Source organism: Schistocerca serialis, unplaced genomic scaffold, assembly GCF_023864345.2.
Source record: "Schistocerca serialis cubense isolate TAMUIC-IGC-003099 unplaced genomic scaffold, iqSchSeri2.2 HiC_scaffold_1402, whole genome shotgun sequence".
Lineage (NCBI taxonomy): Eukaryota > Metazoa > Arthropoda > Insecta > Orthoptera > Acrididae > Schistocerca > Schistocerca serialis.
Window position 1 is genome coordinate 1,895,980 of NW_026047628.1, and position 144,179 is coordinate 2,040,158.

General features: G+C 42.4%; 1 protein-coding gene across 1 annotated transcript; it reads left to right on the plus strand.

The window, feature by feature from the left end:
- Positions 1 to 32,762: 32,762 nt before the first annotated feature.
- On the plus strand, positions 32,763 to 72,367 carry LOC126442758 (speckle-type POZ protein-like). Its single transcript, XM_050090792.1, has 3 exons — positions 32,763 to 32,843; positions 44,638 to 45,211; positions 72,013 to 72,367. Exons 2-3 carry the CDS (start codon positions 44,649 to 44,651, stop codon positions 72,365 to 72,367), a joined length of 918 nt encoding a protein of 305 aa, XP_049946749.1. The 5' UTR covers positions 32,763 to 32,843; positions 44,638 to 44,648.
- Positions 72,368 to 144,179: the final 71,812 nt, after the last annotated feature.

Here is a 144,179-nt window from a genome sequence, read left to right on the forward strand (position 1 = left end):
CTCTGAGCACTATGGGACTCAACTGCTGTGGTCATCAGTCCCCTACAACTTAGAACTACTTAAACCTAACTAACCTAAGGACATCACACACATCCACGCCCGAGGCAGGATTCGAACCTGTGACCGTAGCAGTCACGCGGTTCCGGACTGCGCGCCTGGAACCGCAAGACCACCGCGGCCGGCTACTAATGACAGATTTCTCCTCTGTGTCATCAATGCTGCTACGGTCCTGTTTAAATACGTGGCCGGAAAGCGCAGGATACTGCAGGACTACTTCGCGGAGGAAGAAGTAACTACAACGAAAACACTTTGGTGACAGAGGTTGCGCGATTCGATTGTCGAGGCTTAAAATAAGCGATGGAAATTTCTACGTTTGACGGTTGTCACCCGTTGTGTTACAAACGATGGATTAGACGCACGTCATTTATACATTTCAAAAGTGTATAAAAGCAGTATCAGAACACGAAGTACTCTCTTTAAATGCTTAAACTTGAAAACAGGACGAATCTTTTGAAAGACTGAACATAACATTTTAGTGAGAAGAGCCTAAGGCCAAAGTCTGTCGATTGCAGGGGCTGCACATGTGGCGTTGCAGAGTCGGCCGTAATGAACACGACGCGAGTGTCCATGTTATGACGTCACGGTTGTGTGTCACGGAACGAGGCGTACCGCGATATTCATCGGATATACGTAAACCTTCTCAGGCACGTGTCTGGCTCTGCATATGCGTTCGCAGGGCAGGCTTGGCTGCGGTGAGTCGTCGGCACTGCCCAGATGCGAGTGCTCGCCGACCATCACAAGCACACGTGAAACGAAAGTCGTTACAGTTTGCGCAGTAACGAAACACTCATAAATGCTTGGACACTCTCTTTCACAAGTAAGAATTTTAAGCCGAATTAGTGTTTCAAAAGCGTTGCATGGTTGGAAAGTAGGGACGTATGTCAGCCCGCCCAGGTTGGCCGTGCGGTCTAACGCACGGCTCTCCTGACTGGGAAGCAGCGCCTGGTCCCCGGCAGGAATGCGCCCGGCGCACTTGTGTCGAGGTCCGGTGAGCCGGCCAGCCTGTGGATGGTTTTTAGGCCGTTTTCCATCTGCCTCGGTGAATGCCGGCTGGTTCCCCTTTTCCGCCTCAGCTACAATATGTCGGCGATTGCTGCGCAACCACTTTCTCCACGTACTAGTACACCACTATTACACTACCACGCAAACATATGGCTTACACTCGTCTGGTGTGAGACGTTCCCTGGGGGGTCCATCAGGGGCCGAAACGCACTATAACCCTGAAAGAATGGTTCGGTGTGGGGCGGCGGAGGGGTGAAGTGGACTGCGGCAGTAGTCGAGGGGTTGTGGACCACTGCGGCTGCGCCGGGGACGGAGCCTCTCCGTCGTTTCTAGGGCCCCAGTTAACATACAATATATACAAAATAGAATACAATAGAGATGTATGTCGGTCGTCAGATCTAAAACCCTACGAATAACGAAGATTTTGAGACGGCCGAAAGTTAATCTCTAACTCACTATACGAGTTTCCTCTACAAATAAGGTCTTCTGATATATCACGCTTCATACCTTGATATTGCGTCGGTACCTGTACTGGATTAAACATGAGTCGTATCTTCTTATTCTGTCTATAAATCGTAAATTACGGATGTTATTTGTTAAAGCGTAATAAAACATATCGTACGTATTGCTGAGGAAAGCGCCAGAAAACTATATGCTTCCTGCCAAAACGATATTTGGCATTCTCTTCCTGTGGAAACGTTCAACTAAATGAGTCATAGTCCACCATGAACAAGAGTTCATCGAATGACTGAAATTCGGGTGTTTGTGAAAATAAAGATCAGTGAGTACAGTGTCTGAAATGGTTGCTGTCGTTCCACATGTCCGAACGTAAGAGGGTTAACCACCCATTACCCTTTCGACTTCTGGAGAAATTAAGTCAACAGAATTGCTACATGTCCAACATTAATTCAGCAAGGAGCCGTGGCGGATCCAGGGAAACCTCAAGGAGGGAGCGCTATAGATATTTTGAGCTTGCTTTACTTTTAGCGAAATAACAAATAATCTAGTCACGTGCAAAGTTTAAGAAAGTTTTATTTAAACTGATTATACGCATATACAAGACAATGACGTCTTATGATATAAGAAAGTGACAATTGTGGCTCTCTTCCTTAAATTATGAATTCTATGCGCCTATTCTTCCTGGCAAATTGGTTGATTACATCGTCAATAGGACAATCAATGTCAGGGTGAGTGTTCAACAGAGCTACGCCATTAAGTCGATCCCTATGTGCCAGACAGAATCGTGTAAAATACGATGAGGCGGACGCGCGTGATATACAGGAAAGTACAACTACTACGTAACTCGATTCAGTCAGTCGACAGACGAAAGAAACGAAGGAATAGCGTGTAGGCTGACTGGCGGGGGCGGCGCGGGTGTAAATGCGGGCGTTCCCGTAACCGGGGGGGGGGGGGGGGGGGGGGGGGATGCGCCAAGCATATGTATCCACCACTGGCCAGGAGATCAGTCGCTGAAATCACTGCCCGATTCCTGTTATAGATGAGATATAGGCGAGCGCCGCCTACATGTGTATCTCTATAGTTGAAGCTATGGAGGGTGGTATGCCTCCAGTTTCACACACGACAACGAGCAGCATATGACACAGACACCGGAAACTAAAGCTCTGATTACCTTAGTTCTCTCGATTGCTGCTGCCCAGCTGCAGGACAGAATAATATCGCTGACACAAGTTTTTTTTCGTTTTATTGCCTTTTCAGTGAATTAATTGTTAAATTCAATGCGGTCCTCCTCCTGTAATGTACAATGTGTAAAAGCCCTCGATAGATCTTCACTTTTTGTCTGTCCGCAGCTTGTGGTCATGCGGTAGCGTTCTCGCTTCCCACGCCCGGGTTCCTGGGTTCGATTCTCGGCTGGGTCAGGGATTTTCTCTGCCTCGTGATGACTGGGTGTTGTGTGGTGTCCTTGGGTTATTTAGGTTTAAGTAGTTCTAAGTTCTAGGGGACTGATGACCATAGATGTTAAGTCCCATAGTGCTCAGAGCCATTTACTTTTTGTCTGTTAGCAGGTACGAGTGCAATCTGTCTAAACAGGACAACAGCTGGACACTTTCCCAGGAAATGAAACAGTTTCTCAAACAGCCTTTAAATTCCTCATCAATACGAAACAGACAGCGCTGTCAAAATTTTTATTACATCTTCACAGTCAATGGCTGATGAGAACGTATCAGCTAATTCCTCGTATATGATTAAGACTTCGCTTTGCCTCGAGAGGGGCTTCGGACATTCTCCACAATGCGTGTGATCCAGGTTAGGATAACAAAAATGTATAGAAGTGTTAACGGGCATGGATAAAAAAGTGTTTGTGGTATTTTTTTTTTCACATACTGAGAAGTAAGCTCTGGAAGCGCAGGTCGGTGTTGAAGTCCTGGGCGATCTCGCGCACTAGGCGCTGGAAGGTCTAACAAGCCTACCAAAACAAAGGTCAAAATTTAATAATGATTGTGGTGTTGCTCACGCTGCTAAATACTGCATTTTCGGGCAACAACAAAGTTATTACGTGGCAGGTGTCATTAGAGCACAGTTAATAGAGTCATTTCATGTAATAATAAATAAACTAGGCACTCATCATTTCGTATTTCCCACGCTGGTCTCGTTGTAGAATCATGGCTCAATCGTCGAAAATGTAGGTGGTGATGATTCCGAGCTCGGATGCAAAGAGGCCTAGATTTTATTCTGCTATATTCAAAAGTTTTGTAGATGCGCTTCACAAACCATTCTTGAAGATTAAACCTTTCCAAGTTAGCACAATGGTGATGTAAAAAACTAATCAGCACTCCGAATTTAAGTTACACTTCTTTTTTATTACTTTTGCTCCAATATCACGTAACACACAATACATCACTTCACAACACAAAACATACTCAAACACCTTCGTCACTGTTAAAGTTCACATTTTATAAGCTGGCTATAATATGCGTCTTTGCAACATGACGTCCAAGACTTGACTTTCTCAAGGTGCGACTCTATAATAATAACCGCTTACGCGCCTAAAATCAAGAGTTACAAGTACGTCAAAGATCATAGTGACAAAAGAAAGAATATACATAAGAATAATATCGTTGCAATATAAACATATCGATGTATCAAAGTAACTCTACATTAATGAAATCAAATCTGAATGTTGTCTCAGAAATACGTCAGCTACTTTACAGAAACACTGTAGAATATGGCTGGTATCGAGAGGTTAAGTCGAGGTGCCGTAATGGTTACGTAATTCAAGTACCATTACAAAGGCCAGCTTGCGGATGAGCAGCTCCGTGCTCTTCCGGTAGCGCCTGATTTGTCGCAGGGCGACGGTGCCCGGCCTGTATGACGGGGGGTGGGGCTTCTTGACGCCTCGGTGGCGGGCTGTTTGCGCGGCGCCTTCCCGCCGGTGGACTGGCGGGCCGTTTGCTTTGTGCGGGCCATGGCGGTAGAGACGGAGCGGAGCGGCGTGGGGGTGCGTGCGCGGCGGCACCTGGTGCTTACTGAGGAGTCACTTTTTTTTTACTATTTCTGTATACGTTTTCTGAAAGATTTTTCGCACAATCTCCTCCTTCTCAGGTGTTTAGCGTAACATCAGGTGTGGGTATCTGTGTCAGAGGACCATCCATGAATGTCCGGAGTGCGAAACAGCACTGGCCGGATGAATTAAAATGGCACAACTGGCCAGCGACCGGGAGTGTGAGATTCACATGTGGGAGTGGATGCACACATCACAACTGGAGGGCTACGCGAGGTTCTGCTGTGGGTTAATTTTAAATATTAGGTCGAGCGCCAACCACGGATTCACTCTTATTTCGGTGCCGAACTCTTGCATGTACAGGGCTATTACAAATGATTGAAGCGATTTCATAAATTCACTGTAGCTCCATTCATTGACATATGGTCACGACACACTACAGATACGTAGAAAAACGCATAAAGTTTTGTTCGGCTGAAGCCGCATTTCAGGTTTCTGCTGCCAGAGCGCTCGAGAGCGCAGTGAGACAAAATGGCGACAGGAGCCGAGAAAGCGTATGTCGTGCTTGAAATGCATTCACATCAGTCAGTCATAACAGTGCAACGACACTTCAGGACGAAGTTCAACAAAGATCCACCAACTGATAACTCCATTCGGCGATGGTATGCGCAGTTTAAACCTTCTGGATGCCTCTGTAAGGGAAAATCAACGGGTCGGCCTGCAGTGAGCGAAGAAACGGTTGAATGCGTGCGGGCAAGTTTCACGCGTAGCCCGCGGAAATCGACGAATAAAGCAAGCAGGGAGCTAAACGTACCACAGCCGACGGTTTGGAAAATCTTATGGAAAAGGCTAAAGCAGAAGCCTTACCGTTTGCAATTGCTACAAACCCTGACACCTGATGACAAAGTCAAACGCTTTGAATTTTCGGCGCGGTTGCAACAGCTCATGGAAGAGGATGCGTTCAGTGCGAAACTTGTTTTCAGTGATGAAGCAAGATTTTTTTCTTAATGGTGAACAGACACAATGTGCGAATCAGGGCGGTAGAGAATCCTCACGCATTCGTGCAGCAAATTCGCAATTCACCAAAAGTTAACGTGTTTTGTGCAATCTCACGGTTTAAAGTTTACGACCCCTTTTTCTTCTGTGAAAAAAACGTTACAGGACACGTGTATCTGGACATTCTGGAAAATTGGCTCATGCCACAACTGGAGACCGACAGCGCCGACTTCATCTTTCAACAGGATGGTGCTCCACCGCACTTCCATCATGATGTTCGGCATTTCTTAAACAGGAGGTTGGAAAACCGATGGATCGGTCGTGGAGGAGATCATGAACAGCAATTCATGTCATGGCCTCCACGCTCTCCCGACTTAACCCCATGCGATTTCTTTCTGTGGGGTTATGTGAAAGATTCAGTGTTTAAACCTCCTCTACCAAGAAACGTGCCAGAACTGCGAGCTCGCATCAACGATGCTTTCGAACTCATCGATGGGGACATGCTGCGCCGAGTGTGGGAGGAACTTGATTATCGGCTTGATGTCTGCCGAATCACTAAAGGGGCACATATTGAACATTTGGTAATGCCTAAAAAAACTTTTTGAGTTTTTGTATGTGTGTGCAAAGCATTGTGAAAATATCTCAAATAATAAAGTTATTGTAGAGCTGTGAAACCGCTTCAATCATTTGTAATAACCCTGTACATTTTTTTACCATTTTCATTTATTTCATGCAACCGCCGTTACTCGCGCGAGTGTTAACAACCGTCAACTTTCCGCGGCGCTGGCAGCGACAATAAATCACTGAGACAGCGACAAAGCTCTGTGGGCTGCAGGAGGCGGAGAATTAGCGGAAAAATCAACTCGCCTTCTACATTACTACCATCTGAATCTGTGATTAATGTCTAAGTGTGCTCACTATCAGTAACGTGTCATTATGAAAATATGATGCTGGTTTTGTCATTTTGTGCATCGCGTGCTGGCTTTCCAGTGACGTGGCGGAATATAAGCGGACGACCGGGTTGGGAGTCATTCAGTGATATATCTGTAACGTACGTAAAAACTGAATAATTTAAGCAGTGCTGTTTGAACGAGGTTTGCCATCCACTGAGGATACACAGAGTGCGGAAAAAGAATTTGACCAAGAAGCGTAGGGTGGATAGACAGTGCGAAACATAGGAATTAGAATATAGCAACTAAGGGTCGTAACTGCCCATTATAAGCGATAGACGAATCTAATCGAAATCTGACATGTTGACGTTTTTACTCAATATAAAAGGTAATTCACAGAAAATGTATACGTAAACACAGTCTTTGGATCAACCAGTCTTCACAATGAGCCGGTCGGTGTCGCCGAGCGGTTCTAGGTGCTTCAGTCTGAAACCGCGCGACCGCTAGGGTCGCAGGTTCGAATCCTGCCTCGGTCATGGATGTGTGAGATGTCCTTAGGTTAGTCAGGTTTAAGTAGTTCTAAGTTCTAGGGGACTGATGACCTCAGATGTTAAGTCCCATAGTGCTCTGAACCATTTGAACCACTTTTTCTTCACAATGAGAAAAAGATTGACTTAAAGCATCACAAACTCATGTTTCGTACTTAGCTGAAGTACCACATCGCACTTATTTAGAAATGAAAACAATCATACGGTCCTGTTTCACATCTTAAAAAGTTCAAAGTAAATGAAAAATGAGCCACCAAATGGTAGCAAATGTTGAAACTGACCACCGTTTTCACGCTGCCATAGCGCTGTAAATACTCAACTGCCAGCTCTATTTCCTTCGTCTGATGCTGTCTTTCCACCCTACTCTTTTGGTCAAATTGTTTCTCTGCACCCTGTATATGCCAGACTTGACACGAAATATTGATGGCCGAATACACTTAATTTTTGGTAGGAAGTCCTAAAAAACAAGACTTTGCGACGTCGGTTATTTAAACGCGGCGGAGAGCTCACTTTATAAAAGGAAATAAAAATGACAACTTTTTGTTTTACGTGGTCATCAAAACAATTGCGGGATTGTTTTAATATGTGACAGGAATATTAAGCAGACTATGGCACAATTCCGAGATGGAAGACACTACACGGGTTTAGCGTGTCGCCAACAGAGAGCACGCAATCCGCTTGTCGAGGCGGAAACAATACATAAGTTCTGCACTGTGAGTTTTGTGCTTGTAAGCCAGCGAGTAAAAGACAATCGCACAGATAAAAATGGAAATACATTTCGTTTGGTAAGAAAATCACGAATGTCTCAGAGCACTCAGTGTGTTATTTCAGTAAGAAGAATGTAAGGCCGGGCTCACTCGATTACAGATGGACCATATGTGCAGAGTCGCTAGTGGTCGGTATTATGACGTCACCACTGTGCATCAGCAACGAACCACAGCCGCGATGTTTAGTTGACGAATTACTGTCGGAAAGATGCTTCAGTGACACACACTGAGCTCTTTATAAGATACCAAAGTGGTGTGGAGTGGAAACGCGGTCTAAATGTACGGGAATGGGTTGGGGTTGTTTGGGGGAAGAGACCAGACTGCGAGGTCATCGGTCTCATCGGATTAGGGAAGGATGGGGTAGGAAATCGGCCGTGCCCTGTCAAAGGAACCATCCCGGCATTTGCCTGGAGCGATTTAGGGAAATCACGGAAAACCTAAATCAGGATGGCCGGACGCGGGATTGAACCGTCGTCCTCCCGAATGCGAGAAATCACGGAGATGCCAAATGTCATATGACTACGTATAAATTACTTACAATAGCAATGAGTTAGTTGTAGCAATTTGCAGGCATACGAGACGGAGTGAACACACAGGCTGAGTCGTGGGTGAGGCAGGTGGGGGACTGGCGGCCACTGGCAGGGTGGCGGGAGTCTGCTCCACACTCACTGCTGCGTCCGATACTCACGTGTGTGTGGGACCCGTACCAGACTGGAGCGTACTGCACGTGTACAGAGAAGGGCAGCACTAACGGTCGCAGGCCTGTTTAGTTCACGGCACGGGGTCAAGCAGACCGAGGAGTATCTGAACTGGCGAATTCTGGAGAGCAGACGGCGCACCTGACAATGCGACATAAAACATTAACAACTTGCCCTCGTCCATTGTCTCCACTACAGTTGCAACTCTCTTCTAATATGTGGCCAGAATATGTAAAGAGTCACAGCCCTATTTGGCAACGAAAGATGCCATAATAAGGAAAACGTGAGAAATAACCAGCTTGAAACGTGAGTAAGGCTATAAGAAAAGGATATGTACGCCACAGTGTTCTAAATGAACGGCTAGATGTGCACCTTTGAGATATTTTTCAAGTGTATTAAAGCTAGAGCAAAACAAAAAGTAAGGCCTTTAAGTTCATTAACTTCCTAGAACGACGCATCTTTTCGACTGATAAATGTATTTTCTCACTAAGGCCAATAACAGAGCAAGCTCTGTCGTTTAGAATACATGTAAACTTTAATAAGTAGGTCGATGCTAGTTTAGCAGCGATGAACTTTCAGCACCGTTAATGATACATTTGCTTGCCAACGCCCAGAACCACATGTGACAACAGCGAAGATATCACAACACTTAATATGTTTAGCACAAGTAATGCGAAAAAGCAGTAATAAATTTAAATATTCGCTGTAGCGTTTTAGGCAAAATTAGTCCAGAATTCAAATAGCTCTGAGCACTATGGGACTTAACATCTGAGGTCATCAGTCCCCTAGAACTTATAACTACTTAAACCTAACTAACCTAAGGACATCACACACATCCATGCCCAAGGCAGGATTCGAACCTGCGTCCGTAGCTGTCGCGCGGTTGCAGACTGAAGCGCCTAGAACCGCTCGGCCACTTCGGCCGGCGCAAAATTAGTTACTTTACATGTATTCACGTAATACTAAGAACCGTCAGTTCTGTCAAGACACGGACTGTAGAGATGAGAATGTTACAACAGTAACTTCCAATTTATTTTTGTCTTAATGTTGAGAGAACACAGAGGATATCCAAAAGGTGTTTACATTTAAAGCACGAGGGAAGCAGCGTCGCAGACATGGACACCATCTTTCGCAGCACGGCTGTAGTCAGCTGGTCCAGAAAAACTCGGTGGAGGGATTCGTCGAATCTTTAATTTGTTACTCAAATTCAACGCGACAAGAATGCCGAGAGCATGTGTCACAAGAACGTCGCTGCGAGAAACGCCGTTCCGAGTTGTAACGGAATGTTTTCGGCCAACGCCTGTTTTCGCGGCATTTTGAGAATTGCACGTCTTTGTAATTAATTGTTCGTTTACGCTTTTCTGAAGAGCTGAAAACCTGTGAACTGAGGAGAAATGTAAATACGATGATGAGTCGACTAATTTAGTTTCCGAGAGTGATCGATTATTGAAAATATTGTCGCTTATATCATTTTTCAGTGATACGGTAGCTACTTTCTGTTGGGATGAACGACGATTTTTGCTATTCGCTTTCCACGTCTGCGTAGGAGTTCTAGCCGCTGTTGCACGACAGTAAGTCGTTATCACTGCACGTGAAGAAACCGATGGTCGACCATCACATGACATGTGTGCAGACGTGATAATTATGAAGCCAGAAGTTGACATTTTTTATATCTCCGCCGTTACTATAGCGACAGTTATTGTACTGTTTTTATACGTGGAGAGAGCGCACAGTGAATATACGCAAGTGGAAGTGTTGTGAAACACGACGCCACAAGTGGTTAGTGGAAGCCAGTATCGTTTTCCAGTAAACAATACGGTATGTTATTTCATTTGAGAAAAAGGATGACTTTTGCGAGTTTGTCTGTGAAGGCATAACTCTAAATGTGGCTTTATGTAGCGTAATCACAGTTACGTGTGGCCCACCGACGTGTTTTATCACTTACAGGTTTACTCGCTTATTACCTTGCTAAATGTAAAGTCTGACCGCTGTCTGCACATTATCGTTATCTCTTGTTTTCATTTACATCAGAATAGATCCAACACTCGCGAGAGAGTTAAACTGCCGACATTTCGGAGCCCTAGCAGCGGCAGCGACAAAGCTCTGTGGGCTGCAGGAGACGGGGAAATAACGGAAAGGTGCGATTACATGCGTTCAGAGTCTATACAGTGTCATTATGCAACACCGAAGACGGTTTCACGATTGTGTGTAATCCGTGCTTTCGTTCGAGAAGTATTGGAAAATAAGTCATAGACTGGCTTGAGCGAGGTTTGCCATCGAGTACAGGTACACACACCTGACATGACATCACAAGGGTGCTAACCGCCTTAGAGTACAATACTTATTCATTGATAAAACCGAATGCGCTTCAAGGCAGCAAAACAATGGGCTGCTATGGTAAATCCGGCATCTAAAACTGCACTTCGAGAATCGATATGAAAGTGTTTACATGACGAACCAGAAGCGGTACTCGAAGATCGGTTTGTGAAAAACACATTTCCTACCCGTATGTAGGACTGTTAAAGTACGCTTCATATTCTCTTTGGCACAATTAAAGTGAATATTAACATATCGGCCGTTTTCTTGAACGGGAAGAGAGACAAAAATTGTGTTTTTGCGCTTCACATTTCTTCTCTGATCCATACTTATCAATGTGTACAAAAAGCTAATAGAAGTCCTATAACCACTACTGTACACAATGTCCTGCATGATTTTATGACAGAATGGTGTCCAGTACAACGTACTATTCTTTTTTGAACTGTTGATTCCTGTTCATGCTGCTCTATCACTGCTTAACACTGCAAGACGCATACTGCCACCTGTCGGCCGACGGCTACGCTGCGTTCTCCGTAACCCCTTTCGTGGTTAACGTCTTCTGCAACACTTGGCGCCAACCGAATATGTCTTCTCATATCGCTGGTTCGGCTCGAATCGCGTATTTTCGTGAATTAAAACAGAACACTCGTACATCGAGATCTCTTCTTATGGGTGAGGACGGAAAGCCATAGCCTGTTAGAATGAAAGAAGTTAAAATAACTGTGAACGGACAAGACTGACACGTCAAAGAGAGGCGGGTGCTATTTCAAATCCGCCTCCACACAGCGTTATCTTATAACGCAGTCAGGTGACGTGTAGTAAACATTAGATTGCCTTCGTTCTCGAGCGAAGCGTTGGCAAGCGTTTTAAAATAAATATGTTCTGTTGTTCTTGTGTGGTCTTCAGTCCTGAGACTGGTTTGATGCAGCTCTCCATGCTACTCTATCCGGTGCAAGCTTCTTCATCTCCCAGTACCGACTGCAACCTACATCCTTCTGAATCTGCTTAGTGTATTCATCTCTTGGTCTCCCTTTAAGATTTTTACCCTCCACGCTGCCCTCCAATACTATATTGGTTATCCCTTGATGTCTCAGAACATGTCCTACCAACCGATCCCTTCTTCTAGTCAAGTTGTGCCACAAACTTCTCTTCTCCCCAGTCCTATTCAATACTTCCTCATTAATTATGTGATCTACCCATCTAATCTTCAGCATTCTTCTGTAGCACCACATTTCGAAAGCTTCTATTCTCTCCTTGTCCAAACTATTTATCGTCCACGTTTCACTTCCATACATGGCTACACTCCATACAGAAACTTTCAGAAACGACTTACTGACATTTAAATCTATACTCGATGTTAACAAATTTCCATTCTTCAGAAACGTATTCCTTGGCATTGCCAGTCTACATTTTATATCCTCTCTACTTCGACCATCATCAGTTACTTTGCTCCCCAAACAGCAAAACTCATCTGCTACTTTAAGTGTCTCACTTCCTAATCTAATACCCTCAGCATCGCCTGATTTAATTCGACTACATTCCACTATCCTCGTTTTGATTTGTTGATGTTCATCTTATACCCTCCTTTCAAGACACTGTCTATTCCATTCAACTGCTCATCCAAGTCCGTTGCTGTCTCCGACAGAATTACAGTGTCATCGGCGAACCTCAAAGTTTTGATTTCTTCTCCATGGTTTTTAACACCTACTCCGAATTTTCCTTTTGTTTCCTTCACTGCTTGCTCAATATACAGATTGAATAACATCGGGGAGAGGCTACAACTCTGTCTCACTCCCTTCCCAACCACCGCTTCCCTTTCTTATAACTGTAAGCTCTTTTCTGTACAAACTGTAAATATCCTTCCACTCCCTGTATTTTACCCTTACCACCATCAGAATTTGAAAGAGAGTATTCCAGTCAACATTGTCAAAAGCTTTCTCTAAGTCTACAGATGCTAGAAATGTAGGTTTGCCTTTCCTTAATCTATTTTCTAAGGTAAGTAGTAGGGTTAGTATTGCCTCACGTGTTCCAACATTTCTACGGAATCCAAACTGATCTTCCCCGAGGTTGGCTTCTACCAGTTTTTCCATTCGTCTGTAAAGAATTTGCGTTAGTATTTTGCAGCTGTGACTTATTAAACTGATAGTTCGGTAATTTTCACATCTGTCAACACCAGCTTTCTTTGGGATTGGAATTATTAAATTCTTCTTGAAGTCTGAGGGTATTTCGCCTGTCTCATTCATCTTGCTCACCAGATGGTAGGGATTTGTCAGCGCTGGCTCTCCTAAGGCTATCAGTAGTTCTAATGGAATGTTGTCTACTCCCGGGGCCTTGTTTCGACTCAGGTCTTTCAGTGCTCTGTTAAACTCTTCACGCAGTATCATATCTTGCATTTCATCTTCATCTACATCCTCTTCCATTTCCATAATATTGTCCTCAAGTACATCGCCCTTGTATAGACCCTCTATATACTCTTTCCACTTTTCTGCTTTCCCTTCTTTGCTAAGAACTGGGTTTCCATCTGAGTTCTTGATACTCATGCAAGTGGTTCTCTTTTCTCCAAAGGTCTCTAATTTTCCTGTAGGCAGTATCTGTCTTACCCCTAGTGAGATAAACCTCTACATTCTTACATTTATCCTCTAGCCATCCTGCTTAGCCATTTTGCACTTCCTGTCGATCTCATTTTTGAGACGTTTATATTCCTTTTTGCCTGCTTCATTTACTGCATTTTTATATTTTCTCCTTCCATCAATTGAATTCAATATTTCTTCTGTTACCCAGGGATTTCTACTAGCCCTCGTCTTTTTACCTACTTGATCCTCTGCTACCTTCACTATTTCATCCCTCAAAGCTACCCATTCTTCTTCTACTGTATTTATTTCCCCCATTCCTGTCACTTGTTCCCTTATTCTCTCCCTGAAACTCTATACAACTTCTGGTTTAGTCGGATTATCCAGGTCCCATCTCCTTAAATTCCCACCTTTTTGCAGTTTCTTCAGTTTTAATCTACAAAATATGTACTACAACCACGAAATAAGAATATCTTGTCTTACTCTGAAAAGAATCGAAATAAATAAATCCTTTTTTTCGTCTGAGTTTCCAACAACGTGGAACATTTTTGATCTCAGAAGAAAAATAAATGATCTGAATCTTCTTGTTCGAGCCCACTCCCAACGAAGTGTAGCTTTCAGCAACTTAAAATAATACGTTGTACTATTTTTGTATTTACTAGGTGCATTCAAGTTCTAAGGCCTCCGATTTTTTTTCTCTGGACTGGAAAGAGATAGAAACATGCGCATTGTTTTAAAATGAGGCCGCGTTCATTGTCAATACGTCCCAGAGATGGAGCACTGTACGGCAGATGGAATTTTACCGCCAGCGGCGAGAATGAGAACTGTTTTAAATACTTAAAATGGCGACGTTTTCCTTACTTGAACAGCGTGCAATCATTCATTTTCTGAATTTGCGTGGTGTGAAACCGATTGAAATTCATCGACAGTTGAAGGAGCCATGTGGTGATGGAGTTATGGATGTGTCGAAAGTGCGTTCGTGGGCGCGACAGTTTAATGAAGGCAGAACATCGTGTGACAACAAGCCGAAACAACCTCGGGCTCGCACAAGCCGGTCTGACGACATGATCAAGAAAGTGGAGAGAATTGTTTTGGGGCATCGCCGAATGACTGTTGAACAGATCGCCTCCAGAGTTGGCATTTCTGTGGGCTCTGTGCACACAATTCTGCATGACGACCTGAAAGTGCGAAAACTGTCATCCAGGTGGGTGCCACGAATGCTGACGGACGACCACATGGCTGCCCGTGTGGCATGTTGCCAAGCAATGTTGACGCGCAACGACAGCATGAATGGGACTTTCTTTTCGTCGGTTGTGACAATGGATGAGACGTGGATGCCATTTTCCAATCCAGAAACAAAGCGCCAGTCAGCTCATTGGAAGCACACAGATTCACCGACACCAAAAAAATTTCGGGTAACCGCCAGTGCTGAAAAAATGGTGGTGTCCATGTTCTGGGACAGCGAGGGCGTAATCCTTACCCATTGCGTTCCAAAGGGCAGTACGGTAACAGGTGCATCCTACAAAAATGTTTTGAAGAACAAATTCCTTCCTGCACTGCAACAAAAACGTCCGGGAAGGGCTGCCCGTGTGCTGTTTCACCAAGACAACGCACCCGCACACCGAGCTAACGTTACGCAACAGTTTCTTCCTGATAACAACTTTGAAGTGATTCCTCATGCTCCCTACTCACCTGACCTTGCTCCTAGTGACTTTTGGCTGTTTCCAACAATGAAAGACACTCTCCGTGGCCGGACATTCACCAGCCGTGCTGCTATTGCCTCAGCGATTTTCCAGTGGTCAAAACAGACTCAAAAGCCTTCGCCGCTGCCATGGAATCATGGCGTCAGCGTTGTGAAAAATGTGTACGTCTGCAGGGCGATTACGTCGAGAAATAACGCCAGTTTCATCGATTTCGGGTGAGTCGTTAAATAGAAAAAAAATCGGAGGCCTTGGAACTTGAATGCACCTCGTAATACTTCTGAAAACAAAGCACCATTCGTGGCATGGGGTAACAAGAGGCATAGGCAATTAGGCGCGACGCTGGAACATGCGTTATCCGAATGGAGAGAGAGAAGCAGACTTCAGAGAAAGCGGTTGTGAGTCACAGCCTGGGAGCGACCGGCTGTGTGTCGCATCTTGAAACGGGAAGTCTAAACTAAATCAACAACAGCGGGATGCTAAGGGCGGACAAGTTCTGTTACGTAGGAAGAGTACCCAGTAATCTGTGGGTGGCGACATGGCACTCTGTGGATAGATTAAGATGGCGTCACTGATCGGCGACTGGGACACGGTACTGGACACGCACCTTACGACTGGCAGGATAGACTCTGCTGCAGGTGGAGTTTAAGAAGTCAGTACGCTGCCCCAAGCGGGGAAAGATTCCAATGTTTCTCTTAAACAGAAACACATTGACATCCGTCTTTTTCGTACAAGATCAACTTTTGAATGTAAATAATTAAGACATGTTATGTATCTAATACTTCTACAGATGTACCTGGTAAAAGCGGCCCATGTTTCAAAAGTACACGTAATTTGCTTGACGCTAATTGAGTGTAGAAACAGAAAGTACAGTAACTAACGGATAACTGCTTGACAAAAATTGAAAGTAAAATTGTTAATAACCATGCCGCTCGTAAAGGAGTATTATACAAAGCCTTTAATATCATTATATCGATACCAAGAAAAGATACCGATGTTTCAAATGTGCAAAATTAGCAGAATGGTCGATAAAGAGAAATTATTAAATGCACGGAAACACATCTCGCGTGGTCTACGGGGTCAGGGGTGCCACGTGACGTCACACGTCGGTCTGGGCCGCTGCCGTCTGTAAACGCACCTCAGCCGCTGTGGTCACCATTAAGACTTCGTGAACGACTTAGCTGTCACTACAGCTCTGTGATGGAAGACATCTGAAACTGAGTCTTGGTATTATGCGCTTTTCTGTCGTTATTGCCGCCAAAACTGCAACATCTATTAACACTATGCGGTACGTAATTCGGTTCGCCCTTGTACTAAGTATTCAGTTTATAAGGTTACATATAAATTCCATGTAGAGGTAATTACAAAATCATACCTGTGTCGGAACAGTAAATGCTCTGGCTGGAGACACGGTGTCCTGGATGATTACATGCTGGACACAAGACCGCTATCTCGTTTGAGCATTTTGCTCGTTCGTTGCCTAAGGAAGATACGAGAGCAGTAATAGTCGACTCCGACACGAATTACAGCCTTAGTTAAGAGTAGTTCTTAAGAAATACTCGAAGTCAGTTGTGTGTGAACTGAAATTGGCAAGGACGATAACTTTAGTGAATTGGTGTGTGGACGGCGTTAAGTTTAAATCCGGGTTTGTGCAGAGCTATTAACTCAGTCCCACTACGTAATTTATCGTTTAAAATAGCGTTAAAGTAGCAGGAACGCGCAGTTTCACTGCTAGCTGCCATGTTTGTTACTTCTTTACGTTTTTATTCATTTAATAGAATCCCAAATACTCCGGAGAAAGTCTCAATTTAACTGCCATCATTCCGTGTCGCCAACAGCAACGATCGACCGCTGATGCAGCGACAGAGCTCTGTGGTCTACAGGAGACGGAGAATAAACATAAAGATAGACTCGGCTTCTGGATTACTGCGACTTGCATCTGCGATTAATGTCTAAATGTGCTGACAATCAGTACAGCGTCACTATGCGAATGTGATGCTGGTTTCGCGATTTTGCGGATCGCGTGCTGGCAGCATGGGTATGTGATTGTCTTCATTTTTTAAAGAAGTACTGCCTGGTCCGTCAGGTAAGAGCGATACACGTGTAAGTAATGCTTTAAACTTATCTTGTTCTCATCGTGGCGATTTATTAGTCCAAACATTCTGTTTACGTATACATCTACTATAAGTTACCCATCATTTTGGGTAAAGACATCCGTCTGTTAGATTTCAGTTGCGTTCCTGTAGCGCCGAAGATATTCAATTGCGATCCCTAGTTGCTATACTCAAATTCCTATGTTTAATGCTGCCTCTCCACCCTACACTTTTGGTCAAATTGTTTTGCCGCAGCCTGTATGACGATGCTGGATGGCAAACCTCGCACACCCAGCGCTGTTTCAGTTATTCCTTTTTTACGTGCGTTATACACACGTCTCATTGGCCCCCAGCCCGGTCATCCGCCTACATTCTGCCACGTCACTGGATTGCTAGCACGCGATCCGCGAACATGTTGCGAACATCGGTTGTCCATTACTAGTCACGAACAATGTTATGAACAATGTTGCGAACTCAGTGTATACGCGTCTTAATATATTTTGTCTCCATGAATTTTGGTGCTCGTTTGTTGCAAGTCATATGTTCTGTCTTTTCCAAAGATACTTCTGGCCGACTTTTTCCGCAGTTTCTTTCAGGAGTTCAATCTGTTTTTAACCTGTTGAAACATCGCGAGTTAAGATGGCTGGATCATCTGCAAATGCTAAGCAATCTACTGTTAATTTTCCTCTGCCGAGAGTAATTGGTTGGTCGATGTTGAGGACTGATTTCAGTTTGCGATATTCTTGTATCACCTTTTCAAGAACGCAATTGAACAGTAGTGGAGAGAGTCCATCTCCTTGTCTTACTCCTATTTTGATCAGAATAGGTTCAGAGATTTCCCCCATAAATTTTGTGTCTATTAATGTCTGTTATATGATTGCAAGTGTTTTCAGATCTAAAACCTGTACTTTTAATATTTGGAATAATGATTGACGACCAACTGAATTGTAGGCTTTTTTTAAAGTCAACAAAGATGTAAACTACATGTTTGCCACTTATTCTATGATGTCTTAAGATTAGTTTTAAGTTCAGAATTAGCTCTTGATATGAACGGCCTGCTCGGAATCCAGCCTCATGTTCTGCCATTTTTAGCTCTAAATGTTGTTGTGCTCTATCGAGAAAGCACTGGGATAGAATTTTGTAAGCTGCTCATATCAATAAAATTCACCAATAGTTGTTTATATGCGAGCTATCTCCTTCCTTGTGTAGGGGATGAATTAATGCATTTTTCCAGAAAGCACTGGGATAGAGTTTTGTAAGCTACTGACATCAACAAGATTCCCCTATAGTTGTTTACATCCGATCTATCTCCTTTCTTGTGTATAGAATGAGTTAATGCATTTTTCCAGTCGTCCAGAATTCCTTCTGTTTGCCAAATGCCATGCATTATTTCGGTGACTTCTTTTATAGTATTTGGGCCTGCTGATTTGAGGATTTCCGCTACGAGTCCATCTTCAGCTGCAGCTTTATTGTTTTCAAGTCGTTTGATCTGTTTGGGGATTTCCTCAACATCCGGTGATCATGAGTTTGAGTTTGTGGATTCAGGTTCCTGAGGCGGAAATCTTTGTGTTTGTTCTGCGCAGTTCAACAGTTTTGCCAAATAACTTGCTAGTTCTTCGCAATTTTATTGATTGTTTAGTGTAAATTGCCCATTTCCTTTCTTGAAACAACGATTTTGCGGCTGATATCATGTGAGTTTTGTTTTGAAATTCATGTAGAAATTTCCCGTGTTATTGCTTTCAAAGTTTTTCTCGATTTCAAGTAGCTGGTCCTTTTCGAATTTCCTTTAGGTCTTTCTGATTAATTGGACTGTCTCTTTTCTCACTGCCAAGAATGTTTTCCAATTCTTCTCAGTCTTTCTGCTGTTCCAATTACTGTATGCTTTCTGTCGAGACTGGATTGCTTGTTCACATTCTTCGTTCCACCAAGGGTGTTTTCTTTTTTTTCCTTTTTGCAGAGGTATCAGTGTTTGTGCGGTTTCGATTAGTTTGCTTCTAATTGTTGGAGGGCTTTTTCTCTAATTCTTCTGTGAAAGGTGGTTGGATCTGGCTAGTGTCAAATTTGGGGATTAGTGGGTTCCTTTATGTGAACCTCTGAGTTTTTAACTGTAGTTTGATTCTCGTTAGGTAATGGTCTGAGTCTACATTTGCACCCTTTCTTACTTGGATATTCATCGTTTCTCTGTGGTTTGGATAGGAAATTGCTACATGATCAGTTTGGAATTCAGCACCAATGAGTGAGTTGGGTCATCTCCATGTCATTTGTTTTCTTGAGATACATTGACCTGATTTTAAGGTTGAATATTCTGAAGAATTCGACCAATCCCCGTCCATTATGATTAGTCCATTTATGTGCTGAGAAGTTTCCTATTGTTTTCCTGTATTTTCTTTCTTTGCCTAGCTGCGCATTGAAATCACCTACTAAGATTTTGGCGTGGTTTTGTGGAATTTTTGATATTATTTCTTCTAGTGTTTCCCACGATTTGTCAACCTTTGCGTGATCTGTTTTATTGTCATCATTGATAGGCATGTGTGCATTTATCAGTGTGTATGTTTTGTTTGCACACTTTATTGTGATTGTTATTAGTCTATTATTTACAGGCTTCACATGAGTTACCGAGTTGAGTCACATGAGTTACCGAGTTGAGTATGCTCTTTTGACTGCAAAAGCAACTCCTAAATGTGGAGTATTTTTGAGAATACGTTCGTCTGTTTTGCTTTTGAAAAGTCTATAGTTCCCGAAATCCATTGCGTTTTCGTCGGTCAGTCTTGTTTCTTGGAGTGTCGGTATTTCCGATTTTTGTTCGTTAAGGATTTTCTCTAGTTCATACAACTTCTCTACCCGCAAGATAGTATTTCTATTTAAGGTTCCTAAAAATGTTTTGGTATTTGGGCGAAGTTTGCCAGACGTCTCCGACTCCCTCTGTATGCATGTCAAGCCAGACTCCACAGAATCCGACAGTCTGGTTGTCCTGTTGATGGCAGCTATGGATTGGTTACCATCTGGGGTAAAAATTTGTTTCCTGTCACGCCTCGTAGTACTTGATCATCACAAGTTTTGGACCGTAGTCCAGTTTCATAGGACTGGAGTGGATAGTTCCAGAACACACATTTCCAGCGGCTCCTCTGGTGATCAGACGCTGACCACTTTGCCGCTTGTTGCAAGTCAGACGCAAAGTGGATATAAGTCAGTTCATCCGTCCTCTCTGCCATTGGGATTTCGCCTCTTCTGCCTTCGAGACCGTTGACCATTTTCCTCATTCCTCAGTTGATCCGCAGGTGCTTATTTGCTATGCCTTATTCCCACGTCCTGCATATCTACAGGAATTCCCCTATCAGCCATTATTATTATTATTATTACTACAACTACTAAAAGGAAGTTCACTAAGTTCAGATTCCACTCACTACATTAATGCAGAGTTCAAGCCACAGAATTTCATTTTCCATCTCATCCTGTAGTAGGCTGTCTGCTGAAGTACTAGGACCGGGTGGAGATACCACTGGGGCATATCCTGTCAAGGTGCCGATTTCTTGGAGAACATTCTCCAGCAGCTCATAATCGTGACAGGACTTAACGACTCGATTAAGACCAGCTCTTATTGTAATCATGGCGTTCACAATAAGAATAGTTGGTCTGTTCTGGAGAGATCTTCTTATCAAATTTAGTTGGCTAAAGCCCCTTTCCACCTCTGCATTGGACCGCGGTAAAACCGAAGCATAATAGCAAGATCAGAGTTCTCGGAAAGGATTTGAGCCTCTGGCATCTCTGTATGACCTAATTTCATTCCAGAACGCAGCAGTATTGTCGATTTGTTTCCATTGGATAGTAGTGAGCTTGGACCACTGAAAATCAATTTTTGTTACTGTACTGTCTCACAAGCCAAATTCCTTAGCCAGCTATACTATTGGTTCTTTTATAGCTCTCGAGCATTCTCGTGGAGCAATTAAGGATACTTATTGCAACACTTTTACGTTTTGGGGCAAGCGGCGTTGCAGCTCAGAAGCAAGGAAAACAAGAAATGTTTACATCTCTTCCTTATGACTTTCTCAATCTCAGATGAAATTTTCTTGAGAGCACTCATATTCTGCAGTAAGACTTCGACTTCATGACCTGAGTATATTCTTGGCGACTTATAACTGCGAACGTCTGCTGTTAAGAGATCGCCTCTATACCCTGGTACAACTATTCTCCTTAGGAGCCCACTGAGTAGTAAAACAATATCGTTTAGGAGCCGTGATTGGTCGGCAGAATTTGACTGAAATTCCTTGTTTACCAGCTGACATTCTTCCAAATAATGTTTCAGAAAAGTAAGGTAAATTTTGTTCACGTCATCACTGTACACATTATGGATGACTTGGACAGTGTAGCACTTCTCATGAAGCGCTGCTATCTCAAACTGAGTTTTTAGTTCGACCCACTGAGACAAAGCACGAGAAACAACCTCTAAAATAGACATCCGAAGTGTATTGCACTTCTGAACTATTTTGAACGGATTAGCTCCGTCGCACTTCTGATTTTGAATGGATTAGTTCCGTCATTTATTGCACCGAATAACTTTCTACAAGCAATTTGACGAGATGAAGACTTGGAAAACCAAGAATACGTTTCTGACAACAAAATTTCCAAATTCTGGGACAAAGTTTCAGCTGCAGCAGAAGATGCCGCCAGGTGCACGGAAAGGCAGAGACCAGGAATTAAGACAAGATGAGGGACTTCTCTTCTGAAATTCTGATGCACACAGTTATTGATGCCTACCATAACTGCTGCATTGTCAGTACCTAAACCACGCATTAAATGAATGTTCAAACCGTACTCATTAAGCAAAGATTTCAAACCATTAGTTACTGCCATTGTGTTGCCTTCCTCTAACTCTACCATTCCCAAGAATGTGGAAACAATGCGACCTTGGGCATCAGAAAAGTATATGACACACGCAGGTAACAATCTACTGGCACTAATGTCTAGATTCATCCAAAAGTAAACAGAAATATCCGTATCCTATATCCTTTTCAGACTGGCCTTGAAATATAGGTAAACAATGTTTTTAATCGCACCACTACACTTGCTTCTATGCAAACGCATCTGAGAGACATGGTCAGCACCTATAAGGCATCTTTTTGAAAGGCAGCAGAGGTGATCCACAGACCTTATTGCGGAATGTTTAGTCACAAATCAACAGAATGTAGCTTCTGCAACAGAAATTTCATTTCATTTGACTGCCTAACTGCATGAGCATCTAGTTGCAACTGTCCCTGTGAGGAAAAGGATTCCGCACCTTTTACATGCTTTTTGAATGATTCAATAAATCCGACAGATGCGAATTTAAATAGCACTGGCAAAATCGACATCACACACTGGAAGGATCGGCGGGGATCTCAACAAGCCGGTTTTTCAATTGTTTGTGGCTAAGAACCTCTTTTCTGCGCTTTTGGGTGTATTTTTTGTCCTTTTGCTTCGACATTTTGATGAGACAACTAATAAAATGCAAAGAAAATCACTGATTACAATGCGATTAACTGCACCATAAACATTCACAATTCAGCTCTATGTACTGTAACGACTTCAGACCGCGGTAACTTGCAAGTGCAGTGCTAAAAGCAAAGAACTAAGACAGGAAAGAATTGTTCTGTTTGTTGAGGCAGGGGAAACACTATATCGAAATCTGATTATTAGAAGTAGCTGTAGCCGTATTGTTGCCAGTTTAGGATTTTTCACGCTGAATATAGTTTCAAAATGTATAATCGAAAGACTGACTTAAACGGACAAATATGGTTGCAGACATCAATCCACAAATGCATTAAAAAAATTCATTGATCGCTAAATGCAAAATTTCTGGGGAGTGTTAGAAGACAGGTAAGCGGCCGGGCATTCCCTCAGAACGGCTGTGTCGAATACTGGACACAGGTATTTGAATTTCACTTATTTGTTTAACTCAACAATTTCCTCTTGATAGATGTTTCAATGATGATTATTTAGGGACCGGTTATGACTTTTAGTCGAATTAACCGAATACAGAGTATTCTGAGAATGTGATTTCCGTCAGATGCGACCACGCAGTCCATAAATACAAATCTAAATCTTCATTAAACTTAGTAAGAGATGTTACAGATTTCCATTTATTATTGATGAGAATTTTTAAATTATCTTGCGTCGATGTCAGAGTGTTTAACTCAAAATTTGTAACGGGTGCGCGTTTTGTGAGACGAGTCCGTGTTCCTTAAAAGCGTTTCACGCTAGCAATACGTCGCCACAAAATCCTGCTCGATGGCAGCCATGAAGTATAAAAAAATCTTCTCGGCGAAATGCTGTCGACATTTGCCTGCCCGTGTTGATTATTTAGTGCATGTGAATGTCTGTCGTTAAAATAGAACAGTGACCACGTGTTCCAAGACTTTCCCTTCCCCACAGGACTATGCAAATTGAAGCCAACACGGCATGTAATTCTTAGGTGTGATATTGTGAAATAGAATTTCGAAAGGTATTTGATACCTTGTAAATAATATCATGAACGTTTGTCAAACTGTTAAATGCAAAAAGATAATCGAAAGTAAAAATAACTTGCAATTTGAAAGCAACTTATGTTTCTCGCTACCTTATTTCTAACAATGCCTGAAAAGAGTCACGTTAATAGTATTTATGATTAGGCTGCCCCAGTCATAAGTTCTCGGCATAAGATTAGTTCAGGCCAGAACGTAGTTTTCTCTGACTGACCCCGAATTCCTACTGCATTATCCGTTGCGACCTTATAAAATATCCGTAGGTGCAAGAGAGTACACGAAAATAAAGCTTAATCGGTGACAGATTGTTATCAGAATTTAGGTGGGCCGAAACCTTAGTCTATTAACGGGCATAATAGCCAGAGAAGGTTACCTCGGCGATAATAAGGGTGTGTCCCAGATCTTCTCTCAAAGCATGAAAGAAACTCATATTATCAAAAGTAAGCAACTTCCTCTTTAGCCTGCCATTATAAATTCAATAATTATATTGAACAGACAGGCAGAGTTAATGAAATGCAAACAAAACTAGTGTGACGCCCCTGCCAGGATTTTCATTCGGACACCGGTATTTTCAGATCGAGCAGTCAGTTGTGATAGGATGTACTAATTACACTTCTTTTTCAGGCATCCACAACTCTGTTTTGTGTCCTCTTGCAGCGTTGATAACGGCGTTGAAAATACGGCGGTGCTTTTGTTTTTATTTTGTTTTTTAACTGTGTGAAATCTTTTGGAGGGCTAAAGAAATTTGTGCACAATTAATTAGTTTTTTCTTTCCTTTTGGGGTGTAATCATTTCGTTAGGCGTATAGTGGTATGCGAGTTACAAGGGCGCGAGCGCATAGTCGTAGAGCTATAGAAAACGCAGAGTGCAACTTAGAGGCAGTGGAGACCGTAACGGCAGCCAAGAAAGCGAGAGCGCGTAAACGCTGACACACACACAGGGTATGCAGGGCTGCACAAAGGAGCACGGCAGCGGGCTGCAGTCGGCCGAGCAGGAACCGTTAGAGCAGGCGGGGGTGGGGGTGGGGGTGGCCGAGAGCACGCTTCCGCAAGATGAAACTCTGGAGCGGGCGGCGTGTGTAGAAAGCGCGCAACCAACATTCGCGGTTACCGCCGGTACCAATAATGACATTTTAGGAGAAATTCTTAAACTCGTCCGAAAACAAAACCGTAAATTAGACCAACAGTCGGAAGAACAGAAACGAGTTTCGGAAGATTTAACAAACAAAATTGTTGTCATAGCAGAAGACTTGAATAAACGGTTCGATGAGCAGGAACAAAGATTTGCGGAACAAACGCAAAAGTTTGGACAACTCGAAACCCGCGTGAATGGGTTGATCGACAGATAACCAATCAAGTAATAGGGCAATAAGTACCGAAGTCGTAAAATACGTAAAGATATGGAGGAGATTACCGAGCGAATAGAAAATCGAATTCAGCAGGAAACTCTAAACAGTGTTTGCCAGTAAGTGTGTCCACAACAGGCTGCACTGAAGGCGCTATGGCCCAAGTCACGCAGAAAATAGGCGTACCGACTTTGGCAGTCGAAAGTGCGTCCGAACGGAGGGAAAATGGATCTGATAGGACACTCCCTGTGGCTGTTCGTGATAGCGAAGAGGCGCAGCCACTATTACGCTTGAAACAGACGCAGAATGACATAAATAGAAGAAACCGTGAGTTGCCAAATCAACTGCTGCAAGTGAACGAGCGCGAGGCAGCCAGGCGCGGACACGTAGTAGATGGGGGATCATATGATAGGGAAACGGACACAAACCAAAGTCAAGTACATGACGAACTTCATCAAATGGAATGGCGCCTGTTCAATCTGCAGATGCAGATCCGAGTTCCGTTAACGAAACTGCGGTCACGACAACAGAAGACGAAAACTGTTGGAAACATTTCACTTCGGTACTGAAGTACTCGTTATTTCCAGACCCAAATACTTTGCAACACTCCCGAATTTGGAATTCACAACTTGATAACGGGCCATACCTACATGATCGGGGGAGCTGTTAACAAATGAAGTTCGTGTATAACCACCTCCGAGACGAAGCCTACACTTCATTCGAGAATTCTGGTCAGAGACCGAACAAGAAAGAACAAAATTAGTGACTCTTACGAACCCAGACTATAACGACTGTGATCATCCACTTACTTACTACTCCTCGGCTCCACAGCCCTTGAAGGGCCTTGGCCTGCATCGCAACATTCTATCCGATCCCTGGCTTTCCGTCTCCATCCTCTGACACACAGCTTTTTCGTGTTTTCTTCAACTCCATCCACCCATCTCTTTCTGGGGCTTCCCCTCCGCCGTCTGCCTACAGCCTCGCCATCAAAAATCCTCTCACATGCTCTGTCTTCTTCCATTCTGACCACGTTTCTGACCAATTGTTGCGAATGCTAGCGAAGGTGATCGTCCACACCCTGCCGCTTACTCCTGCGACTTAGCTCGACGAAATCAGGATCTCGATGCACCTTACTTACCTTCTCAGCTCATTTGAATATGTTTAACAAAACTACGTGAAAAGTTCAGGAGCGAAATAATGATAGCAGGAAGAGGACTAAAAGATGTCACCTCTTTTCAACATCTCCTGCAAGAAGTTGGACGACCGAGAGTCCAAAATAATTCGAATGAAAACAGAAATAGCATAGAAAACGCGTCCCCATGTAATGGTGACCACCGGAATTGGCCGTAACATTCCGCACCGCGGGACAGAAACCGTGGGAGGGGAAGTTGGAGTTGGCGTCCGTAGGACAATCAGAGACCACGTGATGTGGGTCGCTGACCGCCAAATAACGGCCGAGACTCGGAACGAGTAGCTGAGATGCGATGTGCGGACCCACGCCACAAGGACCGTCAGCGTCAAACGACACGCAGCACCCAAGAATGACTGGATAATAGGACGGAGGGTACGCAAAGAACAGGAGGTAAACCAAATCAGTATATTCTCCGTGGATTTTGAAGATCCGTGAAGAATTACTGAAAGAAGGAGACGATATAATTTCGGAATAGTCCCTCGTAATAAATTTAGAAATTAACGGAATAATTGTGCCTTCTGTGCTAGACTCAGGCAGCGAAACGTCTGTGATTAGGGAAGACGTTTTGAATCGTTGCAGTACAAAGTGTGAGTGGTCATCCTTACCACTGCAGAAAACAAAAGCTAGGGGCGCCGTGCAGAGGAAATGTGTAGATGTGCGGAGACAAGTACACCTAAAACTCACGTGCCAATCACATGTATTTAACGGTGTATTTTTGGTGCTACCGTTTCTGGCAGCTGAGATGATGCTCGGACGCGACTTTCTAATTACGTATCAAGCTGTCCTTGATTTCAAGCGGAGCTGTGTTTCATTAGCCCTGCAAGGGTGCACAGCATAAATAAATTTTAACAACGAGACGGACACCGACGATCTCGTGTCCGAATTATTCGGTATGAGAATAGAATCGGATGAACCTTTAGGCAGCACTCGGTTTGTACGCAGTATGCAAAACTAAAACCAAGACGCAGGTGTAATGAGAAACAAAGCGGAGCATATCGTGACGGAGGAAGACAGGAGAGAGCTGCAGAAAATTCTGCAACACAACGCAGCAGTGCTTTCAGAAATTCCAGTAACAATACGGGATTTTGTCGACTAATTTCGTGTGAAGCGACATCGCCAATTTTCCGTTCGTCCATATGGGATACCGTCAGTGTCTCGAAGTAAAGTCGAGGCAGAAATGCAATCAATGTTATCACAAGGCACCATAGAGACAGCTGTGAACCCCTGCAACAGCCCGTTGCTCCGTGTGGCAAAGGAGGACGGTTCTGTCCGACTCGTGCTCGATTCGAGAAGGATTAATACAATAACTGAGCCGGACACGGACCGCCCTGAAACGCTAGACGGATTATTACAACGATTTCACGGAGTAAAAGTGTTGACCTCACGCGACCTTCGACGGAGCATGTGACAGGTCAATCTCGCTCCCTCCTGCAGAAAATGCACTGCCTTCTCATGCTACAGGCGATGTTTTCAATTCCGCAAACTTCCGTTCGGGCTCGATGTTTCGTCTTCTGCATTCGTGCGGGCGCTGGACACTGCGATACCGAGGGAAATTAGGGACAGGGTGACTCTGTACGTGGGCGATGTGCTCACTGCAGAGGGGTCGCGGTCAGAGCACAGTAAATTGCCCGACGTTCAGCTGAACTCATTCAGAGCTAAAGGTGTCCCTGTCAATTTGAGTAAATCCGAATTTGGTAAAAGGGAAGTGAAACTCCTGGGACACATTGTGTCATCAGAAGGAATCTGTCCCGATCCTGAAAAACTCAGTGCAATACAGGGCTTTCCCGTATTCAAAACAAGAATACAATAGCGCAGGTTTTTAGCACTAGTAAATATTTATAAACGTTTTGTGAAACTAGCGTGCGTGACGGCCCCCTTCTATGCACTCTAACCAGGAAAAAACTCTTTTGGAACTGGGATGGAAGGGTGCAGGTCGATTTCGACGAATTGAAGAAGGCGCTTCTTGCTGCTCCACTGCTCACACATCCCGATGTAAACAAGGAGTTCTGCCTATGGACAGGTGGTGCACGAGCTGCATTGGGGATGACGCTGTTTCAAAACTTTGAACAGCATTTCCTAGCTGTGTATTAAAGAAGCCCGAGAGAAACCGTACCCTCACAGAATTGGAGGCTTTAGCAATGATTTCGGCCTTTACCAAATTTAGATACTAACTGTTAGGCCGAAAGACAAATATTTATGCCGATCACGAGGCCCTGCCGTTTCTCATGACCGCAAAATTAAAACGTGGCAGACGTAAACAGTGGGCAGTACACATGCAAGATTTTCAATTCCCACTTATCTGTGTTCGTGGGTCACAAAATATCGTGGCTCATGCCTTATCGCGTAGTCCTGACGGACTCATGACAGGCGCAGATGGAACAAAATGAGATGCCGTTCCATGTATTATACATGAAACTAGTTCCATTTGAAAATTTTATGATTCTAACACTCACAGGGATAGGGAAAGAATGAGATAAAGATCCTACATGGTCTCTGATAAAAAATAAAGTGAACGAAGAAAGAACTTCATCTTTGAGGGAATAATATACAACTAAAAATGGTGTACTTTTCTTCCGAAAATGCGCTAATGAGATAAACTGGCGCTTTGCATTCCAAATGAGCTCATTAACAAACTAGTCTGGTAGTGTCATCTAAGCTACGGACACTTTGAGGCACAAAAATGTTGCAAGAAGTTACAAGAGTCAGTTTTCTTTCACAACATGGCCAGTCGCATTAGAACTGCCCTCGACACTTGTAAAAGTTCCCAAAAAGGCAAAACCACCAACTGTGTCGTTCAAAGCACCGTTATATCCGATAGTGCCAACACAATTGAATCAATTAGCAGCAGCTGACCGTTTCGCGCCTTTACCTAAGACAATAAATGGGTGTCGATATGTTGTGGTAGTGGTAGAGCTGGTGTCAAAGTATGTCGCATTCACTCCGCTGCGCCGCGCGACTGCCAAAGCGGTATGCACAGCGTTCGTGCGAGACTTTCTCGCCGAAGTCGGACGCGTAAAAGGGATAATGTCCGACAGCGGACCACAGTTTGGGTCCAAAGAGTGGAGATCACTGTTACACAGAAGACAAATCACGCCCATCTTTATATCCAGATACAGCGCGCGTTCGAATACCGCCGAACGAACTAGGTAAACTTTGTAGAATCTGTTGCCACAAACAACATAAAAACTGGGGTCTGTATATAGAGGAATTCGAGAGAATACAGAACACAATGCCCCATGGATCAACAGGAATTTGTCCGTTAACTCTATTAAAGAATAAAACGCCACGTGACAGGATCAGAGAGATCGTGAACTATCCGGCGTCACAGAAACTGAGACATACGGAAGTATTTCGTCATGCTGTAAAACGTATCACAGTGGAAGCTGAAAACAGAAAACGACGGCACAAAGGTCCATTGCGCCAGATACATGTGCAGGAGGCAGATAAAAGTCCTAGTCTGTTCTCACCGGTTGTCAAAGAAACCTAGTTATCTGTGCAGTAAATTTTTCGATCTGTATGACGGAACATTTCGTGTAAAAAGAGTGGCACACGATAATGCATTTGAAATACACACTCTTCGTACGAGAAAATCCCGTGGTTTACACCGCATCAGCAACCTAAAACTGTGGAAGTTCAAAAAAATGGTTCAAATGGCTCTGAGAACTATGGGACTTAACATCTGAGGTCATCATTCCCCTAGGCTTGGAACTACTTAAACCTAACTAACCTAAGGACATCACACACATCCATGCCCAAGGCAGGATTCGAACCTGCGAGCGTAGCGGTCGCGCGGTTCCAGACTGTAGCGCCTAGAATCGCTCGGCCACTCCGGCCGGCAACTGTGGAAGCAATAGGGTACTAAGAAAGCAGCGATTGTGTTTTAATGTAATCATTATTAGAACGAAGGTTTATGTCATACTATGTTTCTCAACTCACAAATAAAAGTTTAAATCATAGTTCTCTGAATGTTTGTCACTTGCAAATTCAATAAGGCAAGTTATTCATGTAATTTGGTTGATGTCTGGTTGAGTGTCAGTCCAAGGCAGCATGCCCGAGTGAATGAGAGGCAGGTCAAGGTGCATTTTCTAATAAAAGGAAACAGAATGGACGAGCACTGGTCGCGTCGATAGTAGTAGTAGATTTGCGCCGTATAGGAACGTCTTAAGCGATTCTAAAGCGGAATGCGCCATGTAAAGAGTGGATGTTGAGAAGCCCATAGAGGCGATATGTTGTGTGCCGTAAGGGAGCACATGCGTTGTAGAAAGATAGTGCAGATCAAGAAAGGGAACTCCGGCAGAGGGAAGAGCCTGAGAATTCTGTGTTTCAGGACGAGGAAGTATATCTGGGACTGTGCCGACGGAAACCACGACCAGACAATATCGTGAAGGAGATCTACTTGCAGCGACAATGTTCCACAACTCTCCTTACAATGAAACACCTTTCAAGGCAAAGCAGAGAACAGGGAATAGAAAAAGCAGTGTTTATAAGTATGTAAAAATAAAAGAATCATAATGGTTAACCTTGATAAGCATAAATATTTAAATAATCATTAACAAGAGAAATTTTATCGCTAACTACTATGATTTTAAATTAAGTTTAGACATAAACTTACATTATACCAGGTAGCTAAATTTGTTGCAAACTTTTGGCATTAGCACAATCGCAAATAACTAGTAAAGGAAATTATCCATGAGGAATTTATACCCCTGGGTAAACACTTTTAGATAAGATAACATAGCCACTGTTAATCACGTGTTAACACATTAATGCTGAACAAATTGATGGTACCTCAACGAAGATTGAAAGCCTCAGATAAGAAACGATGGGCACAGAACAGGTCTGGAAGGAAGACATCGTAATCAAGGAAAACAGTAAAGTGAATGAGCAAAAGCAAACCTTAACCTCAGTGATGTAAATGACGGAATTGTATTTTTACTAAAAGAGTCTTTTAGTTGTTTTATAGTGTTCGCTGTTTGTAACGTTAGTAATTGTGGGCTAGTATTCAGACTGTATGACTTAATGGACTTTTGCACGTGTAATTGAAGGAGCAAATGCACCTAAGCCTCAATGCTGCGAGTGAAGGGTTGCATGTTACTGAGACCTTTAAAGTGTCTTGATTTCTCCATCTATTATATTACTAATTCGTGGAGTAATTTCAATAGTGAAGAAATAAAATGAACCTCAAGAATAAATGGTTAGCATAGACTCTAACTTTGGGGTACTAACTCGTTTAATCAGTTTGCCAGTATATAGAGTACATGAGAATGAAAACCTGATGGAAGAAAGTGACGTAGTAAACTTTGCGAACTACTGCATGATCGGGAGAGACGATTTGGTAAAAGCGGCCGCATCCTCAGCTACCTCTACCTCATAGCCAAACATTTCGCAACAGTGACGAATTTTAGTTTCTCATCCTGTGACTGGCCCATCAAAGGGAAAGAGTATTGGCAATTTTGTGTTCAAATGTATGTGCCACATGTAAAATATTCATGACACACTTTGGACTAAAATATTCGCAGATCAGCCTATTATTTTGTCACTAAACTTTTGCTACATGTAAAGTAATCATGGCACACTTTAGATTAAATATTCCTGGGTTAGAGAATCTTTTCTTGTAAATGGTACGCCAATTGTAAAGCACTCACGCCAAATTTAAGATGTTGTAAAATTAGAATGTAAGTCTTTTTTGTTGAGAGAACTCGACTGTTTAACGTGCTGTTGCAAGGCACCTGAAATTAAATAAAACCTACTCAGCGAAATAATACTTTCGATTATGTGTGAGGACACATTTGAACGTGTAATCTGTGTTGTGTCAGGATCGCGTCGAAGCAGAACGGCGATGGTAACGGCAGTCTTCCTCCGTGGCGGAACCCAATTCAGGAGCGAGCGGCAACGGGGTGGCAGCCTCGGGGGGCAGGCGGCGACCGCAGGCGCTCAAGGCCGCACCAGCAGAGGGCTGCGCGCCGCGGCCCCCGCCACACCACCCCACCCAACCCCCTGCTCACACTCCTGATGCGGCCTCACGCCGAGGGACTGCAGCTCACGCCAATGGACCAAATGATAGTCTTACATTACTGGCCTCCAAGGTCACCGGACCGGACTGTTTGTGATTGTTCCTTGTGGGGGCTTATGAAAGACTGTTTATGTGGTTCCGTTACTTGAATGAACTGAAACATCGCAGAACAGAAGCTATGGAAGCTGTGACTTGAAACCTGCTCGCTGCAGTGTGGGAACAATTTGAGCACCGCATTGACAAATGGCATGCATCTCAGCGGGTGCTATTGAACACCTGTGCAAAGGCAGGAAAAAAAAAAGAGTAGATTTTGAAGTGTTTATATGACTACGCAGAAGCGGTGTTGGGAATTCGGTTTACGAAATCATGTGTTGGGAGCCCCACGTAAACGGGGTTTGCCTTGCGAACAGCAAAGCGCACCACGAGACACCGTGGTGTGGATGGAGGCAGGCGGCCCGGCAGTGCGCACACCGACGTAGACGCCTCGCCGGCCGGCTCTGCCGCAGCCGCTCCCTCGCCTGCCCTGGGCCCAGCTGGCAACGCCGCCCCGTGACGTCAGCGCTGGGTGGCGGCAGCCGCGCGCCTCGGCTGTTTGTGCGGCCCAGTTCTGGAGTGAGGGGTATAGAACGGCGAGACGCGGTGCTGTCTGCTCGAGAGCTGCTTTCTATCACTTCTCCGGGGGAATACCAGAGGAAGGTAAGGCGGGCAGCCGGCCTCTACTGTAATTTCTGGAAGCTGCGGACGTTGTTCCGCTGTTTTCCACGCTTTTGTGTGGTCCGTCGCCTAACTCGCAAACTGAGCAAAATTGCTCCTTTACAATACGGCGTCGTACTTTGAAAACAGAAAATTAGCATCGCTACGAATGGCGAATAGTGTGTTAAATTACCGTGTCGAGTGTTTAATAATTTTTTGCTCGTTATTTCCTGCCTTTTGTAGAGTCATTTAATCGCTGAAAACCTGAGAGAGAATAACGTGGTACAAATGGAAAATAGCGCCACATTCAGTCGGTCAGTGTTTCGATGTGCCAGTGTAGATTCCTGCAGAATTCTCGTACCACACATATTTAAAGTCAAAACCACGCGTTCTTTATTATGTCGCTGCATCGAAATAAAATATGTTCGCAGGACGAAAGTCGGCGATAACCATCAAATGCAGCAGACTGAGTGAGTTTTAGTGCGACACTACGTCTTCTGCCTCTGGTTCCATCAGCCGTAGCCATCTCTGTTACGGAACCCCCAGCAGAAATTTAATTTTGAATGTTTCACATAAACTGGCCGAATTTAAACATCTAAAATGCTGTCGTAATCTAGTATTTAAGAGGTACAATTTTGTTACGGGTCTCACGCAGTAAGGAAAGTATCACAGTCCACTAAGAGTGTCTCTTGCAGGGGTTGAAATTCCCGGACGTTAGTCACCCAGTATTTGAGAACGAGACAGCTTAGCGATTTGCGATAAACTCAACAAAATTCCAAAGGCTGTTATTTCTCTCGCTATCCTCTTTCCTCCTGGCCCTACAAACCACACACAACGTGAACAGCCACACTTTCGCTGCTCGTGCAGTCAACTTCGGCATCAGACATGGCGTTTTGTTGCCTCATTAGTAGCGACGCTGTTTGCAGCGCACTTCGCAGGCAGTGTCCACATACTCCACTGAAAGTATCGGCTAAATTATATCATTGTACGGCAAACGCGCCAGGAGATACGTCATAAATATTTAGACACGACAAAAACTTGTTTTTGCTTGAAACGGAGTGCAAATTAACGAGAGCATTTTCATACAGCGTTTCATAATGAGAATACTGGCGGCATTGAAGACACGTTCAGGATAATTTCAAATCGTTCTTCTCTTTTTCTCGCTTTTATATGACAAATATTACACTCTTCAACTCATTTCTAAAGTAATCAGACGTAGTTACATTTTTCTGTTCATGTATTGTTATAATGTTATGTTCATAAATAAATGCAAAAATACGCGTAACTTGGGGGAAGAAAAGCTGTTTCGTGCGCGGGCGTTCCGAATCGACTCGCGAAGCAGAACACGTGGCGACATGCCGACATGATTCTGGCGGTGAAACACAGCGCTTGCGTGAATTTCAATATTTTCACAATGTTCTGGACCTGAGGCAGTGGTGAACGTCCGATCTGTTGTGTTCCCCTATATCTTGGTTGGACTGAGCCGAAGATGGGGTGAGTAGTTTGCGAATCCTTGAAAAGTTACTGTAATGTTCGTGCTTCATGAAATGAATCTGTTTTTTTTATCGTTCTGTCACGTCTCCTCTTTTGAGATTTGCTGCTGAGGGGGAAGCGATCAAATACCACACGTTTTTTGTTCTCTGCAGTGCTGCAGCGCTTTGTTTGGCTTTTCTCGTGTTAAAAGTTGCGTGATACGAGAGCATGCTGCGTTCACAACGCATCAGATCTCTTTGAGACGCGTCGGATTTGTGTGCGGCTTGTTGTGCAGAAAAGTTGTTGCAGTCATGCTTCCGCATTAGTCGTATCTTTCTGTACGAAGCAACGAATGTTGCCGGTTCTGGCGCTGTCACTTACCAACTTCTTCACTTGAATTGAATTGGATTTTATTTGCCTTTATGTTGTATAAGGCATCGTCATTTGTTACATAATTATACAGTTTGTTACACAAATTATACAAAGAGTAGATACATAATTCCACAGATGGTTATACAAAAGGTTAACATATAGATACTATTACGTAAATATTGCATATCTTCTACTCGTCCATAATTAGTTACACCGGTTGCACAGACAAATTTTGTTGTATGTCGTAAGATACAATTTTGTTAGTTCACAATCACACTGTTATATAAAAGAGCATCTTATTTTTCATTATATAAAAGACTATCATATTTTTCATTGTATAAAAGGTTTTGTTATTACACATGAATTCACTTGTACTGGAGAATGCTTTCTCCTTCAGCCATGTCTCTACCACCGTTTTAAATTTATTTTCATGCAGCTCCCTTGTGCCACCATAAAGTGTTAAAAAATGAGTCAAATGACGAGGTTAACCCTTAACTATCAAAGTGACTTTTCTGTAACGTATACTACGAGATAGTGTCTCTGAGATCCCTGTGTTTAATCTGAGATTTAAGGCGCAAATAATTTGATATTTTTAAGTTAAATGACATTTCGTTTTAGAATTACTTAAGTGTTTTTTAAATAATCTTTATTGATTTGCAGGAGTTTACTTTTTATTTCACATTTTGTGCGGATTTTTAAATAGTAGACATAAACGAAGTTTTACAGAACTGAATTTTAGATTCTCAAAAATTACAGTACAACTGTAGCAAGTAAATTCTCACATCAACTAAATGCTGGGATTTCAACGTGCACATAAAAATTGCTCTATAGATACAAAACGAAAGTCTGAAAAAGTGACATTGTTTTCTGTATCACCACAGTGAACATAAAATTTTAACTAAAGCATTAAGAATTTTATTGGAGAAACAGAGGACCACATCACAATTGTCCTGAAGTTCTTCCTCCGAATGACCCTTCGCCAGCAGAACTGCGATCACTGGATCTCGTAAAATCCGGCTATTTCTTGACCTTTATCACTGAAATCTCCCTGCATCCACTGACAAATGGTTTCATTAAACTTTCGATCGTTAAAACTGACAAGTTCACGAGACGCGGTCTAGGAGACATCACTTGTCAGTAACACGTGTAAACAACAGACAAAGAAGACAGTAGTGCAGCTCACAAAATATTGTGGAGTTGGTGCTTGAGGGAAAAGGCAGGTGGGGATATAGAAACATTCTGCCAGAATTGACCTTCCAGAGACAGTTCGAAATTTTCACGCGGGCTGGGAGATAGCACTTCGTGAGTTAAGGGTTAAAGAGAAGTGTAAATTCTTACGCGCAGCCGATAACGACGGTAGAATTGAAATTGTCATTTCGAGTGTAATAATTGGGAGAATTGAGGTAGATTTGTTATCATCGCAGCTGTGAAAGAAAGTACGTTACTTTGCCACAGCACTGTAGGTAAAATTCGAAGCTCAATTTCTGGCTTTGTTCACTTATTCCATTAAGTGTAGGGCCCTGTAACACAAAACAGAAACAGGCCTATACTTAACGTGACCTATTCGTTTACTCCAGTACAAGTTAGTCCATTTGAGGAAAGTATATAAATACGGTACTCGAGTTGTGAGATCTGGAAAACTGCCAGACGTCTCCAGCTACCGAGAGGGTTTTACTTTTTTGCTGGAAGAATGACCGATCATCACGTCTGTCGAAGGCTCAAGTCTGTCGTGGATGCCGCACGTTTGACACTTTTGTACGCATGATTGCTGTGTGTGATTGCTTCTGTTAACCACGTAACAGATTTAAACTACTTTGTAATCTATTGATGTATTTCATCGCAGGGTATCTAGATTCTGAGAGACCGAATTAATAGTATTGATGTGCGGAACACGAATTTGCAGCAAGTTCTCTGTAATTTCTTTGTAACGATTCCCTGTCCTGAGAAGTACTTTGTGTCGCTTCCATGTATTGCCTTTATTTACTTAAATATGACTATGTACACATTCTTTCAAATGAGGCAGTAATGTTTACACTTTACGATATATTTTATCTGCCTGCCTGTTTAAACTTTCTCTTTTCTTTATTTTTACAATTTAATATCGTGACAGGCAAATACCTAAATACATAACAGGCTACTTGGTGAACGAGGCGGATGGCCACTCAAAGTAGGTTTCGTATACAGCAAAACCTCAACACGGAAATAAGTGCACTTGGCAGAAAGTGTTTCACAGAGTGTATACGATCCGGGAAAAACCCGGGAATAATTTCATCCGGGAGAAAACCGGCAAAAACCCGGGAATTTTTCATTGTTTTAGTTTTCAGTTAAATTTTTGTAATTTTGACTGGTAAGAACCGGTACTCTAACAAAGGATATTACTGTTTCCCGCTACTGCAGAATAATACTTCAACAATAAAACATAAACGAGAGAAAAAAACGAAAATAAAATGCGCCATGTACAACGACGACATACAGTGCTCGTGCAAGCGTCTGCGAACAGCAAAATGTGTCAAAGGCTTTGGGAAGACTATGCAATGCTTCATAACAACAAATTGCCTCCGATGAGCGTGAAGTCACAACTGTTTACATTTGATTCGTTTTAGCAGTTACGAGCGGGCTCATGCGCGTTAGCAGTTGAGTCGCGTTTGAGTAGTTTCTTCCACTTTGGCCAAAGGAATGTCACTGTTGGCTGTGAAGCAGTCGCAGCAGGCAGCTAGATGCCACCGGGAAAAAAGGGCCTCCAAATTCATATTCTTGAGGGGGGTGGGGGACTTGTTTCACCAAGCGCCTAGGATCCAGCGCACGTTTGTCTATCGTTTATTCTTATGATTTTGAAAAGCTTCCCTTCTGGTTTTTGAACACATTTTAAGTTGATTTCTTAATGAATCATAAGTTCATATTTGAATGCGTGCATATTGTTCGTAATGTCTCTGTTAGGAGTATTAAAAAATGGTTCAAGTGGCTCTGAACACTATGGGACTTAACATCATAGGTCATCAGTCCCCTAGAACTTAGAACTACTTAAACCAAGCTAACCAAGGACATCACACACATCCATGCTCGAGGCAGGATTCGATCCTGTGACCGTAGCAGTCCCGCGGTTCCGGACTGCAGCGCTAGAAGCGCGCGGCCACCGCGGCCGGCGTTAGGAGAATCCTCGTCGAATCTAGAAATAAACTTCACGCAGACAAAAGGGGACGGGGCTATACGAGCTGAGCAGAGTAAAGCCGAACGGATGAATGCCAATCGCTGTCTTGATTGTGTGGTTGATTGGGTTTGCGAATGATCGGGGTTGTTATAATTACTAGCGAAATCCATAGATTCATACTACCAGAATGGAAATAAACGACTGGCAGGAATAATGGGTGAGAAAGATTACGTATTATCTTCTCGGTGTATCCAAGAAAATTAAATTTTGACAGAAAATTTTTGTCCAGATAGCTACTCTAGTAAGGACCAGTTGTACAGTCCCCGGCTAGCAGCCGCTTAAGTTCTATTCTGGAAGTAACGCGGAAAACGTGTTGTACGAACACGTAATAACGCCTAACCGGAAAATAATTAGATAACATTTCGATTTTTCATGTAGCAAAACGTTCGACGAACTTTGATGAGGTAATAGATTCTTTCGCAGAAAGGAAAGCACGCCATGTAAAGCTGTAGCAAGATTAGAGAGAAAAATATGCTAGGAGCTAAGGATTGAAGAAATGTGTACATTCTTCCATGTCTCCTGTCTGTATTAGTCTTGTGTGTCCGATATTTAATTTTGTCACACAAAACAGCAAGTTATTAGCTAATTGGCAATAAAGGGTGCAAATTTTCTGAAGTTATTGTTCTCCCGATTACAAATAATCCCATCCGCTGTTAATTGCGAGATTTTTTAAAGAGGGGCAGGCTGTCAAACCGGCCGACAGGGAACAGGAGAGGCACCACAAGATATTTCAATTTCCACTGTCTTGAATATAGTTTGATAGCATCCATTACAAAATTTACACGTATCAATTCCACAGAGCGAAATACAGTGACTTGCGGTAAAAGAATGCTTTATCAAGAGCACTGCACTTTGGCACACTTAGGGCCAAATAATATGTATTACATTTCCTCGAACACACATGTTTTGTGTTCGACTTTTCAGAAAGATGTGCGCTACAAGATGAACATATTTTTGAAAATTCGATTTTTTTAGTATTGGCCCGTTCCGCAAATATCTGTAGATCCGGGGCTGATGCGCAGAGCAGTCTGAGTTATAGTGGGTAGTCTCCACGTGACCCGTGTTTACATTTAGTGGTTTTGCTGTTTCCCCTTCGTTTACTCTCATGGCAAATGAAAACAAAACGGATATCTGTGGCCGGGAGCCATCAAGTGAATTAAAATACATTCACATAATTACGGAAAGCTAAAATGTCATTAGTTTTAGATTTTATTTCCACCTTTGTGACAGAGGCAAGCATTAATCGCCTTGCAGAACAATGAAGTTACTGTCATCTGTTTGCTAAAGAAATTTGGCTTTTATTAACCTTTTCTGCAGAAGAGGTCAACGTACCTGAAATGAAATGTTTAATTCCACAGTACTTGCTAGTTTGAACTGTTCGCTGCATTTCTAGTGCACGTTTCCATCTTCTAGTACGTATGGCATTATGCCATAATAAAGAACCAAACATGATATAATACAGTACTGGCGCTGCAAGAAAATTTACATCCCGAAAACCACACTGAAAAGCTTAATATCAGGTCGAGGCCTAATTCATTGGGAATCTGGACATACGAATGTGCACTTTAAGTATGCACTTTAAATGTGCAAATTTTAGTATGGTTCACGAAATTCCGATGCTCTTGGAGTATCCTCTGATGCCTTGTTTCTTTTATGACATATGTATGAGCTTTCAATGTTTTACACGTACATACATACGGGCTTATTACGTCATCATAGCTGCGCAAGCGCTGTGTCGCCTGTTATCTATATTCTCTGGCAACTGCTGAAACGAACCTATTTCTGACAGGTCGCGGGAAAATACTGCGACTGGTGGTTTGAAATGCGTTAATTTCAAAGTAAATATCCATTTACGTAAGTTGAACTATGTGCGAGAATGTACCATGAATTTCTTGTATCACAGAGCGCTTGACTCTCGTTTAAAAAATCAACTCCTTGATAACGGGCCATTTAGAAAAATTTCAAACCCTGAAGATCAGACATTTATGTCATTAAGTGTTACTCGCACATTTGTACGATATATCTTAAAGTGTAACACGCGCAAAAAAGATCGACATTATATGCAGCTTCTCTTGCAGCTTATTAACGTTAGAGACCAATATTATATGTGTAAGCTTTTCTTTTCTTGTAGCAACACTATGTATATTAAACTATTAACTTTCCCTGTTTGCGTGTTCGTGCTACTGAACAGTGATGTTGGTGTTGGCTGTCTACATCACGTGTCCTATCTATGCTCTGAATATCCACTGTCATCGACTGGCGAGATCACGTGACATGAGCTATAACTGGCTTACAAAAGCGCTTCGCAATCTCGATTTCAATGATTCGGAAAGTGACATGCGGTGTTTGGTGGCATTCCAATGTATACTTTCGTAATAAGAAAATACGCAGCGCAGATGTTGCTGCACATCAAATATATTTGGACTCGCATTCGGGAGGACGACGGTTCAATCCCGCGCCCTCCGCCCTGATGTAGATTTTCCGTGATTTCTCTGAATCCCTCCAGGCAAGTGCCTGGATGGTTCCTTTGAAAGGGCACTGCCGACTTCCATAATCCGATGACCTCGCTGTTTGCTCTCTTCCCCCAAACAATCCAACTCAACCCCAAATATATTTCCAAAACGTGTTTTTCTTCCCTGAGTTTCGTTTTCTTAAGTGCCAGGAAATTCTACAGCCGTGTAAAAAATCATAACCATTCAAAGGATTGATAAGGGAAAATAGTGTCACTTATCACGGAAAAAGCGTGTCTTCACCTGGGAGAAAGTATTTTTAACCGGGAAATTTTTTTCCTTGTCCGCGTATACACCATGTTTTCAGTGTCGCCTAACATAGGCCTAATTAACTAAATTCAGCCCTCTGTAAACAAAAAGCATTTGTTGTTCGTGCAGTAGGCACAAGTACTAGAAGGCGTAACGTAGGCATATCTGTACTTTTATTGCAATACCTCTCGACAAGTTGAGCAGCGCGCTTCGTCGCCTGCAGTCGCGACTTCGGCACAGGGATCGCATTCTTTCTTCCCGAAAACGGCCGGGCTGTGTCGCTGCCCCGGCGAGTCCGTAGTACGAGTAGCCGCGCGTGAGTGGGGGGAGGGGGGGTGGCGCTGCAGGCAGTGGGCAGCGCGAGGGACACTGTTCTGGACAGGCCGGAAGCATGTCCCCAAGCTTGTTTCAAGGTCGAAGAAAAGATGGTTTCGTTCGATGGTGATAGAAATAAAAAATTATTTCCGCATCTTTCGGTGTGGTGCAGCCCCTTACGCAGTCCGTGTTTCAAACAATTCTTAGCTGTACTTGTAATTCGAATACATCCAGATCGTTTGGGATCTGAGAGTAAACACTCCAAATATGTGAAATAGCCATTAAATTCTTTTTGAAGAAAATGAAGCTTCAGTGTGTAGTCTCTCTTTGAAACGGAAAGTAGCTGGTTTTAAAGGAATGAAAAATAGAACGATGGTCGGGTTAGAAACTTCAAAGCGGTCACACACATCGTCATTGTCGGTGCAGGATGCCTGCCTAGTGTATATGTGTATTGGATACGGTGGTGTCTTTATACGATCAGTGTTCAATTAGTGTATTTCAAAACTTTGAACAGAACGATAAATTCAGTTAACAACATTACAATAGATTCCTTACAAAAGACTGAAGAAAGTATTCATCATATAGGAGCAGAGAAATAAACGTCTCAATTTTCCCAGCATTTTCTCTACGAGAGTACATTTGTTTTCAGGGGCAACGCTAAACGAATGAATCTGCGGTTAGGTCGAGTTTCCGTACCGCCTTCCAGCTTGCAAAGGGTTGCGCAGTTTCACCGATTCTCGGGTTACGTCGACAGTGTGGAAACTCGGCCATAGCCAGAACTCAACACACCTGTAGTGTGACGTGTGCGTGATTAATTTCATAGCAACATTAGTCTCCCAGAGTTCTGTGCCCTCCGACGTAAATTTTCACGACTTCACAAGTCTGCAGCTACAAATTTGCCGAAGTTTGCACTTAGCTCTGCTCGCTGCTTTTTTACTCTTTGGAGAGAACAAAATCCACCCACAGAAGCTCACTTGCAAGATTTCAACTTGCGAGCTTTGTTTTTGAATTAGCATTACTCTAGGAACAAGACGACGAAGAAAAAAAATGGTACCAGACATTCATCCTGTAGTGAAATGCGGAATAAGTGATACTCGTTGACACTGTGTTTTTGTGGTTAACGTTTCAATAAAATGGCAACGAAACATAAATTCGTCAATTTAAAATGCGTTCTAAAACGACAGTCGTAAGGCCCAACACTCTGAACAAATACCGCGTTTCTTACCTAGCTGACCCCCACTCCTCCCCCCCCCCTTAGTTCTATGCACGATGAAAATGTTAAGAGACGTTGAATTTCATTGTCGGTTCTCAGTAATGCGGCAATCTTATAAGTAAAATTTGCCACGAAACGCATCATTGACCCACCCTGCCGCAGTACACGGCTGCTGGGTGCTGTGTAGAGATGGACAGACACGTTCATCCTTCGGCACTAGTTCACTGGTGATCGTTCTTTTTTGGGAGCCGTTCATCTTTATTTGTTCACCGTTCATTTGTGCATGGTATACGGTTCTTAAGAAAAATTGAAAACCAGTAGTGTAGGTGACTGAAGGATGGAAGCCGCCAAGAGAGGGCACTTGCCTTCCCTCTGGAATACAGGGTTTTTATTCATTGCAGAACTCACATACTTGTTGAAGTAATTTCCGTGATTCTGCAGAACCTCTCGTGGTAGCCAATTGAAGCGTTACATGGCTGATTGCAGTGAAATAGTATAGGGTCGCTCACGGAAAAGCGGCCCCGCTTAAAGACTGCTCGCCAACTAAGCCCGTTACGAGCAGATACAATAAACGGATAAACATGTAATAATTAGGCAATGCATGTAGAGCTGCATCAAACCAGTCTCAGGACTGAAGACCACAACAACAACAACAACAACAATTAGGCAATAAAGAAATACCAAATAAGCCAATGCGAGTCCCAACTGCAAAACAATAGATGACGATTGGTGGGCGACAATGGGCAGTCCAATACTCGGGGCCGATTTTTCGTGCGCCAGCCTCTACCACTGAAATAATGTTGTAGAAGTTGTCATGTTCTCCTTAGAAAATGTGACACCAGACATATGGTTATGGAGCGCGAGCTTCGTTCGGCTGTAAGTCGGTCTGCCTTCCACAACAATAAACATGCCATTTTACCTTGGATCATAAAAAGACTGAAAATAGCCTCTCTGTCGACTTCCTTTACTGCCTTCTTTGAAATATTGCTGTGGAGTTGCATACGCGGCATTTAACCGCTGTCGTGGAATCAGTGTGCGTCACAGGTTTCGTAACGAATCATCAGTAGCTAAACGTAGTGCTTTCCGGAGCAATGTAGTAACAGAATGGCCTGTGCATTACGCTATGCCTTAAAATTTGTTTTCTGCTTTATCACTTTCCTGAAAGATTACTCAAAGGCTCTTTGACTTGTTCATTTTCCTTATAACAAATACTATTCTCAATTCTAATCGTTTTATACTTCAAATTTTTCATTTTTGCTATCAGTTTAACGTTAATGGTACTTGATAAAAATGTTTTCTAAATATTTTGCAGTTTTATTTCCTAACTTATTGGTCGTTTTCTTGAACACATGTTGAATGCTATCGTAGAATGATAAAACGTTAGATCGTCAACTTCAGAAAAGTGTCATGTCCAAAATCCTATTAATAACACAGAAAGGCTTACTTCAAAGAAGGTAATTGAGTCATGCCCGTCTTGTAAGTATCAAAGTAATTTACCCATAATAAATACAAATACTGAGTTGACATCGATCATTTCGTGGAGAGTTCTGGAGGCATGATAACATCTCAAAAGTGATAAATTATGCCCCCCTCCCTGGAAAAATTTCTGCTTATACTGTACAAGTACTACATTTTAGAGTATTGGATAAAAATTGTAGAAACTGTTTTTTTAAAATTACAGTTCATGAATATCTTTCTTTCATAACACAAACCCATTTCCAACAAAGTATTATAGGTACTACAAGCATTGTAGTATTTCAATAAATATTTTGCATTTTACAAACTCAAGTGGGGTCAGACATTTTCCCATATGTGCTATTAAAGAAAGCCGGCCGCTGTGGCCATGCGGTTCTAGGCGCTCCGGTCTGAAACCTCGCGACCGCTACGGTCGCTGGTTCGAATCCTGCCTCGGGCATGGATGTGTGTGATGTCCTTAGGTTAGTTCGGTTTAATTAGTTCTAAGTTCTTGGGGACTGATGACCTCCGATGTTAAGTCCCATAGTGCTCAGAGCCATTTGAACCATTTGCTAAGGTAATTTGTGGCTCGATTGAATGTAAATGACATTAGAATGAACTCAAAGTAGAGCGTGGCCAATTTCCTTCCCCATCCTTAGCTAATCCGAGTTTGTACCCAAACCCAGATGACCTCGATGCTGATGGTATGTTAAAACACTAAGCTCCTTCATTTTGAAAGACTGCAAGATTTGTGCACTTAGCTGCAAATTGAAGAAATTTGGTCTCCTCTATTTCTGAAGACATCTTGTGGAAAATTAGGATGCTGCAACTAAATTGAAAACCTTGAAAATTGTGATATCAAAGACTTGTAGCATTTCACCTGTTGCAACAATATTACACAACAGATATATTACAGTTTTAACGAACTGTCAATCAATACAGGTCTACACTTGTTGACGGTGCTGCGTAACGACAGTGCTGTTCAGTAACGCTGTGTTTCAGAATCGACTACCATGGCAGCCGGCAAGGGAGTTCAGGAGAGCACACCTGCATACCTGGGTGGCCTACTAGACGCTGGGGAAAGTAACATGGTGACTTTGGCGGCGGGGGAGACGCGGCTGGTGGCGCACACAGCCGTCCTAGTTACCGGGAGCCCCGTGTTTGCCGCAATGTTTCGCCACGACATGGAGGAGTCGGGCAGTGGCCTGGTAGACATAAGAGATGTGGACGGACCGGTGCTGAGAGAGCTACTGACGTTCATGTATACCTTCCATGCCCCCCAGCTGGCGAGCATGGCTGCACAATTACTAGTCGCCGCCGACAAGTACGGCGTGCTTAGCCTGAAGGCTCAGTGTGAGCAGCAGCTGGCCACAGCACTGGCTGTGGACAATGCGGCGGCCACAGCTGTTCTTGCTGTGCGTCACTGCTGCCCTGGCCTCAGGCAGACCACCATCTCCTACATAAAGGGGCGCACGCATGAAGTGATGGCAACGCAGGGCTGGGCTGACGCAGTACGCACCCAGCCAGAAGACGTCATAGAGGTCAGCAAGCTGCTCGCGGAGACACCAGAGTCCAGGTAAGCACAAGATGATCACCATTAATCTGTGTGTGTGCGTGTGTGTGCGTGTGTGTGCGTGTGTGTGCGTGTGTGTGCGTGTGTGTGCGTGTGTGTGCGTGTGTGTGCGTGTGTGTGTGCGTGTGTGTGTGCGTGTGTGCGCGTGTGTGTGCGTGTGTGCGCGTGTGTGTGTGTGCGCGTGTGTGTGTGTGCGCGTGTGTGTGTGTGCGCGTGTGTGTGTGTGTGCGCGTGTGTGTGTGTGTGCGCGTGTGTGTGTGCGCGTGTGTGTGTGTGTGTGTGTGTGTGTGCGCGCGCGCGCACGCACACACACGCATAGTGCTAACAAGTTTTTTTCATCAAGCACAAGCGCGCGGGCGCGCGCGCGCACACACGCGCGCGCGTGCGCGCGCGCGCGCGCTTGTGCTTGATGAAAAAAACTTGTTAGCACTATGCGGATTTCTTAGATTTACTGCTGGAGAAGGCAGAGTGGATTCTACAACACACCCAAACTATTATACTGTATTTCTTTATCATAACTTGAAGAAGATGAAATAGTTAACTTTGAAACAATCCATGTTAACAGGAATGTGGCGTTTGTTGCTGTTGCTAAACACTAATTTACCACATAAGTACCTCCTCTCAATGTATGACTGTAAACTTTACTACATGGTGGCGTCTAATGAACTCTTGCGCTGCTGGCTGTGTAGAGGGACAATACTGTCATTTTAAGCAATTATTGCAGAGTTAAACAAGACACTGGTCTCACGTTATTTAAGCAGTGGTGGCATACAGAAACTGTTGAGGGCGTGTCTTTGAAAAAATCTCTCAATCATTGCTGCAACTGGCAGTGACAGTGCTTACTTGTGGTTTCATTCTGAGGTACCGATTGTTCTATGGGACCTCGTTCTTTGACACCACCACATTTCCCCACCACAAAACCTTCATACCATTGTCATCTAGTGTTGTCACATGGTGATGGTGGGGGAGAGGTGGCCTGAATGTGAACACAGATGAGAAGAGAGGAAGTGGAACAACAGCCAATGGCTGCTTGTTGTCCACACCACGATAGCCACCTTGCGAATGACTAGGAGCACCAACTGAAAAACTGTCCATGTGGCATCGCGTATCCAGTAACACAGATGCTGTCGGTTGGGTCGATGGCAAGTGAAACACCTGGGGCAGTGTGATGGCTGTCTGTGGGCGGCACCTCCACGGATACACGGATGTCAGCTCAGGCTGCAATCTCGGTTGACACCACTCTGGCACTTAGTTGCCAGGATGTTTCCTCAAATGTTATGGGCAGTTTAGTCAATGTTTGTGTAGAGCAACTTCCTCATAGATTGCACGTGTGACAGGCCAAACATGAAAAAATGTGGCTTTGCATTGTCTTCAATGGTTCTGTGCACCTCAATCTTTAGTCCTCTTCAAATCTAGGTCACACAGTCTGCTGTTCTTGTCACATGGGTACACAGACTTTACTGAGAGGCACTGAAAAATTGAACAAGTCTAACCCAAAAATCTTTGCACTTTTCCTAGAACTGAGTGCATGAAACATATATTGCAAGTTCACGAAAAGTTGCTGGCATGTTGCATGCGTGAGCGCGTGCAAGCGTCCCCCCCCCACTGCCACACACACACACACACACACACACACACACACACACACACACACACACACACACACACACACACACACACACACACAGTACTGGCGCCATCTGTAGATACTACAGAAGTAGGAATCTGATGATGTGGGCTACTGATACTGTCGTGTATGTTTATTGATGCACCAGTTGCGAACTAAAATTTCTTTTCTATTGGTGACATTGACACAAAATGCACCTCGTGTAAGCTTCACTGAATCTGTGCACCGGACCTGTGCTTGCCCAGGCTGCCTTGTAAACAGACTGTCAGGCTAGGTCTTTGCATACCATGTGGAAGCATTTTGTGTCACACCAAGGACAATGTTTCCTGTAATTTGAAAAGCACTGAAGACGACTTTCTCATTGTATTCTGCAGTGAACATCACATATGATGCCACCGAAAGTTTTTACCTTCACTTTCACTGTTCTTCTGATCACTGTTTTATTCACTTAAACATTAGGATGAACTTTAGACTGGGGGTCTTGTGCATCATTTAACAAGAGAAATAGATGGAGAATCAAAGTCAATTTCAATTGTGTCCACCGTACTTAGATTCCACAATAGACAAGTGTTTTCAGATTGTGTTCAAGCAATTTTAGAACAGCTGTGCAAATGTATGTGTCTGACACATTTTATGTGACTGCAATATGTAACAAAATAATGCTATGGCTTAGCCCAAAGCACGTAAACCTGAAATATCTTGTTTAACCCTGTAAGTTCAGCTATCCACTGTTCAAAACACTGTTGGGACAACTTCTTTAGACGAATAAATCTGAACCTCACTGCAGTGATACATATCTGAGCAACAGAATGTTCATCTAACTTCCAAACAAGGTCATCATGACGAAAATCGGGGCACAATTTTGAACACTGAATTGGGGCACAGTTTGAAACACAGTCAGTATATGTCAGTTCTGACAGATGATGGAGAGAAAGCAATGGGCATCATAGCTGTAACGTTGTATGTGTCAAAGTGGGCTTCGACTTGCGTGTGATATTCAGACCAATCCTCTTCATTACCATTAAACTAATGGTGCTTGGGAGGAGTGACTGGCTGTGGAGCAACTTAGTCATTTGTTAGATGCTGAGCAGCAGTTGCTCAGTGTGCTGCACCTGAAATTGAAGAACTTTGTGTTGAGAGGTAACCTGTTATGGCTCAGACACAGTTAAATGCTTTATGGCATACACAGGGTGAAACAGTACACACAAAGAATAGTATACCCATTGTCAGATGTCACAGGCTGCACAGATTGCTAAAGCAGGACAAGTGGCAAACTGTGGTGACACTAACATCAGTCTTCAATGCTCGGAAGAGTGCAATTGTCTCAACACAGTGTACTGAACACCTCTAATGATAGGCTCAACAGGTAATGACTGCATGTGGCAATGTTAACACTGTGACATCAGCAACTAAAACTGAAATGGGCACGTGACTATCGGCACTGGACGTTGGTGCAGTGGCAGAGCATTGTACAAGTGTACAGTCTGATGAGTCCCAATAGCTTCTTCGTCAATCGGATGGTAGGGCATGAATGATATTCCAGGGGAAAAGCTCCTCCCATCTGTTCTGTGGAGAGACAAGCTGGCAGTGCCGCCGTCATGATGTGGGGAACATTCACAGGGGCATCTTGTGGGTCCAGTGGAGCTTGCTCAAGGCACCATGATAGCAAATGAGTATTATACACTGGTTGCAGACCACGCACAGCCCTTTGACTCACATTTATTGACAGTAGTGGCAGTTTTCAATAACATGTGCCAGGTCACAAGGCCAGGAGTGTGATGGAGTGGTTTGAAGAACACATTGGCGAGTTCCAGTTGATATGCGACCTGATCGCACACATCTAGCATACGATGGAATGTGGCGTCTGAGCTCATCTCCCCCTCTCTGGAATTGATGGACATTAGGTGACTTAGGCTGTGTCCTACGTGAGCAACAGAAGAGACTGACAGTGCGCAACAGCTTCAGGCGACAAAACACAACCGCAGGTGTAGTTACGGAAGTGTCCTATGTGAGCAATGTCTGTGTCGCTGCCTGTCTCCCGCTGCAACTGGCTATGTTTGAATTCAAACGTATTTGAATCTTGTTGCTGCAGCATGTGTGACAGAGAGATACAGCCACGTGTCTTCTTGGCAAGGCAGTGGAGTGGACGCGACGGCAGCCATTGAAATATTTAGGAGATTATAAGAAAACTATTTGGTGAAAAAATTTGGTTCATCCGCATATTACAGCTTGATATCGTCGCTTGATAAAGGTCTCAATTTATTTTCGTTATTCGTCATAGTTACTGTGCTGCACGAAATTGAGTACATGGGTGCACGAAATTTTGAAGAATTTGCAGAGGTAAAATCACATTGCATAGACTTTCCATGTAGTTCATTTAAGGCCATACATTATTGTGGATGAAATGTAATAATATATCTAAACTGTATTTAAAATTGAGACCGGAATATTTCTTTTCATTCTTGAGATATTGGTTGTTACATCCACGGACGGGGCGGAACCTTTCCTGCGCTTTGGGAATCAAGTGGTCGTAAAAATTGTTGTATTTCATAAATGGTTCAAGATATCGAAAAGATGATATTTGGAAATGATAACACGCAGAAAGGACTATTTATCGTATGATTGACACTCGATTCACTTTTGTAAACGCGTGAGCAGAGCAAAAACAAGACTCCCTCTAAATTACACCATGAGGTTTTTTCTGAATTTTCATAGCCAAACAAAGGGAAAGAAACAGTAAACGAGGTATCAAAGTGATCAGCGTGAGCTCTAGTTTTGTATGAACATACGTAACTGCTTGAAAGTAATCTGGGTAATTATAAAAAACTTAATTAATGAGGTGAGGAAAAATTGAAATATTTCACAAAAAGCTGCTGCCGAGCTATGTAAATGAAGTGTCAAAAATTTCGTCTGTTCAAGGCCTAGCTATTTTGCACATAAAAAGATACATTGGTATTTAAATGTCAAAAAGGATTCCATCGAATGAAGTATGTTACAAAGGCAAACGAGGAGTCAGTAAATCATTCCTCCTGAATAAAACTTGAAAATCAAAAATGAAAGAAATCATCCACATAATTTACGAAATGATTTGTGTAAAAGAAATAAGTAGATCAGAGAAATGTTCTACATGCTTTTGAATGATGCTCAAAATCATGAACAGAAAATGAGGTGCTCCAAACATTTCCCTAATATTTTTTATATCTTATTTTTAGACAAATCATTACACAAAATCTTTGACTTTCTTTTTAAAAAAATTGTATGTTTTACCTTTACACACTATTTAGATTAATGGTAACGCTTGGCCTTAACTCTGACTGCTGATGAATTACATTTGTAACAGCAGATATCGGTAAAATTTCATGCTTCATTGTAATTTGTTAGGAATTTAATGTTTGTGATATACTGGGAGAGGTGTGTATACACTTAAAGATAAAGTTCTTTGGCAAGACCTTAAAATATGCTTAGAAACGCAGTGTAATCAGTATATATAAAGTGTATTATACAGAATTATAATGGAGTCAGTTAAAATATAAGATGCAGCTGAAATCGAACCTAGGACAACGAATCGTACTCGTGTTCTGTAACGCTACCTCTACACATCTAACTGTCCTTCAGTTATCAATCTACGTACTTACATGTCTATTTATGGTAGTCAGTAATGTAGTCAGTCATTCTTCTGCATTTATTGGCTGTTAAAAGTTCTTGATCACACAAAAAACATTTTTATTTAATGTACTGGTGAGATAGTCGAATGCTCCTCTGTTCATTCACGTGTCTTTGAAGATTTGTATGGTGATCTTGGTAGTTGATATTTATGAAATTCTCCATGGAAATTCCTCCCTTTGTAAATTTCATGCACAGCATTCCTTTTCGCTTGATTTTCTTAGGTAAATCTAATTTTGTAGACTTACTCTCCAGCTACAGTATTCTACAGTTTAAGGGTGCTGTTTTATAGACACAGCTGGTTGGCTCTAAGCAGCCTTCTTGTAGCACAACATGGTCGCTCGCACGCAGGAAACCCGAGCTCTTGCCTGATGTTGCAGCTTGTCGCTGGAGTGTCACATATCCAGAAGTCGCTCGCTTCTGTCACTCACATAGGACACTGCCTCAAGTGTGCAGATGCAGTGCCAACTCCCTCCAGTGACCTACAAAGGCCTCATATTTCTTCGATGCAATTAAGAGTCACTGCTGTTGTCCATGCTGGCTATTAGGTAGGTGGTCATAATGTTGTGGCTGACCAGTGGCTATATAAGACATCTGTTGTTGGTGTCTGGAGTTGAAAGTCACTTAATTTGTTTTCTTCTTCCATCCTAAGCGTTCTCATTTTGCTGCCCATTAATGTCCCCCTCCCTCCCCCCATTATGGAACAGTGCGTAGGGATTCTTGATAAGTTGTATTAGAAATTTAGTCTCCCAATTTGGTTAGCTGGTTCTATTGTTTGATGTCATGGCTTCATATATTTAATGTTCGGTGGTTACATTGTGTACCTGTCAGTGGTATCTGAAATTTCTTTAATTCCTGCGGAATAGGTCTGTGTTTTAAGGCATTCCTAATTTTTTAAATGTGAAACATTGTCTCTGGTTACTCATGCAGTTGAAGTGCTTGTGGTAATGTCAGCTTCCAGATTAGAAGTACAGCGTGCCAGAGCTCAGATCGACATGTTTGATTCTTAACCTTGTGTGAGATGTGGGGAGAAATATACAGACTTGTTGCCCCTTATTGCCTGCATTTTAATCACCTTCCCAGGTCTCCATTTTTCAGAGTTTAAGTTGGTACTTGTTAGTGGATGCACAGTTGATTAGTTCAACTTCGTCTAGTCTAGTCTACTCAACTTTAACCAGTACATTGCTGCCCAATATGTGGTAGTAATATCAGTTGGGTTTGTTCTGATCCCCACACACAGTGTTACCACTGTAGTGATGCTGAAAACACAGCTGACAGTCTAAGCAGGCCACTCCTCTGCCTTCATCTAGCAGCTGTTTTGTTGGTTCAAATTACTCAGTGTGCCTATGTACTGGTTGAAAAGTGCCCACAAACCATTCTATTACTGCATACCTGCAATAGTCTAAGGATTGTAGCACCTAGAGTTGTCTGAAACTAGCAAATATTGCAGGGCATCAGAGTTTGTCGAAAGCATATGCAATATCTTTCGCGATGGCTGTGGCATCTTTGTTTTGTATGTTTTTGACAATTTCCGGAGCTTGATTAACTACATCGTCTGTTGCTTTCCTTTTATTAAGACCAAAATCTTGTGGGCCAAGGCCCCGAAGCACTCGAAGCCTGGAGGCAGCTGTACAGTAGCTTGTGCACCTTAGCCATTCTGGTTTTTGAGGAAAGTTGGCCTGCATTTTCTGGATGATTCCTGCAATTATGGTTCCCCAAACTGTAAATAGCGTGCCTAGCCTTAAGGCATCATATATTAATTCTGGTAAGTACAGAGTGATCTGTGATGATAGTCTTTGGAGTATCTGTGAATGCATCCATTCTGGATCTGGAGTTCGTTTATTCTTTAGTTCTATTATTTCTACCACAACTTTGTAATGTGCAAATGGGTGGGTAACTAGCTGAATTGCATGGAGAGTGTTTGTGCTCCCTGAACATGGTCTGTTGTGTGTCAGTGACATCAAGGTAGGAGATAATTCAGTAGGAATTGCTTATTTCTTCATCTTCCTATCACTGTACTCTTATACTGCTGTAGCTTACACAGAACACAGGGCAGCAATACATCCACACATTGCAATGTTGTACATGATAACCTGTTGTAACTTCTAGATGTAGTGAAGCATGTCACCATGCCTAGTTCAGTCCCACATTCACATCTCACAGTACACATTCAGCAGCTGAGACGACACTTGGAACTGACAGTTGGTCCTGTGCACACGACAGCAGCCTGACTTCTGGTAGCCCCAGCTTTCACAAGCATCTTTGAGGTACTGACAACTGGGAAGTTTTCCATCAGTAATTGTGATTGGACTGAAAGACAAAAGGGGAAAGATGTTCTTGTCGGAGCACAAAAGGGTGAAAATATTGCTCTTTGAAGGACTCGTGCAGAAAAATGGAGAACTAGCTGCTTGAGCCCTCATTCTGCTTTACGTACCAAAATTTTTATCATGCGAAGATATTCATGCACACTCCCACTGCCACTGCCCATCTCTCTCTCTCTCTCTCTCTCTCTCTCTCTCTCTCTCTCTCTCTCTCTCTTCCAGCAATAAATGGAAACCCTTTCTTACTTACACTGTCTCCCTTTCTTTCTTTTGCAATGCCACTGTCTCCACCTAACTGCAACAGCTCAAAAATGCTGTGGTGTCAATGTTATTTTTTCCCATCCCCATGTGTTCAAAATTTCAGTCCATAATGTGCTGTCCCCCTATACCTGTGTGTATTAGGATGCAGACTCACAAAGCATGTGTAGGGTCTCCACGCATCTATTTTTCATTTCCACTGTCATCTCTCCATTTTTCTCCTATTGGGTATATGTCCATCCATCTCTCTTTCACTTCTACTGCTATTGTCTCACACTGACCAGCAATATCTACCTCTTTTGGTTTCATTGCTGTTGTCTTCATGCATCTCAATTTTTCACTGCGACTTTATCACCTCCATCCCGCCACCTAGCCTCCTCTTTTTCTCCCACTGGCACTGTCTTTCCTAGCTTTTGCCATCTCTCTCTCTACTACTCTTTCAGCACAAAAAAAATTGAGTATTTCCAGACACCAAAATTTTTGGTGAGGAAGGTGCAGTGACGACTGAGGCAGCTGGTTCCCTACTTTGCTGTCAGTCTTTCAAATAGTTAAATATTTTCACCCTTTCATGCTCTGATAGCATTTTTCCCCTGGTAGTCTTTCCCTGTGCATCTAAAGTTTCCACAGCCAATATCTCTGGAACCACGATACATACTGACAAACGGCTTTTCCGGCTATTAATATAAGGCAGGGAGTCGCGAATGTAAATTCTGTGAGACATTCTAAATGGTGTGGAAATACTGGTATCAACTCACTTACTTTTTTTTTTTTTTTTAAATGGACACTCCATATTATTCCATACACAATCAATAACAAGAGCGATCACAATAATAATGGCGTTGGTTGCATTGCAATACATAAATTACATTCCAAGAAATTGAAACTAAATTTGCTGCATGAAATGAACAAAATGCGCTGTTATTGTACTTCCCGCTAAACGAGAGTGACCCGCACATTGCTCGTAATCACGAAGTGATTGACGTGCATGTTCTTACATTCATTTTTTAATTTTTTTTGTTTATACAGTAAGTTCTGTAGGACCAAATTGAGGAGCAAATCTCAAAGGCCATGGAACATGTCAGTACATGAAATTACTACATAAAAGTAATAACAGATAAAAATAAACGACTTTGTGACTAACCTAGGCCTCCTAATAGCTGAGGACTGCTGCATGTTCCCTAAATCTACAGCTACACAAGGTTCCTCTCCACTCAACTCTGACAGTTGGTCAAATGTATTGCATATATGCAAAGTAAAACTGTCTGAATACCTCCTCTTCCTAGCTGCCTTCTTGCCAATTGCCAGTTCCCATTCCCCCACTACCCTTCACCCGCCTCAACCTATCTAGTTCCTCCTTTGCGTGTTGTAACTGCTCCTCTATCAACTTATTTCTACTACAGATTCTGCATTCCCAGAAGAGGATCTCACTAAAATGACCACTGGCTTCGCCACTGCATTCCCCCCGATGAAAATACTTTGAACAAATCCTACACCATAGCCCACTATTCACAAACCTACAACAGAACCCACACTCCTCACTCATGGTAAAATTTTACAATTACTGAAAAAACTATATGGCTACGTTACCAAAGTTGTTACACCACTAGAATTATTTATAGAACTAATAATAAAGCTCTCGAAATTCTCTGCCTACTAAGAAAGCAACTACTTGTATAAATACTACTACACAACAGCTAATACCAATACCAACAAAACTTCACAAAATTATTAGCTAAAACCAAAAAATTCGAAAGGCTACTGGAACATTAAACGAAGTTAAAACAGCGAATGAAAATTTTACTGAAGTATTTCACTAGAAACAATAAGAAATGTCGGGTGAAAAGTAATGTATGGAATTTACTAAACAACTTAAACGCACAGAAAACTCTAAAAAGCACAGCAAGCGAACTATTCCAAAAGTTTATTAAATCGTTATTTCGCTTCAAACAGCATGAAACACCGCCAGAAACTATTAAATTTAATAACTGTATAACAGTGGACAAATAAGTTTGTCAGTACTTAGCTTTCTAACCACTACAGCTGTAGTGCAAGCTGCAAAATGTACACACACATTGCTATCATGAGGGCCTAAGGAAGTAATAAGGGTTTCTGTCACAACCATTGATATCTACATAAGTGTCCCTCATACTTGTCGTATTCATCTACGTACAGATTGTGGAACAGTACCTGCCAGTGTACGCTGCCCCGTTACAGTGTCCAGGTCAACCCTTCGCCTCTGCAGTTGCGTACAGCAGTGGGCTGCAATCGGCACTGTATGTGGGAATGGCTCACTGTGATGTGGGTTGTTCATTGTGAAAGTATGTACAGGTACATGGCACTGGTGTACTGTACACTTTGATTGGTGTCAGTTGTAATCGTGGTATTAATTTACCTGTCAATCTGTTCTAGGCATTTGACATGGTATTCAAAAATGAGGAAATGGTTGACATGATGTTACTGTACAGAGAATGCCACAAATGTGGCACATCTCCACAAGTATTGTCAGAAGGCTTTGTGTGACAGGGCAGTTCTGTCCACGAATGTGGTTCTGCAGCAGGGGCCTCACACGTGAAGCAACAGATGGAGTTGTTGTAGTGATCCCTGCAATAAAGCCTCGTGCAAGTATTCATCAAATGGTGACGGGTGGGAATTCCTCGAATGAAAGCGTGACATCTACTCTGGACAGGCATAGATACCACCCGTATCATGTGGCAGTACATAGTCCTCCATAACGACTACGTTCAAAATCACCAGGAATAGTGTCAGTGCAGAGTTGCCACAAGCTGTGGAAATCAGGGAATTTCAAAAATGTCAGGGAATAAGGGAAATTTGAAAAAAATAAACACAGGAAATATCTTGTTTTGGTCCCAGTAGATGAAATGGTTTGTTTACTGAGGTGCCAAGCAGTCACTGGCGGGGGGCGGCTGAGTATGTGCGCCACTTCCTTCCCTCGTTCTTTCTGCTTCTCCCTTTCCCACCTGTCCCCTCACTTGCAGTCAGTGCTGCCACCACTTCTTTCCATTAGCCTAGTAGCTGCCAACAAGAGGCAGGGAGGTGTGAGGAGTGGTTTGTTTGGCTCTGATTCTCAAGAGACTGTAGACACAGCGACTGGCGATAGCAGTGGTGTGTGCATGACTTCTTAATGTAAGGTTGTGTGTGTGTGTGTGTGTGTGTGTGTGTGTGTGTGTGTGTGTGTGTGTGTGTGTGTGTGTGTTTGTTTTGGTTTTCAGACAAAGGCCATGGCCGAAAATATAGTTGAGTGTGTGATTGGTCTTTTTTACACACCTGTCTGCAGCTCAGTATGGGTTGATCACCGTGGACTCACTTCATCAGCATGGTTTCTGTGACACGTAAATAACTGACCACATGGGTGGACTTCCACGACAGGCCAAAATCGCAGGCCGTTGCTGGAGGTATCTCAAGGGATCGGGCCTGCCAATATAAACCGTGAAGAACTCGAATTTTTCATTGTTTTAGTTTCAGTTAATTTTTTTTAATTTTGACTGGTAAGAATTTATTCTCTAGCGAAGAATACTACTGGAGAACAATACTGCAGCAATAAAACATAAACGAGAGGGGAAAAAGTAAATCTTTAGTTGTGAAGGAAATGCTCCATTTACAACAAGAAATCATGTTGCATGCACAAGTATCTGCAAACAGCAAAAATGTATCAAAGACCTTCGTAACAATAAACTCCTTTCTGTAAGTGTGGCATCACAACTGCCTACATCAGGTTCATTTGAGCAGTTGTCAGCGGGCGGATGTGCAGTTGACTTGCATATGAGCAATAGCTTCTCCCTCTTCTGGCTACTTGAAGTGCGGCTGTTAGCTCTATCGGCAGTAGCAGCAAGCAGCAAAATGCTAATGAATTTTTTCTTACGTTCCATAGCTGCCAGCTTCACGCATTGTGCAGAGTTACCTGAGTTGTAGTGGGGAGGGGTTAGCCTCCACGTGACCCGTATTTGCGTTTAGTGATATTGCTGTATAATCTTCTTTTACAGCTCCCAAGTCAAATGAAAATAAAACGTTTTTCTGTGGCCGGGAGCTATCAAGCGAATTAAAATACATTAACATAATTATGGAAGGCAAAAATATTAGTTTCAGTCTTCTGGATTTTATTTTATTTCAAAGATTTTAGCAGTCGAGCATTAATCACTTTGCAGAACAATGAACTTACCGTCTTCCGTTTGCTAAAGAAATTTGGCTTTATTAATCACTCCCACTGAGGCAATCAATTTATTTGAACCAAAGTGTTTCATGCCACAGTATTGGCTAGTTTCAATTGTTCACTGAATTTAAAGTCCACGTTCTCATGTTGTGACATATGTGGTACTATGCCATTATAAAGAACTATACATGAGATGGTACAGTACTGCTATTCGAAAAAAAATTTACATCCCAAAAACCACACTGAAAAGGTTAATATCACGTGGGACCTACTTCATTTTGAATGTTGACAAATCAATGTGCACTTCAGGCCGGATTAGGAGTTTCAGTATAATTTACAAAATTCCGATGCTTTTGGAATATCCTCTGATGTCATGTTTCTTTTATGGTGTAATGTAAGATCTCTTTATGCTTTATATATACATACATACATACGTGCGGGCTTCCTAAATCATTGCAGCTGCACACGCGCATTAATGCCTGTTTTTGGGCGCGCTCTGGCAACTGCTAAATCGAACCTACTTCTAACAATCTCGGGATAGTTTTGTGAATGGTGGTTTGAGAGGCGTTACTTTCAAAGTAAATTTCTCTTTATGGAAGATGAATTATGTTACGTGTGGGAAAGTGGGATGAATTTCTTCAATCAGAGCATTTGACTCTCGTTTAGAACTGAATACTTTCAGGCCCAACCATGTAGAATAATTTGTGTCTCAGGAGACCAGACACATCATTATTCCAAATTAGTGGCACATTTGTGTGAAATACCTTAAGTATAACACACGCAAGAAAGATCAATACTACATGTGAAAGCTTAGATTCTCTTGTAGCTTATTAATCTTAAAGTCAATATTATATGAGAAAGCTTGGCTTGTTGACACACTACGTATATTAATGTAAACTGTTAACTTTTCCTCCTCGTGTAGTCACGCTACGTAAGTGATCTCACTATTGGCTTACTACAGGGTGTGCCCTATTCTCTGAATATCTATCATCGGCTGCCGAGATCATGTTGCATGAGATATGATTGGCTTACATAAGGGCATCGCAATCTCGATTTCAAAGCTCTGGAAAGTAACGTGCTGTGTTCGGTGCAATTTGAATTTATACTAATATGAAAATATGCAGCGTATTTGTTTCCAAAACCTGATGGAAGACCTACCCTTCAATTGCATCAAATAATGTGGTGTCAACATGATGGATGCCCTGTGCGTAATGCCACAGTGGGACAGTAGGAGCTAAACTAACCACCCCACATCGATGAATTGGACAGAGCAATCGTATCGAGGGATTTCCAGGAGGATCGCCATACCTCACGCCCATGGACATTTTTCTCTGGGGAAATGTCAAAGATGCGGTGTACCAGCAGGTCCCAAGAACAAGTACGAACACTACAGCCTATATTCGTGCTGCATGCTCTGCAATAGCATCACAGACACTGATAGCCACGAGTGGATCAGTGACGGAGTGGGCACAGCTGTGTTGCCAAGGATATAGTGACAGCAGTCACTAAAGATGTTCAGTGACACATCCTGTACATGGCATGTACCATTGTGTAATTGATAAACTACGTACAAATAGCATGTATCCCTCTGTGTGACCCTTTGACAGCCATTAATTTTGTTTACCCTGGTCAGTGGATACCAGTATTTTCTTACAGTTATGTGCACTGTAGTAGTATGAAGCACATACGAGTAAACCATGCCCTTGTTTATCTTGCGGGTGACTGGGCATCTGTGTGTTTCCTAGGCCATGTACTAACAGTGTACATAGCAATACGTAAATACAGCTATGTTGTATCATAGTACTTAAATCACATCGCGATTTCGAGCAACATGTGGGTTTCTCTTATATTGTGAAAAGTGCAATAATGTCATGTTCCGCTTATTTCAAGTGTCAAATTCATGTACCAATTTCTCAATGTAATTGATTCATTGCGGTGAAATCAATGCCATTACTGTCTGCCCCTGATAACTCAGTGGTCAGCGCAATGGAATGTCATACCTAATGGCTCGGGTTTGATTCCCGGATGGGTCGGGAATTTCCTCCTCTCAGGGACTGGGTGTTCTGTTGTCCTTATCATTATTTCATCCCCATCCACATGCAAGTCACCAAAGTGGCATCAGCTCGAAAGACTTGCACCAGACGAACTGTCTACCCGATGAGAGGCCCTAGCCACATGGCATTTATATTTTAATGCCATAACTACTACTTTCTGTTGAAACCAATATTTCCGCACAGTTTAGAATGTCCCATAGTTTTTACTTTCTTGAGCCCCTGCTGTATATTCATACCCGTGAAAGCTGTTAGTCAGTATCTGTTGGTGGTTCCACAGATAATGGCGGTGAAAAGTTTAGGTGGTACGCCACGTATCAATCAAATTCTGTAAGTCAACAACATTTAGACAGTTTACTTACGTACTTCGGCACATTTAGGTACTTCGTTATATATAAACAACAAATAAGTATGCATAATATGAAGTTAACACAAAATCATTTGACTTAGGTTTCTTTCTGTATACCTTGATCAAGTGAAATTTTTGTCTTAAGACGTAAAAATGTTGTTAGTAATAATTTACAGAGTCAACAGCTTTTCCAGTTATATATGTTTTTAACAGTAATTTTAAGTTATTTTCAACACGTGAAAACCCTCATGAGGCCATTTTTAGCACTGTAGTACAGCTTCCCATCTATTTATATGTGTGAAGTGCCTATTATACAGAGGTAGTATGTCATAAGGTTTTATTGATGGAAAAATGCTGGGTAAAAACCAAGTTTCATGACCTCAGAACCTATGCAATGGCCCTAAAACCCTTGCCATGTGTTCATTACATCAGTTAAAACTATATGTGTACTTCAGATGGGATATCACACATACTTTGAGTGGATATAGACACTAAATATGAACTCTTAGATATCATAACGGATAATGATATCCAAAAAGTTTCAAAGTTACTGAAAAATGTCATCTTAAGAAGACATGGCGAAGGTGCTGTCATGAATAGAAATTACTGTCCCCACAATTGGTGCTTTCCCTACACAAAAATCTTGGTCCTTTGTGGCTTTCCCAGGAACTGCCCATGAACAAATTGTGCTTTCATAAGCCACCTAAGGTCCAGCGTGAGCCACACCTAATGCAAAATAACCAGATGATTTTCTCAGTTTGCCTGGGCTGGAAGGAGTGTGTGGTGTTTAAATTTTGACGCTGTACTGAAGGATAGCAACAGTATGACATGTCTTCTGTCTGGTATACAAATGGCCTTCAGGCTAAGGGCTATCCGAAACACTACATGCCTTGTCTCTGTCACCAGCGGAACATGAGTTATGACCCCCTGAAAATCCGTATTTTGGGGCACAGCATTTGGAGCATAATGGTACCTTGAAGTGTGATCCATGGGATGACTAAAACACAGCGTCCTAAAAGCGTTAAGTTGCTTGCTCAGAAGTGTGATGTCAGTCAGTGTAATCACCAACTGGTGTTCCTTATGCTCTTGCCACTGAATGCATTTGCTGCAGTACAGACTTTACTTTGTGTAATTGTCTTTCATTTCCTTGGTATGTCTATGGCGTATGCCAGCAATTTCTGTAGCCAATTTATTCTACTATGTACAAGGAGTACAGGGGAATGTGGCATAATTTTATATATAATTTTATTTATAATCAAATAAAGATAGTTGTTTCTTGTAATATGACAACAGATGATCCTCCTATGTAATTTAACATGGTGATTAATATTTGAAACGGAAACACGTCACAACTATTTCTTTTCAAGAAATCTTGTTACTCATTATTACATGTAAATATAGTTCAGATTGCCACTCAGCTTGCAGACATTAGCTTCTAAATCTCATAGGAAAAAGACACAGACAGCTGATGTTACAATTAGTTCCTTCAAAATTTTTAGATAACATTATTGGGAGACATCAGTATATCAGTTAAGCAAAATTTGTAAAAATGTCTCGTCGACACAATCATTTATTAAAGATATGACCATTTTCCACCTCTAGAAGTAGGCCATTTTCAGATAATGCTCTGTAGAGGTAAAAATTAAAAATTCTCATTTACACAGGGAAGTCAGCAAACATCAAAAAGTGTGTGCATTGAAACAATGTATCGTGGGGCTGCCAGTGAAGACGCTTAGAACAGCTGTGCTCACCTCAGCTGTGTAACTGCTGCCAATGGCTGAGGTTAAACAGCATCAGTGTTAGCCAATGGGAGGCAATTTGTCTCCTATGTTAAGATCTGAATATCCATTTTTTAAAATGTATAAAATTGTAACTGTAAGTGGCCAAAACAGGGGTTTGTATAATCTACAGATTTCGTATGTCTTAAAAACAGTTCTGATACATTAAATAATAAGCCAATATGATAGGTTAAAATGTAACCCAGAACACCGCCTCGAGGCAATAGTTAGCATTGCGAAGATGCTGTTTGCATAGCAACTGCCATAAAGTCATCACTTATGTACAGGGCTACTCAGAAAGAGGCAACAGATTTCACATGTATTGCTTCCATAATACAAAAGACACACAGCTGCAGCATTCCTGGAAATAGAAATCAACTTTTAATGCACTGAATGAATGTGAGCACCATGTGATACACAAAAAATATCAGCTGGCCATGGTGGCCGAGCAGTTCTAGCAGCTTCAATCCGGAAACGCGAAACTGCTATGGTCGCAAGTTCAAATTCTGCCTCGGGCATGGATGTGTGTGATGTCCTTAGGTTAGTTAAGTTTAAGTGGTTCTAAGTTCAAGGGACTGATGACCTCAGATGTTAGGTCCCATAGTGCTCAGTGCCATTTGAACAAAAATATCAAAGCAGGGCTCATTTCCTGCCACACACAAAGCAGCTGGTCTCTTGTTATAGAATTTGCAGATTCAACAGTGCGATGTTGCAGACTTTGAAGAGTGTCAGGCATGGGGGAGGTAGAAGTTTAATGTTTTACGTAGCCCCACAGATAAGTGACAACGTGTGAGGTCTGAGATGCTGGATTGGAAGAGAAGGACCGGAAGATGAACGTCATTGCCGGTGGCCCCCTAAGTCTCCAGGCCGATGGGCCATTATGAATATGTGAGATAACTTAATAGCAGTTGCTATGGAAACAGTGTCTTTGTATTGCAAACAATCGCCTCAAAATGAGGTTCTGGGTTACAGTTTAACCTCTTAGATAGGCTTATTATTAGTTTTATAAAACTATTTTTAAAATACACGATATCCGTAGGGTGTAGGAAGCCCTATTTTGGTTAAATTGTTGTTTATTTTTAAAAATAGATGTTCATAGCTTTACATGTGAATTTCTTCCCACTGATGTCACGCGCCCTCTTCCATGAAATTTAACCCATGGCTTCTCAGCCATCAGCAGCAGTTTCACAGCTGAGGTGAGCATAGCTCTTCAAAGCTTGGCACTGGCAGCCCCGTGGCTAACGATACGCCATTGCAAAGCACACTCTTTTTAGTGTTCAGTGATTTCCCTGTGTAAATGAAAATTTTTAAATTTTATCTCTACACATCATTGTTTGAAAATAGTCAAACACTAAAGGCAGGAACCAGTCACATCTTCAATAAATAAATGTACAGTTGAGGTGCTGTTCAGTAATTTTACTCCCTTTGTGCAATCATGATTCCTGGAGCTATCACAGAAATCAATTAGCTTGTGTAGGTGTTTTTCCTTCAAAAACATGTAAATATGTTTACACTGAATACAGTGAATAATTCGAACTTTTAATTCTGATTCCGTGGCTGCCTCTTACAAGATGTCGGTAACATATTTACGTTGTCCTCATTACTGATCTTCCTCGTACTCATTCGGCATTGTAGTCTGATGTTTAGTATGGGCCTACTGAGTCAAGTGTGTTGTTTCCTCATGTCTATCAACACTATTTAGTGGACAAAATTTAAATGTTATGATGACTTTTTAATGACTAAAAGTTTCCTCTGGCTTAGCTCCATTCTCTCGTGTCTTATCTGAAATACCTTCCCTGCAAAGTTAAGTATCTGCTGTCTTAATGTTTGTTATGTGTGCCTGTTATAGTTCAGTCTTTGATAAATGAGCTAGTTTGAGTATTGCTTTAGTGACGTATTTGCAGTGTCCTGTTCAATAATCCTGTCAGTCCAGGGATACTGGGCCCTTACATTTACCTTTGGTTTGTTCTTTCTGAACAATTTTTTGTTTGGTACACTTAGCTGCTGTTATGGTGGAACTTGGGAAAACCAGTGTGTAAACTGACAAAATGGTGGGCTGTTGAACTCAGGCTCCCTACCAGTGTCACAGACAACGTGTGTCGTGTTGCCACTGCCCAGCTGCAGTAAGCGGCCTTCTGCCCCCCCCCCCCCCCCCCGCCCCCCCACCAGCACCAGCCACAGCACTCAGCCGCTCAGCGACTGCGACCGCACTCCCACCGCAGCTGCCCGCCATACTCCCCCGCCACCTGACGACTCGGCCGTCTCCCGCCTGCGGTGAGTACCATCACTGCCAATGCACGACTTGTACATTCACAGTAACTCTCAGTGCCGCGTCAACCAAATGTTACACTGAAAGGCTCTAATTTAAATTTTTTAAATTTTCGATGTAGCTGAGCTTGGAGCTATCAGGAAAAATTACTTCTTCATTTAATTGGTGTGTTTAATGTGGCTGGGGCTCTTGATGGTGTTGACGTACCTTAAAAATTAGTCCTAAAAGAAGTTGGTGAGAAGACAAGGTTTCAGTGCACTGACATTCAACGAAACTTACATGTCACGTGAATGTATTCTCACAAGAAACCTCTTTTAAGTGCGAGGTCACAGACTGCCTTTCACTCATTTGAAAGTGTTAACATTTCTGATGGAAAAAATTTTAACTGCTAATGACTCACCATCTTCATCAGGAGGGTGACAGAAAAATGTTTCCGTGAGGTTCAGAGATCAACCTCCTATACGACACACTTATTACACTTAACAGAATAGACATCGTCGACACCCGAGAAATGTTCAGGGCAGACCATTAACTTGAACCATGAGCACAAATGATAAAAGGTCACAAAGGCAAACTGTTCAGAACATTCAGCTAAGCATCCACTCTTTTAAATGATACACGTGTAATGGTATGATAACAACTGATGGAATTTGATGGCACGCAAACGAATGCAAAACAGTCTGTCATGGAGTTTATCATGAAACTCGCCATCCTTGAAGGTGTACATGGAGATAGTGCGATAGTACATTTTATAGGCATAGAACAAACATACATCTAGAGGCTGAATTTTCCAGTGATACAAATTGTTGTATCACACACCTTTAAGGAGGGATAATTTGCTCTAAAGGAGTGTGGTTTTTATATGCAGACCAGGAATTGAGCAAAAGACATTTTAACAAGCTGTTGGTCAGAAGCAGTGCTCATACTATAGCTGTAGTTCTCTTATGCCGCTCTTGCTTGCTTTCACATAACTATTCCCTGTTGTTGGAAATAAGCGACCGACGGTACGGTCATAGACAGTTGGCTGTATAACAAAAATTTGTCTGACAGTGAATTGAAAGGTTTAAAAGATGTATTCATTGGGACTAGACTGACACTGCAGTTCCCTCTTAACTTGAATGTGCTCAATGTACCAGACTAGTACCTGCACGGGCATAGGACGACCAACAGTGTGACTATTCAGCATGCCATTTGAAACTGATCAGAGAAGAATGCAGCAAGACGTTATGGAATAGTGTGTCCCAACTTTCAAGTGGGAAAGTGGGTGCAATGCATATGTTGTAACTTAAACGGCATGTGAAATGTATGAATTGACTTAAGAAAATTCATTGCTCCCACCTGTACAGAGATTCAAGGATTCCATAACTCAAATTATCTAGAATGGTCAGCCATCGATATGAGCAATGTGTGTATCTACTTGCAGTGGGTCCCACGGCTTCCTATTGTTGTTATCCAATTTGGTTATTGTGTTAGTGAAGCAAGGGTTCCATTGTTCTGGCCAGTAAAACTGTCAGTGTTAAGTTCTTTGTGTTCCACTGCCCAGAACCCCATCAGATTCCCTTATTGATTTCGTTCTTTTCTCCTAGTTCAGTATACTGAAACACCTGTTCATTTTCATATATTGGTATGTTTGTTGCATATATCGCGAATCTCAGCTGCCATTGATGGAAACACAATCTGCCTGTGTGCCATGCCCACCTGCATAGCCCAATAAATGTGCGAACATTCGATACATATAAACTTCTTACGTGGTGAACAGCCTGTTCACTCGCTCCACAGAATCGCTGTGGGCTACTGGTAAAATAGCGACACCAGAACAACCACCCTGACTCCACAGGAGTGAAGCCCAGCTTACACACTAATAGTGAATGTTACTCATGCTACTACTGGATTTTACACTAAAATTATTGATGAGGCTAAGATTATTGAGAGTAACGACAAGCTCCATTGGAATCACAGTAGCAGTACATGGCAAGGGTTTAACAAGATGTGAGTGGCCAGTTGTTCTTCGTAGGCTTGTGGATGCAGCTCTCAGTGCAGAGACGTCGGGCTGTGTCCTACTCATGTCTGGTGCCGCATGCGAACTTCCACGAGAAAATATCATCATTTGGAGCTAGCATCATGGTGTTTCAGTGAAATATCAGCAAACCCAGTGAGCAACTGTGAGCAGCGTATTCCCCAGTAACTGACAAAACAGTTCTCAGCCGATATGTTATACTACTGCTGGCTGCTATTAATTGCTGTTCCAGTAACTGTCTGGAATTTGTGCTGTTACCCAGTGACAGTCATGGTACAACCAATGCCTAACCAACACCTGACAGCTTCATGGATTGGACTGTTCCCTGGACAGCATATATATGCCACGAGCCGATTTCCTTCCTTCTTCTTGCTCAAGTCTCCAAACTTTTTAAGAAGAATGATGAAATGCTCGTTCGGACATGCATGCATGTCTCAAGGAGCAGGTATTGCGACAGCTACATCTGTTATGAACGAAATAATTGATCAACAGAGGCACTGCCTCATTGTTTTATCTCCCCACATCAGTCAATGGCTTTCAATCAAAGCGTCCTCCCCAGTACAGAAATTGATGTGTGTATGAGTACAGTTAGTGATGCATGAATGATGACATTTTGGAAGTTTGGGTCTGGCCATGAGTTGTGCATGTATAGCAAAAGTGGTTAAGGCGAGCACTCACGTAAAGCGGGAAATCTGGGGTCGAGTCCAGGTCTGGCATGAATTGTCACTGCCAACATTCTCTTATGGACTTGAAGGCTGTCGTACTCACATCTGCAAAAGCATTTCACGCATTTCATAATGGCTGCAGCCGCTGCAGTGCATTTTTCTTTGGATATGCACAAATTCACAAACGAACATTTTGTTGGTCTTCGTAACAACACAGCCACTGCAATACTGTCAATGATAATACACTGATGTGATAAAAAGTCATGGGAGACTTCCTGAATTGTGGTGGACCTAGACATGGCAGGGAATCAGCAAGTTGTCAGAAGTACCCTGCAGAAATAGAGCCGTGCTGCTGCTACAGCCCTTTATAATTGCGAAAGTGTTACCACTGACCTCTCGATTATGTCCCATAAATAGTGCACAAGATTCATGTCAGGTGATCTGGGTGGCCAAATCATCCGCTTGAGTTTCCCAGAATGTTCTTCAAACCAGTTGCAAATACTTGTTGCCCAGTGACATGGTGCAATGCCAGTCACAAACATCCCATCATTGTTTGGGCAAATGAAGTGTGTATGAATTGCTTCAGATGGCCTCCCCTAAGTACCCGAACATATCGATTCCCAGGCAATGTTTGGCTCAGTTCAACCAGAGGACCAGTGCATTCTATATAAACACAGCCCTCACCACTATAGAGCCAGCACCAGCTTGCATCATGCCTCATTGACAACCTGTGTCCATGGCTTTGTGGGATATGCGCCTCACTCAAACCCTACCGTCAGTTCTTACCGACTGAACTCTGGACTAATCTGACCAGCCCACAGTTTTCCGGTCATCTAGTGTCCAGCTGATACAGCCACGAACCTCAGAGAGGCAATGCAGGCGATGTTGCGCTGTTGGCAAAGGCACTCACGTTGGTCTTGTTACCAAGGCCCATTAGGGCCAAATTTTGCCACACTGTCCTAATATATGTGTTCTTCATAATGTCCCACATTGATTTCTGTGGTTATTTCACACAGTGTTGGTTGTCAGTTAGCACCGACGACTCTATGCAAATGCCACAGCACTCGGTCATTAAGTGAAGGCAGTAGGTCACTGTGTTCTCAGTGATGAGAGGCCGTGCCTGAAATTTGGTATTTTTGGCACACTCTTGACACTGTGGATGTTGGAATGGTTCGAAAATGGAATTTCCCATGCATCTAGCTTAGTTGCATGATGAAATGAAAATATATCATTAATTTCTCCAAAAAATATTGATATACTGTTGGAAAATGTGACACTGATATATATCATTGTATCGATATCAAAACAGCAATATCAACTGCTGATATTTCAGTTTTATAGTATATTTTTTCACAATTTTCCAAAAATATTTGAAGTATTTTTTTAAATTGTAGTAGGACATAATTTTACTTCCACTGTGTGAAGGGGTCCTACTACATTTTGAGCTTTCATCATTTCCGATCTTTCTGTTTGACACTGTAAAGCATGTATATGTGGCACAGAACAATTTCGATTGCACTGGGGGTGGTGGTTTGAATGGAGTAACAAGACTGATAAGAAACAGAACACCAGTGGCGTTAAAACACAATTTTTGTGGCAACTAGTGTGCTATTTCTTTGAATCGATATTCTTTAAAAACAGTTGCTGAAAATCAACAACAAAAATGTAAATGTCGAGAATGGTAGTTGCAGTGGGCGCAGACATGTGAGGGGAAATGCTGACATAATTGGTGGCCAGCACTACCAACAGTAACTGCAAATGTTTAGATTCACCATGCAATTTTGACACTACAGCTGCTAGGTCGCTGGCATTTGCGGAAATGAAAGAACAGGGAAGGCGACATGAAGTGTATCAGACAAATCCTATATATGCGACAAAACCAAACGATTGACCCATCAGATGCCTTTCATTGTGCCACTTGCGTGGAGTTACCACTTTTAACGAAGTGTTTATCGGCATGCGTGAACATCCAACATTTCGTTTCAATTCTTGCTCTAAAGGAGATGGGCGGGTTGCTACCTTGTTGATGTACAGAATATGTAATAATAAATAGATACTTCTACAGCTCGAAAACCAGCAGTATATTTACAACGTGTAGCCGATATTTTTATAGACAGGAGAGCCCCAATATTTTGTCCACCGATAGACACATATGTTTCAATATATCAAGAGTCGATATAAACATTTTAATAAATACTCATGTATTGGATACTCCATATTCTTAAAAATATCAACAATCCTAGTCTAGCTCTGACTGCCATTCTGCAATCAAAGTCTGCTTATTCCCGTCGTGCAGCCATTAAGGCGACGGCAATGTTTGCATGTGAGTCACTTGAGTAAAAGTGACAGCCCGACCAATGCACAGCCCTTTTATACCTTGAGTGCACGATACTACCACCATTTGTGTATGTAGACATCGGTATCCCACGACTTTCGTCAGCTCCGTGTAATACTTGACCTGTCTTTGCTTGAAGGCACACAAGTGCTTGTTAATGGTGAAACATATACTGTCAGGTCGAAATTATAAACTACTTGCCATTATAAACAGAGGCAATGAACTTTAAGTAAGTGAAACGTTTTGTTCAAAGTAACTGATGACTTTTCACCCACAAACTACATACTTTTGTGAACAAAATGCGGTTTTAAATTTAAGTATGTACTCAAGTTGTGGACCATCCACCTCAAGCCACATGTGGAATTGCTGTTTGAGAAATAGATGAACAGAAGGAGATGTGTTGGATGATATGCAGTTGCATTGTATGGCGGTTCGATGGCTCATATCATCTGACATAGTTGCAGTTCACTACAGACTGCATATCTCAGTGCTCTCCATAGAGAGTAATAGAGGAGTGAAACCAGGGTAGCTTGCCTGCTGATGTGCTGCAGCATTCCATCCTGCCCAGAAGTCAGGAAACTTATTTGGTGGTTGCTTTACAGCAGGAGAAGAGTCTGGGCAATGGTCGTGTTCAAACCACATACACTGTCAGTTATCCAGTGGTACTTCATCTGGAAGAATGGGCAGAATGTTTGTAAGAACCTGTCCATATATACTTACATTTAACCTCCCCCCTTTGATGAAGTAAGGTCCCACAATGTAATTTCCTATCATACCACACCATACATTCGCAATTCAAGGTCGTTAGTATTGTACCTGACCAAGCCAGCATGGATTTTTAGTGTCATGTGCAGGCACTGCAGATCAGATAGATATAATTGTATGCTATGTTCAAAATAATGTCTTCGACTGTTTCTGATGTACTGACAGACAGTAGGGATGACATTTATGTGAATGTGGAGTGCGAATGACACTCGTCTCCCACATTCCTATCGGTACGTCTCATGCTACTGTTTGAACTGACAAGCATCGTAGCTGGAACAGCGTCTTCAAGTGCTCTGTCAGCCACAGTCTTCGTCCTTGTCCTCTGTGTGCTGATGCTGGAGCTCTCTGATCGCACCAGTGACCTAATTATTCGTGCAAGGCTCTGGTGCAATGGACAATGATGGAAAGAAGACATTCCTGTTTCAACAGAATTTCTTTGACATCCTTGATATAAAATTAGCATGTCTGACTTCTCATTGCTGTACATACCTGCATTCGAAGAATACTGAAGCACAAGAGACTCGCATATAGACTTGGCAGTTCGTGCTAATTCTACAGTGCAGTCAAGTAAACAGTTGAAAGGTCACTTACATTGGTGCAGCCTTGCCTGACTATCTTTTGTTCATGATGCAGTGTTGTCAGTCAGTGGAGTGAGTGAGTGAACGAGCCAGTGAGTGCCCACTCTGCCTACTCACCTACGTCATGAGATGCTTCTGTGTGCTCTTTCAAAGTGCTGTACCACAGCGCATGTTTTAAATCAGCAGTGACCCAGTGTGGAGACACATCCTGGCAGTGTTTACTGCTATGTAAATGAGTTGACACTATCATAATGCAGCAGACAACTGCCCACTCCTGAAATGCAATGTTATGGAGTAAATTACATTAACATGGGAACAGGAATCAAAAGTCAGGGCTCCCATATATGTTACAAATATAAAACCGAATGCCTGTTCCACTGAATATGTGTTTGTCTACAACTTCCTCCAAAATTGGCATATATATTCCGTCTGATAAGATATTAAACAAAAAACACTGCAGGTATACTGGAGAATTTAAGGCTTTCCTTTCATGGGATGTGTTGAAACGCGACAATTCTTGTGCTCAAAAGTGATGTAAAACTTGTTGTGCGTGTTCTACAACTCATTTGCATGACTTATTTGTCATGTTGGTAAACATATCTCAAAAGTATGTGTACACCAGGCATATAGGATATTTAGTGTGTTGTCAGATGTTAACAGGGTTATTGGTGTGTTAGTAGTAGTGGTGATTATTTGTTTAAGGTAAAAGCGGTTAGTGCATTTGTATTACATGTTGTTACAAGAATGGAATGAAATGCATCAAGGTTTTAGAAATATTACATACTGCTTTTGGTGAGTCTACCATCAGTAAAACTAGTCTTTACGACTGATACACATGTTTCGAAGATGATGATTATGAAAAGGTTCATAAAAGAAGACGAAATACGTTTCAAGATATGATGTTTGAGCTAACAATCAATCGTCTGTGACAATATTCCAGATGGCCAACAACGGTCAAAAGTGAATGTCATGTTTCTCACAGTGTTCTTAGATTTCAACAGTTTAGTGCACCATGACTTCCTGTCACAAGGTGAAATGGTCAGCAAGCAGTGCAACTTTAAAACTCATCGCCACTGGCCTGAAGAAAAAAAAAAAAACCCTTCAGATTTGTTATGGAACAAACATCTCTGCATTGTGATAATGCACGTGCTTACAATTTGTTGCGTGTTCTTGCATGTTTGGCTACAAACCATACTGTAGTCATGCCCTTGGCACCACGATCATCCCGTATGAAATTTTGTTCCGAAAAATTAAGACAAACCTTAAAGGCCTGTCTTTTTCATACACAGATCATATTCGAAACACATCCCTGAGAGATAAGGGTTATCTCATAGACAATTCCAGAATTTTTCAGTAACTGGTACAAACACTGGAATAAATGTATAACATGTAATGGGAAATGTTTTGATGAAGACATTGATGTAGACTAATACATAAACCCAGTAATAGATCCAATATTCACTGCTTTCGCTTTCAATAATGTTGTCAGTGTTGGCACCTACGTTTTGTTGACAGGCGATGACGTATTTCACTACTTAGAAATGTGATTAGTTACTTGTGTTTTCTTCATAAGTATCAGAAGGGATTGCTGCCAACAGAAGGTAGTGTTAGAGTTGTATTCGTGTGGAGGTCAACCATTGGTTACCAACAGGATTCACAGGTCAAAGGAGGTGACTCTTTGGAGTGAATTAGGAGAAAGTTACAGCTCATTTAGTAATGAGATGGAGTGAACCAATTTTTAATGGGAAGTGGCTGCAGATTTGTATTGTGGGCTACTGGTAAGTATCTGTCAGCAATACGCTGATAGATCTGTATTGTAGAGGGGAGATTTCTAGATTTGTAACTTGTCGTTAAGCAGAAGTGTATACACGACTGGTCACAGTTTTACGTCTGTGATGGTTTTTTCATTTGGTGTCTGAGTGTTTATAGCAGAGTGTAAGAGTGTTGATGTTTTGTGCAGGTTGCTTTCTGAAGCAGAGAGAGGGAGGAGGCTGATAGAAGCAGCCAAGGAGGGGGCGGTAGAGCAGCTGTGCAGGTTGCTGGCGGCAGGAGCGGACGTGGGGGTGAGGGACAGAGCGTGGTACAGCCGGACTGCCCTGCACTGGGCAGCAGTCTGGGGCCATGTGGGGGCAGCCAGCTGCCTCATAGGGGCCAGCGCGGAGGTCGACGCCAGGGGCAGCAGGCAGACGACACCCCTACACTTCGCTGCAGCAAATGGCCACACGGCTTTGGTGCAGGTGCTGCTGGATGCATCTGCTGACCCAAATGGCAGAGATGACTTGGGGAAGGTGGGGCCAGACAGGGGTGGCGGTTGAACTGCTGCAGGCGGGAGCTGACAGTGTGGCCAGGGATGGCGGGGGGAGGACCCCTCTGGACCTCGCCATGCAGAACAATGAGCAGCAGCTGGTGGAAATGCTGCCACAACGCTGATGTACAGCATTAAACACCACATAATTAGTTTTACCATATGTCTTAGTCATAAATAAAGAACACAGAAAAATGATCTTTTGTTCACTCATTTATACCTAACATTTCGTGCTGCATATCACTACTCCGGTAACACATGACAACTGCAACAATCAGAGATAGCTGTAAACTAACATGAGGAACCATTATTTTGAGGATTAAGTCTGTAAAATACTTCACGATAGATTTTTCAAAATGTCAACAACTGAAAAACACTCCATTATTAATAAACATCACCTCTCTGTCTCACCGTATACAACATAATCAAGTTACTTACAAGGATACAGACAGTACCTATCATGACTGCCTGCATTTTGAAATGTGAACACCCAATCTCTCTGAAGACACTAATGGCACAATAGTGTTGATTGTCTAGCACATCATGCAGTTGCATTAACGTCTGTTGTTCGAACCAGTCGCCGACATTGCCTGATAACTGGCAGCATGCATGGTGCTATGTTGCACCAGTGTAAACTGCACGATACTCGAACTACTGTCATACAAAACTGTGTGCCTGACTGAGACTTGAACTCAGGATCTTTGCCTTTTGTGGGCAGGCGCTCTACCAACAGAGCTACCCAGGCGTGACTGATGCCTCATCCTCAAAGCTTCACTTCTGCCAGTACTTCTGGTAGAGCACTTGCCCGTGAAAGGTAAAGATCCCGAGTTCAAGTCTTAGTCCGGCACACAGTTTTAATTTGCCAGGAAGTTTCATATAAGTGCACACTCTGCTGCAGAGTGGAAATCTCATTCTACTGTCATACAAGTTGTTCAGTTAGAACGTATCTTCAGTTGCGATCTCATGCTGAGTGTACTTCTGTATCTGTAGTATGCAAATACTTGTCTTTAATCACAATCTCACATTTGTAGCAGCACTTCTACCACACACTTAACAATAATGTACACGGAATGTGTCACAGATCAGGGTGATTCGTACAGATGACATTATCATCAAAATTAAAAGAAATAAAATTCTCGACTTTGACCCATAAGTGAAGTAATTCCAACTGGTGTGAACCTAGTAAGCGACTTATTGTTAGGTTAGTTAATTGAACTATAGATGTCTGTGTCAATGTAATTTGCATCGAGTGTCAAACTCGCATAATTTTTTAGAATTTTTGAGGAATATGTCATTCTGTGTCAAAGCAGGTGACCATCTCTGCAGACAGGCCATCAGGCACTACCCGGAATTCGGTTTTCTCTGTGCACTCTTGACACTGTGGACTTGGAATAGTGAATTCCCTAATGATTCCCGAAATGGAATGTCACATGCATCTGGGTACAATTACTATTCTGTGTTGAAACTAGTATTGTTGTCATGGCCCTAATCACATCAAACATAAATTTCTTGAGTACAAGGAATAGCTTCACCAAACAGCTGCCCTTTCATACCCTGTGTGTGTGTGATACTATTGTCATTTTATATATGCATATTTCTAGTCCATTACTTTCCTCACTTCGGTGTATAGTGTTTAATAAAAATGATGGAACAACCAGTGGGTATGTGAAAAACAAAACACACTATGACAAAGTTTTACTAGATGTTGCCTTTGACGGCAGTACTACATGATTGGTAGTTACAGGGAAGGAAGAGATATGTGTCCTGTGTGCAGAGAAGAGGTTCTTCTAAAGCATCAAGTGATGTGAAAGACTCATAAAGTGTTGAAGTTGGAAATGAACTGTCTGAATTGAGCATGTGTGGTTGCTTTTACTATCAACAACAATTTTGTAAATTTTACATTTTAATGTGACACTGCAGTTAATGGAACAGTGCAGAATACACCAGCGGTGATGAACGAGAAGCCGTTTCCCATGCAGGCAGCTGCAGGAGATTCACCATGCGGCATGACGATGAGTCAGCCGTGGGGCCGTGAGACAGACTGGCAGCCCATGGCCTCTGTGATTGGGTGCCGCCAGTACTCAGGTGAGAGATCTGGAACTTTCCTTCAGTAAGTATCGGTCATCAGTGCACCTGTGGCATGGTAAGTGGTCATATGTATAACTGCTACATGATGAAATAAACAACTTATACTCAAAACTTCACACCACAATAGAAATAGAAACTGACAACACACTAAGTTTTCTGAATTTCGCCATATGAAAAAAAAGTCCACATGACTTCACAATATTTGGGAAACTGACAACTATGAGCATCACCATTCATGATGTGTCTAATCACAAGCAAGCAAGCAAGCAAGCAAGAGAGCTTCAGATTCATGCTCCACGGGTTGAACAGAACATCCATAAGCAAACAGCATCAGACACAGGAGCTAGACACAATAAAAAATGTAGAAGAGGAAAATGGTTGCAAGCCCCGTGTGATAGAGAAATCACACATTTGTAGAGCGCGCGCACGCGCACACAGAGACAGAGAGAGAGGAAACAAAATTCAAATTCGTTTACAACAAATGAATGCCAACAGAATTAGAAAACACAAGAACATTGTAAGAACAAAATTACACGAAGTACATGAGTGTGTGTGTGCAGTGCCCTCATAAAGCAAAAAGAGACTGTCACAATAGAAGCTGAGTAATAACAAATATGTACGCAAAATATTTTGATACACCAAAATCACGTCATTTAGGAATCAAGACATGTTAAGTTGCTGATAAACATCACATTTCCAGCATTTGGTTGGCAGATTACAAGCTATCAGTCCAGGACACCATACAGATGGTCTTGCAAAAAGTGTATAATGTAAAAATCACAGAAGAATAAAAATTTTCTTTAGATGTCACTTTCTTAGATTAATTGAAACATAAATATGTTCACTTTTTACAGTTTCCAATAACAAAATCCCACTGAGATGGTACAGAGGTGCCGAACAATATTTGGGTACCAAGAAACAAGTGTTTTTGCATAAAAGGCAGACCAATTTCCAAAAAATTAATGTATCTTCACCGTTTACTGTAAAAGTTATTTTCCACAGTTGCAATTTCGGCTTTGGGCACAGAAAAATATTTCATCCAAGCACAGATCACAGTGAACTCCTGACATATACGCATTGATTTTTAGTAACTTATGTTGAACAGTTTCACCAATTTAAATGTTAACTGTTTCACTGCATTCATTATTAAATTCATTATAATGGCTTCTCTGAATTTATTTCAAATGGGTTAGCTATCCTTACTCTCAAATTACACAGATTGTCTACTTGCTTCTCAATAGGAATCCATAGTGCTACATTACAAGAACTGCTTAAGTGACTACATCGAGAGACCCATGAAGAACAAGGAGGAAATGCGGTGCTTCAACCCATTAAGACTATACAGGAAATAGTTGACTGTAGGAGTCTTGGGTGGGAAGTAATGACCAGTGGTGGAGAATGGTGTGTACAATTTTTTTTCAGTCATGGCTAAATTTAGGAAAATGTTCACAGACTGGGTACCAATTGGGGGTCAGCACGTAAGAAAACGTTGGAACGAAGCTAAGGATTAAATATTTGTACAAAGAATGGGTGTGAAAAATTAAAAGATGGATACAACCCAGGACAACCAGAACCCGGAAATTTGTTCATCCGGTAGAAAACAGTGAAAACCCAGGAATTTTTCATTGTTTTAGTTTTCTGTTAAATTTTTGTTATTTTGACTGGTAAGAATTGATTCTCTAGCAAAGAATGCTGCTGTATCCTGGCACTGTAGAATGATACTGCAGCAATGAAACATAAAGGAAAAAAAAAATCTTTAGTTGCAATGAAATAATGCCATTTATAACAAGAAAACACTGTGCTCCCACAAGTCTGCAAACAGCCACTGACAAGTGGCCTTAGGGCGAAGACTATGTAATACTTAGTAACAATAAACTCCTTTCTATGAGCATGATGTCACAACCGCTTACATCAGGTTCACTTGAGCAGTTGCTAGCGGGCTCATCCGCATGCGCAGTTCACTTGCATATGAGGAATACCTTCTCCTGCTTCCGATTACTTTAAGTGTGGCTGTTAACTGTATTGGCAGTAGTAGCAAGCAGCCAAATGCTACTGAGAGTTTTTTCTCGGGCCCCTAGCTGCCAGATTTGTGCATGTGCAGAGTTGAGTTGTAGTGGGGAGGGGGGTAGTCTACACATGACCCATGTTTGCGTTCAGTGATTTTGCTGTTTCCTCTTCGTTTACAGCTCCCACGTCAAATGAAAACAAAATGTATTTCTTTGGCTGAGAACTATCAAGAGAATTAAAATAATTTCACATAATTATGGAAGGCAAAAACATATTAGTTTGTTTCCTGGATTTTATTTCATTTCAGAATTTTTAGCAGTCAAGCACTATTCACCGTGCAGAACAATGACTTGGCATTATGCCATAATGAAGAATCAACATGAGATTAGTACTGTACTGCTACTCCAAGAAAACTTACGTTCCAAAAACCACACTGAAAAGCTTAATGTCAGGTGGGACATATTTCATTGTGAATGTGGACAAACCGAAGTGCACTTTAGGCCGAATTATGCACTTTAGTACAGTTTAAGGAATTCCGATGCTTATGGAGTATCCTCTGATGTCATCTTTCTTTTATGGCGTAATGTAAGAGCTCTTTATGCTTTATACATACAAACATGCGAGCTTCCTACATCAGTGCACCTGCACACACGCAATTACGCCTGTTTTCTGGTGCTCTCTGGCAACTGCTAAACCGAACCTATTTCTGACAGTCTCGGGATAATTTTGTGAATGAATGGTGATTTGAAAAGCGTTGCTTTCAAAGTAAATTTCCTTTTATGGAAGATGCATAATGTTACATGTGAAAAACTGGGATGAATTTCTTAAATCACAGAGCGTTTGATTCTCGTTTATAACTGAACACGTTGAGGACCAACCACATAGAATAATTTCGAGCCCAGAAGACCATACACTTACATCATTATTTCATATTTACTGGCACATTGATGTGGCGTACCTTAAGTATGACACACGCAAAAAAGATCAATATTACATGTGAAAACTTAGATTCTCTTGTAGCTTATTAATCTTAGAGACCAATAGTATATGAGAAAGCTTGGCTTTTCTTATTGCTACTCTACGTATATTAATGTAAACCATTAACTTTTCCTCTTTGTGTATTCGCACTACGTAAGTTATCTTGCTCTTGGCTTATTACAGCACGTGTCCTATGCACTGAATATCTGCTGCCATGAGCTGGAGAGGTAACTTGGCATAAGATATGATTGGCTCCCAATAGGGTCTCGCAATCTCGATTTCAAAGCTCTGGAAAGAAACGTGGTGTGTTCGGTGCCATTCGAATTTATACTTTTGTAATACTAAAATATGCAATGTGTATGTTGCTGGTATCAAAAGTCTTTCCAAAACTTCTCTCCTTTTCTTTCATCAACCGCCATTTCAAAACCTCTCCCCCATTCCATTTTTTCCCAGGAAGGTCTTCGCCAGTGTATAAAAAGTTAACCGCTCAAAGGATTGATGGGCTTTACAGTTCCGACGGAAAATCTACGGAAAACCTTGTCACTTAGCACGGGAAAGGTGTATTTTCGCCTGGGGTAAAAAGTATATTTCTTAAACGGCTGTCTCTCTCTCTCTCTCCCCCCCTCCAGTACTACACGGCTCTCGCTAGCCTGGCCGTTCTCACGCTGTGCATCCATCTGGCGCGTCTTCCGACGAGTCTGCCTTGTCACCCTACCTACTCGCCAGCCTCCCGTAATAGCAACAGCTTATGATATGATACTTCTTTGGGGTACTCTGGAAATTACAGTTACATCTACACGGATACTCTGCAAATGACATTTAAAGGCCTGGCAGAGGTTTCATCGAACCACCTTCACAATTCTCTATCATTCCAATCTTGTATAGCGCACGCAAAGAACGAATACATGTATCTTTCCTTATGAGCTCTGACTTCCTTTATTTTATAATGGTAATCGTTTCTCGCTACTTAGGTCGGTGTCAACAAAATACTTTAGCATTCGGAGGAGAAAGTCAGTGATTGGAATTTCGTGAGAAGATTCCGTCGCCGCGGAATTCACCTTTGTTGTAATGATGTCCAGCCCAAATCCTCTGTCATTTCTGTGACACTCTCTCCCTCATTTCGCGATGAATCTAAACGTGCTGCCCTTCTTTGAAGTTTTTCGATGTACTCTCGCAATCCTATCTGGTAAGGATCCCACACCACGCAGCAGTATTCTAAAAGAGAACGGACAGGTGTAGTGTACACAGTCTCCTTAGTAGTTCTGTTACATTTTCTAAGTGTCCTGTCAATAAAACGCAGTCTCTGGTTAGCCTTCCCCACAACATTTTCTGTGTGTTCCTTCAAATTTAAGTTGTTCATAACTGTAATTCCTAGGTATTTAGTTAAATTTATGGGCTTTAGATGTGGCTGATTTATTGGGTAACGTAAGTTTAACGGATTCCTTATAGCACTCATGTGGATGACCTCACATTTTTCTTTTTTGGTATCAACTGCCAATTTTCGCAGCATTCAGATATCTTTTCTAAATCGTTTTGCAATTTGTTTTGATCTTCTGATGACTTTATTAGTCGATAAACGACAGCGTAATCGGCAAACAACTGAAGACGGCTGCTCAGATTGTCTCCCAAATTGTTTATACAGATAAGGAACAGCGAAGGACCTGTAACACTACATTGGAGAACGCCAGAAATCACTTCTGTTTTAGACGATCACTTTCCATCAGTTACAACGAACCATGACGTCTCTGACAGGAAATAGCAAATCCAGTCACATAATTGAAACGTTATTCCATAAGCACGCAATTTCACTACAAGCTGCTTGTGTGGTACAGTGTCAAAAGCCTTCCGGAAATACAGAAATACGGAATCGATCTGAAATTCCTTGTCAATAGCACTCAACACGTAATGCGAATAAAGAGCTAGTTGTGTTTCACAAGAACGATGTTTCCTAAATTCATGATGACTGTGTGACAATAGACCGTTTTGTTCGAGGTAATTCATAATGTTCGAAAACAATATATGATCCAAAATCCTGCTGTATATCGACGTTAATGATATGGGCCTGTAATTTAGTAGATTGCTCCTACTATCTTTCTTGAATACTGGTGTGACCTGTGCAACTTTCTTGTCTTTGGATACACATCAATAATCGAGCGAATGGTTGTGTATGATTGTTAAGTATGGAGCTAATGCATCAGCATGCTCTGAAAGGAACCTACCTGGTATATGGTCTAAACCAGAAGACTTGCGTTTATTAAGCGATTTAAGATGCTTCACTACTCCGAGGATATTTACTTCTACATTACTCATGTTCGCAGCTGTGTGTGATTCGAATTGTGGAATATTTACTTCGTCTTCTTTTGTGAAGGCATTTCGGAAGGCTGTTTTTAGTAACTCTGTTTTGGCAGCATTGTCTTCGATAGTATCACCATACTTATCATCCAGAGAAGGCATTGATTGATTCTTGCTGCTGACATGCTTCACATACCACCAGAATCTCTTTGGATTTTCTGCTAGGTTTCGAGACAAAGTTTCGTTGTGGAAACTGTTATAAGCATCTCGCATTGAAGTCCACACTAAATTTCGAGCTTCTGTAAAAGATCGCCAATCTTGGGGATTTTGCATGTGTTTAAATTTGGCATGGTTTTCTTCACTGGTTCTGCAAAAGTGTTCTGACCCGTTTTGTGTACAAAGGAGTATCAGCTTCATCGTTTGTTAATTTATTTGGTACAAATCTCTCAATTGCTGCTGATACTGTTTCCTTGAATTCAAGCCACATCTGTTGATTTTGTTCCATTAAGAGAGACGTGTTGGTAGTAGGACAACAAGGACGCCAGTGAATTTCTTTAGTGCAGTTTGCCTACATCTGGGGCCGGTATGCTCTCAGGGGCAAACCTATTGTTCTGCTTTGATTGACAGATAATTAACCTGTCATTCTGCTTTGATTGACAGGTCATGAACCTGTTGTTCTGCTAAAAGGATCCTTCCTTTTGACTGACAGGCACTTAACCTATGGTTACCCCCCCCCCCCCCCCCATTCCACTCCCCTCCCCCTCGTCAGGAAACCTCCCCCATCGCTGCTACGGGTACAGTTTCAGGTCTGAGTACTGGAATAGCCCCTCTCACTCTTAATAATTTGTTGACTACTTGATTAAATTGATCTCCCCCTCTGGTAAACCCCCTCCCTTCCCATCCTCCCTCCCAGAGATTAGCAGGAAAAAGACTGAGTTGATTGGTCATTTGGAGGAAATTCGGTTGTAATATGTGGAATATTGTTTAGACAATTTATAGAATATTATTTAATTATTTATGGCACTGTATGGAACATAGTTTATTTAATTAGTTAAAGAATTTGTCTGGAAATCGATTGTTGTGTATGGAATATAGTTTAAACAATTTAGACAATGTGTGGAATATTGTTTATTTAAACAGTTCAGGGGACTCAAGGCAGTGTATGGAATACATAGAAATTGGAGGCTCTTTGGTGGAGAGGAAGGATCTCATAACAGGAAATTCAAGGGTATATTGTTTATCTATAAAAAATTCAATTTGTGGGAGTTCGATTTCTCTTGCTCATCATTCTGTGCTGTTTGGAAACATGTAGGTGTTGTAAAAACTAATTACATGGGGCAAACATGTTGCATGACCCGATGTTTGGCACTGTACTCTGGGTATCTTAGCCTTATGTTTGGTCCTTTGTCGGCACTTAACCTATTGTTCTGTTAAGTGGTTTGCCATGTCACCTCCATTTCCTTAAGCTATTGTACCGCCTTTGATACCAAATTAAGTAATTAGTTATGTCCTCCCACCATTTTCTGGTACACCTTCCGAATTTCACATGCTTTTGAATGACATTTCTGGTGCAGTCATCTTCGTCACCCACCCCCTTAAACTACTGTACTGCATTTTACATAAAAAATATGCAACTTAACCTAATGTTCTGCACTTAACCTGCTGTTCTGATCCATGTCACCCACTCATGCACAGCCTCCCCTTAACTATTGTACCGCTAACACCACATTGATATAAAAAATTTATGCAAATTAAATAAATCGATATCCTTCACATAGAGGGTGGTCCATTGATAGTGACTGGGCCAAATATCTCAAGAAATAAGCATCAAATGAAAAAACTACAAAGAACGAAACTTTTTAGCTTGAAGGGGGAAACCAGATGGCGCTATGGTGGGCCTGTTACATGGCGCTGCCATAGTTCAAATGGATATCAACTGCGTTTTTTAAATAGGAACCCCCATTTTTATTACATATTCGTGTAGTACGCAAAGAAATATGAATGTTTTAGTTGGACCACTTTTTTCGCTTTGTGATAGATGGCGCTGTAATAGTCACAAAGGTATAAGTACGTGGTATTACGTAACATTCCACCAGTGCAGACGGTATTTGCTTCGTGATGTTAAAATGGACCATTTCTAATTGTGGAAATGGTCGATGTCGTTTCGATGTATGGCTATTGTGATCAAAATGCCCAACAGGTGTGTGCTATGCATGCTGCTCGGTATCCTGGGTGACATCATCCAAGTGTCCAAACCATTCGCCAGATAGTTACGCTATTTAAGGAAACAAGAAGTGTTCAGTCACATGTGAAACGTCAACCACGACCTGCAACAAATGATGATGTCCTAGTAGGTGTTTTAGCTGCTGTCGTGGCTAATCTGCACATTAGTAGCAGACAAATTCCGAGAGCATTGGCAATCTCAAAAACGTCGGTATTGAGAATGCTACATCAACATCGATTGCACCCGTACCATATTTCTATGCACCAGGAATTGCATGGGGACGACTTTTATCGTTGTGTACAATTCTGCCACTGGGCACAAGAGAAATTACAGGGCGACGACAGATTTTTTGCACGCATTCTATTTAGTGACAAAGTGTCATTCACCAACAGCGGTAACGTAAACCAGCATAATATGCACTATTGGGCAACGGAAAATGCACTATGGCTGCGACAAGTGGAACACCAATAAAGCTTGGTGGGTTAATGTATAGTGCGACATTATGGGAGGAAGGATAATTGGCCCTAATTTTATCGATGGTAATCTAAATTGTGCAATGTATGCTGGTTTCCTACGTAATGTTCCACTGATGTTACTACAAGATGTTTCACTGCATGACAGAATGGCGATGTATTTCCAACATGATGAATGTCCAGCACATAGCTCTCATGTGGTTGAAGCAGTATTGAATAGCATATTTAATGACAGGTGGATTGGTCGTCGAAGCATGCATTCTCACAAATGATAAGTTCACAAAGGTACATGTATCACATTGGAACAACCAATATTAAATGTACAAACGTACCTACGTTCTGTATTGTAATTTAACAAAACGTACCTGTTTCCAACTGTTCATCTAAAATTGTGAGCCATGTGTTTGTGACTACTACAGTGCCATCTATCACAAAGCGAAAAAAGTGGTCCAACTAAAACATTCATATTACTTTACGTGCTACACGAAAATGTAATAAAATATGGGTATTCATTATATATATATATATATATATATATATATATATATATATATATACATACACTCCTGGAAATGGAAACAAGAACACATTAACACCGGTGTGTCAGACCCACCATACTTGCTCCGGACACTGCGAGAAGGCTGTACAAGCAATGATCACACGCATGGCACAGCGGACACACCAGGAACCGCGGTGTTGGCCGTCGAATGGCGCTAGCTGCGCAGCATTTGTGCACCGCCGCCGTCAGTGTCAGCCAGTTTGCTGTGGCATACGGAGCTCCATCGCAGTCTTTAACACTGGTAGCATGCCGCGACAGTGTGGACGTGAACCGTATGTGCAGTTGACGGACTTTGAGCGAGGGCGTATAGTGGGCATGCGGGAGGCCGGGTGGACGTACCGCCGAATTGCTCAACACGTGGGGCGTGAGGTCTCCACAGTACATTGATGTTGTCGCCAGTGGTCGGCGGAAGGTGCACGTGCCCGTCGACCTGGGACCGGACCGCAGCGACGCACGGATGCACGCCAAGACCGTAGGATCCTACGCAGTGCCGTAGGGGACCGCACCGCCACTTCCCAGCAAATTAGGGACACTGTTGCTCCTGGGGTATCGGCGAGGACCATTCGCAACCATCTCCATGAAGCTGGGCTACGGTCCCGCACACCGTTAGGCCGTCTTCCACTCACGCCCCAACATCGTGCAGCCCGCCTCCAGTGGTGTCGCGACAGGCGTGAATGGAGGGACGAATGGAGACGTGTCGTCTTCAGCGATGAGAGTCGCTTCTGCCTTGGTGCCAAAGATGGTCGTATGCGTGTTTGGCGCCGTGCAGGTGAGCGCCACAATCAGGACTGCATACGACCGAGGCACACAGGGCCAACACCCGGCATCATGGTGTGGGGAGCGATCTCCTACACTGGCCGTACACCACTGGTGATCGTCGAGGGGACACTGAATAGTGCACGGTACATCCAAACCGTTATCGAACCCATCGTTCTACCATTCCTAGACCGGCAAGGGAACTTGCTGTTCCAACAGGACAATGCACGTCCGCATGTATCCTGTGCCACCTAACGTGCTCTAGAAGGTGTAAGTCAACTACCCTGGCCAGCAAGATCTCCGGATCTGTCCCCCATTGAGCATGTTTGGGACTGGATGAAGCGTCGTCTCAGGCGGTCTGCACGTCCAGCACGAACGCTGGTCCAACTGAGGCGCCAGGTGGAAATGGCATGGCAAGCCGTTCCACAGGACTACATCCAGCATCTCTACGATCGTCTCCATGGGAGAATAGCAGCCTGCATTGCTGCAAAAAGTGGATATACACTGTACTAGTGCCAACATTGTGCATGCTCTGTTGCCTGTGTCTATGTGCCTGTGGTTCTGTCAGTGTGATCATGTGATGTATCTGACCCCAGGAATGTGTCAATAAAGTTTCCCCTTCCTGGGACAATGAATTCACGGTGTTCTTATTTCAATTTCCAGGAGTGTGTATATATATATATATATATATATATATATATATATATATATATATATATATATATATATATATATATGCGCGATAGTGTAACATCTAGGAACATATTTCTGTTTCAGATCTAGTTTTTCACACGTACTTCAGTGACGGGTGGTAAGCCAACTTATGCCTGTCCTTTGAAGTTTCATTTCTTCGAGAGGTCATATTAGTACACCTGAACACTTCTGCTACAAGTGTTGCAAACCTGTAATGAAAAAGCACCAGTCGGTACTTTTTGATTTACATGTACAAGCATGAGCTGTACAAAGGAATAACAATGAAAATTTGGCCAGACAGGGACTCGAACCCGAATTTCCCACGTTTCGCGAGCACTCACCTTACCACTACGGTACCACAGCACGCTACACGCACTGACCCAAACTTGTGTATGTCGTCAACCATGTGTCTACAGCCACATACGGAAGTTTGCCTCTTGCCGTGTAGTATGCTCAGATAGCCTAAACGTGCCAGCATGGTAGCTCAGCGTGTTTGGTCAGAGGGTTTGCTACCGTCTGTAGCAAAAAAGTGTGTGAATGTATCAACGAAGAACCTAAATGGGTGTCATCGGACGTCCGACATGAGCAAACATAACGAACAATATAGAACAGATTGAGATCAGCAAAAACGAAAAAAACAAAAAAAGAAATGTAAAGCAACCCCTCACACAATGTGGGAAATCCGGGTTCGAGTCCCAGTACTGGCATTAATTTTCCTTTGTAAAGCTGATGGCTGTCAGTATTTGTAACTGCAAATAAAGTTCACGTATTTCATAACGGCTGCAGTCACCACTGCACCTGTTCCTTTGAACATGCATACATGTCTGAAGGAACATTACCTCATAATTCCAGAGAACAAAGGGACTCCAGTATCGTATCATTTCAGACTTTGTCCGTGAAATGTACTTTGCATACTTTGGCGTAAAGGTTGGGGATGAGGACAAGTCATCGACCCTGCAGCTAATCTGTTTAAGTCATGAGGATGCACTCTGTATGCACTCCAGCCAAAGAAATACATACACACGTTTACATATATACACCGCAGGTGACCTCATGGAGTTCGGCGTGGGGTATCTTGCACTATTAGTAGTCATTTTCTTTCCTGATCTGCCCACAAAAGGAGCAAGGGAAAAACGACTGTCTATACACCCCCATACGAGCCCTGATTTCTCTCATCTTAGTGATCCTTATGCCTAATGTACGTCGGCAGCAGTAGATTCGTTCTGCAGACAGCTTCAAGTGCTGGTTGTCTAAACTTTCTGATTAGTGCCTCACAGAAAGACCATAGCCTTCCCTCCAGGGATTCCTATTTGAGTTCCCGAAGCAACTCTGTATGACTTGTCCGCTGAGCCAATCTATCGGTGACAAATCTAACAGCATGCCTATGAATTGCTTCCGTGTCTTCCTTTAATATGAACTGGGTGGGGATGCCACACTCTCGAGCAGTACTCAAGAGTTGGTTGCACTTGTGTTCTACGTGCTGTCTCCTTTTCAGATCAACCACACTTTCCTAAAATTGTCCCAATACCATCCGTGTCCCCTACTACAATACTCACATGCTCTTTGCATTTCATATCGCTTTGCAACGTTACACCCAGATACTTAAACGACTTGACTATGTCAGACAGGACACCAGTAATACTGTATCCGAACACTACAGTTTTGTTCTTGCTATTCATCCGCATTAATTTACATTTTTCGACATTTAACACTAGCTGCTATTCATCACATCAACTGAAAATTTTGTGCAAGTCGTCTTGTATCTTTCTCCAGTCAATCAACTTTGACACCTTACCATACACCATGGAATCATCAGGAAACAACCACAGATTGCTGCCCACCCTGTCCGCCAAATCATTTATGTATATAGAGAACAGTGGTCCTATTACACTTCCCTGGGGCACACATGACAATATCCATGCCTATGATGAAGACTCACTGTCGGGGACAACTTACTGGGAGTAGTGGGACAAGGATAATGCTACCCCACATTCCACCGTTGCCAGATGTATCCAAGAAGTGCGGCGATAACGTCATCCAAGGTGGCGTCATGTAGACTTGGCAACAGTGCATGACGTCATCCAAGATGGCGTATTTTGGCGGGAAGATAGGTCAATTGGGCTACTAATCTAACACTCCAGAAAAAAAAGCCGGCATGGTCAGATTCCAACAAGATAATGCACCAAAACCCATTTATCTCCACTAAGCAAAGAAAATTGGGGGAAGATAGGCCAAGTGAGCTACCTCTACTAACCTAAGTCACTCGACCGCCACCTCCTCCTAGAGATTCGTGGGAAAAGGACTTGGGCATAAGACTTTATTTAAACAATTTCATGCAGGTGTGTTCGCCACGAGGTCCGAACTCCAAATAACTTAGTACACAGCACCACTGCCAGAGGGCGCTACCGTTATGTCAGATGATGACACAAGTACCATTATCCAAGACTGCGGCAAACAGTGTGTTCTCCACGAGGTATAGTACACAGCGCCACCAACAGAGGACACCACCGGGACGTCAGCTTATGATGCAGGTACAGTTATTCAAGATGGCCGCACCTACTGTGTCAACCACCATGAGGTCTAGAAACTACTTCATGTCACTGCTACCAGAGAGTGCCACTGTCACATCAGATCATGACCCAAGTACAGTTATTCAAGATGGCTGCATCTACTCTGTCCACCAGTATGAGGTCCAGAGTGTACTTAATATCTCTGCCACCAGCGAGCGCCACCTGGACGTCAGAACATGACATGTGTACCGTTATTCAAGATGGCTGCGACCAGAGTATCCACCATGTGGTGTCGGCCTAGTTCCTATTGGTGCAGCGATGTCGGCCGATGGCTCAAGATCGTCAACTTTCACTCTCGCCCCGTTGATGTCACAGCTTGGGCCTTATACTCGCGCTGGACATAGTCTTCTGGGAATATTCTCTGAGGTTATGATCATGCTACTCTTCAAGCGTAAAATATATACTTGTTTTCTTCATGTAGTCAATATAGCTCAATCGGTTAAGTGATGGAACTATACTGACTACACACATAAATCTATTATTATCCTTCCAGGTGTATTTTCTATATACATAGGTAAACTACATGACCGTGCATGACTCATTTAGTATAATGGCAGGGCTTTGTTGTTGGTCTTCGTATGGGTGCTGACGTATTTTATCTAAATCAAACATATTCAAGAATCTCCAAACAGCTTGTTAGGGTAACACAAACCTCATTATAGCCTTCAAACAAGACAATCTGAATTTAAAGCACATCTACCAAGCACATGTGGGACTGGACATGTTGTTCATTGATTTTGTAATTCACAGTATGGATTTCTCATCATTGATAAAACAAGAGGTACAGGCGAAACTTACAAGAGTTTTTACATATAGAGCATGGTAAGAGATGTTAGTACATCAGTCAACTCCACACCATGGACCAATCTGAGCGAATGTCTACCTCTCAACCCGATAGGATGGATGTACACAGACAGAACATTCGCTTGTACTTCGATGCGATACTTCAGGCTATGGCGCATAAAGTTGCAGGTATGTGCAGGGAACTACAGACATATTACTAGACTCTTCTGAGAATGTTGAATGCGCTAAATGAGCTAGTTAATCAAGTCAGTAAGAAAGTAACCGACATAACTGAAAAGGCTGATGCTATTCAAGGGAAAATATATGTACACTTCCTTGTTGTTGAGAAGGTAAGTAGGAGGAGGAAGAAAATGACTGGATATATAAAGCATCACGGCACAGAGATATCTGATTAGTATATGCCGAGATGTCGACGATGAAACAAAAAGTGATTCAACAGCGTAAAGCAGTTCTTGAGAAATTGTTACAGTTCTGTGAACTGTGGTTTCGGCACTGTACTGAAGCCAAGCTGGATGCTAACCTTTACGGACCAATCCTAATATAGTGTCCTTACCCCCCCCCCCCCCCACCTGCCCTTCGCATCACCCCATTCAGCCATTATCGAGCTGAAGAAAGGATCTGGTCCAACTCTGTTGTGCATGAATTCCGTTTCACAATTACCAACATGTCATAAACATGGAAGCAGTTTATGTCCAATTATTTCTCCCCATTCCTCATAAGGATTCCCCCTCCTTCCTTGCTTCACAGAGGAATCGCAACAGTAAAATTCTGTATGTCTGTGGACAAGGAAAATCCATGAGTCTTGCAATTCTTAATTCAGTTTTACGAGATGGGGTTTTTGTAGTACACTTGCAAGAATACAGCCATTCAGTACTGTAAGTGTGTATATCTATACTTAATCCATTTTATGCACTGGAAGAGAAGGGAAAAAGAAATGTAATTTCGAGCTCGCATTGATGTCCTCTCCATGAGTGGGACCACCTCAAAGTCCACGAGTGAACACTGCGTCACATGCACTTGCTGAGTTAAGAATTTTGTGTTCTAGTTTGTGTGGCTGCACAGTGATATGACAAACTGGAGAGACTAGGGTCGGGTCAGTTCAGTCCTAGGCTGCTAAAAGTTCATTCTGCTGGCCAATTTGAGGGTCTTTTTGGGAGATTTCTCATGTTCATCATGTCTTGGTCAGGCACTGGTCTCTGCTTGACTTAATCCAACCAATATAACTTAGCTTGCAAAATACATTATTTAAACTTCAGTTATACAAGTCACAATAAAAGTTATGAAGCATAAAAGTAATGCATTAAATATATTAATCTGATCAAATATGGAGTTTTAAAAGTAGTCAGTTTTGTACATGGCATCAGAGTTCAAAAACCCTTTTTTGTGTGTTTCTCCACATTGAGGAATATTAATGTGGCATTTTCTTGTTTGAAATTGTTAATTTTCAGTTAGTCCAACATTAAGGTAATGTCAATATTTTCTAGCTTTGTTCCATAACTAATCACGTATCTTCAATTTAATCACATGAGGATGTAATTTGAGGTCGTTGAATCAGAAATTTGGCATCTGGATTCATATTACCAACACAGTCTAATACATACAGTCAAAACACTTCTGCTCATTTTTCTTATGCACTATTATAGCAGTGTTCCAAGTGGACACCAAGCTACTCTTTAGATTGAGATACAGCATGAGTGTGAATAATATTGTTTATATTGCTTGTAACATCATTTTTACAAGAGAGAGTGTTATTAATACAATAAAAATCAGCAGTCACTAAAAAATTGAACCACAATTTTCTTTTCTTAGTTTGTTATGGATCCATTTGATTCCTACAAGGAATGAAATGGGTCCATAACAAACTAAGAAAAGTAGATTGTGGTGTAATTACAGGACAGTCTGCTACTGATTCTCTTGTTATTTGCATATCTTCGCTGAAGAATGTTATTTTTCTGTAAGAGATTCATTACTTTCTCAAAAAGTCAAAGTATAGGTACCCAACAATGTGAACTTCCATTCGTTACACTTCCAGCCAAATTAGTGAGTTAGTGGAATGCAAGAAACTTGTATGGAATACTATATCTCTATTATTTAACATACCAAATAAGCCCCAACAACTGTAATTAGAAAGAAATTTTCACAGGTGTTATAATAAAGCAGTAAAAACACAGAAGAAACAGTTAACCAATTGTTGCTGCCTCTGAGCTATTAATGGCAAGAATCATCAACACTGTTCTCTTTTGATGAAAAAGTAATTACATGTACAAAAAACAATGTTTTACAAAATTGCAAGAATCTGTAAATCACTAGACTCCATACAGAATTCTTGTGTGTCCAGAAAAGTGCCTCTCATAATAAGAACAGACAGCAACAGAAATATTTGCTTGTTATGCTTTGATACTGTATTCATATTCTCTTGCTTTCAACATGATAAACTGCAGTTATACAAATATTCAAAAGTATTTTTTCATTAATAAGTTATACCTTATGTCACTAGATCAGCTCATTTTCATTTATTTGACAATAATTCATGTCCCTTGATAATTTACTGATGCTTCAAATGCAAAAATGAGGTAGCTAATTCTTTAATTAAGTAGAAATGCAATTGAAACTGGCTTTCTTGCCACTAGGTGTGCTAGTGTTGTTCCAACTGTCAGACAATAAAAACTTTTGTAGCACTGAGTTTCGCAGCTGTTTATATACATTACTTTGCATGTACTATTGAAATATGCTTACACAGTTTCGGTACCAAAGCAATCTGCTTTGAAAATACTAAGTAGATAACTATCAGTATTTTGAGACATAATAAATTTTGTGTATTTCTTGTCAATTTTCAAACTTTCTGACAAGTTATATGAAAACTGGCAATTCCTCCCCTTGTGGAAAAATTCCTGTGGGCCTGCACAAAAAGAAATATTAATCTTAATTTCAGTATGTCGGGATTTTTTGAAATACCACCTCATATTTTTTGTAGGAATTCTAGAAAGCTTTCGTATAATGTTTGAGTATCCATTTATACAAATTTCCTTGTGATCTGAGACTTTCCGCCGGCCGGTGTGGCCGTGCGGTTCTAGGCGCTTCAGTCTGGAACCGCGTGACCGCTACAGTCGCAGGTTCGAATCCTTCCTTGGGCATGGATGTATGTGATGTCCTTAGGTTATTTAGGTTTAAGTAGTTCTAAGTTCTAGGGGACTTGTGACCACAGATGTTAAGTCCTATAGTGCTCAGAGCCATTTGAACCTTTTTTTTTTTTGAGACTTTCCCAGTATATACTCTGCTTCCAAGGGGTCTGGTGGACTGCAAGAACCAGTCATCAAAGGGCCACAATATTTCAGTGAACAACTGTTCGGCGATTATCAGGTCGTGCTGGTGGAATGAAGTGTCTGCAGCGTGCTGGCGATATTTATACCTGTCAGTTCAGAGTTCAGGCGTTGTGCTGCCACATCACTGTGCTGTGCTCGGTGGTTGGGGAGGGGGAGGGGCTGCGGCGGTTGGAGGAGAGAGTTTCAGTTGCCTTCCACACGCTGACCTGTCGAATTTCACATCCGGATGTGACCTTCTGTTTTGATGGAGTTTAGTATTGGCTTACATTACTCATTGTAATCCCTGTATTATATGTCACACAGATTTCAGTCGTTTCTTTGAAAATGGAGCCCCAAAATTTATCAATAGTAACCAGGACTTCCATTTGTTGCTAATTCATTTTATGTCCATTTTCAATGCAATGTTCTGCTACAGCAGACTTAGTGGGCAGCAGTAAGCAGGTGGGGTGCTCATCTTCTCTACATCAGTTTTGGATTATGCAGATCGTCTGCCCACTATAATTTTTTCTGCATTAACATGGAACGTGGTACACCACTTTTTTGAGACCCAGGTCATCTTTCATTGTCCTTAATGAAGCTTGTATTTTGGCTGGTGGGCAGAAAACTTGCGTTATGTGCTGTTTTTACAGTAGTTTGTCAATTTTTGATGATACAATGTCAACAAATCTTATTCTTCTGTGTTTTTGGCCTCTGTGTTATTCTTGGGGCTCCTGTGTCACAGGGCCACCCGAATCTGTCAGTTGCTGTATCCATTGCCGTGGAAGACAAGTTCAACGGTTCCCTGCTCTGCTGTCAGACTTCATTTGTCTGAAATAGAGTATGTCATGTGTACCTGAGGGCTGAGCACACGATTCTTCTGTGAGAGATGATAGCAGCTGGAGGCATGAGATAGAAATTCGTATGCACTAAATTACGGTAAACCTGTGGGCAAGCGAGGCGTCAGGCCTACATGGAACTAGGACATCGAGAAAAGGAAGTTTGCCCTCGTCTTCTATTTCAGTGGTAATTCAAATATTTTCTTGGATGGAACTCAGATGTCCTCAGAATTTCTGAGGTTTTTTGGGGCCCCATGGCCAGATGACGTGTGTGTTGCTGACATACCAAAAGAAACAAACAGGCTTAATTCAGTGATTTTCAGTGTTCTGGAAATGAAAACATGAAGAAATTCTTTTCAACTGGCGAGAAGGAGCTGCCCATTGCTACCCATCACTGCTCACAATGTTGTCTGTTGAAAGAAAATAGGTCGATGTTGGAACAAGTATATAAAACTTTGTCAGCTTTATTGAGTCTTCCAATGGGACTTGAGTCATAAGTGAAATGACGCCAAAGCTGACTATAATATCGGTCTCGTGCAGCCGTAGATCCTTCAGCACCTTCATCAGTCAGCTGCAGTCTGAAAATTTCATTCTGGAAACATCCCCTAGGCTGTGGCTAAGCCACATCTCCGTAGTGTCCTTTCTTCTGGGAATGCTAGTGCTGCAAGTTTCGCAAGAGAGCTTCTGTGAAGTTTGGAAGATAGGAGAAGAGGTGATGGTAGAAATAAACCTATGGGAATGGGCATGTTGGTAGCGCAGTCGGTAGAGCACTTGTCGACAAATGGCAAAGGTCTCGTCTTGGAATCTCTATCCTGCACACAGTTAAAATCTGCCAGGAAGTTTCGTATCAGCGGATACATATCGTAGAACTCCCCGCCATGATCGGTTTGGAGATTGTCTGGGCACCGATTCGTTCCTGTCTGTAGAAAACGTTCAAAAGCATCAGTCACATTTGGACCCGTTTTTGTCTTGACCGGTAATGCCCACACAAATTTCGAGTATGTCTCAATAATGATTAAAATGTATTTGAATCCACTATTCTCATGTGAATATTGCCAAACATCTACAAGATGGACTTGCCACGAGTCATCCAGCCCTTTATTCATAACGTGCCTGCGAGGATATGTTATTCGTGCTGGCTTGTGCAGTTCTCGAACTACCGTCTCCATACTTATTAGATGATACCTCTCTCTCGAAGTTCAGAGATTATCGAAAAAACCTCATTCGAATGAGCTGTATTACCTGCAGCAGCTGACGCCATGAGCAATCGTAGTCGATCTATTAGTTCGTTGGGGTCGTCATAATGTATATACTGCAGGATTCGATTGTTCACTGCTTTAAGCCCAATGTCAATACCATCACCGCTGCTGATGCTGTTGTTGATGTTTTCGTGTTCAAGTATTGGTTTTATAATGCTTTTATATTTCCTGTTGCTGAGGCTTTTCTTGATCTTGTGTACACCAGTCATGTGCAGTATTTCACGGTACATTACCTTATCATTAACTGAATAATTTATGGGTTTCTCGGTAGGTCTTAGGAAAATAAGATGCATTAAGCTGGGTGTTCTGTCAAACTGCCTATCACCAAACTGTATTTTGTCTTAAGTTACAGTTATGGGATGCGCAGCAAACATGTACGGTCTTCCCCTGCTAACGCCGAATGTCCTATCTATCTGACCTGGACCATGATTAATAATGAATTCATCAATGGCAACACCTATGATCCTGATCGCCCTTCTCAACAACAAGGAAGTCTACATCTATTTTCCTTGAACAGCATCAACGTTTTCAGTTAAGTCAGTTACTTTCTTACTGACTTGATTAACTAGCTGATTTAATGCATTCAATATTCTCAGAAGAGTCTGGTAATACGCCTCTAGTTCCCTGCGCATACCTGCAACTTTATGTGCTATAGCCTGAAGTTTCGCATCCAAGACCAAGCGAATGTTCTGTCTGTGTACACCCATCCTATCGGGTTGAGAGATGGATATACGCGCGAATTTGTCTATGGTGTGGAGTTGACTGATGTACTAACATCTCTTACCATGCTATATATTCAAAAACTCTTGAAAGTTTCGCCTGTATCTACCATCATTAAGTTTTATTATTTTATCAATAACGAGAAATCCATGCTGTGAATGGTTCCAGCAATCTGCACATATCTTTACAAAATCATTAAATGGCATGTCGGTTCCCACATGTGCTTGGTAAATTTGCTTTAAATTCAAATTGTCTTGCATGAAGGCTGTAGTGAGGTTTGCGTTATCCCTAACAAGCTGTTTGGGGATTTTTGAATATGTTTGACTTAGATAAAATACGTCAGCACCCATACGATGACTGAAACAGAAATATCTTCGAATTTTTGTCTTGGTTTTCCAAGGCAACATCTTCAAATATGAAGACTGTGTTTGGTTTTGCTTTATCAGTTGGTGGGATACCACCGCTTTCACTGAATATTGTGTATGTAACACCACCTAAACCTCGCAATATCTCTTTCAATAGCTGATACTCGGGTTGAAAAAGTGTTTTTGAGATTACACATGTTTGAATCAGACATCATCTATATGCGTTAGCAGAGTCATGAGGATGTTAGTCTTGCCACAATTGGATGGGCCTACAATAATTGTGGTGGTGGACAGAGACAATGCAGCCATCTTGAATAACTGTACTTGGGTCATAAGCTGATGTCACAATGACATCCTCTGTTGGTGGCGCTGTGTACTAGACCTTGTGGAGAACACACTATTTGCCACCATCTTGGATAACGGTACTGATGTAACTGTAGCGCCCTGTGGCAGTGGTGCTGTGTACTAAGTCAGTTGGAGTCTGGACCTCATGGCGAACACACCTGCATGAAACTGTTTAAATAAAGACTTATGCCCAAGTCCTTTTCCCATGAATGCTTAGGAGGAGGTGGTGGTCGGGTGACTTAGGTTAGTAGAGGTAGGCCAAGTGAGCTATCTTCCAGCGATTTTCTTTGCTTAGTGGGGATAAATGGGGTGTGATGCATTATCCTGTTGGAATTTGCACTTGCAGCCTTTTTTCTGGAGGCTTTGGTTAGTGGAGGAAGTCCAATTGACCTGTCTTCCCACCAAAATCCGCCATCTTGGACATCTTGGATGACGTCATGCCATGTTGCCAAATCTACAAGACACCATCTTGGATGACGTCTTCGCCGCCATCTTGGATACATCTGACAACAATGGAATGTGGGGTAGCGTCACCTGTGTCCCACTACTACCGGGTTCTGTTACTTAAAAAGTCTTTGAGCAACTCACATATCTGTGAACCTATTCCATACGCTCGTACCGTCATTAACAGCCTGCAGTAGGGCACAATGGCAAATGCTTTTTAGAAATTACAAACAGAGAATATGTCTGTAGCAGTTCGTCTGTAGTCCGCAGTATATCACGTGAGGAAAGGACAAGCTGAGTTTGCATGACTGATGCTTTCTGAAACCATGCTGATTCGTGGACGTAAGCTGTTCCGTCTCAAGAAGATTCATTGTTTTTGTACTGAGAATATGTTCGAGGATTCTGCAGCAAATCGATACTAAGGATATTGTTATTTTGCGGCTCCATTATTTTACCTTTCTTATACTCAACAGCAGCGCATTTTTCCAGTTGCTTCGGTCTTTGCAGTGACCGAGAGATTCGCAATACATGCAAGGTCAGTTAGGGGTTCATCCCTGGGCTGGCGACTTATTTGCTTTCAACTCTTTCAGTTGTTTCTCTCCGCCAGGGATGCCTATTACTATGCCCTTTTTACGAAGGCGTGTGCGATGGTCAAACGATGAGATGTTTGTACTATTCCTGTGTGAATGATTTCATCAATGCAAAATCTAAAACTTCCATTTTTCCTTCTCTGTTGCCACACCAGACTCGTCGTAGAGTGATTGGATACAACCATTCGGCCCTCTAAGCAGTATTACGCAGGCCAGAATTTTCTCGGCTCTAGGTGAGATCTTTCGTTGAAGTATGACGGTGGAAGCTGTTGTATGCTTCGCGCATCGCTATTCTTACAGACGCAAGAATTCCTATTAACTTTTGCCCGTCGTCATCTGCGAATTCTTTTTTTTGAACCAAGGCTGCAACAACAATGTGAAATCTCACCATTTTGGGATTCCAGTGGCATGGGGCGAGTCTTGAAATTACAGTGATTACTATTAATTCTACTCTTGGTACATATGAGGACACAACTTTAAATGAAAAACTGAATCTTTCATTCTGTACCTCTGCCATCTGTTAGACTTGATGGCGCGCTTCCACTCTGAAGGAAAGAGCACATGACGGGTCTGATGAAAATTATAAATTCAATGACTGCCGCGTGCCCCAGTTGTTTTCACAACATGAACGGTATGATTTGGTCAGAGATCTGTCATTTCTAAAAACCTCTCCGCTACAGGAAAAGAAATTGTTGGCCTTTTGAACTTTTCTTCTTCTTCGTTCAGAATTTTTTTAATAAAGAATTTCCTTCCTATCTTTTCTGATTGCGATGACCTCCTGTACATCTCCAATGTTCCTGGTTTGACGCAAATGTTTGGAAATTGTAAGTCAACACGAGGCTGGAGACTCTTCATTAAATCTAAAGAAAGAATTCTCAAGGCTGTTGTTCTGCACTGCGAACTTCCATACCAGTTGGATATTCAATATATTTGAAACACAAACGTTATATTGTAGACTTGAAGCCGGAGGATCTCAATAACAAAGAATATTAGTCCATCATTTGTGGGAATCTGAAAGTATTCTCCTTGCCCCTTGGTGAATATGGTGGCCACACTCCGTAGCCCTACTTCCTATGCGAAAGGGACGGCAGTGATAAACACAGACACTGGTCTCAGCAAGTCTTACCAACTCCAGTGCAAACGCTGGAGGCAAAACTGTAGTATTCCATTTTTTGTGGACTCAAAGAAAAGTCCACCTCTATTTTACGTAAAATAGTTGGTTTTATGAAGCTATTAAAGTCCTAGCGTCTTATCGTAGATTGTGTCGGCTACAACTGACGGATGAATCACAATATGATGGCTATAGTTTGAGTGGCACATTACACCACGCTATTGTTGAATGGGCATGACTGAACAAGTTCTGCAGACAACAGCTGAGGCACTGTTACTTACGTTAAGTCCATCCACCACGGGAAGGTCGCACGACTTCGGATGGAAAAAATCGGTTTTTAATTGTCCTGAGGGCGAAAACCTAATAAAGAGCAGAATGACATCAGTCTCAAGCTCGGTTTTTAATTGTTCTGAGGCCGAAAACCTAATAAAGAGCAGAATGACATCGGTCTCAAACTATTCTCGGGCCAATAACTCGAAGTCGACCATTCGTCTTCCCCACCACATCTCTGTCTCGAGAAAGTATGATAATATCGAACTGAGAAGATGTTCGAGGATCCTGTAGCAGACAGAAGTTAGGGATACTGGTCTGTAATTTTGCGGGTCTGTTCTTTTACCCTTCTTATATGCTGGAGCCACCCGCGCTTTCTTCCAATCTTTGGGAAGTTTCAGCTGGGCGAGAGATTCACCATAAATGCAAGCTAGGTAAGGGGCCAGTGCCGTAGAGTACTCTTCGTGAAACTGAATTGCGATTCCATCCGGACCTGGTGATTCATTTGCTTTCAGATGTTTAAGTTGTCTCTCTACGGCAGAGATGCACATTACTATGTTGTCCATGCGGGAGTCTGTTCGATGTTCAAATGACGGTATGTTTGCACGATTCTCCTGTTTCAATGGTTCTTAAACGTAAAATTTAAACCTTCAGCTTTCGTTTCCATATCTTCAACTGCCGCACCAGACTGGTCAACAACAGACTGAATGGAAGCCATAGACCTGCTTTCCCAATGTTTCCACAATCACAAACAGCTATAACATCATATGTTGCCAGTTTGCAATTATAGACAATGGAAATGTTGTCTTGGCATAATGTTTGCAGGTAAGGGCGTTCTTAGAGTCATTTGGATTTTGAGTTATGCTCTGAACAGATTTCCTTATTAGATCAGGATTTGCTAGGATACTAGATGTGAATTTGACAGCATTCATTACACATTCAAGATTGAATTTCTTTGTCGCTATAGGAGTTGTTATGCCACAGGCAGTTGCGAATGGGGGTATGACCGTGGAACATCGCACAACACAAATCGGTTCTATATTAACACATCAGCATATCTACCAAGTAGTACCTGTTTTAGTAACTACACTTTAATTACAACCACCCGATATGTAGTACACTTTATGCCAATTTGTCCGCCTGCTTAGCTAGATGGTAGCGGACCCGGGTTCGTTTCCCGGCCGGGTTGGAGATTTTCTCCGTTCGGGGACTGGGTGTTGTGTTGTCCTCATCATCCTTTCATCCTCATCACCGGCGCGCAAGTTACCCAATGTGACGTCAACTGAGATAAGCTTTGCTCTTGGCGGCCGAACTTCCCCGAGTGAGGCCTCCCGGCCAACGATGCCATACGCTCATTTCCATTTTATTTTATGCCAATTTCATGCCTGTTGCCTTTTTAGCGACCAGTCATGTTATTAGGGAGAGACGAAAGCGTTGCAACAAGATTGCAATAGCTGCGAAACATCACAAGATGAGTTGAGTCTGTATCATGTAAAAAAAAGAAGTTAAAGAAAAAGTAAAGAAGTTACGAGCAAATTTCTTTTCGCCGACCGTAGCAGCATCCGTTACGTAAAAACGCCTTGTGGGACGTGGTTTGGTTTAAAGTGTTTATTTATTTTTTTTACTGACTAATTTTCCAACCACGCAACAAGGGTATGCGAACTACTGAGACAGGTAACCTGAGAATGGTCGTAGACCTGTAATCGGCGTATATGATGCTCTGCTGTGATTGTGGGGATGCTAGAAAAAACGAAAATGAAATAATATGAGCTGTTATAACAGATGGTTTCGCTCGTTTTCGTAAATGTGTAAGCCATTTGTCATAGCATTGAAGAAGAGAAAATAACTAAGAAAAGTTAGGGACTGAGGTCATTTTTCGTGTAAGACGAGGGTAATTACGAATGGTCGAAGTTCCGTGTTGCCTTGGCAGGCGCTTTGGAAGACCAGTGACCACACGACCATACAGAGATCACACGTACCGTGGCTTTGTTGCTGAAATACAACCTTTTCGTTCTTTTGGCTTTCGGTTACAAGGACCATGCAGCCAACGACGTTTGTAAAGTGCCAAAGAAACACAACAGCAAAAAAGCAGGATAGCATAAAATGACAAAGTTAGCATATAAACACACTGTTAAAGTAAAATAAAAGCGCAGTTACACAAAAACCAGACAACCAGCGGCAATGATGACAATGACATTGGAACAGAATTACAAATACAACAACACAATAACGTTATGACAAGCATACAGGGTGACACAGAAAAACGGGAACATTTCCACAATCCCATAAAATTGGAAGTGATGAAGGAAAAAACTTTCATTCATAGGAACTGAAACCTTACAACTTTGCCATTTACGAAATATTTATGGCATTCATCACTTTTTAAATATTGCGTCCTTTAGATGGCGTCCTCCTGTAAGAATACATTCGTGAAAACTGCTGTTGAGATTCCTCATTGACCGCTGCAACGTCTCAGCTGGGATACTGTTTTAACTCATTCAGGGTTCTTGATCGAGTCCTGTAGACTTTGCTGTTGAGGTAGCCGCACAAGAAAAAAATCACAAACGTATAAGTCAGGTGATCTAGGGAGCCAGGGAATGTTACCGAATCGTGAGATCACACGGCTGCCTAACAATTCTCGCACATATGCCATTGATTGCCGTGCAGTGTGTGATGTCGCTCCGTTCTATTTGAACCAGGCTTCTTGAATGTTTGGAAAGTTGCTCAATGCAGCTGAAACGAAGGTTCGTAACATCTCCACGTAACGATCGGCATTGACAGGTATTGTGTTTCCCCGTTCATTTGCGAAAAAATACGGTCCCATAATCCCATGTGATGAAACACCACACCATACTGTCGCTTTACTAGCGTCTAAGGATCGCTCATGAACGTCATTAGGATTTGTGTTTGCCCAGTAACGGTAGTTTTGTTTATTCACATAACCTGCGAGATGAAAATGTGTCTCATCTGACGTCCAAAACTTGTTTAGAAATTCATCGTCATTGTTTTTTTTTGTTATCATTTGTTGACAGAATCCTAATCGTAATGGGTAATCGTTTTCTTTCAATTGTTGCACCATCTGAAGTTTGAACGGATGAAATTTTAAATCAAGATGAAGAATTCTGCGAACACTCTCCTGAGAAATTCCAACCACTGCTGCTTCCTTACCAACTGAGCGCCATGGGCTCCGTAAGACAGACTCGCGCACAACATCAATGTTCGCTCGACAACGAAAACTCCTTGGTCGTCCTGTTGGATTCTTCCTGAGGGCGGATTCTGTCTCTTCAAACTTATGAACCCAACATTTTATCGTGTGTTTCAACGGAACGGTATCATGACGTCCCAAATTATAAAAACGTCAAAACTCCATCCGCACCGCTACCAAACTATCATTGGTTTTATAAAACATTTTTATGGTTAACTTACGCGGTTGTCCGATCCACTGATCCACGATTACTGAAATGCCAGACTGTTTACTCGCTAACTGTCATGAACCTGCAGTGCTTCCACCTGCCCATGACTGCCACTATTCATTTCAAACATTCCCGTTATTCTATTTCACCCTGTACATATGCTCTTACAGAAAAAAAACAAAACATTAACGGGCAAAAACCCTACATCACTTATTAAGTACTACAATATCTGAAGAACAGAATTGCAAATAACATCATATAACAATACGACAATTACACCATGCAGATAGACATACTTAAAATAAAAGAAAAATCCAGAAAGACAAACACAATACAACCAACAGTATATAGAGTAGTGGCAGTAGAAGTGTGACATAAAATGCACAAGAGAGCTACAATGAAAATGTAATGTACAAATAGAGGTTTGCACGCAAACTGAAACACCAAATTACGCACCTCATAAATTAAATCTGGATGCTGGTAGTTTTCAAACAGTCTGTTAGCAAGCTATACTTCTGTTTTTCGAAACTGCGGAGTAGAACAGGAACGCTGGTAGGGAGGAGGCAACCTGCTGTAAACAGTTTCTTATGCAGGGTGCGGCCCGAGAACTTCCTTATTTGAAACACGCGGCACACAGCGGCTGTTACTCTTTGTTACGTTGGTTTCAGTGCTATCAAAAGAGGGAGACTTGACGTTGTTTTTTAAGGTTCGTTTAGTATCGATCATGCTGTGGGCAAGAGAAGAACATGCATTCGCTGTTGCGGCCTACTTTTCGAATGGACGTTGGGTCACCAAAACTCAGTGTGCATTCAGGAAACGGTTCAACATCGCGCCTGAAGGTCGTGTGCCTGATGGGAAATCAAATGTTATGTGGGTAGACACCTTCATGGATACTGGAAGTGTGCAGAAAAAGAAACCATGACCTTCAAGAACCACCAGAAGGTGAGGATGTCGATTTTGAACTCCCCCGAGCGATCTGCACGTAAACATGCAGCTGCCGTTGCAGTTTCTGAACGCTCAGTGAGACGAATTCTTCAGGAAGCGTTGAAATTTCATCCGTATAAACTGTTAGTGGTGTACACTCTTCATTCGCGTGATTTTGTGTTACGAAAAAATGCGTGTGAAGCCTTGTTCGATGAGCTGCCTCATGACGCCTCAGCGTTCTTCAGCGACGAGGCACGTTTCTATTTGTCTGGCTGCGTGAATAAACAAAACACACGGTATCGTAGTGGCACGAACTCTCGAGAACTTCACGAGCAGCCCCTGCATACATAACGTGTCACTGGAGTGCACTATCTAAAGTTGGCGCTATTGGCCTACAGTTTTCCGAAGAGAACGATAAGGCAGTGAGGGTCACTTCCGAGAGTTATGTTCAGATGACTGAAAAGTTTTTTCTTCCAGAACTTGAACAAATCGATGTGGATGATGTTTGGTTCCAACAAGATGGCGCCACAGCTCGCACGGGACGAACACCTAAGACCGTGTTGCGCGAACACTTCCCCGGGCGCCTCACCTCTTTGAGGGGCGATCTCCAGTGGCCAACACGCTCGTCAGATTTAGCGCCATGCGAGTTTTTGTTACGGGGCTGTCTCAAATCCTTGGTGTATAGCAGTTGTCTGCAGACCCCGGCTGAGTTTCGGAACAACATTCGTGTTGCTATTGCCAACATCCTTAGAGACATGTTGGAAAAAGTGGACCGACACTTTCGATTTAGACTCCTCAAATGCATTGAGCAGAACGGAGGCCACTTTCAGGATATTGGTTTTTTAGAAAGAAACAAGAATTAAATTGATGTCTCTAATACTTTCTGATTTATGATTTTTTTTTAAATAAGGAAGTTTCCGCGCCGCACCCTGTAAAAGTCTGACTGTGCAGTCGTGTACTTGTAACGTGCCAATACGATGCGGTTAAGATCCTCTGCTGCCGTTGTGTCCTTATCCCAGTGTCCAGACGCGACAATCTTCAAGCGACACAGGTGCGCGGGGTAACACACGTTTTGCACCCTCATGCAAATGACAGGAACCACGTGACGTGTACGAAGCTGCCCCGAGGCAGACCACGGTCGAGGAGAGGCGCTCCATTGTACGGCCGCCAGGTGGCTGAGAGACATGTCTGCCGTTCACAGCTCCAAGCCTCATAAGCAGCCCTCCTTATCGTCGATGTGAAGGAAATACAAGCTTCTCCTTGGCAGGGTTCCCTGTCACGGATTCTGCTCAATGCGTGGAATTGTTTTTCTACTCACACGACCGCCAATTATTCTATTCCACAAGCAAGGGAAAATTGCAACGTTATTATCCTTTCATAATCTGTACTAGCCGACTCTGAGACATTTGGCGTTCTGTTTAGTCTCTCTGCGAGGTACCAGAGTCAGTGTCACAGATTATTAAGCGGAGGAGTGTTCAGATCTGACCAAAAGTTTCAGTTTTCACTTTTCTTTTCAATCACTTGTAAAATTTATTAACTACTATTGGGATGTGTATGGAAAACGATGAAAACAATATGTTATTCGAACTTTCTTGTCACGCCCCTTTTTGCAACTGCCTGTGGAATAACAATTCCTATAGCAACAAAGAAATGCATTCTTAAATGTCTAATGAATGCTATCAAACTCACTTCTAGATTGCTGGCCTAGGTTCTTGACCAACTAAGGGTGACTGCTCAGAGCAAAACTCAAAATTAATTCCAGTTGTGGCCACCAGGTGCGAACCTTGCACCGTGAATACAAGAAAAACGTATAGAATTGCCTTCATATCTTATGGATTAAGAACGGGACATCGCGAGAAAAGATCAGAAAAGTGAGAAGAGGATAATGTTATTATTGTAAAGGAATAATATTATTATGAAACACCGCTCACATAGCTTGTGCAATTAGAGCACTGGGGATGTCGACGGGATGCTGAGTCTGTCTGCTCAGCAGCAGGTCCGGTGGAATCTGAGCAAAGTGCTCCCGTATGCTGGTCTTCAGGTCAGGTAGAGACCGGACGTGTCCCTGTTAAACGCGTTCATTTAGCTATCCTCAGAGCCAAAAGTCACATGGATAATATCAGGTAGTTCTGCGTGCTGTGCATCTGATAAACATCTGGAGATAACACGTTCGTAGAAAGTTGCATTAAACAGATCTTTCCGTTGGGCGACCAGCATGAGGTGTTGCCCTATCATGCACGGAAACTCTGCTTTCCACACAGTCGCACTCTTCCAAAGCAGCAATCGCTTGCTGAACATGGAGGTCTCGATGACGTGCAGACCTCTCGCTGTACCTGACAGTCCCTCTGGGTGTAGTCTTTCCCATGAAAAACAGACTGAGAATAAAGGTGCTGTGAATCCACGCCACATAGTCACATATGGCAAGTGCAGTTGCTCTTTGTGCACAGCACACGTTTTAACAGTACCCCAAATTCGGCAGTTCTGTGTATTCGCGGCACCCTGTGGCGTAAAATGTGCCTCGTCGCTCCTCAGGAATTGTCTGGTCACATGTCGCCAACTTCTGTCCGCCCTGGAAACTGAAGACCAAATATAGAACGTTGCTGCGGATCTTGAGGTTTGAGTTGCTGCACAATGAGGATGTTCTACAGGTACCAGTGTAAAACAGACCATAAAAGTTTCCGTACTGTTGACCAAGGGATGGACAGTTCTCTGGACTGGGGAGGTGCTGCATGGGCAGTTACAGCAGCACCGACCTTGCCAGTAAGTTCCAGCAGGATAGGACACCTTTCTCTTCTGTGCGCCACACCATCTGTATTTTCGAATTTCATTATCATCTTCTTTAAACGATCTAACGACATCGGACCTTTCCTGAGACGTTTCATTCGGCGATACTCTCTCAATGCAGCAGTGTAATTGCTGCCGTTCACATAACTCAGTTTCACTGACAGGTCATGGTCCCTCTTGGTGACTGTCACACTGTTCACTCACATTACGGATTTTCAAATGAAAGCGTGAATGTCATACCATCATACAAACGGTGAATAGCGCCAGATATGCACCTGGTGGCCAAATTTGGAACTTCTTTTTTCCCAGTATAAGTCGGTTCTGCATTAATGCGTTAGCCTATCTACCAATTTTCGCTGCCATACGATACAACAGCGATTAGCACTACCAAGTGGTTAGCTGAGAAAGAAATTACACTTCAGATTACAAGGGGAGATCAAAAAGTTTCTGTCTGAGGGCATTGCTGCACCCTACATGCAACGCAATGCGTCTGCAATGCGCATATGCAAGGTGATTCAGCAGCCTGCAATGTTATATTTGGCATTCAGAACTCACAAGCGAGACGTTCATATCCTCTCGCTCGCAATGTACAAGTTATTAGTCCTAGAGGCAAAAATGAATACAACCTTTCTTGAAGAAAATCTTCTTCTTCTTTCGATTATGCCTTTATCCCGTGGCCGTGGTTTCGCAGGGTCGGCATTGTTAGAATCGGAGTTTGCAAGGTTAATGTTAAGGGGTGGCCGGAAGCCTTTCCTGCCGCCACCCCGTACCAAGCCCCCCCCCCCCCCCCCCAAGACGGAAGACGGAAGTAGTGTACCCCAGCTGTCTGCGTGTAATCCATGGAATATTGTGAACGTGTTCAGATGTCTGTGGGTTGTGTAACTGAGGTGGGACGTGGGGATCAGCCAGTATTCACCTAGAGGAATGTGGAAAACCGCCTAAAAACCACACACAGGCTGTCCAGCACACCATCCCTCGTCTTCAATCCGCCGGGCGGATTCGATCTGGGGCCAGCGCGGCTACGCCAATCCATGATGCAGTATATTGGCGCTCTCAGCTAACGTGGCGGGTTATGTAATATAGTTAAATTTTGTACTGGGATAGGTTTTCGCTGGTGGCCACGGTTTTCGGCTTACTGGAGAAAAACTTAATTTGGCATTCAAACGGACCTCCACCCCCCACATTCATCGCTCACCTGTCGGGATTTCTAGTATGTTGTTTGTGGCACTCCTTCCATTCAATGTAGAAAAATTTATACTACACGAACTGTTCTCGATATACAATGTTTGTTGGTCTCTGTTGATTGGGATATTACGCCACCAGCGTGGCCGGAGATGTGGTTAACATTATTAATCTAAACGTACCCGTGAGTGTTATGAAATGAAAACGGCTTCGGTACACGTTACGCAAAAACTAATTACATTGCCTATTCGACCCAAACATAAGCATTACAAGCACATAAATTTCGCAGTCAGAAAACCTGACTAATACAATGGTGCAGTTATTTATTTAATGATGTTAAAATTCACAAAATTGTTTGATAAAATTTACGCAAGCGCCATTTTTGCAATCTGTAAGTGCTCCGCTAAACTGCTGCGTAATAAGACCAGTCAATAAATTCCAAAGAAGGTCGAATGTGGGATGTAATTCGTGCAGACACAAATATTTATACAGTGGTAGGAAGGAGTGCCATTAACAACATACTAGAAATCCTGACCGATGGGAGTTGAAAGGTGGAGTGGGGGAGTGTTTTAAGGTCACTTTTGTAGGTTTTTCTTCAATAATTCGAAAAATGTGGCCTCTAGCGCGAAAGTATCCCGGTACAAAATTTAACCGTGACAGACTCATTTGTATGGCAAGTTCAATGTTCTTCTGTCATTATTTGGAAGATGATTTAAAACCTGTTGCCGGTCGGAGTGGCCGAGCGGTTCTAGGCGCTAAAGTCTGGAACCGCGCGACCACTACGGTCGAAGGTTCGAATCCTGCCTCGGGCATGGATGTATGTGATGTCCTTAGGTTAGTTACGTTTAAGTAGTTCTAGGGGACTGATGACCTCAGAAGTTAAGTCCCATAGCGCTCAGAGCCATTTGAACCATTTAAAACCTGTTCCAAATATAATATTAATCGCTGACATGTATGATTAAATAAGGCTACAAATTGAATCTTCAGTCATGTTGCAGTCTGCTGATGGATTCAGTCACAAGGTAGCACTGCGTTTTAACCTCTTGAAGGGTACTGTAACAGGGATATACCGTCTTATCAGCTGGTCAGATTGTTTCGTATTCCAAAGAAGCTTCTACAAATATTGACAAGAAGTCAATGTGATAGTCGTTTTTTTGCTTGTAAGTCTCTAAGACTCTGATGTAATGCTTGCCTGTATTTAGCTCCTCGTGTGGGAGATGAAGTAATACCTTTAACCACTTTGCAATACTCAACATTTCCTATTTCGCGGAGCTTCATTTGAGTGGCATACGTTAATTCTATGGCTCCTAAATTGTTTCTCAGTAGCAGTGTCTTACGCCTCTTCCTGCGTTCGCTTATCTCTACAAACGACTTTTGTGGGCTACCAACTCGATTTTTAGAACACCGAGTTTTAATGGTAGTTCGGAGCCAGTTACGGCTATTATTTTAAGGAAGTGCTTTCAGCTTTGCGTGACGCAAGCCATCGTTTCTTTAACCGTGACTTTATATAATACAGTTTGTGTTTAAAATCTTTCTTTCCTTTCACAGGGATGGTAAGATCTGATACTACATAATTTTTCATAAAGTCAAGTCTTTTTACACACTCTTTATCAGAACTTCTCTTCATGTGGTAAAAGAGAGCTTTTCCTGTCATAATTTTGACTTCCGAAGGGCCTAGAATAAAAACCAATACGGTTTCAGAACTCATTCTGGAGATGACATTTTTGTATGTGGCCACATGTAAACTCTGCAAATCACACTTTAGTGCCTGCACTAATTTCTCTTTTATTCCAGCATCGAGTAGAGCGCGGAAAAGGCGAACACCGTATGAACTCCGATTTCGCTTATTTTATTATGATGATCATTTCTCCCTATGTAGGTCGACGTCAAAAAAATATTTTCGCATTCGGAGGACAGAGTTGGTGACTGAAATTTCGTGAGGAGATCTCGCCACAACGAGAAGTGCCGTTGTCTTAATGATGTCCACCGCAAATCACGTATCAGGTCAGTGACACTTTCTCTCCTATTGCTCGGTGATACGAAACGTGCTCCCCTTCTTTGAACTTACTGTTGTATTCGGTTAATCCAGTCTGGTAAGGATCCCACACCGCGCAGCAGTAATCCAAAAGAAAACGAACAGGCCTTTTAGTAGATCTGTTACGTCTTAAATAGTATAAGATTAAACTGTGGTATTCAGCGGCTAGTTTTTTTTTTTTTAATTTCCAGCAGAGGAATGATTTTTCTATCACAGTATACAGGGTGATTCAAAAAGAATACCACAACTTTAGGAATTTAAAACTCTGCAACGACAAAAGGCAGAGCTAAGCACTATCTGTCGGCGAATTAAGGGAGCTATAAAGTTTCATTTAGTTGTACATTTGTTCGCTTGAGGCGCTGTTGACTAGGCGTCAGCATCAGTTGATGCTAAGATGGCGACCGCTCAACAGAAAGCTTTTTGTGTTATTGAGTACGGCAGAAGTGAATCGACGACAGTTGTTCAGCGTGCATTTCGAACGAAGTATTGTGTTAAACCTCCTGATAGGTGGTGTATTAAACGTTGGTATAAACAGTTTACAGAGAATGGGTGTTTGTGCAAAAGGGAAAAGTTCTGGACGGCCGAGAACGAGTGATGAAAATGTAGCACGCATCCAGCAAGCATTTGTTCGCAGCCCAGGAAAATCGACTCGCAGAGCTAGCAGAGAGCTGCAAATTCCACAATCAACTGTATGGAGAGTCCTACGAAAAAGGTTAGTTATGAAACCTTATCGTCTGAAATTGGTTCAAACACTGTCTGCAGCTGATAAGATTAAAATAATCGATTTCTGTGATTTTAACCTTGCTCAAATGGAAACAGATGAATCTTTCGTTTCAAAGATTGTGTTTAGTGATGAAGCAACTTTCCACACTAACGGGAAAGTCAACCGTCACAATGTCTGTATATGGGGCACTGAGAATCCGCGGGAAACAACTCAGTATGAACGTGACTCGCCTAAGGTGAACGTTTTCTGTGCCATTTCAGCCAATAAAGTTTTTGGTCCCTTTTTCTTCGAAGGTGCTATTGTAACAGGACTACAGTATCTGGAGATGTTAGAGAATTGGCTGTTCCCTCAGCTCGAACAAGAAGCACAACAATTCATATTCCAGCAGGATGGAGCGCCACCACACCTGAACGTCAACTACCCAAGGCGATGGATCGGCCGCCAGGCAGCCCGTGACAGAGCACGTCATCACTGGCCTCCAAGAAGCCCTGATCTTACCCCCTGCGATTTTTTCTTATGGGGGTATGTTAAGGATATGGTGTTTCAGCCACCTCTCCCAGCCACCATTGATGATTTGAAACGAGAAATAACAGCAGCTATCCAAACTGTTACGCCTGATATGCTACAGAGAGTGTGGAACGAGTTGGAGTATCGGGTTGATATTGCTCGAGTCTCTGGAGGGGGCCATATTGAACATCTCTGAACTTGTTTTTGAGTGAAAAAAAACCTTTTTAAATACTCTTTGTAATGATGTATAACAGAAGGTTATATTATGTTTCTTTCATTAAATACACATTTTTAAAGTTGTGGTATTCTTTTTGAATCACCCTGTATTATAACATCTACTATCTTAAGAGATACGCAGGAAAACACCCTGAACTATTAGAAAAAATTAGTAATACAATAGTATGAATGAAAATAATTATAAATAGCAATACATATCTGGATTTTCGGAAGCCATATGCTCTTCACCACACTTCAAGTAAAAATACACTTTACCGAATTCAGAGACGTAGACTGATTTCAAGAGATTAGAGGAGCTTCAGACGCACTGCAAGCGAGACTTAACTGCAGACTGGCTGTACCGCGTATCAGTACAGAATGAGCGAGCAACACACCGCCTCAACAGACTACAGCAGGAAATCACGCATTCTGGGAATTACTCGCATTTGAAAAGTGGACTTCTCGCCAGTTTTTAGGGCAACATACCCCGACGTGCGTCGATGCCAGGTGGGGACCAAGCAGCTCCAAGTTAGTTAGCCCTGCGCCGTCGTCAGCTGGTCTTCAAGTCGCCGCTAGACCTGATACCGTATTTTACGACTATAAGACGCATTGTTTTTCTTCGAAAAATTGCCTCCAGAAGTCAGGTGCGTCTTGTACTAGAAATTCCTTAAAAACGTCCAGCGTTTGATTTAAAATTCCCTTCAGTCTTAAAAATAGCCATATATTCAACACTGTTGGAAACCTATCTCTACCTGCAGCAGCAGTACACACCATGCGACGAACACGAGTTGCCGGGGTTCACCGGCTTGTCAACTCTGTCTGCCTCCCGCCCCGCCATCACAAACCCAGAACACACTGTCTAGCCTATGATGCGTCGCTGCAGGATACGCTGACAGTGAACTTGAACTGAAAGTGATTTGTGTTCTCCGTAACACTACTATGTTTTTATTAGTAGCTAGTTTCGCTCATGGCAGGAAATAAACGGTATTCTTATGATGTGGGCTATAGACTGAAAGTAACAGCGTATGCAGAAGAACATGGAAACACAGCAGCTGAGCGGCATTTCGGCCCTCCACCCAGAGAAAAAGAACCATTCGCGATTGGCGGCCTAGTGAGGAAGAACAGAAAAAAGACGAAGAAGACTAAATGTTCAAATGGAGGATTGAACGCAAAATGGCCAAAACTAGAAGACGACGTACTTAAATAGATTCAAGGAAACCGTCAAAATGGCACTGGAATTAATACGAAAATGATTCAAATACACGCTCGTAAGCTGGCGCTACAGTGGAACTTCGAGGGCGGAGAAGCACAGGTTTATGAAGCGCCGTGAACCTGGCGCGAGAACCAAAATATCTCGGACAATGTCGCAGGAGTACGAAGAGAAAATATTATCTTTCTATCGCTGTGTTATTCCACAACGACAGAAAACCAGTGTCGAACTAAGTCAATTAGCAAATATGGATGAAACGCCTCTGACTTTTTATGTGCCGAGTAACAGAGCTCTTGCTGTGAAAGGTGCTAAAACTGTAAACATAAAAACAAGTGGACATTTCAAAAATACATTGTACTGTTGTCCTGTCATGCTGTGCTGACGGTACTAAACTTAATCCGATGATGATTTTCTGGCGAAAAAACCATGCCAAAACCTTCTGAAATACCGACAGGTATTGTTGTTGAAATTATGGATTAAGAGAGAGTAGGAGAGAAGTAAAGGTGCTTTATTGAAGAAGAGTTCTCTTCTTGTGTTAGATCAGTTTAGTACTCATTTGAAACAATATGTGCAAGAGAAACTGAAACAGGGAAATACAGAGCTTGCTGTTGTTTCGCGAGAGCTTGCTTCGCAGTCACAACCTCGTGATGTCTCGATAAATAATTTAAAGTGTATATGAGGGAGGAATGGAACAGATGGGTGATTGATGAAATCCTACATGAATTCACGCCGAAGGGAGTTTTAAAACGAACTACAATCAAACAAGTGCGTCAGTGGATAAAATAGTCGTGGTCTAGAGTGAGAGAAGACATCATTATTAAATCTTTAAAGAAGTGAGGCTCTCGATGGCAGTGAGGGCCATCTCATGTATGAAGAGGACAACAATGACAACGAAGAGGAAGAAGAAGAAAAAGAAGAAGAAGAAAGTTAAGGTCAGTTCTATTTTGTAAACTAAGAACTTTTTGTTTACTGACTTTGCAATCTAATGATAAAAATGGTAAAAATGGTATTTTTTTTAAAAATAATTTCTTGAAAATTAAGGTGCGTCTTGTAGTCCGTAAACGCAGCGGCGTTGCCGCAGTGGTAGCAGCGGCTCCCGTCAGATCAGCGAAGTTTAGCGCTGTCTGGCTTTTTCCAGCCTCCTTAGCCTACACATGTGTCAAGTACATGTCACAGTGTTTTGCTGTTTGCCGTTATAGCCAAGGTGCGTTGCGCTATAGGGAAAAAAATTACGAATGAAGTTTTGCAAATCTGTTTAAGCTATCATGGCAGTTTCTAAATTACGAGTCGCACCTGTATTTTAACCCTTTCACACCAAGTGGTTATTATTGTTTCGATTAAATTTTACTGTCTCTTGACTTCCACAAAAACATTTTTCCTCGATGGAAACGTCACGGCATTATTGCACGGTTGGAGGCTGTTCAATATAATCTACGGCCGGCAGTATGCAGAAACCCAACAGCGGATTCATGGTACTTATGTTGCACACTAAGAAATATAATAAAATAGTAGGTAAAATGGCAGGACGGGAGGTAAATCGCTGCAAAAAGAGACGGTACTCACTTTACAACGGTCTGCGTCGTGTTTGTGGACATTGTGGGTGGAGAAAAATGTTCGATGTTCTTCTCCGAGCTCTTAACAATTTCGCAACATGTGCCACTTTCCACGTTTTGTCACAGATTGTCGGCGTAGAATTTATTTTCGACGCGTGACGGAACCGGCTTTTCGAGTCAGAAGGTCGGAGCGTCAGTTAATAGAACGCGCGAAGCAACAACGAACGATTCGTACTATCGCCGTCAAAGCTCTTCGATACGTGTGTCAGAGACGTGTCTGCGCGACACGGCAGCAAAGATGATGCCAATCACTGCAGCTACCTGTTACTTCCAACGGCGACTGCCCGACACAGATGGGAAGGTGCAGACCAGCAGTGTTCGTAACGGGAGGCGACGGCCAATGGCGTTGTGCCGAGGGCGGGCCGTCAAATGGAGGGATTGACTTAGCTGTGAAGGAAGAGGCAGGGGGGGGGGGGAAGGGGGAGTGCCGCCAGTTTATCCCCTCCGCGGCTATATCTGCGGTATTTCACTGGCGTGTTCGGGGTTAAAGATAATTAATCCTTACTGGAGAGATTTCTAACTTACTAGTTTATCGTAGATGGTTATTTTCCTAATAGTAATCGCGTCATACGTTTCTATACGGATCTGCACTGAGGTAATGAAGGTCATGGGATACCTAGTAATATGGTGACGGACCTCCTTTTTGCCAGCATATTGCAGGAACTCCACCTGGCATGGACTCAACCAGTCGTTGCAAATGCTCTGCGGATATTGAACCGTGCTGTCTCTAAAGGCGTCCATAATTTCAAAAGTGTTGCTGGTACCGAATTTTGTGCACTAACGTCCTTTCAGTTATTCCCCATAAGTGTTCGATGGGGTTCGCGACCAGTGATCTGGGTGGCCCAGTCATTAGCTCAAACTGTCCAGAATGCTCTTCAAACCGAATTCGAACAACTGTGGCCTGATGACACTGCCTGTTGTCATCCACGAAGCTTTTATCACTGTGTGGGAACATGAAGGCCATGAATGGCTGCACATGGTCTCCAAGCGGCCAGACGTAACTGTTTCCCGTCAGTGATCGGTTCAGTTGGACCAGAGGACACGGTCTGTTCCACATAAACACAGCTCACTCCATCATGAAGCCATCGCCAGCTCGCACAGTTCCTCGTTGACAACTTGGCTCCACTGCTTCGAGGGGCCTGCAGCACACTCGCATCCTACAATCAGCCATTATCAACATAAATCGGGACTCATCTGACGATGCCACAATTTCGTTCGTAGTCATCTGGGGTCCAACCAATATGGTCACGAGCCCAGGAGAGGTACTGCAAGGGATGTCGTGCTGCTAGCAAAGGGACTCGTGTTGGTCGTCTGCTGCTATAGCCCTTTATCGCCACATTTCGCCGCACTGACCTAATGGATTCGTTCGTCGTATGTCCCACATTGATATCTGCAGTTATTTCGTGCGGCGTTGCTTGTCTGTTAGCACTGACAACTCTACACAAACGTCGCTGCCCTCGGTCGTTAAGTGAAGGTCGTTCGCCACTGCACTGTCCGTGGTGAGAGGCAATGCCTGAAATGAGGTATTGTCCGCACACTCTTGGCACTGTGGATCTCGCAATACTGAATTCTCTGACGACTTCCGAAATGTAACGCACTTTGCATTTAGCTCCAATTACCATTTCGCGTTCAAAGTCTGTTAATTCCCGCCATGAGGCCATAGTCATGTCGGAAACCTCGTCACATGAAACAGTGGAGTACAAATGACGGCTCCCTCAGTGCGCTGCCCTTTTACACCTCGTATACTCGATACTGCCACCATTTGTGTATGTGCATGTCGCTATCCCATCGTTTTTGTGATCGCAGTCTGCGCTGTCTTTTCTTTGGGGCATGTACAAACAGTCGAAAAGATGACTGTGAGGTGGGCGGCTGTTTTGCAAAATTGAGGTAATAATAATTTCTCGCTCTTGGGGCGTGGTGGCACCTTAATTTCCTCCCCTCGCCCTGAAAGTATTCACCATGGGCTGATAGTGTCCTTACCTGTGATCACTGGATTTCAGTTGGTGCCTCACTGGCAGAAATTCATCGAATTGCTTTAAACCGGCTTTATGATGAATTCTCAAATAATATACTCAACAAAATGTTGAACAACCTCAACTGTTTTGCATAACTACCCTACCTGCTTTCTAGATTTGTTAACAGTCACACCAATGGGATGACCATCTGCAGTTCTCACATAGGATATTAACCACGCGCAGACACATAAAGTAGCCTCCAAATCAGTCTGACAGCGGCTAAATGTTTACGAGGTGCTTTCACATATGAATTCTGACAGCTGAACATCACGAAGTTAGTATCCCCTTACACAGTTAGTGCAGGCGGTAGATTTAACAATAACCGATATTCCTCTGCAGAAATGTGTGTAGTTGACATGGAGAAATTGACGTCATGAAGTAACTGGACAGTAGCCTTGAGGTATTGTGCGGCTGCTAAATAGGCACGAAGTGTACTTTGAGCAACAAGCTTAAAAAATGTACAACGAAAGTGACTATGTGCTGTTAACACACTGAACGCTAGCCTTCGACCTTGAGAACTTTGTTACGTAATGATTAAAATTCTTATGGGTATTATGCCGCGTCGTTGCTAAGAACTAACAACAATAATAAACTAAAACCGACGTTTCGGCCGAATTGCAACGGCCTTCCTCAGGGCACGACTGGTTTTGCATGGAGATAGGTGCTTCTATTTATGACAGATATCGACGTCTGACGTCACTGTTGTAAAACTTATAATTGGCACTCTAATATGATTGGCTACTCATGACGTAAGATGGAAAGAAAGAGGCTATTCGTGGATGTCCATGTCGTCAACGATTGGTAGCTGTCCGCCAATCAGCGTTCGGCTTCTGGTCGGCAAGTTTTGCTCCTGGTGTGGGCGGAAGTGGACTGACAGTTGCTCTACAGCTGTTTGTGCAGATACGCCCGTGTCCCGTGTAGCTTCTGCCCCGCGGCCCGTTGGACTGGGATGGCCGGCAGCCAGGACGCTGGGAGTTTGTAGCCATCTTCTCTGTTGATGTTGTCAGGCTGCCCAATAACTTCGATCGCCTCCCGTATTTTGCGTTCTCGCATCGACGATTCTTTCGCCACTACTCGGGCTTCCTGGAACCTGATAGGTTCTCCACAGTCGCGATGGTGTTCCGCTATCGCCGATTTATTATGTTGTTGTAATCGTACATAGCGTTCGTGTTCTGCTACTCGTAAGCTGACAGGTCTCCCTGTTTCTCCTATGTAGGCACCTCCGCACTCACACCGTAGTTTGCAAAAGACTTGCAGTGTTAAGATAAACTGAAGCGCCTAGAACCGCTCGGCCACAACGGTCGCCCGACGAAATATATAAAGACTGTCGTTTGAATAGCTTAGAATTTTGAAAACTACACATTTGTTTATAAAATTTTAAGGTGAAAATTTACAAGAGAACTTGCTTTAATTAAAATATAGTTAGTTAACAAATTCAAAAGGTTACAGAACTGTTTTGTATATCTCTGGTGTGACTTACTGATTGACACTTAATGTTGCAATATTTGAAATTACGTTAACTTACAGAATTTCTTAACTAGCAACTTAACTGGATAATGAATGGCGACATTCAGTGGAGAAAATTAGTGTAAAAAATTCTAGTATTAAATCCTGGAGTTCAACAAGTGCAGTGGTTGAATTGGAAAAGGTAAATTTCGATCTGACTACTCTTTAAGGGCAATTGTATTTCAAGTACTTAGTTTTTGAAAGACTGAAGCGTGTTACCAGAAAGAATGAAACAAAAATTTCTCATGAAAAGTGTCAATTCTCTGAAATCTACTGATTAGCTGATACTGCTTTAAGCATCACACACTGTACTAATAGTTTCAATTATCTGTTACTTTACATTAACGTCGTTTCCACCAAAACTAAATATCTAGCTGTAATCAGCAGCCTGAAAGCTATGTCTTGAGTAATAAACTAATGAGAAATATTGTATGTACGGTATTTTGGGGCCTGTGCAACATACACAGAGAGTCTTTCGTCACAGACAGTTTAAATATAAATCAGATAAAGTAGTTTATCAGCAGGAGAAGAATGTTAGCAGCTGGAATAGATCACGTATTCAATGTTTCAGGATGAATTCGTCAATCTCAGTGGACACATTAAATATAGTGGTAACAGTACTTTAATTTCAGGTAACAGTTCAAATTTTGAAATGTGAGTAGAATTGTTATGTCATCGTGCAGTGACTACAAGCCCACGCAAGATAACATGGCCCCTGCACAGAAATGAACAATGAAAAGAATAAAGTTTTTATTCTTTTTTTGTTGCTATCCTTTTTATATGTTCAAATGTTCGTATAACTCTCATTGTATAGCATTTAGCATCAGATATAAGGAAACTGCTAGTTCAACCTTAACTTAACTTACTGAATTTTTTAATAACGTGAGAAATGAACGTAAATAGGGCCAGATGGATCAATTGAAGAAAGAAAAGGGCGTCTTTCAGGACAGTCCGCCTCTGCGACTGAGCGCTCAGCATGTTCGTTTCGCGGCACTGCCAGGGGTTTTCCCTCGGTGGAGGACTGGCGCAGCTTGCGTTCATTCTCGTGGTGCCAAGTCGAGAACTACTCGACCAATTAGGGGCGATCTCAAGTTCAAGAACCCAGACGACGAGTGGGAGAGAGGTGTTCCGACAACGTGGCCTTCCACACCACATCCAATGACTGCATTGGACGCAGGATGACACGGCAATCAGTGATGCCACTTTGGCCCATCTAGGGCCAGAATACTGAACTTTCGACTTGAAAATTATAACATCTCGCTGCAGTACACATAGGTAACAAATGTACGTTGTGTAGGGTGTGAACGAGTAAACAGTCTTATAGAAAGCAGTATATTTATTCATATCTTGAAACTAAGTACATTGCAGCGGTGTACCGTAGGTCTCTAGAAGAGCGTAGCATTCCCAAGGATTGGAAAAGGGCACAGGTCATCCCCGTTTTCAAGAAGGGACGTCGAACAGATGTGCAAAACTATAGACCTATATCTCTAACGTCGATCAGTTGTAGAATTTTGGAACACGTATTGTGTTCGAGTATAATGACTTTTCTGGAGACTAGAAATCTACTCTGTAGGAATCAGCATGGGTTTCGAAGAAGACGGTCATGTGAAACCCAGCTCGCGCTATTCGTCCACGAGACTCAGAGGGCCATAGACACGGGTTCACAGGTAGATGCCGTGTTTCTTGACTTCCACAAGGCGTTCGATGCAGTTCCCCACAGTCGTTTAATGAACAAAGTAAGAGCATATGGACTATCAGTCGAATTGTGTGATTGGATTGAGGAGTTCCTAGATAACAGGACGCAGCATGTCATTCTCAATGGAGAGAAGTCTTCCGAAGTAAAAGTGATTTCAGGTGTGCCGCAGGGGAGTGTCATAGGACCGTTGCTATTCACAATATACATAAATGACCTGGTGGATGACATCGGAAGTTCACTGAGGCTTTTTGCAGATGATGCTGTGGTGTATCGAGAGGTTGTAACAATGGAAAATTGTACTGAAATGCAGGAGGATCTGCAGCGAATTGACGCATGGTGCAGGGAATGGTAATTGAATCTCAATCTAGACAAGTGTAATGTGCTGCGAATACACAGAAAGATAGATCCTTTATCATTTAGCTACAAAATATCAGGTCAGCAACTGGAAGCAGTTAATACCATAAATTATCTGGGAGTACGCATTAGGAGTGATTTAAAATGGAATGATCATATAATGTTGATCGTCGGTAAAGCAGATGCCAGACTGAGATTCATTCGAAGAATCCTAAGGAAATGCAATCCGAAAACAAAGGAAGTAGGTTACAGTACGCTTGTTCACCCACTGCTTGAATACTGCTCAGCAGTGTGGGATCCGTACCAGATAGGGTTGATAGAAGATATAGAGAAGATCCAACGGAGAGCAGCGCGCTTCGTTTCAGGATCATTTAGTAATCGCGAAAGCGTTACGGAGATGATAGATAAAATCCAGTGGAAGACTCTGCAGGAGAGACGCTCAGTAGCTCGGTACGGGCTTTTGTCAAAGTTTCGAGAACATACCTTCACCGAAGAGTCAAGCAGTATATTGCTCCCTCCTATGTATATCTCGCAAAGAGACCATGAGAATAAAATCAGAGAGATTAGAGCCCACACAGAGGCATACCGACAATCCTTCTTTCCACGAACAATACGAGACTGGAATAGAAGGGAGAACCGATAGAGGTACTCAAGGTACCCTCCGCCACACACCGTCAGGTGGCTTGCGGAGTATGGATGTAGATGCAGATGTAGATGTTCCTCCTACAGGTGGTAAATCTGGTTTGCTCCAAATGTGCTTTTGATATTCAAGTCAGGAAAATGGATCATTACCATTAAGAGATCATTACCGTAAATTTCTCAAGGTCATGTCTGAGCCATTACCATTCACTTTATAAAACTATACTGCAACTCCACCGAATTACTATATTTTTGTATCTCACTGCTGGAACATAGCTTGCCTAGCAAGCGATTAATTGTGCTTGACGATGTGAGAAGAAAAACCACCAAAAATAAAGAGCAAGCTAGCCGAGATACGAAATTGGTTAAATTCACGTAATATTCAGTATAAGCAAGGAAGCACGAAAATTTAGATACTCACTATCATGAAAACAACAAACTTGAACATGTGTTACTGCATACAAGCTTCTGAAACGCTGTTCCTACAAATACCAAGGCTCTTTCTGTTACACACATTACCAAGTGGGAGGAGGGAGCTTTACTTTATGCCCTCTCAAAATCATTGTTGGTCTTCCGTCTGAAGACTGGTTTGATGCAGCTCTCCATACTATTCTATGATGTGCGAGCATATTCAACTGCAACTGCAACTACAACTGCAACTGCAACCTATATCTTTCTGAATCCGCTTACTGAATTCATCTCTTGGTCTCCCTCTAAGATCTGTACCGCCCACACTTCACTCAAATACTAAACTGGTGATCCCTTGGAGTCTCATAATACGTCCTATCAACCGATCCGTATGTAGTTTGTGCCACAAATCTCTTGTCTCTCCAATTCTGTTCAGTCTCCCACATTGGGTACGTGATGAACCCATCTAATCTTCAGGATTCTTCTGTAACAGCACGTTTCGCAAGCTTCTATTCTCTTTTTGTCTAAACTGTTTATATTCCATGCTTCACTTCCATACAAGGCTACACTCTAGACAAATACCACCAGAAAAGACTTCCTAATAGTTAAATCTATATTCGATTTTAATAGATTTCTCTTCTTCAGAGGTGCTTTTCTTGCCATTGCCGGTCTACATTTTATATGCTCTCTGCTTCACCTATCGTCAGTTATTTTGCCGCCCGAATACCAAAACTCATCTACTGCTTTAAGTGTCCCGTTTCCTAATCTGATTCCGCAATCATCACCTGATTTAATTCGACTAAATTCCATTACCATTACCTCTTTTCAAAACATTGTCCATTTCTTTCAACTGTTCATCCAAGTCCTTTGCTGTCTCTGACAGAATTACAATGTCATAGGAAAACCTCAAAGTTTTTATTTCTTCTCCCTGAATTTTAGTTCCTACTCCAAATTTTTCTTTTGTACCCTTTACTGCTTCCTCAGTGTACATATTGAATAACACTGGGGATAGACTTGTCTCACTGCCTTCTCAGCCACTGCTTCCCGTTCATGCCCTTCGACTCTTGAACTGCCGTCAGGTATCTGTACAGGTTGTAAATGGTCTTTCACTCCCTGTATTTCACCCTTGCTAATTTCAGAATTTCAAAGAGTGTATTCCAATCAACATTGTCAAAACCTTTCTCTAAATTTTCAAATGCTCTAAATGTAGATTTGCCTTTCCTTAATCTATCTTCTAAGATAATTCGTAGAGTCAGTAGTGCCTCACGTGTTCCTACATTTATACCCAATTCAGATTCATTCTCCCAGAGGTCTGTTCTACCAGATTTTTCATTCTTCTGTATTGAATTCGTGTTATTATCTTGCAGCCATGGCTTATTAAACTGATAGATCGGTAATTTTCACACCCTCCGCAACTACTCTCTTTGGAATTGAAATTTCTTTTTGCATTCTGAGGGTATTTGCTCTGTCACACACATATTGCACACCAATGGAAGAGTTTTGTCACGGCTGCCTCTTCCAAGGCTATCAGTAGTTCTGACAGAATGTCGTCTGCTCCCGAGCCTTGTTTCAGAGCTTTTTGAAATTCTTATCGGAGTATCATATCTCCTGTCTCATCTACATCTACGTTCACTTCTCTTGCTATAATATTGCTTTCAGGTTCATCTCCCTCGTATAGTGCCTCTGTATACTCCTTTAACGTTTCAGCTTTCCCTTCTTTGCTTAAGACTGGTTTACAATTTGAGCTCTTGATATTCACACAGCTGCTTTTCTTTTCCTCAAAGGCCTGTCTATTTTTCCTACACGCAGTATCCGTGTTTCCCCATAGTGAAATATGCTTTCAAATCCTTACACTTGTCCTCTAGCCATTCCTTTTTAGCTATTTTGCACTCCCTGCCAGTCTCATTTCTTAGACGTTTGTACTCGATTTCGCCTGCTTCATTTTTTGCATTTTTAAATTTTCCGTTTTCATCAGTTAAATTCAACTAGTATCGCCTGCGGTCAAAATTCGGCCAATTGCGTCAGTGGACCTGATTTGTGATGGCAAATGTCGTGTATGTTATAGTGTCCGAAATTTTAGACGCAGAACTGGTGAGTGATCAATGCTGCATTGTAGCTACGTGTATTCTTTAAATAATTCATTGATTTCTAATTGTTCGATAATTTCAACGTAGTCTTTGACATAATGCGCTGAAAAATAAATTTTGTATTAATGGTGGGAAATTAACTTTATCCTTATGACAACATAATGTGAACGCCGTTGTATCGCGTCAAGTCACATCAGACGCGACGTGATATGCATTACAAATTCTGCGCTGTAAATTCATCAAACCCCAATTGCAGTTCTCAAAATTATTTGTAATTATCTTCAACGCACATTTAAATGTATCTTTCACAACGGCAATAGAATTATCTTTATCAATATTTGCATTATTCCTATTATTTCTTATACTTTCTCTATGCAAAAATTATGTCTCCCTAGCTCTCTCAGTCCGACCCATTAATGTTCTTCTTCGAGGCACCGAGTAATACAAATATAGTTTCCATACGAGACGTTGTAGCTAATGAAAATGAATAGACTGAAAATCAGAAACATTAAATTTTGTGGTGAAGGCGGCAACCGAACACAGAGTTAGTTTTGTTTACTCTTAGACCACTACGTTTCGTTTTCCACTGTTGACATGAGCCAGTAGCAGTCTGGTATGTGTGTGTTACTGCAAACGATCTGTCTGTAACATTTCTGCAAGAACGTTCCTAGAATGCAACTTCACGTAGCGTTGTTACTTTCTTGTGTCGTTTCTGCCATAGCACATGATCGTCGCGCGTAGCAGAAGTTGGTAGCAATGTCAGAGACGAAGCAAAGCTTTTCACATGTGTGTGTTTACTTCTTTTTACTTTTCCTAATGCCTATGTATAAACTCTATTTTTTCCTTTTGTGCACATCTACTGTGTAATTCCTTTGGAATTGCGTAAATTCCGTTGGCCTTGTTTGCAGGGTACTGATGTGGAGGCAGATGTGGTCAGCAACCCTGTCTCACTCGCTTCACAACCACTGCCCCTCGACCCCTGTAACTGCCGCCAGGCTTTTGTTCAAGTTGTAAACGGTCTCTCCGCCTCCTTATTTCACCCCTGCTGCCCTCAGCACTTTACAGCGTATTGCAGGTCAATACTGTCAAAAACTTTGACTTACAAAGAGAGGTCCCCAACGCTGGAATCGATTTTTTTGAGTCATCAATGACGACAAGCGAAAGTCAGTAGAGATTCGTGCGTTTGTGGAAAAATCTACGTGCGAAGCATACAACAAGTACCAACGTCATACCTGATCTGGCAGAGAACCCGACAAAATTCTGCTCGTATATGAAATTACTAAGCGTGTATAAGGCTTTCATTTAGTCCGTTGTTGACCAAACTCGCGTCGCAACTGCAGATAGCGAAACGAAAGCCGAAGTTTTAAATTTCATCTTCCAGAAATAGTTCACACAGGAGAATCGCACAAACGTACCATCATTTGACCATCGAACAGGCTCGCATATGGGCGACATAGTAATAAGCATAGCTGGCGTAGAGAAACAACTGAAAGACATGAAAGCAAATAAATCACAAGGTCTGGATGGAATCGCATTTCGGCTTTACAAAGACTACTCTACGGATGGGTCTCTTACCGAGTTTGCATTTATCGTGAATGTCTAGGCCAGCAATAAGTAGCAAGCGAGTGGAGAAAACAGCAAGTGACTCTGGTGTGTAAGGGTAAAAGAACCGACCAGAAAAACTACAGACTAATATTCCTAACTTCTCTTCGCTGCAGAATCCTTCAGTATATTCACAGTAGGAATATAATAAAGTTTCTTGAGACCGAGAAGCTTATGTTCATGAATCAGCATGGTTTTAGGAAGCATCACTCTTACGAATCTCAGCTTGCCCTTTTCTTACATGTTACACTGAAAACTATGGATGAAGGGTAACAGGCGCGTTCATATTTCTAGATTTCCGGAAAGCATTTGACATGCTGCCCAATTGCAGGCTGTTAATGAAGGTGCGAGCATGTGGAATAAGTTTACAAATAAGTGGGGGATCGAAGACTTCATAAGTAATAGAGCCCAGTATGATGTTCTCGACGGTGAGTGTTCATCGGATACACGTGTGTCCAGGGGAAGTGTGATGGGGCCGCTGTTGCTCTCTGTATACATAAATGATTTGGATGACAGCGTGGGCAGCAATCTGTGGTTGTTTGCTGAAGATGCCGTTGGATACGATAAGGCGTCTAAGTTGAGTCAGTGTAGGAAGGTACAAGAGGACTTAGACAAAATTTCCAGCAGGTGTGATGAATGGCAGCTACACCTAAATATGGAGTAGTGGAATTTAATACGGATGGGTAGGAAGCTCAAACCTGTAATGTTCGGATACAGTATTACTAGTGTCCTCAGAATCAGATTTTTACTCTGCAGCGGAGTGTGCGCTGATATGAAACTTCCTGGCGGATTAAAACTGTGTGTCGGGCCGAGACTCGAACTCGGGACCTTTGCCTTTCGCAGGCAAGTGCTCTACCAACTAAGCTACCCTAACACGACTCACGTCCCGTCCTCACAGCTTTACTTCCGCCAGTACCTCGTCTCCAACCTTCCAAACTTTACAGAAGCTCTCCTGCGAACCTTGCAGAAGTAGCACTCCTGAAAGAAAGGAGTGCTAGTATCCTGCTTGACACAGTCAAGTCGTTTATATATCTGCGTGTAACGTTGCAAAGAGATATGAGGGGGAAGGAGAATGTGAGAACTGTGACAGGGAAGGCGAATGGTCGACTTCTGTTTATTGGATTAGGAGAATTTTAGGAAAGAGTGGTTCACTTATAAAGGAAACCACATATAGGATGCTGGTGCGACCATATAGGATGCTGGTGCGACGTATCCTTGACACTGAAGGAAGACATCGAAGCAATTCAGAGGCGGGCTGCTAGATCAGTTACTGGTAGGTTCGAGCAACACATATGTGTTACTGAGACACTTCGGCAACTGAAATGGGAATCCCTGAAGACAATGCGACTTTCTTTTCGGGAAACACTATTGAGAAAATTTAGTGAACCGGCATTTGAAGCTGACTACCGAACGATTCTACTGCTGGCAACATACATTGTGCGTAAGGACCACTAAGATAAGATACGAGAAATTAGGGCTCATACGGAGCATATAGACAGTCGTTTTTACCTCCGCACTCTTTGCGAGTGGAACAGGAAAGGAAATGACAAGTAGTGGTGCAGGGTACCCTCCACCACGCGCCGTACTGTAGCTTGCAGAGTATCTGTGCAGATGTAGATGTAGATTTAGATGTAGATGTAGATCAATACGGCGATGTAGGTTAAGATCCCACGTATCAATCTCTGCAGCCATTCATCCTGATGGGCTCTCGTTCGTGAGTAATCGAAGATAAAGGTTCGGAATTTCGCGTGAAAAGTCTTTAACTTTTGAAAAAAGGTACACACAATAGACTGATTTAGCAGCGTAACAGTTAAGGTACAGGCCTTGTGTGCCAAAGGCTATGGGGTCGAATGTTGTTGGACAATGTAAAATTTTCATTTTTCGTTCTTTATCGCAATGATTTTAATCTTTTTTATTGAATTAACTGGGTTAAATGTATTTTTTTATTTCTGTTCTTTCGTCACAGCATTTAAATCAACACGTTAACTTTTTAAAACCGTCTCATTGTTTCATGCTTTTTCCACATGAGATCTTTGTGCCTGTGAATTCAGTTATTTTTATTTATGTATCATAATATTTAAACATTTGAAAACTGACGATGTATTCGGTAAAACACAAAGACCAATTACTCTGTTTACTTTTATTGTGCAGTTGCGTGAGAAACGTATTTTTCGTCATAAGATGAACATTTTTTGTCAACGGCCGTGCCGCAATGGCAGCACCCGTTGCCGTCAGATCACCGACCTTAAGCGCTTTCGGGCTGGGCTAGAACTTGGATGGGTGACCATTCGGTCTGCCGAGCGCTGTTCGCAAGAGGGGCGCACTCAGACCTTGTGAGCGAAACTGATCTACTTGATCGAGAAGTAGCGGCTCCCGTTCCGTAAACTGACATACGGCCGGGAGAGCGGTGTGCTGACCACATGCCCCTCCATATCCGCATCCAGTGACGCCTGTGGGCTGAGGATGACACGGCGGCCGGTCGGCACCGTTGGGTATTGATGGTCAGTTCGGGCGGAGTTCAGTTTCTTGTAAATTTTTCGATGGCTAACGTCATAAAACATAAAAAACATTAATTATTGCACGAGGGACAAAATACAGCACATGAAGATTTCAACGAAAAAAGGGATTATAAATAAAACGAAATTTTAGGAAAATTAGGAACAGAAATAATGAATGCAATAGCATGGACAAAAATATAGGATGGAAGAAATTAATTCGAAGTTACTACATATCAATAATTAAAACCACATGAAGAGATATTTCAAGTGGAGAAAGCATGATAGGAACAAGAAAATGAGAGAAATTTGAAAAAAAATATATTGACTAAAATAATGTGACAAGGGAATAGACACAAAAAATATAATAGAAGATATGAATTGAGGAGCTTTTACACATGAGTCCTGTACCGTGACAGTTACGCTGCGCAATCAGTCTATTACAAGTACCTGTGTATATGGACTACGTTCTGCAGCAGCCACAAGATCCAAAGTTTCCTAAGCTAGGCACTCTGCGGGCATGTATCAGGAGGAATGTGAGTGTAGACAAGTCTACATAGGAAAAACTGGCAGGCTAGTAACAATCCACATACGCGAGTAGGAGCCCACATCCGACTTTGGTAGCTTAACAGTCTGCAGTGGCCCAGAATCAGACTGACTTCGGTAAGGAAACAAAGCGAAAGCTCTGTACTGGCCAAGCAGCCGGGGATGGTGAAACGCGAGATGAGGGAAGCAGCGGAAATGTTGAAACACCATCCTAACGCCTGCTGCTTCTCTCGTGTGGAGTGTATGGCCCGCACAGTTATTTTTTTGTATTTTTGTCCTTTAATCGAATTTTTGTGTTGTTCGAAGATTACAACATTTGCTAAGCTTTTCTCGCCAATTGAGGCCATAGAAGCATGATTTTTCCGAGTGTACTACTTACCAAAAAGCGATTCCGGTAGCTGGAATCCAAGGTCTTTGTTAATAATGCCTTTTGGGTTCTTGTGGTGTATTTCCACAGAAACTTTCACTGCCTGACACATATTTTTTTGTAGCTACCTGAGAAGTTAAATATCAATTTTCATAGATTTAGCCTTAAAATTTTTTTAATATAACAAAATACTTTCACAAAATTTTCATACCTCATTTCACTCCCTTAGGGGCTTAATTTCCAATAAACAGTGACACAACTGTTTTTTAATTTCTGACAGACAAGCCAAATACAAATTTTTACAGATTTAGTTTTGAAAATGCTTTCACAATAAAATACTTCCATAAAGACTTTATACGCTATTTCACACAGGAGTTAAATTTCCTAGAAAACACGGAAAGACGTGGCTACCAATTTAAATACCAGTTTTCATTGGTGTAGCTTTAAATATCGCTTAGTAGTTCCTTGATAATTTTTTTTATGGTTTATTTCCAGTTGAGCCTCTACGGACTGCATGGTAACATCCAATTTCATTTTAGTGACTAGGTCTCGTTCTTGTTCCATCTTTGACTTCCTACCAGTTTCTTCTGAGCCCACCAAAAAGTGCCTGTTTATGCTCTTCTGACAGAGGTCCTCTCCGTCTTTGGACGTTGATGCCGTTTTAAAACCTTGGTAGTTGTTCAACAACCTTCTAAATTTGTTCCTGTCAGGAATTTCTCTCTCTGAGATACCAATCTGCCTAAGATCTTTTTTATTTATTTCATTTTATTATTTTATGTATTATTTTATTTATTTATTTATTTATTTAAAAAATCACACGATATTTTATCTCCTTAGTAGTTGAATTTCCAAAAATTCTGAAACATAATTTTTTTTATTTGTAACTGAAAAACCAAATGCTTATTTTCGTAGATCTATCTTCAAAATTAAATTAATAGGTACATATTTTCAGAAAGTCTTTCATACTCTACTTCATCCCTCAAGAATGGAATTTCGAACAATCCCTTCTTAAAGGATGCCTACAGTATCGGATTCACACCCTCTCCTAAATTTGAGGTTTGTATCCTTAGTGGTTTGGGCTGGCCGACGAAGAGTCAGTGAGTCAGTGAGTCAGTCAGTTTGAACATTGTCCATGATATACAGAGATTCTGACAACACGAATAAAGAGGATGGCAGCCGTCAGAGCTGTACGCAACAGGGGAAACCCACTCCCTCCACTGCAGCAACCTGCTACAAGGTCGTTGGCACTCCTTCCGCCTCAAGAGGCGAGTTGTATCGACAGTTTGTAAAATTGTGACGCAATGCCGTTGTCAGTGAGCAGTCATAACAAAACGCAATTGACTCTGCAGTGATAGTTTTCTACAACATGACATACCACAGTACCCGGAAAACTACATGCCAGACGACTCTGCCCATGGAAGCCTACGCAGTAATATCCCGTTATTTGTTTGCTATCACACTTAATTACCGTGACACTACCAATATCCTGGTAAAGACAATGCCCTGAAAGACAATGCCCTGATGTAAACATTTACTACTACTAAGTTAGTTTTTCTGTTTTACGACAAGGAACCACCGCTGTACCACCTCATTTTCAACGTTTAAAATGAGTCTCCATAATAACACAGGCATAATTGGTTAAAGAAAAAAGAAGTACACATATTATCGACAACAAAAAATCTTGTTTACTGAAACTAGATCAGAAAATCCAGTACATACGAGTATAAACATTTTCTATAGTTCCATCTCAAGCCGAAACAGAAATAATGCGATACACTGAAATGTAACAGTGCCCTTAGATAAGTTGCAATTCATACCAGTTGACTTACAAATACCACTGCATACACGCAGCTCTGTACTCCTGTCATTCGTGAAAGATAGATATCTACATGACTACACATGCGACCTGTCTCGCATCCAATGCTGTGTTCACATTTCTGATGGCATCTGTGTGGTTCAGCATTTGGCCAGAGACTGGACATAATTCCATACCAACAAAAATCTGACAATATTCAGTGCAGTGTCTGACAGTTCTGCGACATTTTCTTTACCAAAGGAAAATAGCATTAGCTGTTCCCGAAATTCAGTGGATCATGTGTTACGCTCTTTTGATATGATAAAATATGAATAGACGACGTCATGCAAACGTTGTGGTTTCAAAGCAGTAAACTTATCGACCACACTGTCGCGATTTCATGGGAAGACTCATGTGAAGATTTAAACTAGGGTCAGTAACATTGTGCAGAAAACTAAAATCTGTGCAGTTAGCAATTACGTCGTATTCGAGGTCAGGTGAGACATCATGCTTACACTGGAACACTTTAAATGCATCACATAATCAGTGCTGTCTACAACTAGCGAAGGAATTGACGATATCGTTTGATATCTGCAGGTCTCATTAACCAACATCCACAGAAGGCATAACGATATTTTCACTCCATTCATGCACTGTCAATTTCCGCTATGGCCGGAGTATTTGCAAAGCTTCGTGAATGGACAAAAGACGTCGTTGGGGTGTCCAGCACTACCATTGTGATCCATGCAAGGTAATGCCATTGGAGTTACCTCAATATTACCAGATCTAATTTTTAGCAAAAAACTTCATGAACCTCTTTTACCAGTGCTAAAACTAGAACGTGATATGAAATGGAACGATGCCACCACTAGGGAATTAAAATGGACGATTTGGATTTGTTGTGAGGGTGTCTGTTGGTAAAGAAAATCAGACGCTATTGCGACCAATTCTGGAATACTCTTCAGTGGACTCCTTATTAAGTAGGCATGACAGCAGACATCAAGAGAAATCAGGAGAGATGCATCTAGAATAATAGAAAGCCAGTAAAGCCCATACTTAAGTGGAACAGAATACTCGAAGAACTTAGTTGGAAATCTACTCTAATCTGAAAAATATGTTGGGTAAATTGGACGATCTGGCATTGGAAAAAGCATGAGCAGCAGTTACACTGCCTCCATTGTGTATTTCAATTAGGCTCCACAAGAAGAAGGCTGGAGAGATTTAGGTGTATACTAAGGTGTGCCAACAGACTATTCAGTGTAACTGCTTACGTAAAGGAATCAGGATGGGATGTGTCTACTGTTAGTATTAGCTACCTCCGGCCCTACAGCTGACTGTGACGGCTAGACGACGTACAAAGCTGTAGAAACCTGCAAACAGCACACTTCTACCTTTGATGATGCTTGTCCCAGACAGCAAAATCGGGAAAGCAAAATAAGAGAACAGCCTCCATGCAACTCACGCTGAAAGTGATTGGCAGTCTATAAACTACTATAACCGATAAGCAGAACAGTCTATTATGTAGCAAATGGAGAAGTCGTAATGATAGTGGAGTTTGCAAATTGTAGATTAATTCTTGATAATATGCAAAAAAGCCTCAAAGAATCTGTCACTAAAGGAGCCCATCACATTAACTAGGGAAGTAATTATCGAAAATGTGGTAATTTTTGTGTTACTGGTATGGTCATTGAGGAAAATGGTGTATAAGAAGCCAAAGGTTTCAAGAATGAAGCTCTATCTATTTAATTATTTTTAATGGTGTTATGGGTATATATTTGGTTGTATGGCACTAATGGTGCAACTAGTTCAGGAGCAATACCCAAAGAAGATGAAAAAAATTCTCTTGGAGTTCTAAAAGTATCACATTGTGGAGAAACTCAAGCTTTCAGGATTTGCGTCATCCTCACTGTCAGAAGACCATGGCGAAGAAATTGTAGAAATAGGTGAAGGCTCAAATTTCTACTTAAAAATCACTTTACTTTTAGACTGACAGCATTTGATACACTTAAGTATGATAGCATAAATAGAGACAGAACTGGCATCATTTCGTTACTGCTGACTTCTACAGCTGTGTACTGTATTGCTCTAAACGCCACTGTGGAATGTATGACTGAGGGTAGCGCCAGCACTAGTCGCACCTTCTCCACCTCACTTTGGAAATGGAGCGAGGGAAAGAACTCTCGTGGTACGCCTTACTGTGCCCTTTAATCTCTCTTACCTTCTTAAGGAGCCCACATGCGTTATACAATAGACGCTGCCCGACTGTCTCACATGCTTCCTCCAATAACAGGTAACAGAATTTCCCCAACATGGTCTTGGAGTTCAAAAGAGTCCCACCTAAGTTGTTCGAGTATCTCTGTTGCACTTCTGTACGGGATTTGCTATCCTCGTATGATTTCAGAAGCATAACTTCTTTTGATGTATGAAATCATGCATTCTGGATAAGGAGTCCAAAGACTGGAGCACTACTCCAGAAATAGTCGCTATGGCGTCTTATTTTCTCTACTTTACTAACTCACAACACACTCCTAGAACCGTCTCAGAAAATCGGAGTTTTCTGTTTAACTTCCACATTGCTGATATCCAGTGTTTGTCCCACTTCATATTACTAAACTTTTCAAACGCTTATATACAATTCACTACAGCTATAGTGACAAGGGACACTTAATGCATGGCGTATAATCGTGGTTATGCCTTCTGTGGATGATCCTTAATGAGTCTGGCAGACATGAAAAGAGGTCATTAATTCCTTCAATACTTACTTACAACGCTGATTATACAGGGTGGTCCATTGATCGTGACTGGGCCAAATAACTCACGACATAAACATCAAACGAAAAAACTACAAAGAACGAAACTTCTCTAGTATGAAGGGGGAAACCAGATGGAGCTGTTTGGCCCACTAGATGGCGCTGCCATAGGTCAAATGGATACCAACTGCGTTTTTTAAACAGGAACCACCATTTTTATTACATATTCGTCTAGTACGTAGAGAAATATGAATGTTGGACCACTTTTTTCGCTTTGTGATACATGGCGCTGTAATAGTCATAAACATTTGGCTCACAATTTTACACGAACAGTTGGTAACAGGTAGGTTTTTTAAATTAAAATACAGAACATGGCTACGTTTGAACATTTTATTTCGGTTATTCCAATGTGATACCTTTGTGAACGCATGCTGTTACAGCGTCATTACCTGTAAATATCACATTAATGCAATAAATGCTCAAAATGATGTCCGTCAAACTCAATGCTTTTGGCAACACGTGTAGTGACATTCCTTTTAACGGCGAGTAGTTCGCCTTCCGTAATGTTCGCACATGCATTGACAATGCGCTGACGCATGTTGTCAGGCGTTCTCGGTGGATCACGATAGCAAATTTCCTTCAACTTTCCCCACAGAAAGAAATCCGGGGACGTCAGATCCGGTGAAAGTGCGAGCCATGGTATGGTGCTTCGACGACAAATCCACCTGTCATGAAATACGCTATTCAATACCGCTTCAACCGCACGCGAGCTACGTGCCGGACATCCATCATGTTGGAAGTACATCGCCATTCTGTCATGCAGTGAAACATCTTGTAGTAACATCGGTAGAACATTACGTAGGAAATCACCATACATTGCACCATTTAGATTGCCATCGATAGAATGGGGGCCAGTTATCCTTCCTCCCATAATGCCGCACCATACATTAACCCGCCAAGGTCGCTGATGTTCCCTTATCGCAGCCATCGTGGGTTTTCCGTAGCCCAATAGTGCATATTATGCCTGTTTATGTTATCGCTGTTGGTGAATGACGCTTCGTCGCTAAATAGAACGCGAGCAAAAAATCTGTCACCGTCATGTAATTTCTCTTGTGCCCAGTGGGATAACTGTATACGACGTTCAAAGTCGTCGCCATGGAATTCCTGGTGCATAGAAATATGGCACGGGTGCAGTCGATGTTGATGTAGTGTTCTCAAGACCGACGTTTTTGTGATTCCCGATTCTCGCGCAGTTTGTCTGCTACTGATGTGCGGATTAGCCGCGACAGCAGCTAAAATACCTACTTGGGCATCATCATTTGTTGCAGATCGTGGTTGACGTTCCACATGTGGCTGAACATTTCCTGTTTCCTTAAATAACGTGACTATCCGGCGAACGGTCCGGACACTTGGATGATGTCGTCCGGGATACCGAGCAGCATACATAGCACACGCCCGTTGGTCATTTTGATCACAATAGCCATACATCAACACGATATCGACCTTTTCCGCAATTGGTAAACGGTCCATTTTAACACGGGTAATGTATCACGAAGCAAATACCGTCCGCACTGACGGAATGTTACGTGATACCACGTACTTATACGTTTGTGAATATTACAGCGCCATCTGTCACAAAGCGAAAAAAGTGGTCCGACTAAAACATTCATATTTCTTTACGTACTACACGAATATGTAATAAAAACGGGGGTTCCTATTTTAAAAAACGCAGTTGATATTCGTTTGACCTATGGCAGCGCCATCTAGCGGGGTAACCATAGCGCCATCTGGTTTCCCCCTTCAAGCTGTGAGATATTTGGCCCAGTCACTATCAATGGATCACCCACACTTGAATCTGACAGCATTGCTGATTGCGCAGCATTCAGTTTTATGGTTCAAACGGCTCTGAGAACTATGCGACTTAACATCTGAAGTCATCAGTCCCCTGGAACTTAGAACTACCTAAACCTATGGACATCACACACATCCATGCCCAAGGCAGAATTCGAACCTGCGACCGTAGCAGTCTCGCGGTTCCGGACTGAAGCGCCTAGAACCGCTCGGCCACAACGGCTGACTCATCTTTATGGAGAGGGACACTTCTTCTACCTCACTGTTCACACAAGTACTCCTGCAGGATCCGGGCAGAGTGACTGATATATTTCGTACTCTGACACAGCCAACAGTTGCATAGTTACTGTCTAGACCTCCCATATTTTAACACATAGAAAGAATTTGAAAACGAAATATTTGATATGTGTAAAACTGAAAGTGTGGTTTGCTAAACGCTAAATAATTGCCTTTTCACGATGTATGAAATGCAGCGGAACTGTCAGACACTGTCAGACATTTATTGATCTGTAATCAGAATTATTATATATTGATGTCTCATCAGTATGTCTTTCGGGCTTGTGTGAAAGAACAGCCACCACATGTATAATTTAAGCAAGGCTAGCGAATGATCTCTTCAGCAAATATGCACACCAGCCTCGAACTATTACGGGAATCGGCGAAACGTCGCGAGTAATAAGGATAATTGGTAAGGGCAATGCGTCAGTAGTGTGTGGATGAGTAGAGAATTTCGATCCGACGGGAGGCTTTCCAGGGCAACGGCGTTGCCGCAGTGGATACACCGGTTCCCGTCAGATCACCGATCTTCAGCGCTGTGGAGCGTGGCCGGCACTTGGATGGGTGACCATCCGGGCCGCGGTGCGCTGTCGCCATTTTTCGGGTTGCCCTCAGCCTCATCATGCCAGTTGAGGAGCTACTCGACCGAATAGTAGCGGCTCCGGTCAACGAAAACCATCTTAACGACCGGGAGAGCGGTGAGCTGACCACACGCCCCTCCTATCCGCATCCTCACCTGAGGATGACCCGGCGGCCGGATCGTACCGATGGGCCCCTTGGGGCCTGTAGACGGCGCGAGTTAAGTTTTAAGTTGAGGCAGCCTTGCTAGGGTAGTCCACGCAGCTGCGATGACCACTGCGTCTGCACGGCTTAGTGATCAGAGCAGCTGCCTAGCAAACAGGAACAAATTTTCGACTTCCTCCGATCATGTAAATCAGTGCCCACTAGCAGCTACATGTCATAATTCCTTTGTGTCTATCGTGAGATTAATTTTAATATAATGGATATAAGATGATGCTTCATAATTTTGTATCCTACTTCGGTTTTCCCTCTACATGTCGCATCTTGATTTAAGTGTGAGATTTTTCACTAATCAACGCCGAGCACTCTATCAAAGTGAGGCGCGAGAATAGAGATACCACGTCTAAAACTCACAAATAAATGCGAAGGATTCATAAAGGACTTCCAGGACAGGGGACTGAGATTTGCAAGAAATAAACTTCTGGAGATACATTAACTACACGTCTTTTATGTATCCCATTGACATGATGTAATTAATTTTTGTACCGTTTCATCTGCCTTCAACCAGCCAATAAATTTCTCATGAAACTTAAAAGCAATGTGAGACTATGATTTTTGAGCACAACGAATTTTTTGAAAAAAAAAAAAAAATGATGGTAATCTAAGACATCGTATACACCGACGCCCGAGAAATTGTGATCTATAACTTCAAGCAAAGACATGTCGCCAGCCGTACCAACGCCGTGGCGCCGTTAGGACCCCAGTACGTAGAGTATATGGCGTTTCCTATGCGACAGTTTAACCCAGGAAATTGCAGACTTGGCGGCTTTGTTTAAATGGCTCTGAGCACTATGGGACTCAACTGCTGAGGTCATTAGTCCCCTAGAACTTAGAACTAGTTAAACCTAACTAACCTAAGGACATCACAAACACCCATGCCCGAGGCAGGATTCGAACCTGCGACCGTAGCGGTCTTGCGGTTCCAGACTGCAGCGCCTTTAACCGCACGGCCACTTCGGCCGGCGGCTTTGTTTAAGGAGAATGGATATTCTGATAAGCAGATGTGGAGCCCGCACAATCCCCAAAAGTGGGTGAAGGGGAAAATAGATCTTTGGCCTTTAAGGAAGAAAACAACCGCCTTCAGTCACAAATCGTGATGTTTTGTTTTCAGCCGCGCGGGATTAGCCGAGCGGTCTCAGGCGCTGCAGTCATGGACTGTGCGGCTGGTCCCGGCGGAGGTTCGAGTCCTCCCTCGGGCATGGGTGTGTGTGCTTGTCCTTAGCATAATTTAGGTTAAGTAGTGTGTAAGCTTAGGGACTGATGACCGTAGCAGTTAAGTCCCATAAGAATTCACACACAGTTGAACATTTTTAGTTTTCATCGAAGACGACGAATTTCGAACCCCGGGGACTCCTCTGTGGAGCGCAAACTGTGCTTTAAGACTGGAAGAATTTTAAAGAGATTCAGATCTAGAATGTGTTTCGTCCACGTGGCGAGATTAGAGCGCCACTCGGTTCTGTCATGGACGATTTGCGACTGAGGAAGCCTGGCATATACAGAGTTCTGTGTCAGTGGGGGAAGGCTTACATCGGCTGGTCTATTCACACAGGTGTGGGCAACATTGCCTTCACACGAGGCTACAACAGTCTGAAATTCGGAAGTAGTGGAGAATTGTTTAGACTAGGGACCCAGGATGAAAAGTATGATACCAAGATGGTTGCAGAAACGTCCCGTTTTTTAAACTGGGTTTCAAAGGTGGCTATTGAAATGAGCAGTGGCGTAGCGTGAGGGGAGACTTTGAGACTTAGTCTCCCCTGTATTCGTGCTTAAAAAAGATACAATAGCAATTCATAACAAAAATATAGATAACTTTCTGCTAAGAGTTCTAAATGTGCGAAGGCATCAGTCTTGTAGCCCGCGCCGCACCCTGAGTATTGGTGTGTCTGCCTGCTTGAGACTCGACTGCTCTCCGTCTCTGCCTCCCTCCCCTTACCTCGCTGTGTGCGCCTGCGCCCCTCTTCCGCGAAGGCCGGTGCGCTGCACTTGCTAGCAGGTATCGAGACTAGTCTCTGCCGCTTCTATGTTTGCTTTTAACACGGAAGTGAACAGTCGCGCGGTTTGTGTTCATAGTAATTCTTGTGTGATTTTAGTGCATGTTTTCGTTGTGTCGCCAACATGAGCGAGCGAGCAACTGAACACCTTATAGAATTTTTATTAAAAACGCCTTTTTCTACATTAACGTACCGTACGAAAAAAAGTGCGAATTGAAGGACAAATTACCTACTCCTATACTCAGTGTAGTTTTAAGTGAAGCCAAACAAAAACTCACTTTTCAGACAGCCTGGTACGAAAAGTATACTTGGCTGACTGCGAATGCAGTTAATAACAGATTATATTGTTTTATATGTCTTCTGTTTGGTGGTGAAAAGGAATGGTGCAATGAGGGCATTTGTACAATAAAGAACTTTGACCGGAAAGCACCAAAGCATCAGATATCAAAACGTCACCTGCAGAACAAAGAATCATTTCAGATATTGGGCAAGAGTAGAATTGAGCACGCCCTTTCTGAAGCCGCTCGTCTGACAGCAATAAAATACAACGAACAAGGTGAATCCAGTAGGAGAGTATTGGCTTGTATTATTCACGCGATTGTATTTCTTTGTGAACAAGAACTAGCCTTTCGCGGCCATCGAGAAGATGAATCCAGCTACAAAGGTAACTATCTGGAATTGTTGGATTTATTAGCTCAAGGAGAGCAGTTAATCCAAGACCATCTGTCATCATCTTCAACCTTTAAAGGTACTTCTCCAGATATACAGAATGATGTAATAGAAATGATAACTCTGGCAGTTAATGAGAAAATAAGATCTGAAATTCAGAACTGCAATTTCATTTCGATTCAAGCTGATGAAGTATTAGACGTGTCATGCAAGAGTCAAATGAGTATAATATTCAGATGCTGTATTGCAGACAAAATTGAGGAAAGATTCGTTGGATTTTACGATGTTCCTGGAGATAAAACTGCTGAAAGTTTGTCAAACGTTATTCATGCAGTATTGAAATAATGGAATGTGGAAAGAAAAGTGGTTAATCAAACATATGATGGCGCTTCAGTAATGGTGGGCAGAGAAAGACGACAACAACAATTGGTTAAGCAGTTCTGTCCCTATGCGCTGTTTATTCATTGTTACGCACACCAACTGAATTTGGTACTGTTTGTTACATGCCTCCAAATTCATACGACAAGTACGCATGTTTGTAAGTGATTTTTCAGCAAATCATCAAAACGAACTGTATTGCTAACTGAGAAAGGATTTAAGCTGCCACGTGCAAGCAGCACTCGCTGGAACTTTCATTACAGGGCAGTTTCAACAATACCTAATCATTTCTCAGAGCTGTATAGTGTTTTTAATTATACAATTGATGATACAGACTCTCAGTAGGACCCAGAATCTTTGAGCTGTGCTGTGAGACTGAAACGACGGATGTATGATCCTGTTTGTCTACTTGCTTTGTTTCTACCGAGGGTGCTTTGTTATGTTGTTCATTTCTTTAATGTTCTTCAGTCAAAATATGTCAGTATAACTGCTTGCCATGACGAAATAACAACTATTTTGAGAAACTTACGACAGCTAAGAACGGGAACATTCGTTGATGAATGCATTAAATGCAGTTTGTGTTTGAATGGCAACTTATCATTCCTTGACAGTCAAAAGACATCTCTCAGGGCACTAACTTATGAGATACTGGATTTACAAATTGTTCAGATGGAAATAAGGTTTCAAGAGTTTCCGAAAATCCAGTTTGTGAACTTTTGAACGAAAAGCGCTTCCCGAACTATCAAAAAGAATTACCAAAGTTGAAACTGCTTCAGTTATTAGAACAGTACCCTTTTTTCAAACAAGAACAACTTGAAAATGCACTGTGTAACATATACGCTAATGTGAAAAAACACTTATCTCCAAGAATCCTCTTAAAGTACATTGTCAACAATGACTTAGACTCTGTTTATGAAGAAACAACGAAGTTCCAGCGTTTGGTTTTGACCCTAGCCGCAACTAGAGCAAGCAGTGAACGAAGCATGAGTAGGGCCTACTCTTAAAAGAGTGAAGAATTATTTAAGGAATTCAATGTCCCACAGCCGGCTGTCGTGTTTGAGCACGTTAGCAATAAAGAAGACGCTACTTGGAGAGCTATCCAGTGATCAGATCTTTGTAGACCGAGTTATAGACTCATTTGTGGAAAGAAAAGACAGGTGCATTGCACTTGTGTACAAGAAAATAATAAGTGCTTTTTCTGTTGCTCCTGGAGTTCTACAAACTTGTCATCGTTTCTTGAACAAGTTAGTTATTATTATTATTATTATTATTGTTGTTAGTGGCGGTGGTAGTGGTAGTAGTAGTTGTTGTTGTAGTTTTATTTGATGCATTTTGTTTCATTTCTTTAAATTATTGTTTATTGTACTATTTTGTCTCCCTGTAATAAATGTAGAAACTCCTCAACCTTTACAACCACGCTATGCCACTGGAAATGAGGTTGACAATTTTATTAACAGAGACAAGGGCTTTTCCCTTACCAAAACGTGGATCCCTGTACTGTCCAGTGTCAAAATACAACGTCCTTGACTTGAGACTACGGTGACTCTCTTTCTGTGTTGGTTCACTGGCGCCAATGTTCTACCAATGGCGGCTCCACAAGCCTAGCCTTGTTGGCAGCATCTGAGCTGGGCGGCGCATGCACTGTGTACACTTCGAGGACGACGCACTCCAGGCTCGACATACGTTTTCAATTGAGCCAAAGAAGCATCTAATGAAGATGGCGTACAGGTGGATCGCTGAAATGTCGAGTTGTTTTCAGGATCCTGTAGAGGAACTAGAGGAGACCTCCCCGACACTGAGAAAGTCTAAATAGTCAATGTTGTACGAGGGTTGTACAGAAAGTAATTTACCACATATTTTTCTCAGTCAAAAACAATGCTACGAATGCGAAACATTATGTATGTATTATCTGAAATCTTCTGAGTGAGCGCGCAAAGTTTCCGTCACTTCTGACAGATAGCGTCGCTGCAGGACAGTTTGAAATTGGCGTTTGAAGGTGACGTACGTTACAAGCAACGTGCCGTCATTGAATTTCTCACTACAGACTAAGAAACTGTGGGGAATATTCACAAACGCTTGTATAAAGTCTGTGGAGCATCTGGTGCCGACAGAAGTACAGTTAGTTGCAGCCCAGGGAGGGTGAGGTCATCAAAAGGCGGTTCGGCACAGCTCCACGATTTGCAGCGGTCGGGAAGACCATCCAAGGCTGTCACTCCTGACATGTTGTACCGAGCTGATGTTGCCACTTGTTTGGGCCTTTAAGTGATTGAGCTGGTGCGCTGCTGGCGCCAGTCTCCATCGATTGCCATCCTGATCGTTGTGAGTCGATTTTAGATGCCTGTATGTCTTCTTCGCATCTTTGGCGGATGGCTATTTAACTGCGGCGCGCACGCTCTGCTGGGGCTTGAGTTGGGTATCAGCTGTGTGAGAGACAGCGACGTGTGGTGCTGGCGAGTGGCCGAGTCGCTACGACGAAGGAGCGTGGGCAGCGGCTGCGGCGTGTTTCGCCGTATGGATGCAGATCAGCTGCCAATGGTGATTGGGATTTCCTGGAGATTTTAAGGACAGATTTCCTTCGCGTCTGTTACATGTTGCTGGTGTCGTCGAATTGTTTCTTGGTGGGTTCTGTTCACGTTAATTGAATACCCGAGTGTAGTGAAAACTATCTTGGTAGTTTCAGTTATTTTTCACTGTACTTGGTCTGGGCGCCTGATATGTTGCTGGTATTTAAGGGAGTGCTAGCTACGCACAACAAATAGACATGAATCCATGCTTAATGCGTAGCTAGAGGTCATGCCAAATAGTACGTAAGTCTGTGCCTGACGTTGAAGAGCTGGCCAAAATAATCTTCCTATTTCTTGTTCCTATGTTATTATTTTATTTCTTTGTTCTACAGAATTAGCTAATCAAATTTTAAGAGCCGTTACTGGGCAAGTGCTCATCTAGGTTAGTCAGACGTGGGTTTATTGGTGCCGTGTATAATTAAGGGTTTATTTATAACTAGTTGGGCAGATATATTTCTCTATCTGATGCGCCAGAATGTTTTCTGCCGCTGATGTGTTTATGTTTCAGATAACTGGCAGTGATCAATGCAAGCAAACTTCATGTAGCCTGAACTTGAGATAGCTCTATTTTACTTTCTCGTCCGTGAATATCCTCTATCTGTTGCCATCTTTCGGTCTGATCGTGTCCATCACTAATTTTCAATGTGAAAATTGTAATGCCTCCATGTTAAGACTATTTAATGCCCTATTATTATATTCTGGCCATGAAATGTATGTGAACCTCGTGCCTGTGAGTAATACTAAAGAGGAGCTTAGTCGAGTGCATTAGTCTGATAATACCTTTAATTTGCTCAAACTGCTTACAATCAGTCCATGGAAGCAAGTTTAGAATTTGATATGGGTTTTGTGAAAGCCAGTTCCTATGTAAGTCATGAAGCATTCAGTTATGTCAGTTAATGGTGGTTCGATGAAGATTGTTTTAATTAGTGAAAATTGCTGTCAGCTCCATGCTAAGACTAGTTAATATGTTATTATTATATGCTGGCCATGAAATGTGTGTGAACCTTGTACCTGTGAGTAATACTAAAGAGAAGCGTAGTCGAGTGCATTAATCTGATAATACTTTTAATTTGTTACAATTGATTAAAATCAGTCCATGGAAGCAGCCTTAGAATTTGATATGGAAGCCAGTTCCTATGTAAGTCATGAAGCATTGAGTTATGTCAGTTAAATTTTATTAATGGGGTTTTATGAGCATTGTTTTAATAAGTAAAAAGTGTTTGAGTAAATTTTGATAAATCAGGGTCTGCCACATTAAAATGCATTAATGTTCCCATCTGAGTATTGCTGCAGATTCCGTAGGCCAGGTGCCTTTTATTATAATCGTCTTGCTATTGGTTTCATTAACAGCATGTAATAAAGAAGTGTTTGGAAACTACAAACTGGTTATGTGTTTAATTTTGGTGTGTCAAAAGGAACGATGCATCAGTGATGCCATTCGTGGAACACATTTTGAGGACGATGAGGAGGTGATTCACACAGTGAAGCCCTGGCTCCGCCACCAGGACAAGGATTCGTCCCAAAAGGGCATGATCGCCCTTATTTTGCGCTGGAGGAACGCCATGGAATGGGATGGAGATTACGTGGAAAAATAGGGTGTGTGTAAGACATCATTTTTTCGTGTGTGTAATTCTCATTATGTTCAATACAGAATTGTGGAAGAAAAAAAATGTGGTGCATTATTTTCTGGGCAACCCTCGTACTTGTTGACATTTACGTATCAAGTAAATCATGCATGCCCAGAATTCAGAACTGATTATAAACGAACGTGTTTATAAGCCAACTGTTGTGTGTCACACCAAACATGTGGCACAGCACATCATTAGTGGTGTAGTTTTTTCCATTGTGGCGTTCCGCCATCAAATGAATGTGCAGGATTCGTATCATAGGAAACGGTAGCTAAAATAATTGAATAACTTTTATTGACTCACTAAAAAAAGGCCAGGATACCAGGATGTAAATTAGCAGACATATGCAGTTCGAAAGTAGATTGAGAATACGATGAAACCATAGCATCTGGACGGTCTCCTTCCAGTGCTCTGCAGAAACGTCTGACGGTCTGTTTCATGACTACAGACTAGCAGTTGACGACTCAGGACCATCAGAGTGAAGGCTGCACAGAAAGAGAGTTCTGTAGCTGGCGTTTCAGGAGTCACCGACTGCATGAGGTGGCCTTTTGCTCTGGAGTTAGGCGCAGTCAGCAGTCCGCATTAAGGCGGGTTCCCACTAAAGGCCGGTTCCCACTAGGGCTGCCGAGCGTCAAAACCGCGCGTCAGCGGCATGGTTGCCATGGAAATGGCGTCAGCGGCAAGGCGCGGCGGGCTCTGCGTCGCGGTTTGACCATGTCGAACCGCTTCCGCTGCCGCGTGCCGCGCCCCAGGTGCGCGCCGCCAATCACAGAACGCGCTGAGCGTGACGTCAGGTACGGAACCCCGGGCCACACGAACTTTCGCCGAACCGCTGGCGCGGACGCGGCGGCAGCTATGAAATACTTATCATCCGATTCCAAGGAAACTATTCGGTAGAAAAATTTGATTCTTGGTCATGTTACAGCCTGATATCTTCTCTCGATAAAGGACCGAATTTCTTTTCGTTATTCGTCGTGGTTACTTGCTGTATCGCATTTACGTAAACCTTTACACGAAATTTGAATGAGTGTGCAGAGGTAAAAACGCATTGCGTGGACTTTGCGTACAGTTCATTTTAGGTAATACATTATTGCGTATGAAATTTAGTCAACATATCGAAATTCTTTTTAAAGCCGAGAGCAGATCGCTAGCTATCACCGTTCTCGAGATATTGACTGATATGTCGGCGGATGGGCTGTGCCGTGACCGCGCGCGGGTTGCTCGCGACGCGACCGGTACTTCGTCCTGCTCGTCGTAAACCGTGTGGTAGTATCAACCGCAAATTTCGTAAACGGTTCAAGAAATCGAAACGTGTTTCTTTTTGCAAACGATAACTTGTGAAAACTCATGTATTTCGTCACATGATAAATATCCTAAACCTGTTTATCTACAGAGATATGAAAGTAACTACAGTTTTTCAGAAGGGATAGATGAATTGTTTTAAACAGCACTTAATAGCATGTGGAATGAGAAGTTAAACCGAAACTAATTTGCTGGTATGTCATAAAATGTAATTTACTAAATATCTACAGCTATTTATTATTTCCTTTGGTAAGTAACAAACTTTTTTTTTCTTTGTTCAGTGAACTTTACTGATTCAACGCGTGTTTCGCCTTTTACTTTAAGGCATCTTCGGTGGAAATCTAGAATGATTCAGTTTTGTTTTCATATGTGATACTTGCAGATTATAAAACAGTTCACATCTTTTTTTACGTGAATGACTGATTACTTACAGTGAATCGAGTTTTTGGCGGACATATACGTTTCGCCTCACCTGGTCACATGCTAGAGGTTGAACTAAAACTTAGATTATAGAACATAACCACATTTTCATGTTCGCTCTTTTTTCTTCTGTCACTAGCTGTAGACGTTTTACTGAAAACTCTAATTTGAAGTCGTAACTACAGTGTGTTCACCTCATGGCCCTTCCTGTCTGGTTTGTTTATGTACATGTTGCCAATCTGCAGAATTATATGCTGAAAACTAATGTTTGTTTATTTTTGTTCTCTTTATATATGTATGTATGGGTGGCTAGCCAGTGATAATTATAGAAAGTTGAAAGTAAATCCAGTAGTTGTCAGACAGTGGTTGAAAGATTTGGTGTTCAGCTGATTTCAGTTTTGGTTTAAATGTTTTGTGGAGAAGTGCATGGAAGAGTAAATTCACTGCTTACAGTAATAGATAAAATAGTAGAATAGAATTTCAACAGATGATTATTATCAGAATACTATCACCCAACACCTTTGTCCTCACTCTTTGACGCCCCATAATACGTCCTGTCAACTAACCCCTATTGTTGTCAAGGTTGTGCCGTAATTTCCTCTTCCTCCTCTATTTAATTCCGTACTTCTTCTTTAGTCACACGATCCTCGTATCTAATCTTCAGCATTCTTATTGATCACCACGTTTTGAAAGCGTCCATTGTCTTCTTGACAGAACTGTTCATCGTCCATATTTCACTTACATACAAGGCTGCACTCCACACAAATACCTTTGTAAAATAGTATCCAACCATTAGAATTTATATTCGATGTGAACAAATTTTCTTTTTCAGAACGCTTTTCTTGCTATTGACAGTCTTCAGTCAGGTTTGCGTCTGCACCAGGAAATACCTTACAATTTAAAATCTGGTTTCAAAAACTCTGTTCCAAATTTATATTATTCTTTCATGATTCTTAAGCAAGGTGCTGGCGATGATTACATTATGCTCTGTGGGAAATTCTATCAGGTGGCTTCCACTTTCATCCCTTCCACCTAGCCTTTGTGTTCTTACTGTTTTCGTGTGCCTGCTACCGTATCACATTTTAAATTTTTGTCTCGCTTAACTATCTGAATAATCTCTTTTATCGTACATTGTTTCAGTGTGTTAGGGGATAGTGAACAATCATGAACGGTAGTCATGAAATCTGTTTATGTTGAAATCAGAAAACATGAATAATGAAATATGTGAAAGAATACATTGTACAGAAAATGAAAAATTGGTATGTCTTCACCCAACTTCATCTTTCCTTCATGTAGGTGTAAGATATAGTTATTCAAACACACCAGTCGTTTCGGTGGGTCCCAGCCCATACCTCAGTGGCGGTCCGTCATTGGCTACCGCTAGCGTCTGCCGCTTCCAGGTGGGAACGCCAATTCTGCGAGCCGCCGCGTCAACGCGAAAAACGCTTGCCGTTGCCGTTGCCGCACGCCGCGCTGCCGTGCTCTAGTGGGAACCGGCCTTAAGGCTGCCGCGCGTCAAAACCGCGCGTCAGTGGCGTGGTTGCCATGGAAATGGAGTCAGCGGCGCGGTGCGGCGGGCTCTGAGTCGCGGTTTCACCATGTCGAATCGCTTCCGCTGCCGCGTGCCGCACTCCAGGTGTGCGGCGCCAATCACAGAACGCGCTGAGCGTGACGTCAGGTACGGAACCCCGGGCCACACGAACTTTCGCTGAACCGCTGGCGCGGACGCGGCGGCAGCTATGAAATACTTATCATCCGATTCCAAGGAAACTATTCTGTAGAAAAATTTGATTCTTTGACATGTTACAACCTGGTATCTTCTTTCGATAAAGGACAGAATTTCTTTTCGTTATTCGTCGTGGTTATTTACTGTATCGCATTTACGTAAACCTTTACACGAAATTTGTATGAGTGTGCAGAGGTAAAAACGCATTGCATGGACTTTGCGTACAGTTCATTGTAGGTAATACATTATTGCGTATGAAATTTAGTCAACATATCGAAATTGTTTTTAAAGCTGAGATCAGAACGATAGCTATCACCATTCTCGAGATATTGAATGATATGTCAGCGGACGTTCTGTGCGGTGACCGCGCATGGGTCGCTCGCTACGCGACCGATACTTTCGTCCTGCTCGTTCTAAACCATGTGGTTGTATCAACTGCAAATTTCGTAAACGGTTCAAGAAATCGAAACGTGTGTGTTTGCAAACGATAACTTGTAAAAAGTCATGTATTTCGTCGCATGATAAATATCCAAATCTGTTTATCTACCGAGATATGAAAGAAACTACGGTTTTTTCGGAAGGGATAGATGAAATTTTTTAAACGGCATTTAATAGCATGTGGAATGAGAAGTTAAACCGTGACTAATTTGCTGGTATGTCAT

Bases quoted from the DNA above. Each gene is read 5' to 3' on its own strand.
- LOC126442758 (XM_050090792.1), top strand. From the start codon at position 44,649: ATGGCAGCCGGCAAGGGAGTTCAGGAGAGCACACCTGCATACCTGGGT. The intron at 45,212-72,012 runs GTAAGCACAAGA...TGTTTTGTGCAG, and splicing joins GCGGAGACACCAGAGTCCAG to GTTGCTTTCTGAAGCAGAGA.